Source organism: Rhamphochromis longiceps, linkage group LG9, assembly GCF_057381845.1.
Source record: "Rhamphochromis longiceps isolate RC_006_pf linkage group LG9, R_longiceps_female_GT1.1, whole genome shotgun sequence".
NCBI classification, from domain to species: domain Eukaryota; kingdom Metazoa; phylum Chordata; class Actinopteri; order Cichliformes; family Cichlidae; genus Rhamphochromis; species Rhamphochromis longiceps.
The window spans coordinates 35,520,275-35,663,722 of NC_140565.1; the positions used below are offsets into that span (position 1 = coordinate 35,520,275).

General features: G+C 46.6%; 6 protein-coding genes across 7 annotated transcripts; 4 read left to right on the forward strand and 2 right to left on the reverse strand.

Annotated features, from left to right (window-relative positions):
* The first annotated feature begins 26,748 nt into the window (after window positions 1-26,748).
* lyrm4b (LYR motif containing 4) lies at window positions 26,749-68,838 on the forward strand. The gene is made up of 3 exons (XM_085417717.1): window positions 26,749-26,908; window positions 40,450-40,570; window positions 68,442-68,838. Exons 1-3 carry the CDS (start codon window positions 26,823-26,825, stop codon window positions 68,487-68,489), a joined length of 255 nt encoding a protein of 84 aa, XP_085273843.1. The 5' UTR covers window positions 26,749-26,822; the 3' UTR covers window positions 68,490-68,838.
* A 3,881-nt stretch (window positions 68,839-72,719) lies between these two features.
* On the reverse strand, window positions 72,720-74,326 carry LOC146662785 (protein phosphatase 1 regulatory subunit 3G-like). Its single transcript, XM_085417695.1, has one exon. The coding sequence runs from the start codon at window positions 74,098-74,100 to the stop codon at window positions 73,300-73,302; it is 801 nt and encodes a 266-aa protein (XP_085273821.1). The 5' UTR covers window positions 74,101-74,326; the 3' UTR covers window positions 72,720-73,299.
* A 3,356-nt stretch (window positions 74,327-77,682) lies between these two features.
* On the forward strand, window positions 77,683-82,626 carry LOC146662786 (protein phosphatase 1 regulatory subunit 3G-like). Of its 2 annotated transcripts, none has more exons than XM_085417703.1 (2): window positions 77,683-79,386; window positions 81,573-82,626. In XM_085417703.1, exon 1 carries the CDS (start codon window positions 78,675-78,677, stop codon window positions 79,341-79,343), a length of 669 nt encoding a protein of 222 aa, XP_085273829.1. In that variant the 5' UTR covers window positions 77,683-78,674; the 3' UTR covers window positions 79,344-79,386; window positions 81,573-82,626. The 2 variants fall into 2 exon arrangements, with proteins under 2 accessions (XP_085273829.1, XP_085273828.1); XM_085417702.1 differs by having other exon boundaries at window positions 77,683-79,333.
* A 793-nt stretch (window positions 82,627-83,419) lies between these two features.
* cyb5a (cytochrome b5 type A (microsomal)) lies at window positions 83,420-92,171 on the reverse strand. Its single transcript, XM_085417714.1, has 5 exons — window positions 91,892-92,171; window positions 86,357-86,485; window positions 85,810-85,839; window positions 84,242-84,276; window positions 83,420-83,912 (listed from the first exon to the last, which is right to left on the reverse strand). Exons 1-5 carry the CDS (start codon window positions 92,024-92,026, stop codon window positions 83,834-83,836), a joined length of 408 nt encoding a protein of 135 aa, XP_085273840.1. The 5' UTR covers window positions 92,027-92,171; the 3' UTR covers window positions 83,420-83,833.
* Window positions 92,117-111,123, forward strand: lg9h18orf63 (linkage group 9 C18orf63 homolog). Its single transcript, XM_085417646.1, has 15 exons — window positions 92,117-92,247; window positions 92,644-92,753; window positions 93,970-94,105; window positions 94,311-94,389; window positions 98,663-98,719; window positions 98,827-98,938; window positions 99,625-99,666; window positions 99,753-99,829; window positions 100,092-100,204; window positions 101,344-101,440; window positions 102,351-102,436; window positions 102,665-102,851; window positions 106,812-107,675; window positions 107,930-108,013; window positions 110,830-111,123. The coding sequence occupies exons 2-15, from the start codon at window positions 92,648-92,650 to the stop codon at window positions 110,950-110,952; spliced, it is 2,163 nt and encodes a 720-aa protein (XP_085273772.1). The 5' UTR covers window positions 92,117-92,247; window positions 92,644-92,647; the 3' UTR covers window positions 110,953-111,123.
* Window positions 111,124-125,732: 14,609 nt separating this feature from the next.
* On the forward strand, window positions 125,733-137,256 carry LOC146662789 (uncharacterized). Its single transcript, XM_085417918.1, has 7 exons — window positions 125,733-125,820; window positions 127,372-127,426; window positions 130,614-131,592; window positions 132,012-132,179; window positions 132,571-132,666; window positions 133,234-133,582; window positions 137,213-137,256. The coding sequence occupies exons 3-7, from the start codon at window positions 130,624-130,626 to the stop codon at window positions 137,254-137,256; spliced, it is 1,626 nt and encodes a 541-aa protein (XP_085274044.1). The 5' UTR covers window positions 125,733-125,820; window positions 127,372-127,426; window positions 130,614-130,623.
* Window positions 137,257-143,448: the final 6,192 nt, after the last annotated feature.

Sequence of the window (143,448 nt, forward strand, 5' to 3'; positions counted from 1 at the left end):
CTGAGGACAGCTTGCATGTAAACAGGTGCTTACACTCAGGGACCTTTTGACGTCTGGCACGTCCCCGAATTCATTTATCTATTTGTTTCTGTACGAGTCTGTGTGTGCGTCCGTACTGTGTGTGTCAACGTTAATGAGAGGACGAAGGTTATTTTTAAAGGTTAAACTTCACAGTGACGGCCTGATGGTGGTAGCCGTAGGCGGGAGGGCTCCGGGGCAATGATGGCGTCTTTCCCAATTATTGACCTGTTTTGTTTCCTCTGCAGGAAATGAACAGAAGTCATGTGATGTCCTCTGAAGTGATGGAAACCCGACGGCGTGTGAATGAGCAGGTGGCTTCTCTCTCGCCGCCTCTGCAGGAGCATCAGTGTCACTCGCCCCCTCCCATCAGAGGGAGTCCCTCTCTGGCACTGTGACCACTTCCTGCGGCTCACGTCTGTCTTCCTGTTCACGACACACACAACTCACTTGTCAGCACAGACAGTTACACAACCTGGGACGCCCCCCTCTCGCCGTTATTCTCCCTGAATGAAATGCAGAGTGGTGATGGTTTAACGCAGTAAAAATACACATCGATTAACATCTTTTATGAGCCGTAGAGGAGCATTAAACTCACTTCTATCCTTATAATGACAGATTTTTAAAGATGTTACCCTGTGATGCATGACTACATGATTTTTTTTTTATGTCTACAGTAAATTATGCACCCAATAATGGACTAAGTATATCATTTTTATCTTACTTTGTAGAGACTAAACCTTCTAGGCTAGTCTACTGCCATGATAAACGTGCACTTTAACATTTTCTTCATGTATTACTAACTATTTTAATGCAATAAGATCTTCCCCGAATCTCTCTGCTGCCTCCAACAGCCTGTGGAGTCTTTTCTGTACGATGCACAATAAATTTGAGTGAAGGGTTAGATACTCGTACCCACTCAGAACACCTCTATTTCCCTTTTTAGCTCCAACAGTTAGCAACACTAGCTAGTATTAGCTTAGAAATAGAGTTGACTAATCACAAATGTCACGAAATGACACACAAGAGGACAAAAGGCCGTCTTTATTGCGCCTGATGTTAGCTAACATCAGGTTAGCTAACATCAGGCACCGCAGCTAAGTTAAAGCTAGCCGGCAAACTCGGATACAATTGGCTAGCTACTTTAAGCAGCTAAACTGATCCATGACACATATTTCAACTAAACTACACAAGATTTTAGACATCAGTGGCAGAAAGCAAAGATGTGTAAGTAACACTTGCTTTCCAAAGTAACAGCCAACATGGTGGCAGTTAGCCAGCTAGCTGTAAATTAGCTATGCAGCATCTATCTGACACTGATGGAACTTTACATCCAAGTCAGCTTTGCTATTACTGCACTAACACTGAGGTATACACCACACTCACCACTTCAGCAGGTATCAGGTGTTCAGCTGCTTGCTAACACAAATATCTAATCAGCTAATCACATGGCACCAACTCAGGAGTTGCTAAAGTTTAAACATCAGAATGGAAAGAAATGGGATTTCAGTTACTTTGAACGTTGTATGGTTGTTGATCCCAGATGAGCTCGACAGAGTACTGCAGGGATTTACGGACACAACAGTCTCTAGGGTTTACAGAGGATCGTTCAACGCCTTTCTGCTAAAAACAGGGAACTGAGGTTACAATTCACACAGCTCACCAAACGCCGCCCGGCTTGATGAGTTTTTGCTGCGACATTCAGATAGTAAACCTGGTTTTAAAACATGATGATGAGCTCACGGCACTCAAATGGCCTCCAAATTCACCAGACCTCAGGAACCTTTGGGCTGTGGTGCAGCAGGATTCATATCACAAATGCAGCAAACAAATGTGCATCAGCTCTGTGAGGCTGTTGTGCCAACATGGACCCAAATCCCTGAGGAGCGTTTCCAGCTCCTCACTGAATGGCATGAATAATTAATGCAGCTCTGACATACAGTTCATACGATAGAGCGAGACTTCAGGACAGTGTGGCGCGACTCACTGCTCAGGTTCGTGCTTCCTGAACACAATGTGTGTGTGTTCTTTAGCAATAATAGGTTGTAAGCTTTATGGATCATGTATCTGTAGCAAGTTTAAAATCTTCTCAAGTTAATTATCACAGAAACGCAGTGAAACCTGGATCTGCCCGAGGGAAACGAGCCTGCCCAAACTCTGATGGATGGTTGAGAAAACGCTCGTGAATCATTTCAGATTTGTAGCATCCTGTCGAGTTTAATCCACCTTCCTTCGTTTCACTCTGACTTCCAGCTTCACACTGTTGTGTTTACATTTGATCTGTCCTCGTATCGGCTTAATAAATCCCCCGCGAGGCGCTCTGAGTCATGCTGACCTGTACGAATGTGTTATACTAATAAAGTTTGACTGATTGATAAAGTTTTTCATGTGCGCGTGGTTCTGCTGCTGCTGAGTAACGTCGGTTATTTCATGACCTGCGGTGTGAAGGAGGACAGTTATCTGCCTGACACGCTGTATATATGCAGCCATAAAGCAGCGCGACTGCGGCATCTATGCATCAGAGTGAGTGTGTGTGTGTGTGTGTGTGTGTGTGTGTGTGTGTGTGTGTGTGTGTGTCATGATAAGTGTGCCTGTGGGGCGGCCGGGCTGCAGCAGGATTTACAGGCGCTGTAGTCGATACAGCAACGTTTATTTAAAACAGCACGTCCCGGAACGACCCCGCATCCATCTTCACTCCTCCTCCTCCTCCCCAAGCTTCTCTTTAACCCCCCTACACTGTCACCTCGTCCTCCTCCTCCTCCATCTTTGTTGCATCTGTTGAAGCAGCACCCCACACACAGTGCTCACAAAGGCTAAAGGTTCGCTTGATTTATAGACGCTAGAGCAGAAGTGAGCTGTCAGGAGAGGCTAACAAGAAAAACAAAATAAAACTGATGGTCTGGGAAGTAAAATGTGCCTCCAAACTGCTTTGTTTTAAACTGAAATAAACAACAAACCGCTGCTCACGCCGCAGAGTGTGGAAACAAGGACGTAGCCACCGTGCAAATATTAGCAAACGCTCTCCTTAAAAGCTTTCAGCTTGATTTCAACACCATCGTAGCTTTTTGAAGGTCCCACGTATGAGGCTGCGGTAGAGTTCTTATCATAGATTTAGCATCACGGTTGTATTTAAAACACAGCCTATAGCCACTGTGACGTCAGCAAGGAGCAGACGGCCGAGTTGATTAAACTCCACCGAGACAGCGGTGACGCTAATCAGAAAGATAGACCGTCACATTTCACCGCTGTTTACTTCCGGCCGACCCGACCTTCTGAGGACCCGCCCACGTAGACCGCGAAGGCCGGGTCCTCAGGAGGATGCAGCCCATGAATTTGGACACGATTAAAACTCTGGAACAAACGGGAAGCATTCCAGTCTTTCCTTTATTAATCTATAAAAATAAATAAACATACAATAAATACACGATGACGTCTGGTTTGCTGTTAGTCAAATTTAGGTTACTTGTGTTGGTTTGGTACTGATAGTTTTTAAAAGCATTAGCTAACTCATTGGCTAATGCTAACTGAATATCCAGACAATGTGATTGGTCAGTTGCAGCACTGACCCTGGACAACACTACAATGATGGTGTAGGAAAAACGCCAACACATCGGATCACGCCCATAACGCTGCCATCACCATGTTACAGATGATGTGATACGCTTCATATCAGGAGCCGTTTGTCACTCTGCAGTTCTTCTTCTCAGCGTAACCAGAGGTTTGCACTGTGAGACTGTCACTACTGCACAGTACTGCAGCTCAGCGTCCATCATCCTGTTTGTTCTTCCTCTCCTGCAGTCTGCTGTCGTCTCTGCTCACACAGACACTCTCTTCTCACACAGACACTCTCTTCTCTGCAGCGACAGAAACTTTACTTTTATTCTGAGTCCAGTTAAACGAGGGGAGATGCTCGGGAGAAGCTGCCTTCACCACACTGAGTATGATGGAAGAAAAAGGAGAAAAAGTCTCCTCCAGCTTCCTGTTTCCCACCTGAACCAGTCACATGACTGAAACCAGCTTTGAAGAACAGACGTCCAGTTAAACCTGCGTCAGCTTTAATCATGGCTTTAAAAACCCCTTCCAGGAGCCTCCGGGTCACTGCGGCACTGCAGGAAACACCTGAAACACCTGAGCAGTGCCGGCTTCACGTGAGGGAGTTTGTGAATGAAACAGCAGCGGAGCTCGTAGATGAGCATTATTTATCCTCCCTGATTTATTTGTTTTCATTGTAATACTCCTTTTTTCCTTCTCATCGTTCATTAATATTACATGGAGGCTCTGTGCCGTCGGCAAACTCTTTGTCTTCATGGAAATCCAGTCCGGTAGCGGCAGCTCGGAGCTTCTTTATGAATGTAAGAGGCCGGTCGGTCGGTCAGTGCATCGATCGGTCGGAGCCGTCGCCGTCCTGAGGGACAGCGAGGGCCGATCCGAATCAATCATCCTCTGCTGTGGCAGCTCAAAGCTCGGTTTTTCTCCCCCGATCTGTCAGATTCAGCAAACAGCAGCTGGAATATGTGGAGCCGGCAAAACACAAAGTTAACTGAAGTTCCCGTACAGCAGGCCGACGACCTTCACTGCCAGGGCCGGAAATATCTGCACGGAGTCAGAAGACCTGAAGCTTATGACAGCGACAGAGTCTATCCAGCTCACAGGCCACCACAGTCCAGAGGACGCCACAAACACCACCGTGAGCACGGATGAAGCCCATCGGGTGACCGGCGTCGCGCCGTCAGCCGGATGTGTTTATCAGCGTGTAGCTGCAGAGCCCTGCAGGACACCGAGTCTGACCTGTGCTGCTGCAGGTACGCCCAGCTGCACGAACTTTAGCAAGAAACTAAACTTTTAGCAAAATAAAGACAAAAATAATGCAGGTTGAGTTTAATTTGACTGAAGTCTGAGAGCAGATGGAGCTCATCAAACAAATCTCTCACATGAGGATTCATCCACGCTAGCCCCCGAGGTTCAGCTAGGTTTCTTTTCTTAATTTAGTGCTTGGGTGGCACATTTTTAAAGAACATATGTAAAGAACCGCGGCTGTTGCAGCTGTTGCAGCTGTTGCAGCATGCGCAGTGGTTAAATGTAAACAAACTCTTTTTATTATCCTACTTCTTAAAGTTCATGAATGCAACAAACACAAAGATGAGGCATTACTGTCAGGAGTATGCAAAGTAAAAAATTATCACCCACGATGCACTGCAGCGTCGCCACACGTGGAGGAACATGATTTACTGTCCTGGCGTGCTTTAGGCCTCAGACCTGGAGACTGGTCAACAGCCAGTATTGTTCCCTTACTGGTTTTGACTGGTTACTGGAGGTTGCTGGCAATCAGTGTCAAACTGATAGCTAAAGGCCCATTCAAGATCTACCTGGTAACCACTGGTTACTAGGGAAACACAGCTGTTCCGCAACCGCTACCTGCAACCATCAAAACCCTCTATTGGTTGCTAGGGGGTGCTCTTTGCCTTCAAAGTAAAAGCGGTGCCTTTTCAAATGTGTAGGTTATCGTAGAAATGCAACTTAAAGAGGCGCCATGTTCGGTGCTGTGGGCGTGGCTCGTTTAGCCATCAGACACACAACAGTGGCGGTACGGGCTACAGCGTCTCCATCTGCGCTCCCTGCCGCCATCATGGACCGACTGGGCGGTTCCAATGTTCTGAGCTAACAGACCAACATGAGGGGGCGCCCCTGCTGAACCCTCAGACTGGGAACTCTGGACCGCTGAATTCTCACTTCACGTCAAACATGATGTTAAATTATAGAGATTTCAATCAAGACAAAATCAGAATGATGATTATTTTGTGACCCAATCACGTGGCGTGGCTTTGGATCCCTGGGCGAGCCGAGTCCAAGACAAAACATCTCATCTCTCTGTGCCGCCCGCGCGAGCGGAGAAACCTGTACGGCTTAAATGTAATTGAGATGAAAGGTGTTTGTAATATTGACGCTTTCTGCCTCAGAACGTTCAATAATTCAGCGCCGACAGCAGCTCGCTTTAAAGTCGCTCTGATCGCTCAGGTTCTCACATTCACTGGTAAAAATAACTTTGGATGGAGCTTCACCTCTGACTGCAGGACGACCTGAAACACCGACCACCTGTGAGTGAGTGAGTGTGTGTGTGTGTGTGTGTGTGTGTGTGTGTGTGTGTGTGTGTGTGTGTGTGTGTGTGTGTGTGTGTGTGTGTGTGTGTGTGTGTGTGAGAGAGAGAGAGAGACAGGAAGTGTGTAGGCGTGAGAATCCTGGCTGCGATACAGTAAACATATGCTGAGGAGACACTGGAAAGATTGCAAATTGCAAAACACACACACACACACACACACACACACACAGACACACACACACACACACACACACACAGACACACACACACACACACAGACACACACACACACACACAGGGAGGGGTTTTTAGCCAATTTCGGCGCTTTGCAATTCATATCTGCCGTGTTTGGGGATTTGATGGAGGCAGACGTTTAGCTGTCACCCACACACGGCGGCGTCCTCTGGGTGTGACGGCAGGCAGGAATCTGCTCGCTGATAATTACACAGTATTGGCACGACGCTGACACATTTCAGCAGCTTTATGAAAACACGCTGCGGCTGTAAATAGACAAAGTGTTTGTATGAAAATAAAATGCAAAACGAGCCGTGAAATTCTGAACGAGACAAATGGAAGACGGTTCATTTGGAGGCTGCAGATCCCCGACAGAGACGGTAATGTTTCATTTATTCTTATAAAACAGAAACACGTCGCAGATGAAGGTCTGATTTGCTCACATTTAATGTTGGCAGATAAACTCAGTCACTCAAAGCTTGTTGGAAGTCAGAATGAACGAAACGGCAACAATAAATAACATACAGAAATGAAAGAGTGACTTCCTAAAAAGGCTGTAGTTAACAGAATATATGATTAGAATAATTATGATTCCTGTTGTCACCCAGACCCTTTAAATAAAAAAAGTTTGGCCTTCTTTGCTGTTATTTAAAACCGGATGACAGGAGAGTGTGGAGAAGGATTATTACAGGATTTATTACATTTCTATTTTTTTAAGTTTAATTTCAATTTCTAAATTTTATTTTCCTCTTTTTTTATTTACATTTTTCCAATTTTATACTCAATTTCTAAACTTTTTACTTAAATGTTTACCTTTTTTTAAATTTAATTTTCACCTTTTTTGCATCCTATTTCTTTTTTTTTTTTTTTTTTTACATGGAAATGTTGCATTTTATTTCCTTTTGTTTTCCTTCTGGATTTATTCCTGTAGGCACCAACTTCACGTGCCTACTTTGATTTGTAGTTTACTGTTGATATTGCTGATTAGCGATCTTTGGTCCTCTGTCTTTCATGCACCAAAGCTGCATTATTAGCATTAGCTGACTCATAAAGCTGCTCTCCGTGTTGGAGCTGACTATGATCCACCCAGGAAAGTGTTTCATGATTTAGCAGTGGGATCATTTCCTTCTGGTCCTCCTTTCACAACCAGAGGAGTCGCCCCCTGCTGGCCACTAAAAAAGTGCAGACTTAAGGCACCCACACTGGCTTAACTATGTCCATTATTTCCATGGAGTCAGTGGTGGAAGCCGCTCGCTGAGCCTGGTTCTGTTGCAGGTTTCTTCCAGTTAAAGCAGACGTCTTCCTCCTCAGCGTTTGCAGAGGCTGCCCTGACTGCATTGTTGGGTTTTACCTTAGAATAAAGCAGCTGCAGGTGACTGCTGTGAGCCACACTCTGAATGTGTTCAGGGACCGAGTCACTGCTGGAGCCTCTAGTGGACATTAGAGGAAGTGCAGTTTTTGACCCTTATTCCTTGCCTTGAATGTCGTCTTCAGACCCACAGTCAGACTTTAAGACTCACGGTTCCTCCTGAACAGCAGAACGTTCCTGAGAACGGCTCAGATCACAGAGGATAACGCAGAGCGCCCAATGAAATCGAAAGCTTGTTTTTTATCCACCTGTCTGCAGATAAACTCTGACTCTCTGGTTCTGGAGAGCCAGCTTATGGCGTGATCCTTTAAAACCGAGTCGGGATCTTCTTTATGCACAGCGGCTGTTCTTCACTGGAAACTGCCACGTCTGTAGAAACCAGAGCGGCGGAGGAAGCGGCGGAGGAAGCGTGCGAAGTCGGCGGCTGGCAGGTGCGAGCCGTGTTGAGAGGTAATTGGCGGCAGAGCGAGGATGAAAGGCTGATCAGGTGACGTGCAGGTCGACCTGACTGACAGCACAATCCTCCACGTGCAGGCGTGCTCTGCCTCGACAAATGTGACCGAATCTCAGGAGGAAGTAGAGCGTGTGATCCGTTCTGTGATCTATCAGGTCAAACGTAAGACTGTAGTTCAACAAAGACAGATCAGGAAGGCAGTAACGAGGGAGGGGGGCTGCTCTCCGGGGGGGCTGATCACTGTAGGACACATGAGCACAAACCACACGTCTGGTTTTCACTCTCACTGATAACTCATTAACCCTTTAAAGACCATCACAGACCCAAGTCCACCAGAGTTTATCTTCATATTTTTACCTGCTGCAGTGACGTTTTTGAGCATTTCAACTTGCTGTACATCAACACAACCGTTAAATTCACATTTTCATAATATGTATGCATTAAGTCCAGAGTAACCACAGGAACATCCCTACTGAGGTGCGTCCCTCAAAACTGTCAATGCAAAGAAGTTCGAAAGTCCAACCACAGGAGGTTTATTTCGAGTGTCGTCATAGTTTCATTTTTGAGAAATTTATAAACTGCAGGAAAAACAAAAATATTATTCTGCACAATTTGCAAAATAAAACAGTGTCAAAATAAAGTATTTCCAACAAAGTCAAACACACCAGAAAACATTTGAAAGGCTCTGCAGGGAAAAAGAACAACACTTCCCATGAAGAATGACATCACTTCCGGTTTTCACAGGTAATAGTGGAAATGCGATTGTTCGTACTGACGTTTTTCCACCGTAGAAAGTGCTGTGAACAGCTGATCAGATCTGAATGCATGTAAGCTCTGGTTTCATGTGTAAAAACTATATTGCACTAGCTCATGTGGGGATTTAAAATTAGTTACACAATCGGGAGCGTGCCTTTAAAAAATGGGCTTTGAAAGGTTTTAAATAAATGAAGCTCTAATGTTTCAGTTCAGTGTAGAAGAAACTTTAACAATAACAGTTTCAACCTGACGCACCTGAACACCGAGTCACGCTGCCTCCATAAAAAAGAAAAACAAAGATTTATGACTAATTAAAAAAGACAAATTAAGAGTCAGAAGTTTCACTGTTATCTTGCACTTTTGAATTTTTATTACATTTTAACTTTGTCTAATTTTTTACAATTTTTTATCTTGTTACTTGCTCTTCAGTGAAAAATGACTTTGATGTTCTGACTTTGTATCAAAAGGGAGACAATTAGAATTTCAAGAGTATGATTTTTTTCATCTTTTCTTATGTAATGTCAGCTTTTTATTTCAAAATTAAGAGTTTTCTTTAGTCACCAGAACGTGGTTTATGTCGCAGTTAAGATATTTCAAAATAAGATTTGATGCTGGCTTTCTCTCCAATGAGTTTTATGTTGGAGTGTTGACTTATTTACTTAAACTGATGATGATGATGATGATGATGATGATGATGATGATGATGATGATGATCTCACAATGTCAGATTTTTTCTTACGTGACTTTTCGTTTAGTAATTTTGTTTCAACAGTTTAACTTTTTAATCTCAGAAGTAGACTTTCGATGTCACGCCAGGTCAGATGTTTTATTCTGTAATTTAGACTTATTGTGTCAAAAGCATGGCATTTCCTGTTGCAGTGTTATATTTTATTTTGGAAATCCTCTAAATTTGATTTCGCATTAAATTTAAATTTTTCACGTTCACTGTTTGGTTCATAATTTCACCTGTGACACTGTGATTGTGGATAGACTGAAATCAGCTTCCACACTGATGGATCAAACAACAGCATCTATAACTCTGAGTGTGCTGTGTGGTGATCATGTTTATGTGTCTTGTGTTGCTCCTCACAGACACGCTGCTAATATGAAACATTATGAGGCTCTGGTAAAACAGCCGTCGTCAGCCTGCAGCCACGAAGAGACTGAGCACAGCAGCAGCAGCGTCACAGAGCCACTCGGGCTCTTTTATATTCTCCTGTAATCTCGTGTCAGGCCCTCAGAGAGCCTGACACACTTCGCTGCCTCCTTATTAGCGCCTGAATGTTTTATTTTCACAGTTTTACCAAGTGCTCGGATCAGGACGGAGCCGGCGCTCACTTTCAGAGACCCACGAGGCCTCGCAGGTCATAAAACATGGATTCAGATGAAGGGAAGCGAGCGAGTCCCGACGAGCGGTGCGAGGACAACAGCAGGAAAACGCAGACTTGTGTTTAGAATCTGCACAAAGCCGAGGACGAGCATCGTCCCGGTGTGTCAGAGGCCACGATGGGAGTCCAGGAAGCACTTCACATATTATATAACAAAGCGAGTGTGTGTGTGTGTGACTGTAAGGTCTGCTGGGCTCAGCAGGTTCAGGAAGGACTTTATTGAACAGATGGAGGACACACACACACACACACACACACACACACACACACACACACGCACACACACACACACACACACACACACACAGACACACACACAGAGAGAGAGAGAGCAGGGAAGCTGTACACACAGACATGCCAGAGAAATCAATTTGACATCCTGGGTGATATTTGGAGAGAAAAGGATTATCTCTCTCTCTCTCACACACACACACACACACACACACAGACACACACACACACACACACACACACACACACACACACACACACACCTCTGTATCTCCCCTCACCTCACAACAATTAGCGCAGCAGCTAATTTGTCCTCTCTGACAGCAGAACAAATGCTAACGCTCCCCATCGCTAATACAGTTAGCATACCAGGCCGGGTCATTACTCGAGTCGGAGCGACTGTGCCTGCTGCCTCGAGCTCACCACACGCTACTAACAGTGATGGCGGCAGAGGAGCTGGATGGCACCCGCACCAACACCTAAACTCCTGCTCAGAGGTATGTTGGCACAATATCTGCCAGCTGATACAGGAGGAGGCAAGGCAGCAAGGACAGGAAAGCAGAAAGGAAGGAAAGGAAGGAAGCAAAGAAAAGGAAAGTGGAAAGGAAGCAAAAAAAAGGAAGCAAGAAAAAGGAAGCAAAAAAAAAGGAAGCAAAGAAAAGGAAAGTGGAAAGGAAGCAAAGAAAAGGAAGCAAAGAAAAGGAAAGTGGAAAGGAAGCAAAGAAAAGGAAAGCGGAAAGGAAGCAAAGAAAAGGAAGCAAAGGAAAGGAAAGCGGAAAGGAAGCAAAGAAAAGGAAGCAAAGAAAGGAAGCAAAGAAAAGGAAAGCAGAAAGGAAGCAAAGAAAAGGAAAGCGGAAAGGAAGCAAAGAAAGGAAGAAAAGAAAACTAATGGACGATTCAGGCTCCGGTTACCTTGGCAACCAGAGTCTGACTAGTCCATTAGCGACCAACTACGAGCTACAAAGCGATGCCTGACTCTTCCATTTCTTTAGGGCAGAGGTGGATGAGGAGGGCTGGATTTGTTCATTTGGCTCCACCTTCAGCTTCCTGTTGCTGTGTTTCCTTTCAGGAGCATCTGGGAGGAAAAGCTTCGCTCACTTTTACTTCGAGTACTGATGCTCGACTGTTGGGTTTTTCTCTGTACCTATGAAGCGCCTTTTGTTGTGATTTGGCGCTATATAAAGAAAATTGAATTGAATGCTGCACTGATGCTGCGCTGCAGCTGCCAACCAATTCCCAAATCCCTCCAATCTGATTCTCTCTGAGTCAAGTCATTTTCCTCCACATCCATAGTCTCCGCCCACTGGCGACCTGCAGCACGCTAACATCATTACATCAATGCACTCTGATGTTAGCGAGCAGCTCCACTAAAGCAGTTACAGACGTACACCTGGGGTATGACCCCATTTACAATCCCATCAACACCGGCATGGAAGAAGATTGGCCTTCTGGGTAATGTAGTTCAGATTCAGAGACTTGAATGATGGCGAGGTCTTCTGAGCTCGACGGAGCGATGGATGTGAGGGAGGATGGACACAGAGGAGTTTTAAAGAGGAAAACCAGCACAGAAACACACCTGCTGGTGAAGTGTGTGTGTTTGCAGTGTGAAAGGCAGCAGAAGGTGTCGTGAAATAACAGGATCAATCGTCATTTTCAGTCAACAGCTTTCCCATTAACTTCTGTTCTAACCGTTTTTAAGCATTCCCACTCTTTGAATGGAGGAAACACACTGATGTAGCAGAAATATGACGTTTGTGAGCATCAGTGGAAACTTTTCATCATCCTGCTGAAAATTCAGCCAAAATCCAACCAAAGCAGAGCAGGCTGGTATAGGGCTTTGGAGCGTGATGTCACGGGGGTGGGCGTGGAAAGGATTTTGGCCTGATCCGCCATTTTCGGGGTCAAAACAAAGCGCAAGCGAAAAAGGAGCGAAGGCACACACAACAGCCATGGTTCGTATTTGCTGTGTGTTCGGCTGCAATGTTCGATCACTCGACCGGCAAGAGAATAAGCTTGAAAAGGCTTTCTCTTTTCATTCTTTCCCAACCTGGAAGCAACATGAGCAGCTCGTGTATCGATGTTACCAAACGAAGGCGTCCAGCCTGGATAGCAGCTGTGAGACGAGCTGACGTGCAGTTCTCTTCCATCTCCAAATATCTGTTGGTGCTCCTGACATTTTCATTCCGGTAAGTTCTAAACATGTTCATATCACTCTTTATAGCCTATTAGTTTTATTTTCGATGCGCTCTGAGCTCATAGCAAATTAGAACAAACATCCTACTGAGTGATTTTGCAGAACTACCTTCTATTTATAGAGTTGCTAATTATTTGGCATTATTGCAGCAAACCAGCCAATGAAATGGATGAAACATCGTGACTGGGTTCCAGTGCTACACAAGGGACCTGCTTCAAACAAACCACCATGCCAATCAGATTACTTCTTCCATGTGAGGGTGAAGAGGTGACCCTCCTGGATAAGATGGTGAAGGTTTGCTGCGTTTGGTGAACAGTGTGATAATAAAACCAGGGAAGAATGAAACCTGCTCCTGTTAAATATTCTTAAGTCTTGTGCTGTTAAAATTGCTGTATTTTTTCAAAAGATACAATAAATAAAGTAATGTTAGTAGTGGGTGATATCATGTAAACACTCATGATTTTGTGTGAACATTTTGTCATTTGTAAACTATAAATGACATCATCATTGTAACTGATGTGATGTTCTATAAAGTGGTTTTAATAAATAAATTTTAAAAAAGGGCAAAAATTAGTTTGTTTCTTTATTCAACTTTTGAACAGTGGGACTCAGTCAGTACATATTCAGTAAATGCAAATTATTTACACGGCAGTGCACTACAGGCATAAATCTAGACCCCTAGATAAAACATTATGGGTCATTCCCACAACCCACAGCTTTACTGTGTTCCAGCAAAGTATCCAATAGCAGTGACAACTCCTCCACAGTAGCAGGTGGGATTTTTCTGTTTTGAGGACGGCTCCTTTTCCCCGTCACTACAGATGGTCTGTTTATGTTTTGATCGAGAGCCTTTTTTTGGGCAGCTGAAGAGGAGAAGTCTATCTTATGGCCAACCTCTGGCTGTATCTTGGTCATATTACCCAGCAAAACCCAGTATGCAGGTTCATCTGTAACAGTCCTTGTGCCACGGATCAACACTGTTGCTTCTACATTAAACAGAAGAGCAGCGACATGGCTGCAGGTCTCTGCGACTCCGGCCATACAGGTGCAGTGGGCGGCTTCAACCTTCCCTGTGATGCTCACAGTGACCCATGGCTGCAATGCTGGTTCATTCAGTCTTTGAGAGTGCAGGACCTGAAACACACACAGACAAAGTTCAAAAACAAGAACTATGATCCAAGGCCGACATAAATGTGTTTTATCTACTTTATCATAAATGTAACAAAGTGTTTAGAAAGTTAGCACATACATGTGATTTTTCATTTCTTTATGTGTCCATCTATAGAACGCTGCAGGTTATATTCTAAATCTGCCTGTTCTCTGTCAGAAACCTGCCTGCAGAAAATGAACCTAAAGTATGTAATGCAAGGATGTCATCACTTTAGAGATGGAGAAAGCATAAAGTGACAATTATGAATCACTTAATATGATAATGAGATTCTGCAGGTCATTAATCAAAGTATAAAATTAAAATAAAATGTATTTTTAGTGACACAGGATACAAACATGGAAGCAAGATGTATAATTAGGATTATTTATAATAAATATGAATAAATCATTGCAATTTCTTTAACCATAAAGAATAACAATCCTTCAGGACAATGTCACATCAATGCACTGAACTCACTATGTTATCCCTCTAACAGCCTCCACATGTTCTCACTGTGATTTCCCCTCATAAATGAATTTATGCTGCACTAATCTGAATGTTCGGATGGAAATCAAACGCATTTCACACGCAGTACTCGAGCTGACTTACCTTTGCTTGAATGACGACTTGTACGCGCTGACTCCACAGATAAGATACAAAAATATGTCAGGCTACGTCAATAGCGGTTGGTCTTCAAGGTTTCTACTCCACGGCCGTATTTCATACGGGTCCACATTTCCAATGCACGCTATTTTCTGCAAGTACCGCTGCTTCGCCTCTGGACGCAATCGGTCTCTATACAGTCCATTCTCTTTTGAGCTGCTTTTAAGCATCTTTCTTCTAGTCGTCGTTCCAACACAGTGTGTTTGTTTTGATTCGTAGACCCCGAAAATGGCGCCGCGCTCCCACAATGCATTGCGGCGTGACGTCAACTCCAAAGCCCTATAAATGACTGAAAGAGGAAACGCCCACATCTGGAGCAACTTCTCCATCAGACATCAAACTGTTTCATTTCTATGATATTTCCTGCCTTTAACTTCCCTCAGTTTGATTCTTTAGCTGGAAATGATGACAACACCACCATATGACCATGCAGTGCACCTCAGTTACATCCTCCACCACGGACGGTTATAAAACACTTCAGAGCCCACAACCTGCTCAAGATATTACAGTGACCACTTCAAATCATCCTGCTGTCAGCTGACAGGAAAACTCAGCCTCTACATAATCCAGAGCATCCTGGACGAGCCCCCAATTTATGCAAAGACTCAACTCATGAGTTCAAGGACTGAATGTTTTTAGAAAGACGAGTTTGGTTTCATAATGTCAAGAAGTAGGGAAAGAGAAGGAAAAAAGCACGAATTAAAGAAAGCAGAGAATAGAAGTAGAACTTTAACGTTAGAAATTAAATAGAAACCAAAAAGAAAAGGAAAAGCAACAGAGACAGGAAAGGCAAACAAAGAAAAGGAAAAGTGATGCTAATGAGAAGAAATAGGAAAAAAGAAACAGCTGGGACAGCATTATGAGCAGCGCGATTCCCTCTAAAGCCAAAACGAACATGCCAGTGTTTCCCATCAGGTGTGTCAAATTTGCAATAATTCCCCCCAAAGAGGTGGCAGTGTCAGGTATCGTGGTAGCTACGCCCACCTTTAATATCTGTACCTGTTATGTTTGACCTCACACACTGTGACCCTGGTGGTGCTCACAGCCGGCATAGATACAAGCTTTGACCACCTCCTGAGAGCAGATCCAGAGCCGCTGCTTCACACGTCCATGAACGAGCTGCACACGCGCTAATTCTAATGCGAAGCCACGGAAACAGCCGTTAGCAGTTAATCACCTTGGCTGCAGCTCTCTGATGTCCAAGTTTTTACCCGCTCAGGTTTTACTGTTTTATTATTCAAATTAAGCACTAATGAATTCAGAGGCGGGCAGTAAAACATAATGCACTGCTGGGCCGCTTTTTGTTTTATCCCTTTATTTCTGATTACAGCTGAAGCTTATCTGAGATCACAGCAGAGTCACCTGTCGGGAAGCTTCAGCGGCCCGTCCACCCTGCTCTCTGAAACACCTGCACCAGTTTAGCCGCATCAAAGGCTAAAGGTATCTGTGGTGCTGAGGGGTCTGAAGAGATCTAACAGCAATAAGGCAGGAGCTGGACGGCCTAACGAGCTTCATAATGAATTTCAGTTTATTGTATGGTGTCGGCACTCTCACGGTGCTGCTTGGGCTGCAGAGGGAAAACAACTCCAGAGTGCATCCTGCTCAGCTGGAGACACAGAAGAGCTGCAGGACACAGCCTGGTGGAGACCAAAACCAGAATTTACACTGCAGGGATGCATCAGTAACGCCACAAAACACATGCTGATTGGTTGTTTGTGTAAAGCGCTGATCCACTGCTCCACACGGCTCTTAAAGAGAGCTCACAGGATGAAGCATCTGCAGTGTTCAAAACAAGCAGCAGACTGTGCTGTATGTGCCGCAGATACACAAACAGTGTTCAGTGTGCAACACAACAGACCAGGCCACAAACCACCACAGTCTCTCCCAGTAACCTATGACTGCAGCCCGTGGTGCTGGCTGATTACCACATGTGGCTGAATGCAGTCCAACAGAAAAGCTGCAAAGTTAGAAGAAACCGTCCTCATGCCTTCATGAGTTTTATTTCCTCCAGTTCTCCACATCAGCAGCATTTAGGCCGGATTTAAAAGTCTGTCCAACCCACACGCAGTCCTCAGATATTAGTTTTTAAGGTTGTTAAATCCTGCAGGACCTCCGTGAGCATGAACCAAACAGAAATCATGGACAGGAAAAGACTGAAGATGAGCTCTAGCACCAAATCCCACAGTGCCAGTTCACAGTTTCATCTCTGTATGAAGCCTGCCTTCAGTTAGTGACATTATCATTTGGTAAAAGCACCAAATCTCCACCATAATAACTCCAGCTAACTGGTTTAAATGCCCGACTTTTTTTCTCCTCACCAAGGGACGCAAGCTCAGCCTCCTGCGCTCCTGTGAGAGTGTAATACCACGTTTTACCATCTAAGTTCAGAGGGGCGCTGTTTCACTTGTTCTACAGTCAAATACTGTGCAGAGCAGGCGTGTCCAAAGTCTGGCCTGGGGGCCAATCATGGCCCTAAGTCAGATTTTATATGGCCCTTTGTGTCTACCTTAAAAAGCTTCACTTATGGCCTCCACCACAAACAGAATCAACAAAGTGTCACTTCACTGTCACCTCCTGCTGCCAGCACCGTGAGATGCAACCAGTGAGTAGAGTTTTACACACTCACACAACAGTAAGTCTGGTTTAAATGAACCTGAGATTCTGATATTCAGCAGCTTCACTGAAGCTTGAGCTCTGTGTTATTTTACTCTCAATATTTTTTTAACAAAATTACAAAATGACAACTAAAGTCTGAAAACAATTGGGATTTTCAGGAGAAAACGTCACCACGGACACAACAGGAGTCCCGCCCTCGCCCTCCACATGGCGCTGCAGAGGCGTGTCACCCAGGACGGCCCCACAACATCAGCACCACAGGCTGAATTTCGTCCAGTGAAGATGGATGTCTCAGTGATGGAAGACCCTGCATCCACAGACTGACGACGGCGAGTCATCGGCATAAAGGAGACTCCCAAAGATCTCCTTTCACCACCCGACTGTGTTCCTGTTAGAAGCTTCCTAAATCCAAACAAACTGCAGCTGAAAGAATTCAAATCTAATCAATCAAGTCAACTAAAAATAACCAATGATGAGTGGCTTTCTGCATCTCTCAGGACTCAAACCCCACCCTCCCAGGTGAAAGTCTGATCCGTTCGTCCAACACTACCTGCTGCCTCACCTGACAGACCGAAGTGTTTCTGCCAGAATCCCTGAGATCAAACTTCTCCCTCTTTTTACACAAGTTGCAAAGTTATTACATCACAGCGACGTGATTGGCCAGCGGCAGTGATGGTGCTGTAGTTTGTAGGAAATAGAGCAGGGCGATATGGCCAAAAATATTTATCACGATATATATTTGAAAATTTGCGATAACGATATAACCGACGATATAATTGATGCGAGACAAAATACAACTCCACAACATTACTAGCGCAAAAAGACAACCTTCCATTTATTTTCACGTAAACAAGAAGCTGGTTTTTATGTACATTAAAGCTTTATAAAAATGTAACAGTGCAAATGCAAATTCCTTGCTGAAAGTTTAACCAAAAGGCATTTCCACTAGAAATGGGCTGACATGTCCTGAGCATAACCATATATAATATCCACTGAAGTTAAAAAGAGGTGCTTTGCAACATTAAACTGCAGTGTGCAGTACGCATTTTTCGGACCATAAGGTGCACGGGATTATAAGGCACATTAAGCGAAACAAAGCAGTCAGATAAATCAAACTTTATTAAACTCATTCTTCTTGCTTCCTCCATTTCTGTACCATTGATTCATTAATGTTGAATTCTCTTGCAGCGGCTCTATTCCCATGTTGTTGCAGTATATTAATGACTAACCTCGTATAGTGGATGGATTATCTCAGTTGTTCTCCTGACGTTTGGTCCGTTTACAGTATCCTGCCATGCGATTGCATTTGTCTCTAACCATGAAGAACCTTCACGTTAACTTTTATAAGTGGAAAAGTGTTAGTGTTCGTCCTCCAGCTTCACTGTTTATGTTATGTTAACATAGCTGTGTCGCTAGCGATCACGTAGCACATCATTATATACCAGCTAGCCCAACTTCAGTAACCCTACAAACGTCACTGCTGTTTAGTTTCCTGCCTTCATTTATGTTGGAAGTGATAGCAGAGCTGTACGTTTGATTTTTTTCAGAAATCTCTCAGTCAGAACATGCTATATCATGCTTAGGTAACTAGCGAAACTAGCGAGCTAACTTCCGCTAGCTTCCTGCTAACTTCTAACTCCGTTAAATGTAATAACTTTTGTTTTCATGGATGCCTGGAAGTTAAACTTTATAGTTACACCTGGTAAAGCAGCAATGCTGATCGTTTTATTAAAGATCAAAGAATTTAGACAGTTTTCAACTCTAAGTGATGCTGCAGTGTTGTTTGACCTGAAACATACGGAGTTTAGGACCCAGATTACTCCCAGATTTAAGAGCATCTTAGTCCGACAAATACGACAATAACAACGGCCGCTTGCATGTTCTGCAAAAAAATGTGCTTTGTTGTGTATCTGACGGACAAACACCAAACCAGTTCCACATCACGGAAGTTGCACCATTTTTACAAACCAACAATCGGCCATGTGCGTATGAAAACAAAGGCACTGCGCATGCGCGTTTTACTCCCATTCTATCGCGATATTTCATTTTCCTATCGTTGCCTAACATTATACCGGTATTACCGTGAACGGTATAATATGGCCCAGCCCTAGTAGGAAAGACAAAAACACCTGGATATCACCTCAGATTCCTCAGACCTCGGATCAGGAACAAAACCTGCCGCTACATCGCATCCTGCATTAATGGACTATGGTTTGCTCCGTTTAGGAAACCTGCTTTCATTTCCCAAACGTATTCTCTGGGAGCAAACAGCGGCCCAACAAACAGAGTCAGCCGCTCTGAGACCCAGAGGCGATGTCTCCCCGGCTGAAATCTACGATGGATGGTAATTACCGGCGAAGGCAGCGAGCTGGATGTGGATGGCCCCCGTGTTATTAATGAAAGCTAATGAAGGCTGCGGCTCTGATCTCCTCTCCTCCCTCCATCGCTGAAGGATGGAGGGAAGCAGCCAGCTGGGTTCATTTAGACTCACACAGACGGACCTCATGCCTTCATATTTCTCTGAATGTGTGAGTGAAAAAACACTCAGTGCTGGGTTTCACCCAACTCAAGAGCGCCGTCACAGCGGCAGAGACGTGCCCGGGTTTGAATTCAGCTGGTACTGAACATTTACTCCACAAACCTGCCAAATATGCTCCGTCCCATACTTAAACACCACAACTTTGATAAACACTGACATTAAAATGAAACCAAAGAAACCTCACGAGCCTTTTCAATTAGAGTTGCAGTATCATGTGTGGGTCCACGGTGTAGTCGTCCACATGTTTGCCTTACGGATCAAAGGTTTCCAATATTCTCTCCATTAAACTCTTTATTACTCTTTCTGCTGTGTACATACAAAGAGACGCCTGCATCTTCTGTGCCTTAAGAGTGAAGCTAACACTGAAGTGTCAAAGCTGCAGTCTTTCTAATGACCAGCAGAGGGCGGCTCCTCTGGTTCAAGATCATCTGTTAGTACAGCAGCCATGCTATTGGTCAGATAACCGACCAATAACAGCGCAAACACACTCCAGCGGTCCACTTCAGTTAGCTGAGGTGAAGCCTAGCAGACAGCTAGCAGCTACAGCCACCTGTCAGTCAAAGAGGCCACGCCCCTAATAATGCAAACTTTTTGCAGTCTGCCTCAAGTGGACATTAGAGGAACTGGTTGTTTTTCACTAATAAACTGGCTGAAATGTTTTCAGGAGTAAAAAAAGGAAACTTATTGTTAGTTTGTACATTTTAAGCTTCGATGCTAACATCTGTGCTCTCATCATTAACCACAGCAGGCTAACAGAGCGTCAGCTCGAACTAAACCCACGCCTAATCCCGCTGCCGTGGATTGGTCTCCTGTGTGTCCCGACCGTGTGAGGAACTTATCATCATGAATAAAGTGTGAATCATCGCCGCAGATGTTCCCTTCAGTCCACTTCCTGCAACCCTTTGATTTGGACTTTCTCCAGCTTCTCACCGACACTTCAAAGCATCACCTCGTTCTGACGCTTACTTCCAGTTTTTCTGCCAATTAAAGCAGAGATCGGGTTTGTTTACATCGGCCACACTCGCTTCAATCCCCGCAGCCCGAGTGTGACATTAAACACAGCAAATACAGCCAAATCCCAGGAAAGCCGGCGCCGTAAATGTGTCTGCGTGCAGCACGACGGAGGTCAGAGCCATAAAATATTCATTCAGAAATAAATGCAAAGGCCCGATGTTGTTGCACTTAATGCCTGGAATGACATTCAGGAAATTTGGAAAGTAGTTTCTCTATCACATTCAGTCGTTTTAAATTGTGAGCCGCTCATGTTTTATTCAGCACTTTGGCTAAATGTCAGCTCACATCATTAGTTAAGCCGCTGATGTGTTTGGGTGCAGTCTGGGTTTTTCTCTTATTTTCTTTTTATTGTCGATAAAAATGAAGAGAAAACACTCGCAGTGGATGCAGGACGCACACACACACCTGTCCAGCTGCTTCAGGCTGCAGGTGCAGAGGAGGAGGCCTGAGGAGTGGAGGTGATGGATGGATGGAGGGGTGGGTGGGTGGATTGGAAGTGATCAGTTTCGGGTCACGGGCTGATGTGTCCGAGACGGATTCTTCCGCCGCTCTGAACGGGGGAGGAAGCGATCGATGGGAGGAACGTCGGGGGCCTTGATCCGCCAGGCAGAAAGCAGCCGGAGAGTGAAAACTCAATCTGCAGCTCACAGCGTGATTCAAGGTGAGAGCGAAGCGGCCGACAGTTCAAACAAACTCATACGGACTCAGCGAGGAGTTCCTCCGCTCTCAGTGGCTCGCAGCACCACGCAGACAGCTTTGTTAGGCCTGAGGCGAGGCGAGGATTGCACGCCTGCCTGATCACCAAACAAACTTCTCCCAAAGTCTGCAGAAAGTTTGCACACCTTTAAAATTCATGCTTTTTGCATTTATATTTGCACCCATCAGTGCTCCGGAGTTTCTTTTTGCTCAGGATTATTGCTTCATGCTTATTGAAGATGGGAATGAACGCATGTAATGTGTGGGCGCCACGCTGCTGCTCGGTGCGTGGTGTGGAGACCCAGGCCGAGTTTCTGGTTTCAGACATCAAAGCCTCGGTCCTGGAAACACTCAGCACGAGGACGACATTCAGCAGAAACAACCAGGCCTGCGGTCACAACACAGTTTCACTCCACCTGTCCTGACCGCTGACCTCCGACCTCAGTAGAGAAGACCGACGTCCAAGCATTCATTATTGAGCTCCTGCTGAGCCGTCCATCAGTCGGCGCCACGGCGAGGACCTTCACTCTCCTCCTCCATCGCCTCAGAGATTCAACAGTCTGTGTTTCAGACCAGCTGAAAGCAGCTAATTTATCAGGCAAATCATGGAAAGTCAGGATTTTCAAGGCAAATCCAAAACTTTCTTTCACTGCCTGTTTGGAGGAGACGCTGCTTCTGGGTCTGAACGTCTGAGCTCGAATCAGAACAAAGATTCATGAACGTTTCAGAAGCAGCAGGAGGGCGAAGAGCTGCTCCAGGTCGACGCGTCACGTTCTGCCCAAAACACCACAACGTGCAGTCAGGGGCCAATCAGCTTGCTCCAAAAGACCACCGTACAGGACACGCACACACAGACACCCACGTAAACTCACACAGCGGACTAAAAATACAGAGATGACAACCAACGATATCGTCAGCTGTTTCTTTTTGTAACAAACACACAAACTAACACATCAGCATGAACACACACACACACACACACACACACACACACACACACACACACACACACACACACACACACACACACACACAGCAGTGTCATTGACCTTTCCACTCAAAGACAGCAGGGCATCAACAAACAGGATGAGTCTGTGACCTTTCACACATCCACTGCTAAAGATCATACTGTACACACACACACACACACACACACACACACACGCACGCACACACACACGCACACACACACACGCACACGCACACAGACGCACACACACACACACGCACACACACACGCGCACACGCACACAGACGCACACACACACGCACGTCCATCTTTGTGAGCGCGCTCAGTGATGCGAGTCAGGCAGTGAGGGTGGGAGTCGTGTCGTTGACGGTTACATCAGATCTGATGGACAGCTGAAGTTTTCCTTCTTGACCATAAACGACGACTACGTCACGTTTGCACCACCCTCAGCTCCGCTCACACAGCCTGACTCTGCAGCAGCTAGTCTGCATTAAGGGCTGAGGTGGTCTGCGAGCAGCGCGCCATGACGACCTGCCGTGTCTGTCGTTTGTAAATGACGTCACCTCTGACGATACCGTCCCCGTGAACGTCTCTGCGTCCGCTGTCCTGCAGGAGACGTTTGAAGGCTGCGTCGGCAGCTGCGAGTGAACATTTGGAGGTTTAAATCACTGAAGCAGTGCTTTGACTACACGACGAGCTCACAGCATCTGCAGAATATTTAAAAACAGTCACATTTATCCTCTCTGTTCACTTCCTGCCGTCTCTAATCAGGCAGAGACACTGTAAGGGCTAAACCAGTCGGAACTCAGCAAACCGAGCAGCAGAGAAGACAGCGAACGCCTCGTCACCGTCCACAGACTTCACCTGTGAGGAACTCCGTCTGACGGCTTTGTTAGGGAAGCCTGAGAGAGGCTCAGCTGATATCAGTGAGCTGTAACACCGACTGCTGGTGTTAATGATCACGGCTCCTTTAGGAGCACACTCAAATTCATCGGAGTCACACAGGACAGGAGGCCGAGCTGAAGACGCTCACATGTTCACTGGGAGATGGAATGAGTCCATCAGAGGGACGGATGTTTGGACATGTGCAGAGGAGGGAGGGTCATGGATGTAGTGAAGGAGAACAGCTGGAAGAAGGAGGCTAAACATCCTCCTGCTAAAAGGTGATGTCGGCGTTCCTGACGGAGAAGCAGATGAAGCCAAAGAAACAAACAGAGATCAGAGCCGGTCTGAGGCGGTGCTGGGACGCCATATTTAAATATTCAAACCGTTCCCAGTGAAACATCCACACCTCGTGGATATTTTTAATCCTTCGTGACCATTTCTTGTTTTAAAAACTATCATTTTTTCAGTTTCCAGTAAACTCGGACTTCACAGTTTAAGCAATAAAGTAAAAATTCAGAACATCGTCTCCAACATTGTCCAGAAACTGTCCCGACACGCACGGGACGAATTACAAACCACTTTCAATAAAACTGTGTGTAAACTTTAATGTTCAGCCTCGTCTCAGCGCGTCAGACGATCGGGAGAAGAAGAACCAACAGAAAATCCATCAGACAAAGAAGAAAAGATCCAAAATACAAACGGAGGTCGTTCTGCAGGAAGTGACATCACGCCTCTCATGAACGTTAGCTCCTGTTTATGCAAAGATAATGATCAAGTTTCTGAAAACTACAAGTACAGCTGAGGTTTCCCTGTGATCTAGTAGTTTATCACATGCAGCTCTCTGCTGTGACGTTTGAGTGTCAACGTGACGCGCTGGAACGACCTCAAGCCTACAACAGATAAAGAAACACACGTGACCACATCACACGTAACACGAGTGACAACAGGTTGGCTATTTCACACTTCCTGTCACAGTCAGGCTGCAGGGGGCCGTCCTTAAACCAAGACCAATCAAACTGCAAAGCTCATCAAAGGTAACATCCTATCACAGAAAATACATTTACACCATTACAGGAGGGACTAACTCCACCCTTCAGCCAGCAGTGGACACATCCACCCAGACTGACAGCAAATGACACATGCAGACATGTTGACTGTTAAATATCGATGAAGTTACAACCCCGAGTAAAAATGTGGCTGTGATTGGTAACCATGCTGCGGTCAGCAAGCATTTAAAGAGAAGTTCGACGTGTGTGAAGAATGATAGAAACTGGAACTCTGAGATTGTCTACAATGACCCTAAAACCACAGCAAAGCCTGACCGAGGGCAGCTCCTGCACACAGATGAGGCTCTCTGTAGACCAGCAGAGGTTTAAGGGCTGTCATAATGTCAGGAGACTTCCAAACATGTTAAATGAAAAACACAGCAGTGCGAGCTCTAAATACATATCCAGCACTCAGAATCGAAACTGCTTCTGAGGTTCGGATCAGCTCAAACATTCCTCAGATGGATCCAACTACTACACACAAATCCCAACTAACGACAACATCTCAGAAGCTCTTGATTCACAGCGATGAGTCAGAGCTGTGCTCCATCACTGCAGCAGAGCCTGTGGCCACAGCAGTGAGGGAGACACCTCCTTATTACTTTGTTTGCAGATATTATTCTTCAGGACAGACATAACTAAATGATTCCCACTCCGGTGAGGTCACCTGTAGATATTGGAGAGTTTTTAAAATTAATAACTCCAACTGGACCCATCATGAACGTAGGCATCAAAATTCTCCAGAAATTAATTAATTTTTTAAGATCTCCTGTTAAACATCATGGAAACATTAAACCGACGGTCAAATTGACCTTCATCTCTGATTGGACGAATAAACATTATAAAATCGATGATCTTATCTAAATTTCACCACCAGAACCAGCTTTGTTCTGTGATGAGAAACGAGCTGTTATTTGTATTTGTATATTTGTATATGGATGGGGCGTTTCCTATATTTGATCAATTATGTGAAAAACGTTTATTGAAATATTGACATGCATCCACATCCAGACGGATGACGAATATTCCAGAGGTGTCAAAAACAGAAACGTCTACTGGACACGTGGAAGGAGACGTCTACTTTCTTTATAATTTATTAATGTCTGCTGTAAATATTCAGCAGTGAACAAATTAAAAGCCAAAGACAAGAAGACACAGATGGACCAGGCTGGATGAATCTACCCAGTGGACTTTACGCAAACACAGAAACAGACTAAGCAGAAAGTGTATTTACTTGGTACATAATGAGACTTTTCAGACCACTCAAACCAGTTTTGTTTTGCCTCTTTCTGCTCCGAGCAGCCACACAGGCTCTTTCCTCAGATGTCCCGAGGACATAAAGGTTTCCACCCTCCGTGTTCTGCTGAGCCCTAAATTCCCCGGGACAAACATCAGTGAGGATCTCAGCTTTTCTTCGACATCCAGCAGCTTCTGAAGGAATCCCATCAAAGGCTGCACTTTTAAACATTTTACTTTCCAAGACAGCTGACGACATCTGGCACGACGACCGAAACCCTCAGCAAACATCTACAGGCGTACAGCCGAGAGCGTCGTCGGCACCTCGGCTACAGCGTGTGGAAGCAGGAAGTCTGCATCCCAGGAGCAACCTTCCCATCACTACAGGTTTACACCACCAGGCCTGGCAGTAGGACAACACACCGACAGCACCACCTGCGCACACGCCTGCCCTCAGGTACAGTCTGACTAACAGGCCTGTAGGCTGGACATGGAAAACATTTGTTTTTGTTTTAATGAAACATAATCTTGCCTTTCTGTCCACGGAGCAGGTTTAGCTGAAACTCTGAGTCAGTTACCATGGTAACAGACCAGGTGACTGACAGGAGTCACTCTTGGTTAATGACGTCAGAGTAGTCAAAGGTCAGAGGAAGAAGTTAGCACCACAGATCAGCGTGTCAGCTACAGGTGTGTGACGTCAGACCTGATGGAGGGTTTAGATAACCCCACAGGAAGGTCACACCTAACGCCACGTGCACGCCCCTGTTTGTGCCGCCCCCCCCCACACACACACAGAGTCCCCAGCTGTCAGACGAGCAGCTGCCATGCTGACCCGTAAAAAGCCCTCTGAGCGTGGAAGTTCCGCGCTGCGTGGGCCGGTATGCTGCTGTCCCACAGTGGGGCTCGTGGACCAGCTTGTGGTCCATTCATGAACGTGGATTTAAAGGCTCACGTGCGTTATGAGAGGTTAGAGGAGCACCGCGAACTCACCTCCTGTCACTCCAGCGCCGGATGCTGTGAAGGCGTCGGGAGCGCGCCTGCGTGATCACTGCGAGTTCAGGTCAGAGTAAATTAAACTTCCTGTGAGCGCGAGGCTCTTTGTGACACTCACAGCTTAGAGTGTCACGTGGGGTCACACCGATAAAGCGGAAGCGGAAAACAATCCGCCGGCGTCTCGTATTTCTGCGCAGGCGCTCCTCGGTCAGCCTCGTGCCCGGGTCCTTCAGCTCAGAGCGTCGCGGAAGGATCTGCCCAGTCGCAGACAGCATGGCGGCGGCTGCACGATCGCAGGTGATGTCTCTGTACAGGACGATGCTCCGAGAGAGCGCGAAGTTCCCGTCATACAACTACAGGTGAGACGATTCTGCGTGCGCGCCCCCGCTGGTAGCCGCGGGAGACGCTCGCGCCTGTGTTTACGTTGGGTGTGCTGACGGGTTAGGGGTCACGTGACTGCGGGGCTCAGGCTGCAGGTTCGGGGCGTGAGTACGCAGGCGCTCAGGTGTTTCATCCTCAGGGGGTGAGCGTGTGAACCTAACGGTCGTTTAATACCTGTACGTGTTGCACTGTGAGTGTCTGCTGGAGGTGATGGAGGCGGAGGTGATGGAGGTACAAGCAGGTGTGTCTTGTTGCAAAGTTGAACTTAATGGGTTCAGGTGACCAGGAGACCTGATGTAGACACGTCAGAGATGCTGACACTGAGCCACATCCCTCCTCATCCTCCTCCTTCACCAGGAGAACTTTGAAAGCTTTGGTAAAGAAGTTTGTCTCGGAGCGTCTGGACCGGCTCTGGTCTCGTTGGTGACAGGATTAGTTCTGATATCTGGAACCAACTGCGTCCTGAAGATGATGCGACAGGAGGTCACATGACAGAGAGGCAGGGCGGTGATGTCACTGAGGCTGGGATTTCACAGGAAGTGACTAAATTGCCTCAAAGTAAACTTTATTGTCATCTCTCTATATAGAGTACAGACGACAAGGCTACATCTGAAGTTTGTCACACTTCCTCCTGCTGCACTGTAGCTCCGCCTCCATTCAGTTTCACTGCAGGCAGAAGTAACGGGGACCTTGAACTCACCGTGAACTTTAGTTTTAAAAGTCAGGTTTTCTAACAGCTGCAGACAGGAGGTGATCCAAGGATCTTTTCCATCCTTGGCTCCTTTCATCAAGGACGCTCCCTCGTTTCCTCTGCTGTAGGAAGTCATGAAGGAAGCACCTTTGTTTGGAGCCGTGGGTCAGCGCCATTATTTTAGCCTTCATATGGAGTGGCAGCCCAAAAGTCCTGCGTGTTTTTGTGTGTTTGAGGATGATTTTTATTTGTCAGCCTGACATCCATCGATCTGTCTGTCTGTCTGTGTCTCTGTGTCTCTGTCTGTCTGTCTGTGTCTCTGTCTGTCTGTCTGTGTCTCTGGCTGTCTGTCTATAGTTTAACCTGCTGAAGCGCGCTGGCTGTTTTCTGGACACGATGACATGACTTCAGGTATCTAACAGCGTTGGGTATGAGAGCAGGCAGCTGGTCGGGCTCCATGCAGCTGCTTAGTGCTACGTTTGTTGCTGTGACTTTGTTTGGATGGGTGGCATCATCATCATCATCATCATCATCATCAGGGCTCAAACTCTGTTCTTTATTTGGAAAAACAGAAGATGACAAACGGGTCACAGAGGCTCTGAGCTGCTCATTAAGTAACAATCACTGTGAAGTAAAACTGAAAACTAATGAGAAACAAGTGTAATCAGAGTAATCAGACTCCACCGGAGGCTCCGCTAAGCTTATTCGTATAAAATTTGAAAATTTTGAAAAGCTGTGAAATTTTCTCTTATATTAAAAACTTTGCAGCATATATATTTTAAAAGCAGTCTTTTGACCCACTTTCAGCCTGAACATGAAAACAAACCTTGACAGTTTTTCATGTTCATCTTAAACTTGGCCTCAGAATTAAAAACGTGCTGGATGTGGTCGATGGACCCTTTTAAGAACGTGTAAGTCAGAAGTGATGGAGCAGAAGCTCCACGCTGGGCTCAGATGGAGCGATGAGTCTGCCGACCTCCACCTGATGGAGGATCAAAGCAGCAGAGAGCTTCCTTCCTCCTGCTGCGTTCACACCAAACAGGAAGTTCCTCCTCTGACAGTCGAGCAGGCGCAGTGAGCGGGTGGAGGAGAACTATCAGGCTGGTCAGGCCTCGGTCGAGGTGACCTGTGAGGCTGAACAGGTGAAGGTGGAGTCCACACCCGGCTCCGCCTTCAGCAGAGACCCGTTCGTTCCTCCTCCCCGTGCTACATGATTAAATCGGGAGGAGTTGGAGTCTGACTCTGCCTTTCTGAGGTGAGTCTGGGACGCCGTCTGCAGCTGTGACAGCACTCGGCGCTCCGCACGGACATCAGAGAGTCGCCGCTCCCCGCTCGCCTCCGCGCGGAGCGCCGCTGTGTTGAATTATTGAACGGCCAGATGCTGCCTCTCCAAATAAAATATATTCATCCCGCCTGCCCAGAGGCAGACAGCTGGCTCGGCCCGCCGCCTCAGACGTGTGTGTGTGTGTGTGTGTTTGGAGGAGAGCTTGTGAAATCAAACTTCGGTTAGTTCATTACCACATCAATAACGCTGGTGTCTTTCTGCGGGTGGAGTTCAGCTCCTTCAGCTGCAGTCCTGCTGAGAGGACGTGGTCCTCTGTGACTACATGTACCAGCATGCTCTGCTCCTGAAACCACGTTACTGTGACACCAGCTGCTACAGAAATGAAACTAAATCAGGAAGCTCGAGTTTGAAGAAATGCATGAAACAGAGTCTGTCCTCCTGGGTTAGACGGGCCCTCAGGTGGGCACCCACCAGTGTGAGCACCCACCTGTGTGAGCACCCACCTGTGTGGGCACCCACCTGTGTGGGCGTGCAGCTGAAAGCCTGGTTTACCTGTGAGTGCATGAAACCGGGTTTTTTTTTATCTGGGAGGTTAAAGCCTTTGTGGGGCACCAAACCTTTTCATATGGAGGAAATAAACTCTTTAAAGGTCTCAGGCTGAAGCCAGACTCCACCCAGCTCCACCCAGACCCCGCCGTGTTTATTCTGCTGGTTTTAGTCAGTGTGTCTTTGGACAGTCCAAACCACGATGATGCATTACTGCCTACTCGTACTTTGCAAACACCCTGTTCAGCACAGCTGTCTTACCTTGGCGTACCTGTTGCTCCAGGCCCACCAATGATCTTCCTCACAGAGACACGCCCTCGGTGCTGGATGGTCAGGTCTCCTTACTGGGCAGGAAATGGGAAACCTGAATGTTCATTACATCATCAGCGATACCTGAGCTAACTTCCTGAGCCGGGACTGATAATCTGATCCATGGACCAGATCAGGGCATCTTTAGTTACTTTCTGAGTAATTTATTACATGTAACCATTGGCTACTGAGAAGAGTAATCAGAGTACTTTCCCCCAGAATAAACTCCCTGTAGCTGTTAGCTTTGCTTTTTAAGGTTTTCTTCTCTCAGTTTAGTTTTTATTAGTTTCAGTGTTCATTTTAGTCTGATTCTATCGTCATTATTGAGGGCATGTGTCAGGAGTGTCGGAGTAACCACGTCCATCAAAGCCTCGTCAGGACGTTTCAAAAGTGTCTTTTTACCAAACTCTCAGATAATGAAACCAACAGTGTTAGTTCACTCTAAGAGCCTGTGTTCTGCTCTGAGGTTTCCTCCTGTGAAAAGGGAGTTTTTCCTCCCCACTGTCTCCACCCTGTGCTCACAGGCCTGAGTGAGTCTCTCTGGACTGTTGCAGAGTCTACCGTATGAATATGAGGCGACTGTAGTTGTGATTTGGCGCTGTATCAACAATATTACAGGGTGTATTCATGCTGTGAATAGTGTCGGAGCGCAGAGGGGCGGGTCCAGATGCGATGCCTTCTCATCACTTTCTCCATCATTTCTGAGCGGTCATGGCTTCATTCGTTCAGACCCACGTCAGTTCAATTCAATGTTATTTATATAGCGCCAAATCACAACAAAAGTCGCCTCAAGGCGCTTCATAGATACAGAGAAAAACCCAACAATCATATGACCCCCTATGAACAAGCACTTTGGCGACAGTGGGAAGGAAAAACTCCCTTTTAACAGGAAGAAACCTCCAGCAGAACCAGGCTCAGGGAGGGGCGGGGCCGTCTGCTGTGATTGGTTGGGGTGAGAGCATCCTGCATGTTTAAACGTGTGCTTTTGGTTAAGCTTTGCAGGCTGTGTGAGGGCGGCTGCAGCTGAGCTCTGGTTTACTTGTGTTTTGATCGCAGGCTCGTTTTCTGCTGTTTCTGTGTCAGAATCATTTTCACATAGTTGTTTTCTAACGTTAAGAGCAGCCTCGGGGTGAGAGCGGCGCAGCAGGGGCCTCGGGTTTACCAGCCAGTCTGCTGCCAGTCACAAAGTGGAGCCATTATGATCTTCCAGGAAAAAGTGCATGAAAACAAATGAAAAGAAGCGAGAGCGGGAGAGCGGCGTTTAATCCTCCTAAGCCTCAGCTTGTGCTGGAGCCGTGTACCTGCGCGCTCGCCGGGTTGTTGTGGAATGACCTGAATATGCCAGACGTTGCTGCAGGCTGTGTTTTGTTGTTTCGCTGTCTTCCTTCCTGGGAGGAGAGGTGGGAGACTTTGGCTGAATGTGGAGGGCTTTGCCAGAGAGGGGGAGGAGCGGGATAAACAGGCGTCGGATGAAACATTCATGATTCTCTGCAGGAAAATTAGATCATTGCTGCAGCTGAAAGGTCGGAGCGAGGCCGACGCATAAAGTCAAAGGCCAATACATTAGGAACAGGTTGGAGAAGAAGGTTAAAACAGCGTTCCTGTGATGACGGGACGGGGTGACACCCGGCTGACGGCTGTGGAGCTCATGAACATTTTACTGCAGTGCACCCGGAGACCAGCAGGGGGCCCCGCTTTGCTTTGTTGTCTAATTATGTAAAAATGTAAATTTCTCCCTGTTTTTATTTCTCGGGGAATTCAGGACCTCTGCAGGTCCTTGAGCAGCCTTAAAACAAATCTTTGAATATTGTTAGAATTTCATTATGATTCCCAGAGCTGGGAATAACGAACAGTCTTTAACCACAGAGCGACACAGCCAGCATCTCTGACCGCTCTCCCGTTTAAGCTCTGTCCTGTCTCCTGGTTCCTCGCCGCATCTCCTCGCTTGGATTTCCGTTTCCGGGAAGCGGATGAAGGAGCAGGGAGGCCAGTGTGGCGAGGGTCCAGGCCCCGAGCGGCGTGCTCGCGTGATTTCTCTCAATGTACAACATGCACGTTAACACTCTCATCCTTAGACTCAGTGACAAGCTCACACACTGTGTAGTCGATGGACACGCCCACTCTGGTGACCTCGAGCTGCCGCCATCTTGGCGGACAGCTCGTGCGTCGTTGCTCCAGGATGAAGGTTGACAAGAGATCACAGGGAAATATGAAGGACTGAGTCAAAGGCGGAGACTCTATTGTGTTCTATTATGAATAGAGACGATAAATAAGTGAGTGACGAGCGTGATGGTGGCAGCTTTAGCGGTGCTGTAGGCAGACGCTGCACGGACGCCTTCCTGGCCGCACGTTGCAGTAAGGTGGACGTTACACAGGGATCACAGAGGCAGCGGGCTGAGGAGGCGGTGCCGTGATGGGAGCTGGTGACGTCATCGCGGGGAGGAGGAGTTTATACGGGTCGTAGTTGATACAGGAGGAGGTGTGGCGGATGCATCACTGTCTCCTCCTGTTTGACCCAATAATAAAAGTCCGGTTTTATTCTGTGACCTCAGTAAGTCCTGATGTTTATGGAGTCTGAGGTCACAGAGCGAGCGCGGCTGCAGTCGCCCCCTGCAGGCCGTTAGAAATGGTGCAGGTTGAAGGAGCTCTGCAGTGTTAAAACCCTGCAGGCGGGATCCTGGCTGCCAGTAAAGCTCAGCTTTCAGCGCGGGGCAGCCGGCAGCCCGCTCTGTTTTATTTGTTTGTTAATTATGTAAAAACATTTCTACATGTTTTTATTTAGAAAGTGGATTCAGGGCCCCCGAGGGTCCTTGAATAACAAGTGCTTGTTACTGTGCGTCAGGATGGAACGACTCTCCTGCTGTGGCGCTGCAGCCTTGTGCTGCTTCTCCGACATGTGACGATCCGCTGAAGTCTCTCTCAGCCAATCTCACAAACTTGGCTGACATCCTGCGGTGTGCGCTCACCTGTTCCAGCTCACACACTGAAAATCCCTGCAGGGCCCACAGCCACAGGTGAGGCCCACAGACAAGGAGGGAGGGAGGGAGGGAGGGAGGTGAGGAGGAGGCAGAAGTAGGTCATCCTCTCTGCACCGGAGCAACAAAACACCAAAAACAAACTGATCCAGAGTTTGTGTCTCAGAGTCTTTCACTTTGTCCTCATCAGTATTTCCCCCTCCCCCCCTCTCCTCCCCCTCACTCCTCTCTCTCTCCCTCCCTCCCCCTCTCTCCCCTCTCTCCTCTCTGTCTTCTTCTTCTCTCCCTCTCTCCCTCTCTCCTCTCTCCCCCTCCCCCTCTCTCCCCTCTCTCCCCTCTGTCTTCTTCTCCACTCCCTCCCTCTCTCCACTCTCTCCCCCTCCCCCTCTCTCCTCTCTCTTTCCTCTCCCTCCACTCTCTCCCTCTCTCCCCCCCTCTCTCCTCTCTCCCTCCACTCTCTCCCCCTCCCCCTCTCTCCCCTCTCTCCTCTCTCTCTCCTCTCCCTCCACTCTCTCCCTCTCTCCTCCCTCTCCCTCTCACTTTCCTCCCTCTCTCCTCTCTCCTCCCTCCCTCTCTCTCTCTCCTCTCCCTCCCTCTCTCCCCTCTCTCCCCTCTCTCCCCTCTCCCTCCACTCTCTCCCTCTCTCCCCCTCCCCCTCTCTCCCCTCTCTCCCCTCTGTCTTCTTCTCCTCTCCCTCTCTCTTTCCTCCCTCTCTCCTCTCTCCTCCCTCCCTCTCTCTCTCCTCTCCCTCCCTCTCTTCCCTCTCTCCTCTCTCTCTCCTCTCCCTCCACTCTCTCCCTCTCTCCCCCTCCCCCTCTCTCCCCTCTCTCCCCTCTGTCTTCTTCTCCTCTCCCTCTCTCTTTCCTCCCTCTCTCCTCTCTCCTCCCTCCCTCTCTCTCTCTCCTCTCCCTCCCTCTCTCCCCTCTCTCCTCTCTCTCTCCTCTCCCTCCCTCTCCCTCCCTCTCCCTCCACTCTCTCCTCTCCCTCCACTCTCTCCCTCTCTCCCCCTCCCCCTCTCTCCCCTCTCTCCCCTCTGTCTTCTTCTCCTCTCCCTCTCTCTTTCCTCCCTCTCTCCTCTCTCCTCCCTCCCTCTCTCTTTCCTCTCCCTCCACTCTCTCCTCCCTCTCCCTCCACTCTCTCCCTCTCTCCCCCTCCCCCCCTCTCTCCTCTCTCCCTCCCCCTCCCTCTCCCTCCCCTCTCTCCTCTCTCTCTCCTCTCCCTCCACTCTCTCCCTCTCTCCTCCCTCTCCCTCCACTCTCTCCCTCTCTCCTCCCTCCCCCTCCCCCTCTCTCCCCTCTCTCCTCTCTCTCCCTCCACTCTCTCCTCTCTCTCTCCTCTCCCTCCACTCTCTCCCTCTCTCCCCCTCCCCCTCTCTCCCCTCTGTCTTCTTCTCCTCTCCCTCTTTTAAAAATAGCTCTCCCCCTGACTTCGTCAGCCGTGTGCTGACAGCAGATAACAAACCTTCTGATGATGAAGTAATCGTGGACATCTCCTGCTTTTCACTCCTCCAGCCTTTCCCGCCCTCCTCTGTCCTTCCTCATCTCCTTCCCTCGCCTCCTCAGCTCCTCTCAGTTATTCTGCTTCCTTCCTTCTCGTCTCCTGGAGATCACACGACTGAATTCCCTCTGAAGTGATGACTCGCCCGAGTGCAGAGTTAGCTCGTTCACACAGGAAGCTTTCAAACACGAGTCTCCCTCGGTGCAGAGTCGCAGATCAATTATTCATGGAGTACGGTATCAGTGATTGTCAGTATTGATTCATAATCGACTGATAAACTCAGATAACCTGATGCGTTAACAAAGTTAGACTTTAATTCTGCTGATCGGTGTGTTAGTGAGTGTGTGAAGCAACTAAATGGTTGTTTTTGATATAAAAAGTGCTCCACCCAAGCCTCGTCTCTGCAGAGCTTCCTGGGTCTGCGACGGGTCTGCTCCCAGCTAAAGAACGCTTCGTCTGGGAGGCGTCACGGGGTCAGAAACCTCCGAGCCCCTCCCTCTGTGAGCCCGCCACACTCACGGGGTCCTGCAGGACTGGACGGGGTCGACACTGGCTGCTGCAGGAGGAGAATCTAAGTGTTTAATTACAGTGTTTTAAAGTTCCTCTATGACTCGACAACAACATGTATTAAAAGACTGAATGCTGTGCGTCAGTAAACATCAGCCGGCCGGTGTGAGGACCTCAGCGGTGTTTCCTACGTGCTGATGGATGCACGGCTACAGCGTTGGCTGCAGCGAGTGTTTCCATGCTGATGATTGGGTGCTCATTGCTTTCAGTTTAGTTTTCTAATCTCTTTGTTGCTCTTTTATTTATTTATTTTCCTCTCGTCTGTCTTTTTGTTTTGCTCATTAGCGCAGCGCTCATTACACCGGGTCCATTACAGCTGAGGGTTTGTATGAATCAGGGTGATGGAGAGCCTCGAGACCTCGTCTCCGGCCCTGCTGAGCCTGAAAGGGGAGGCCGGACGTTTGAATGACAAACTCTGAGAAACTTGGGAAGATGTTTGTCCTTCCCAAACCCATCATCCTTCATTTTCTCGTTTATACTCAGTTATACTTCCCTTTCATTGGTTTCTCTCTCGATTCATCGTTCTTTCTTTGTCGTAGTCTGTTCACTCTTCCTTCTCTGTATTCTTTAGCTTGGTTGTGTTTTTCTGTTCTGCTTGTCCTTCTGCTTGTAGGGCTACTTTAAAAAACTGCATTTGCTTTGGCCGATATTTGCAATCTCAGTTATTTACCAGGTTAACTCTTTACCCCTCGAAGGCCTGTGAGGGAAACCCTTGAAGCTCTTTTCTGAACGGAGTGGTTTGTTGCATGTTTCGGGCCTGCTCATCGGGCAGAATGAGTCTGCATCGGACGCTGGTGACGGTCTCTGCCTACAGCTGACCTCGGAAACCTGAGAACTGGTCGTCAGAACTCGTCAGTCGTGCAGGGAGCTCGTCAGATCAACACGTTAAACCGTCCTCATGCAATTATTCAACTGCTCATTTGTTTTTGTAAATGACTTTTGTTTAAGAGTTTTAAACCTTCCAGGATGAACTGGAACTATCAGCAGAACCACGAAACGGTTGCTTTGGATTTATTTCCCAAACGTCTCTGATATCGAGACTGCGAGGTTCTACGTTTGTGCAATACCGCTTTAAACCACACGATGGTGCAGAGAGTTTAACCGAGAGCACTTTCCTGCTGCGGTGCGGATAAAGACACGGGGTTAGCTCGTAACGTCATCACACTTCCATTTATGCTCGCCGTTACGCCGCAGGTAGCCGAGTGATAGGTGTCGCCACTCAGGCCTGAAGATTAGACGGCGGTCGACTCGCACAGTCACCAGAGAACCGGAGCTGGCAGCTTCAGCTGCTCGTCTACACCTGCTGAGAAACGGGCAGCTGCGACCTCTGACCTCAGAGCGCTGTCACAGGTGAGCCGCTGACAGACCTTTGATTGGTTCAGGTGGATCTCGAAGGCTTTGGTGTTTGGAGCTGTTGTGCACGCTGCAGGGCGAGGTGTTTGTGATTTACAGCACGGACAAACTTCACGTTGAAAAAAATGAGAAAATCATCCTGATTGTTTAATGTCCAGAATCCTTGAAGCTCGGACGATGATGATGAAGATGATTGAGACCAGGCTGGGTGATTGTCTTCATCTCCTCCCGCCCTTTTCCTTTCCTCTTTGCTTTCATCCTACACTAAAACATTTCTCCTGATTTTTCTTCCCGACTTCCTTAATTGCTCATTTCCTTCTTCAGCGTTACCCTTCATCCCTTTCCCGTCTCCGTCATCCTTTTCCTGTGTTTATGCTTCATTTCCTGTGTTTATTCCTTTTTCCTTCATCCTTCCTTTCTGTCTTAGTTTTTGTCTTCTTCCACTACAGCTTCGTTTCCTCCATCCTTTCTGTTTCACTGTCAAACCAATCTCGAGTCGTTTTCCTCGCCGCTCCCTGTCACGTCCTTGTAATGAGCGCCGTATTTAACCGCGGCATGTAAATCTGATCCATCACACTTTTATTGGTTCTGTCTTAAATCCTAAATGAGCTCGAGACACAAAGACAGACAGAGAAGACGAATGGCTTTGCTGTAACTTCCCAAGGTCGGCGTTGTACTTTCTCCACATCGGAGGAGCTGCCAGCTGTAACGAGGCTCCGAGACCATCGACACAGAGCGCTGGAAATTAAACCAATAATCATTTTCACTGCCGCGGCTCCTGCCAGAAAATTCCCCGGTGTTTGTAATTTGTCTGTTTGCATTTGCTTCTCGGTGTGTACTTATTATCTGCAGCCACCACACTCCGTGGTCCTGGTGGCTGCAGATGCAGCAGAAAGCCGAGGGAAGCATTGGGGTGCGGCGCTGCTCGGGTTTGAGGTTAGCGAGGTCCCGAGCTGGCAGATTTCTAACACCTACGCTGCCAGCTGCTGCCATGGCTGCTCAGAGTGTGGAGGAGACAGAAGCTGTTTCACTCTGTAAAAATAAAATCTGAGAGAGGATATGTCGAGCTCGCTCCCTGGTGTGTCGGGCAGGTGATGCAGAACGGCAAACAGGCTCACACACTTTGGCCTTTCACATATAAAACGTCGCAGCGTTTCCCACACGCTGACTTTACCTGGTGGGGCTGGTTTCAGAGTTATTCTTACTCCTTCGTGTGTCCAGGAGAATCGTGCACCAAAGTTAAGTTACTGCTAACCAGTAGCTGATCGCAGCGAGTCGGATCTGGTGTCTCCAGCCGTCTGTGTCCACGGCGGACGATGATCGAGGAAAAAGTCTACCGACAAACCCGGCTCGACTGTCTTAGACTGGAGATGGAGGACCACGCCACCCAGAACCTGCCAGACGTGGAGAAGTGGTCATCAGGGACAACCATCATGTAGGCCAGGATGGGGGAGGTGGAGTTTGTCCACAGGACTCAGTTTAATTAAGAAAACATGGTTTCACCTGACGTAAACACTTCTGTGGGAAAGGATGTCGTCACTTTCACATGGCTGCGTTTGTGTGAAATATTGTTGACGTGGGGTCTGAAACACGACCCAACCTTTGGTCAGCAAATTCCAACGAAAGGTTGCACAAACAGAAATCTGATGCCTCTAATCCAGTCCTCCTTCAAAGTGTTCAGCTTGTGTTGCTTTAGAGAAATATTTATTCAGTTCAACTCCAAAGAAACCTACACAGTGGAGGCCAAAACGCGTAGTTAAAGGAGTTCGTGCCAGTGATGAAGACGGAGGAGGGGACCACGTCCAAAATCCAAATCTTTGCTTAAAAACAAGCGGAAGCAGGCAAAAAGGCAAACTCTGTAAAACTGTCAGTGACAAGGTAAGATGAACCGGATCAGGTAAAGCCCGAGGAGCCTGACAGGTGAGCTCGGAGTGTGTGTGGTAATTGGCAGACAGGGAGCAGGTGTGGAATAAAACAGTGAGACTAATGAGGGCAGCACAGACGGTCTGAGGGGGAAACAACAAAGGAAGGAAGTGAAAGCAACACAAGAACCAATGATTAGAAAACAGGAAATAACTCTGTGCAGTGACCGAAAGAATGAAATCACTGATGCAAGCGGCTGATGGGCCTCTGTGATGGACTCGGAGCCACAGCTCCTCCACGTCCAGAGGGGACGGGGGAGGTGGTGAGGGCATCCGGTTAGGATCCTATCAGGAGGCCGCGAGGCAGAGCCAGAACTCAGGTGGACGGCGATGCTCGAACCAAAACGTCACAGCAGTCCAAACTCTGAGAGACGTCCGTACCTCTGGCTCAGCTTTTTCTACATTCAGTGAAATGACGGCGGTTTTTCAAAGTCGGGTTCGAACACGTCGTTTGTGTGTGATTATCGTCGATGCAGTGATACAAACTGGAGACTTTGAGTTTGTTGGTAGAAGCCCGTCTGCCTCTCAGCACATCTGAATAAACGGTGATGAAGTTTAAAGTCTTTGAACAAAAGTATCTAAAAAACATCAATAAATACACAAAGACGATGAAGACGATGAAGGCTGGTGCACACACGTAATCAGAGCTGTCAGAGCGACACACACACACAGTCGTCTGCGGTCTCTCACGCTGACGTCTCCTCTCAGCGAGCATCGGTTTATCGATCGCGGCGCTCTCTGGACGTTCTGCAGCTCTCGTGTTTTCTTGTGAGAATCTGCAGGAAATCAAATCAGCGCAGGTCAGGGAAGCGTGGCGTGGAGTCCCGCCGCCCTCCGGCTGCAAACACAGCCTGCAGCCTTTACAGCCGACAGTCCGCCGAGTGCATCGGGCTGTCTGGCCCGAGAAACGAGGGGCTGTCAGGTCGATGTCACTGTAAACAGAGATTTAAGTACCTCAGTTTCACTTCTGATAAACTCCGTGTTTGTTCAAATGCTTCTTGTAGAAAAGGTGTCATCGTGGAAATCAAACTTCCACCCCCGCTCTCGTTAACGCCGCGCCGTTTTGACGTTTTGAGACCCCTGAGATGTGAGAGCGCTCCCAGAGTAACCGGCCCTAAAGCTGGATTTTATGGCCGAATGCTAGAAAATAACGATGTTGTTCGACCACAGAGGGAAGCAAATCTGTTTATGGCTGCTGCAAACAGCCACACTCGAAGGTGGAGTGGGAAGCTCGCCATAAAAGCAAAGGGAGGCAGAGGGAGCCATGACAGGGAATAAAGCAGAGGAAGGATTTATGTAGGAAATGAAAAAGATCGGGAAGTTTCAGCAGAAATTCCTCCTGAAGAGCTTCTGTCCCCACTGAGAAGCTTTTCTGATGATGTTCATCCTCACAGCCAAACATGGACGCCACACCAGCGTGCAGCCGCGCGCTCTGAAATAAACGTGTTCAAAACGTGAGCTGACGTCTGATTTATTTTCCATTTCCAGAGTTTCAAAAGAGGAGCTTTGATTTGGACACCTTTTATTTTGAAAAATTCCTTGTATTTACTCGTACCACTTCCTGCTGTGCAGCACGACTCGTGTCGATGCGATCGGCTCCGGCTGTGTCCGAGCTGGAACGCCGTATTCCCGGGATGATGCTTCACTAAGACAGGACGCGGTGGTCCGGTGGATGTGAAGGGACTCCACATCACTTTGTGACGGGAGGTTGCGTGTCATCAGTATCCTACGCTCTCATTGGTCACTTCAGCCACTCCTGAAGTTTAGAAAACTCGGACGTCTCTGTTAGTCACTTTCTTCGTGGTGCTTCCTGAAGAGACCAAAGCTGGATGGACTGCACGTCCTCCAGATGTTTGGTAGGACACCATCCAATCCAACATCTGGACGCTGGGTGGTTTTGGGGTCATTTTGAGAGCAGAGCTGATGGAGGCTTTATTACTTCATGATACACTGTAGCACTGACCCTGGAGACGAGGTGTCCCGCCTGGTTGCTGAGAGGGTCGTGGGCTCAGGCCTGTGGAGGGACGATCTGTGTCTCCACAGCTGTCCTGTTGGGTGGTCAGGACTCTGGACCTGCTGGTCTCTGATGTTGAGGTTCTTCTGTTTTGCTGGTTTTCCGCTCTGTTGTTGCTGTTTGCTCTCAGCGCGCTGCCTGCAGCTTTGTCATGTGCACTAATTTGTCTTTTTTATTTGTTTGTTTGTCGTCGCTCGTCTGCAGGTCCCTCCTGTGCTGTTGTTCAGGTTTCAGAAAGTCCTCCGAGGCTTTCACCGTCTCAGCTGCACAAACGTTTCTGTTTACTGCTCAGTGCCACTGTCGTTTCCTGCAGACGCGATGAATGAAACTAAGCTCTGTGTGTGTGTGTGTGTGTTACAGAAACTATGCACTACGGCGTGTCCGTGATGCCTTCAAGGCCAACAGAAATGTAGAGGATCCAAAGGCTGTGGAGAGACTGATGGAGGAGGGATGGCAGACTCTGGCACTGATACAGAGACAGGTGTGACTGACACACACACACACACACACACACACACACACACACACACACACACACAGGTTTGTACTGCTGTTGTTGTGAGGACCTGCCTGTGATCGTGCCCTCCACACTGACACTAAAGCACCGGGTGAAAGGAAAAGTTAAGAGGAAGTGAGATCATCGAGCAGTTTCCCTCTCAGTGTTTGTTCAGCTCTGAGGATGAACCGAGCTGGGGGATCATTTTTGTTCCAGCAGTTAAAGTTATAACAGCAGTGGAAGAGTTTGTAACTCAATATAATAAAAACTGCCTGGAAAAAATTTAACTGAAATCAAAATAAATACAGTGAGAAAAATAATTAGAATAGAATAGAATTCAACTTTATTGTCATTGCACATGCACAGGTACAGGGCAACGAAATGCAGTTTGCATCCATCCAGAAGTGCTTTAGTGATATAGATATATTACAATATATATTAGCAATAATATAGATATGTGAGTATATTACAGAAATGGGTCTAATTGCTTCTCCCCAAGACAAGAACTAACAGACTTAAAAACTCCTTTGTCCCACACGCCATCAGACTGTTTAACTCCTCTCTGGAGGGGAGAGGGAGGGGAAACAGGAGGACAAAGGAGGGAACAACTAAGCTGTAGTGCCTCTGCACCTCACTGTACAATACCTTGTGCAATACTTTTTGTAAATAGTCAACAGTGCAATAGACTCAATACTTGAAATGTGCAATTCACTTGTATTTTTATTTTTTATTCCTATTTATTCTATTTATCCCCTTTGTATATTTTATTTATATTGTCTCTGTATTTATATATATGTGTGTGTGTGTGTGTGTGTGTGTGTGTGTGTGTGTGTGTGTATGTATATATATATATTCTGTAACTTCGGTCGTTGCTGTGCTTTTTTTGGAAGTCGAATTTCCCAGAGGAACCCACCCGAGGGATTAATAAAGTTCTATCTTATCTTATCTTATCTTATCTTAGATCCACAGGTCAAAATATGAAGTAACAGTGAAATGAAGAGCAGAGGCAGGATCAGAGGATGCTGATCTGCAGCAGCTGTTTGTTACATGATGATGTTTTTCTTCTTCCTCTCTGAAGCTTTAGAGCTGTGAGCAGGTGCTGACATGAACCCAGTGTGAGGCAGGTTATCCTCAATGTCATCATGAAGTTGATGCATTCATGGAATAACGAGCCGAACGCGTTAATATTGATCAGTGATCAGCTCCACCCTGAGCCCTGCACCATCACTCTCACACTCTCAGGTTAACCAGGTTAACTAGAATGCAGATGAACATCTGCTTACCGACTCACCACCTGTCCCCCCCCCACACACACACACACACACACACACACACACACACACACACACACACACACACACACACACACACACACACACACATTACCTTGGCAGGTCAGGACTAATCACCTCACTGTTGGTCACTTTGTTCCTTTAATGCATCAGCAGCCTCTCAGCCAATCCCCATGGATGACCGAGCGTCTCCCAGTCTGCCTCACACACACACACACACACACACACACACACACACAGCTTGTTCAGGTATCTTAGTGAGGACCTTCATTGACACAATGCTTTCCCTGACCCCTGAATAACCTAATTGTAACCCTGACACTAAAACCACATTTTGAGCCTCAAACATTCCTTCAAACTTGTGGGGACCGTGAGTGTGTCCTCACAAGGGACTGTTGGTTCTCACTAGTAGAATGCAGATTTTGGTCCTCACAAAGATAGCTAGACAGGAACACACACACACACACGTGTTCACACATTCTGAAGACGGGGACGTGTTGTTGCTGCTCTCGCTCATCGTCAGCAATTGGTTAAACAAGTTGTTTGTACCTGTGATTTTTAGCTGCTACCTGAGGCTAACTGGCGCTGACAGGTGGAGCACCTCCCTCTAAGTATTACCGCTAACAGGCGTGCTAACAGGCGTGCTAACAGCCGTGCTAACAGGCGTGCTAACAGCCGTGCTAACAGCGAGTATCTGGATGTAGAATTTACAGTAAAAAACACAACACCAGGGCTGAAGTGTGTTTGAAGGCCAGCAGGGGGCGATAGACTTCCAGCCCTGCAGAAGTTTATGGGTGAAGTTTGGCTCTGACGTCTGTAAAAGGTCCTGATGGGTTTGTGGGTGAGTCGATAGACCGGTTTCACCGTCACATCTTCCCCGCCCCATCACATCCAGTTTGTGTTGCCAAGATGGCGCTGAGGAATCGCACGTCGCTGTCACGGTAGAAGTCAGATGGTCAGAAGTACTGAGCCACCGCCATGCTGCGCCTGCAGGAGCTGCTCAGCTGCTGGTTTGTGTGCTGATGTTGGTGCCAGAGGGGGTTTGATTCACTGTGTGGCCCCGCCCCTTACCTTACGCGGTGGTTGAGTCGCTGTGGTTTTCTTATTATTATGGTTAGTTTGTGAGTTAGGCTAACATTTAGTCGCAGAGGAACGTGCTTCATGGTTAAAACACCTTAAATAGGAACATTTGTAGGGTCACATGACCTTCAGTCTTCTTGTTTAGTGTGAATCAGAAACTTTCCAGCAAACGTCACTAAACTGAGTGAGCAGAAACGCAGAGAAAGTTCTTTGCTGGCTTTTCTTGCCGTTCTGCTTCTTTCTCAGGTCATTTTCACGGCTTGATGTCCACTCCAGAGCATCTCTTTATTTCCTCGCTGACTCGTCTGCTTGGTTGTTATCGAGTTAGACCGCTCTGCAGCCAGGCTCTGTGCTGACTGCACGCTTTGTTTGCTGCTCGGATCCTTCACGCCTGCTGCAAATCAGAAATGATGAATTACAAAGGCTGCACGCTGACGTGTCGCAGCGCCGTGAGGCCGCAGCCTCGTTCGCGTGCTCCGTGTGGCGCCCGTCACGTATGTTACCCTGTCGTGTATTTACCGCTCACATGTCAGCCGGCCACGGTGTTCACTCCTCACCTCAGAGTTCAGAGAACATTTGATTGAGGACCCGCTCACCACCACCTCTCCCAGGCGAGGCATTCCAGGGCAGAAGCTGAAGACATTACTTCCTGTTTCGCTTTGGATCGACTCAGTGACGTCTGCTTAGACTGCTGCCTCTTTGACCCAAACTTCCAGATGGATGGATGCAGGGATGGAGGGATGGATGGATGAACAGGTGATGTAAGGTTGGATGGTTGTAGTGCAACCAGCTCCTGGAGTAAAGCTGTGAGGTGGAGTCATGGAGGTAAAATGAGCCGACGACACGTTCGAGGTTGCAGGAAAGAAGCTGAGCTGTGACAGAAGCTTGTAGAGCTCCATCTACCCGCCTCCACGTGGAGCTCGCTCTGCACACGGAGTAAGACCTCCACCTTTGTTCACCCACAGTTATTAACCGTGTTGATGTGTTTCACGCTTCAGAGTGAACTTTATTTACTTGAGTGGTGAAGGCTTGGAGGTCTGAGCACCTGAACAGGTAGAACTGAGGCCCGTTAGACACGTCACAACTTCCAAAAATGTACATTTATGGTTTTCTGGAGGTTCACACCAACGCCCGTCTCTCTCTGTGTAGTGTTTCATCCTCTGTGAGATTAAAGGCTGCAGCCAGTTTTCACACATCCACAAACGCCGGCGTCAGCACAGCGTTCTGCAGGAAACGGCGACAGCTTTGACATACAGCGTACGCATCAGCGCGCTCCGATTGGCTGGGCGGACCCGGAGCGCAGAGTGTTTTATGTTCCCATTTCACTACAGCGTGCGTGTGTGTGTGCGTGTGCGTGTGTCCTCTGCATCCGCCCACACTGACTCACAGATTAAGTGCATCAGAGCAGGAATGCTCCTGTTGCAGTACTTCAGGCTTCTGGAAGAATCCATCCCGGCTCCTGGTGGAGGAGCCTGTGTGCTTCATCCAGGCTGGCCCCTCCCCTGTGCACACATCCGTACAGTGTGTTATATAAGAGGCGGAGCGGGTGGGGGCACAAACATCTTGCCTCGGCTGACAATGAATAATAAGCTGAGTCCCTTTAAAGCATCGCGCCTCGTGTTCATTATTCATTCTCTGATAGTCAGACCGAAGGAGAAAACAACAGGTAAATGCAAACAGTCAAATACCTTTCATAACAACCCCGGGCTACATGTGCTCCCACCCCTCATTACCATACCCAGCGTGCAACAGGAAGCAGTAACCCCGTCACATGCCCGTGGCAGGTTTAAAAGTCGCCCAGCTGGTAGCGTGCCGTCAGTGCTCAAACACCTGCAGCCAGGTGTGTCCCTGAGAGGCTTCCTCTGCTCGAGGGTGGAGGTAGAGCTGGAGCCCCTCATGTGAAATATTCCAACAACAACGGGCGACGTTAGCGTGGCTTTGGCCAGCGAATGAAGAACGCTGCAGACTGAAGTGTGACTGGTTTAGAGGGCCATCCACACAACCAGAGCATGAAACCTGTGGAAGAGGCTTTATTTCCTGTCAGGTTTGGGCACCGCCCCCCGGCTCTCAGGGTCAGGTTTGACACTAAAGCTGTTAGTTGTGGTGAAAATGTGCCGTACTGGCCTCACTGAGGCTGCGACCCGGAGCCCCTCCTGCAGTTTGAACAAACAACACTGCCTCGCAGCTCGGGGACGAGCTGAAGCTCCACCTTCTGCTCACGGGGATGAGTTTAGACGTGAATGTTGCAGTTTGAGCATCGCCCTGTAACGGGTCAGAGCGAGGTGTCGCTCTGGCTCCGCCTCTCCTCTCCTGCTGACCCGGTGACCTCGCTCCTCCTTCGTTACGTGCCGCTCACCGAAGCAGCTCAGTGAGGTTGAAGCGAGCGGCTCTGCAGCCGGGCTTCGAGCCGCGCTCGTCCCTCATCGCCACTCCGCTCGCTGTCTGTTTATTTTTTGTTGTTTGTGTTTATATTCATGTGTGGGCGTACAGTGTGGATTCATCTGCCGCATGTGGGCGTACTTCTGTGACTCTGCAGCGCTGATTGTGTGCATACGCTCAAAAACTGGAGTTTGTTCTTAATTGTCTTTGTGTGCGTGTGTGTGTGTGTGCATGCCTGTGTGTGTGTGTGTTTGGGCCTTTGTAAGTTAGTTAGGGAGTAAAGATGATGGATTGCAGCTGCAGAGCCGCCTCTGTCTGTGCAGAGAAACTAAAGCAGTGTTGAATGCGAGTGCAGCAGCTGAATGCAAGCATTCAGGAGGTGAGGGGTGCTTAGCATGAACAGGGCCTTCATGTGACCTCAGCATTTTCTACTGTAACCAACAGAGAGTGAACATTTCAGGCATCACACTTCCTTTGCGTTGTGATTGGCTGGACGTCGTCACAGTAACACTGCAGCTGGTTGGAGCTCATGTTGCTACAAACGGTCGATCAGAGGCTCGGCTCTGAGTCGGGCCCCACAGACACAAACATGTTTACAGCTCTGCAGGTCAATCGTCTGAATCGTATTAAGGCCTAAAGTTTGCATTATTAGGGGCGTGGCCTCTGTGACTGACAGGTGCATGGGTACACAGGTGGCTGTAGCTGCTAGCTTCACCTGAACTGTTGGAGCCTTTTGGAGCTTTTTTAATGACATCATGTGACCAATAATATGGCTGCTGTGAGGTTACTATAGAAACAGATCGTTCAGGAAGTCTTGGTGACTGTAAATGGAAGATGGCGCCGTCCCAAATATTTGAAGGTTTGTCTTCATGCTCGCTCAGAAATACTTTTCTAGTTATTTTACTTTGAGTTTACTTTCTTCGTTTTGGCTCCATCGAAGAAATCAGTTTGTCTCCTGGAGCAGGAAGGCGACAGGTGAAGGTTCTTGAGTATTTATACATCCTGATGGACGTCCACCATGGTTTCAGGCGACACCAGTGATTCTGTTGTATGTTAATGTTAAACTGAAATCAGCCGATGTGAGGCTCGTGTGACGGGTTTGCTGCTCTGCAGTCACCAGAACAGCGTCTGAAACGCCACCACACACCAGGCGGATTCAGGAGAGGAAGCAGTGAGGCCAAACACACACGTCACAGCTAGTAACACGATTCAGTCACACTGACGGGTGTGTCATAGATGGATGCAGCGCCATCTTTGATGTGTGTGATTTACACACAGTTATAGAAATATGGAAGTAGTAATTCTCTGCTTGTAGGACTTGTTAATGTTGTGGCCTCACTCTGTCATCGTGTGTGTGTGTGAGAGTGTGTGTGTGTGTGTGAGAGAGTGTGTGTGTGAGAGAGTGTGTGTGAGCGGCGGCCTCAGAAGAGCCATTTCGCAACGATTGCTGCTGCTTAATGTCACCGCAGTGTCATGCCGCCTTCGGCCATTTTGGCTCAATTGAGATTAAATGCCACAGCGAGCGGTGAGTTATACCTGCCAGGTCTTGGTGGGGGTGTTGTGGTGGTGGGGGGGGGGGGCTTCCGGGGACCATTACGGCTCTTGGGGGTCGGACAGAATCTCAATGAGCCCGTTCTCGCCGTTTAACAAACACGCGGAGGACTTATCTCAGCGTTCGATGGACGTGGGGGTTCAGTCGCCTCTCCGGTCTGCTCGTATTCAGCTGCAGGCAGATTGAAATCCCTCTCTGGGACGGCCGTGCTAATATTTAAACAGCTCTACGACCATGGAGGCATAAAAGCCCTGCCGACCCTCCAGCTGCTGTGACACATCTGCATCCAGAGCATCGCAGCTGAGGCCACAGACTGTATATCAACGATGGACTGAGCCTGCAGTCTTTGCAGTGACCAGCAGGGGGCGAGCTCTTTAGTGTGACTGATTGAAAGCTTACAGAGACGTCACATGACTTATGGCTGACACAGACATGTGTTTTAACTGAAACATGAATAAATGTGAGCTGAACTGAGCACGCCCCCACCTGGCAGGGATGCAGTTTAGGTTTAAAGGGTTATAATTGGACCCTTTTATAATACTAATACTAATAATACTAAGTGCAATAATCCTTTCTGTCATCGTTGTATTTTTACTCAGTTGTATATAGTATTTGTATTTGTATTCTATTTTTATCTTATTGTATATTTATTTTATTTTATTCTACTGTATATAGTATATTATTTTATTCTATTCTGTACAGTTGTGTACTGTATTTATTCTTATTGTATTCTAATTTTTGCCTCATAACTTTTGCACTGTCCACTTCCTGCTGTGACAAAACAAATTTCCCACGTGTGGGACTAATAAAGGTTATCTTATCTTATCTTATCTTTTACCTCGATTATGTTTGTTTAATAATAACCTGAACACAAAATTGTGCAGATCTGAGATCTTCCATGCAAACATGCAGGTGAGATTAGAGTGGGTAGGTGGAGGCTGTCCTGCCCTGTGGCAGCTGGAATAGGCTCCAACCCCCCGATGACCCTGAATTATGGATGTGTGGAAGCGGGTGGAGGTCGTAGGAGCCGGGCTGGAACTGTTTGATAGAACGATACGGGGGAGACGGGTCGCGTTTAACCCTGACAGCCTGAATTTTGTCAGGTTTAAAGACTTCCAGGAACATGTAGGAAGCTTTACTTTCAGAAAGAGGAAGCTCATTTTAAAGACACTTGTGTTTATAGAAGAAGAAACCTGCCACTGACTTTAATAAAGAGACATTTTGACCTGTTGGTGCAGCTTCTCTGCAGGAATCCCAATAAAAGCGCAGTAAGTCCTGAACTCGTAGTTTCTGCAGTTTAAATCGTTCTGTGGAGAGATCGATGGAGTAACTGTACGTTTTATGGCGAGCAGCTGCTGTTTGCTGTGCGATATTCGCCACGAGACATCTGGTCTCCTCTGAAGATTAACCACGTCGGCCGAATTATCTCCGGCCTGAACACACGTGAACATTTCTGCTTCGGCTCGAATCTTCAGTCACATCTAGATCTGTTCTAGAGATTTATCTCCCACCTGAGTTCATATCCCGTTTCCTCCAATCTGAGGCTTTCATACTGCCTGAAACGGTATTAAACTGGATTATTTCCTCTCGGCTGCCTTATTGTAGGCATGTTTGCATGTGTGTGATTTATGTGGTCAGTGGTTATGGATTTTCTTCAGGGGGAAGCAAGCAAACAAATTATTTTCTTGTTAGTTTAATTGATTTTGGTTTTACGGCCCCTTTATTATTGTCCCTGTTAAACTTGTGCTAAATGTGGCTGTTAGCAGGTCCAGTTTACACAAAGACACCATCACAGTCCGGCTTTTTCCCCACCGATGTGGTCCTGGTCATTTTTTAAGAGGAGTTTTATTCACTCAAACATCCTGAAAACGTTTGTTATCAAATAGGCTAACAGGCTGGTGTTATTTTTGGCTAACTCTGTCCTATCAGAATATGACAAACAAAGTCGTCACTCTGGCTGACGAACTTCAGAAAGTCCAACCCACAAAGTGCTACGTGGGTTTCTAGAGATCACAGCGTGAGGGTTTGGTTACCAGTGAAGATGTTGGACCTTAGATGGTGAGTGAGGTAACAAAGACTCGTCGCCTGAACTCTTTGTGGATCGTGTTAAAACGCCGTTGTGGCGGGCACGGTCTGTGATGCCGTGCAGGGACGGTGGACGCACCTACACAGCATCTGCAGTCATGCGCAGCAATCTTAAATACTGTAATGGGCCCTGTGTTTGCTAAAGTGAAGTGCGTGCTGAAAAGCTTGAAAATGTCATCGGGTCTGCCGTGGTCATTTACATTTGTCACGTTCGAGCCAAGGCTGAGCACAGCCGCTTTGGCTTTGGTCCACCTCGTGACCATTTAGCTCCTGCCAAAACTTTACCTGCTGCTCTGTTTCCAGCACAGCAGTCCAGTACAGATCACTGTAGATGCAGAGCAGCCACCCGCGTGCTCTACCTTCCTGTCATCGTGAGGTATTTACTTGGAGCAAGCACCCTTCCTCACAGAGGCTCCAGAGTTTCCTGCCAGAGAACTCTGAGGTCGCTGAAAAAGACACGCTCCTCAGCATTGGTCTACTTTGTGCCAAGCACCGCCCACAGCTCACACTTATACACGGGCTTGATTGCATATAACGTTATCCTGCTGTAACCACCATGTTAGCCTTTTCCAAAACATGAAGATGAACCACACGGAGGCGGATGCTCAGACTCACGACCCTCCAGAAGACCTGTGAAGGTAGAGAGCTGATCTCAGCCGGGTCGAACGGCGTCTTCTGAATTCAAGGTTCAATCAGCACTCTGGAGTAAACAGGGAGGCTGAGCAGAGTCTCCGGCTTCTTGGAAGTCAGCATGTTAATCCAGTAAGATCACATGTGAGCCCCACACCCAGGTGTGCTGTGAGAGTTTCATGACAGCTGGATGAGCTCCAGCCGCACGAGAGCCAGAAATGGATGAAATGTGACCGAAACCAACTCGGCTAAAAGTCCTCAAACTGGTTCTAAGACTCAAAGAAAGCTTTTATTTCTAGTTGTGAGCAGATTTATGGGCATTTATTCACAATAGAAATCAGACAAAGTCACGCTGCATCTAAAGATGAGGATATCGCATGTATGTCTTCACTGAGCAGCCACTCGAGGAGGACAGGATGCAAAGTGTTTGGAACCAAGTGTGTCGACAGAAGCAGGAACGTGTTGGATTCGTGTATCTGAGGATTTTCAGGAAGTTTCATATGCATGAAAATCTCTGCTCGGTTTCAGGTTTGTGGGGATACCAGTGATCAGAGTTTATGAACAACATCCAGCATCTGTGCTGCTGTTCCCTCCAGAGTCAGCCATGTTAGAGATGAGGTTTTAAATAACTTCAAGCAGGACCAGTGAAGTGTTTCCCGATGCAGGAGATCAGTCCTGCGCTCCCCTCAGAGCTCTTTCTGACGCACTGACGGGGGACCAGAGATTTTGGGAAAGCCTGAGCCAGACAGTAGCTGAACTGAAAAGTAGGGCAACACCCTGCGTGAAAGCCTGCGTCACCTCCTCCTCCTCTTCACCTCGCTATCCCCCCGTTTCCTCTCTTGCTCTTCCTCCACATTTTGATCGGTGAAAATCCGCGGCCTTCCTCCCTCCATCCCAGAGAAATCCCACACCTTTATTGCTTCTTTACACCCGGCTGCCCCCACAGGTCCTGATAGCTTTACCTAGCTTTAGACACACACACACACACACACACACACACACACACACACACACACACACACACACACACACACACACACACACACACTGCAGAGCAAACTCTATTAAAAAGGGGAGGGAGTAGCTCAGGTGGATGAAAGCAGACAGGTTTTCCTCGCTCTCCTCTTCCTCCTCCTCCTCTTTCTCAGCCTCAGCGAACATCACACAGACGCTGTAGAGGAGGCAGGTCTGCAAATCTACAAAGGAGACCTCTTAATTAGAGCTGGAGCTGCAGTTTATGTGCTGAATTATGCATTTATCACAGCTGAGAGGGGACTCGAGCCTTTCACACGCTGCATCGTGTGTCTGTTAGTGAGAGCTGGGCATCATTTCCTCATGCACAGCACCGTCACTACCATTGCATGTCACAGTGAAATAACCAGAAAGTGTCACTTTAAACGATGGAGTTTAATATATTGGACCGTAAATGTGAGATATAGACTGATGGGCGTATCCATAGTGACCTGGTGATGTCACCTACAAGACTGGGGCGCCACATTTTGAGGCTGTTAAAGGTGATGCTTGAGTGCTGCATCACTGAAAACGGGTTTTTGTTTCTTTACGGCGGCCACATCAGCCTGCTCAGAGCGGCTGGGGAGGACAGGAAGTCGAACACTAGACCAGCACAGAGAATCCTGTCACTTCAAAATAAAAGACCCAGTGAAGAGACGCTGGAGCGATTTAAAGACGAGGATGAAGAAAAGTCGACGACACGTCAAAGCCTCGGAGTATTTCAGGTTGTTTCTGGGAGATCAACTACGCTTACGTCACGCACACAAAGCGGCGTAGAGCTTGGTCCGAATGTACTCGAGATGCACAACAAAGTCCTGATGAGCTTCTCCTGCAAACAGGAGCTGAAAAGTCTTTATTTCAGTCGCTCTGAAGAAGTGACGAATGCAAAGATAAAAGTGAAATCCAGCCTCAGAGAGAGCTGAACGGTGTCTCATCTCTTTGGTCCTCACATCATCGGCAGCCCCACAACTCCCCCAAAAACAGAGAGAGAGCTGAAGTATTGATTTCTGAGCAGCGAGGCCCTCAAAGACTCAAACCCTCGCTCCCCTCTGAAGCCGCCAACACGCAGCTGGGCAGCTTTAACAAAATAAAAAGGCGAATCACACATGAAGCCTCCGGGATCCTTAAAAACACGCTGGGCAGGATCGGCCTGAACACTCGACCGGGCTCGGGCTGTTTCAATCATGTGTGGTTTTAATCTTCTGCTACAGTAAAATAATCAATAATCATGTAAATCTGTTGGTGTTCAGCAACATTCGCCATGAATCTTAGCTGCTGGCAGCCATCACACCAGCCTGAATGCTGACCGGTATTAAAGATTAGGATCTCCCAGTTTGGGCGATGGGAAGGTGGAGCGTGAGGTGGGCTGGTGGGATGGTACTGCAGACGAAGCTTTGTTTTTACCCCGCCACACCGTCCTTTACAGGTCCGACTGTAGCGGCTTCATCAGGGCGCTGCTGTGTGAGCCAGAGTTACAGGAAGTACAGAGTGAAGTACTTCCTGTAACAACCAGCAGGAGCCCAGAGATGGAAGGGATTCTGGAGCGTCTCAGGTTTTGTCTGTAGACGGTTCCTCCACACTCGTCCCATCCATCCATCCATCCATCCATCATCTGCTTATCCGAGGCCGGGTCGCAGGGGCAGCAGCCCAAGCAGAGAAGCCCACCCCTCCCTCTCCCCAGCCACCTCCTCCAGCTTATCCGGGGGAATACCAAGGCGTTCCCAGGCCAGCCGAGAGATATAATCTCTCCAGCGTGTCCTGGGTCTTCCCCGGGGCCTCCTCCCGGTGGGACATGCCTGGAACACCTCACCCAGGAGGCGCCCAGGGGGCATCCTTGTGCCCAAACCACCTCAGCTGGCTCCTTTCGATGTGGAGCAGTAGCGGCTCTACTCTGAGCCCCTCCCGGATGGCCGAACTTCTCACCCTATCTCTAAGGGAGAGGCCAGCCACCCTTCGGAGGAAGCTCATTTCTGCCGCTTGTATCTGCGATCTCGTTCTTTCGGTCACTACCCACAGCTCGTGGCCATAGGTGAGGGTAGGGACGCAGATCGACCAGTTGAGAGCTTCGCTTTTACGCTCAGCTCCCTCTTCACCACAACAGCAGCGTCCGCATACTTCCAACAAGTCATCATCATTTTCATCAAACCGCCGAACCCAGATGGTCAGAACTCGATTGGTTAAAAAATGTTAATTATGTAATTCTGAATTTTAAATATGACTTCCACTGTTACACCGCCTCCCACCCTGTAACGGTGTGTGTAAACAGGAACTTTTTAAAGTGGGCGTGTTTCTGTGACGATGTGGTTGATGCTGCTGGTCCGGCCTCTAAGCATGAATCATTTCTGTAGCTGCTTTGCCGTGTTAGATGTTCGTAGATATGTTTCTCATCACGTTTCGTCCCTGAACGCTGCAGAGAGACTGCACATCGCTTTAGCACCTCCCCCTCATCCTCCTCTTGTTGGGATATTTTCTGGTACTTTCTTTTGTTTGTTTGCTTTCTTCTATTCTTGGAAATCTGGAGCTGATGCAATGATGATATTCCATCGTCCTCCTCAACACACACACACACACACACACACACACACACACACACACACACACACACACACACACACACGCACGCGCACACACACACGCTGCATGATGAAATTCATTGACTGGAGAAGGCAATGTGATGTGAGGACAACAGTGAGCAACGAGAGGAGGAAGAGGAGGAATGCAGGGAGACGATGGGAAGAATGAGGGAGGAGGAAGAGTTGTGTTTGTGCTGATGTTGGAGGTGATGGCTGCACGTGTTCGTCAGTTTGTCCTTAATGACACATTAATAGCACGCCCGCCGAGCTTCATCCTCTGGTCGAACTCTTGAACCCGAAGGCTGCGGCGCCATGTTGGGTTGGAGAAGCAGCTCATGAGCAGCTCGGAGCAGTGACGGAGGAATGACCATGAGTCATGCAGAACCAGGCAGGTTCTGCAGGGCTTTCTTCCTGTTCAAAGGGAGCTTTTCCTTCCCGCTGTCACCGAGTGCTTGCTCATTGGTGCAGGGTGATTAGCTCACAGTATCAAACCCCTGTTGTTGTGATTTGGTGGTCTGTAAATCAAACTGAGGTCAGAGTCAAACTCTACTTCAGTGTTTGTTTCATTTGTGCTTCCTGGGTTTCCTTCAGTGCTGAAGACGAAAGGCTGGGATTGGTCGGGCACCGGCTTGTAGCTCGTCACGCAGAAGTCTTGCCAGCTGTAGTTGCTTGGAGGTTAAATGTAGTGTCTGCAAAGAAAATATTAGTGAAGGTGTTCGCCACCTGGGGGCGGAGTCTTAGCAGAAGGTGTCACCTGTACAAACTGCAGTACAGGCCTCAGACACTAATGAGCCTGCAGCGCTTAACAAACCATTGAGTTTGATGTCAGATGAACACTTTGACAGTCACAGTAATGGTGTATAATGATGATGATGATGATGATGATGATGATAATAGTAATAGTAATAATAATAATAATAATAATAGTAGTAGTAGTAGTAGTAGTAGTAGCAGCAGCAGCAATAATAATAATAGTAGCAGTAGTAGTAGTAGTAGCAATAATAATAATAGTAGCAGTAGTAGTAGCAATAATAATAATAGTAGCAGTAGTAGTAGCAATAATAATAATAGTAGTAGTCGTAGTAGTAGTAGTAGTAATAATAATAGTAGTAGTAGTAATAATAATAATAATAATAATAATAATAGTAGTAGCAATAATAGTAGTAGTAGTAGTAGTAGCAATAGTAGTAGTAGTAGTAGTAGTAGTAGTAGTAGTAGTAGCAGCAGCAGCAGCAATAATAATAATAGCAATAATGGTGAAGCAGCTGTAAGAACGAGGTTATGTGTTCGCTCATGTCTGAACGAAGCTTTTTTTCCTCACTTTCTGTTGATAGATTTCATTTTTTGACTCTTTTTAAACACTTTAATTTACAATTAATATCTTTAATGTTGTGACTGTGAATAAGAGGAAAGGGTGAGCTGTGGCAGACCTGCCCAGGGTCAGCGGGTCGTCTTTAAACGAGGTGTTTAGGTGCAGGTTTAACTCAAACACGAGCTCATTCTTTCACACACTCGGGCTCCAGTTTGGTGGTTTGTGATGTCAGCCGGTGTAAACTGATGCAAGCCTACATTTCTTCCTGCTGGTGCTGCTTCACATTAAAAGCTCTGCTCAGCAGGAGGCTTTTATTGTGATAAAGCTTTGTTTGTTTTCTCCAGGTGTAAGAAATCCTGCTCTCTCCAGGATCCCGCTGACGTTTGGGACAATTAAACCCTAAAAACATGGCGCTGTGGCTGCCGGTGGAGGTTTGCTCGCGTGCTCGGCCTCTCCGGCGTTGGTGTGAAGTGCTCTGTCGTTTCATAACCTCTCGCTGGAGGACTCGCCTCGTCTGCTTATTGAGACTCGTCAGTTTTGTTTCTCGAGTGTTTCCTTCATTTGTCTCCTCTTCAGCAGCTTTCCACCCAGCACATCGATCTGTGTGGGCGTGTGTGTGTGTGCGCATGCGTGTGTGTGTGTGTGTATGTGTGTGCGTGCGTGTGCGCATGCGTGTGCGCATGCGTGTGCGCATGCGTGTGTGTGTGTTCGTGTGTTTGTGTGCGTGTGCGTGTCCTCTGCAGCAGTTAATGACAGAAGCCGAGCCCGCTGACACTAATGATCGGCTGTTGTTCCCCGTGTGTGAACATCACAGCCGCGGTGCTGATGATGGACACAGACGCAGGTTTCTGGGAGGTTGACTGCACGCTTAAACATGATTGGTCCACATGTGCAATTACAACAAACACTCTGTTTTCTTATTGAACAGCATTTTTTCATGCAGTTTCTGCAAGTTTGATAAACAAGAATATCTTTAACACTTAATTAAACTAAAAAAGTTTTTACAGCTATTGCTATTGGTTCCTCGCACTAAAGCCTACATTTTAGCTCCGCCTCCTTGGGCAGTCTGTTACTACAGTGACCTCACAGCAGCCATGTTATTGGTCACATGATGTCATTAAAAAGGCTCCTACAGCACAAACACGTCCAGAGGTCCAGTTCAGGTGAAGCTAGCAGACAGCTAGCAGCTACAACCACCTGTGTCACCATCCACCTGTCAGTCACAGAGGCCACGCCCCTAATAATGCTAACTTTAATCCTTTGAGCACCAAAACGTGATCACGGTTTTGTTTCCGTGTAAATCTTTCAGGATATAATTCTGCTTGTTTGAAGTGGGGTTTTACCTGTGGGTGTTAACTACAGGCCACGCCCCCAGGCTGACCTGCCAGACACACCTGACATAATCATAACAGGATAACTGGACTGTTTTCTGGCAGGGACGTGAATCTGTTATTCTCCACCAGACTCCATTCAAAAAAACATGAATTTAATCTCAGCCTCTTTGATGTGCTGCTGCCGGTTTCTTTGTTAGCGGGTTAGTCTGATGTAAACAAAGCAGCAGCTCCCGCTTTGTCTCCATAAATCAAACTTTTCAAACTTGGACTGAGAGTCAGTTTTGATTGGAGGACAGAGAAGGTGCGATTAATGAGGCTTCATGATATCAGCGTGTATACATGTAATTGTGTGTTTACAGTAATCGGTGTAGGGTAATGGCCCGGCCCGAGCCTGCCTTGTTAGCGAGCTGCTGCGCTGGAAGCTGTGAGGCTTCCTGCTGGGAAATCAGACTTTGGCCAAATAAGTGAAAGTTTTTAGGTTTCAGTCCAGATTCTGTCAGACGTGTCGAGATGTCGCTCAAACGGACGAATGAACAGGCGTTTGTATCCTCCCCGGATCTGATGAACAGAGGAGGAGGAGCAGGAACAATGGAGGCGTAACGACACTCGCAATTTAATACCAGCTCCTCTTCCTCCTCCTCCCGCTTTCATCTCCTCTGCTTCTCTGTGTCGTTTGGGTGTGACGGACTGAAACAGGAGATCGCAGCACAGACCGAGGGAACTCCACACACACACACACACACACACACACACACACACACACACACACACACACACACACACACAGACACACTCGCGCACTAATTAGAGAGCGAGACAAAGATGAAGGCAAACTGAAACATCCTGCTGTGTGTGTGTGTGTGTGTGTGTGTGTGTGTGTGTGTGTGTGAGGCCTTTACGCCACTGCTTAATCCTGTGTCGTGTAATTCGTCCTTTATCTTTTCCGTCATTTCTTGATGGCGGATCTTGAACGGTGACGACTAATTGGTTGCAAATGTGCTGAGTGGGCGGGGCTTCTTGTATTATTACAGCCACTTAACAAGATGATATGCCAGCGTTTGTTAAAGCTGGTGGGCGGAGCCTAGAGTAAAGGGGATTTCCAAGGTCACCCACACAGTGACAGTAAATGAGAAGTGTAAACGAAGACGTCCCATTGGTCTGTTTTCAAGATGTCTGGCGCTCAAAACTCGCAGGATGAGCTGTGTGTGTGTGTGTGTGTGTGTGTGTGTGTGTGTGTGTGTGTGTGTGTGTGTGTCTTCAGAGGTGCAGTATCAGTGTCTGGGGGTGTACCGTCATGGCAGCCTGTTTTCACACAGCATCGCTGAGCCACTCGGCGTCTTTGATTTCTTATAAAATATCAAATTGAATAGAATCAAAGTGCATCATTTTGGCCAATTTCACCTGTAATTTTACTTTTGTTGGGCTGTAAAGTTAGCGATGGTTTTAGAAATCGTTTTTATTATTTTTCTGTGTTTTGGGGAGAATGACGAGCAGCATTTCTGCACCTGAAAGATGACCGCAGTTCCTCTATGGTCCACTAGAGGCTCCAGCAGTGAGTCAGTCCCCATAGACTTCCATGTTAAAGCGAGGCGCTGCAGTCCAGCCCGTGATCGAGCAGCTCAGAGAGCTTCCTTCAGCAGTGATGTTCTCAGTCTCTGTCATCACTGTGGACAGACTACGTTGCTTCAGCTCGTTGAGCTTTGCAGCATTGGTTCATGCACAGCTCTCTGAGCTCTGCACAGCAGCTCCATTCTCTCCTCCTTCAGCCGTTCTGTTGCAGATCTGCTCCTGTGCTCGGATCCCAGTCCTGCTGACTGGTCTGAGCTTCAGCTGTGGGACACACGTGATGGTATACAGAGGAGCTCATGGTCCACTCATCATCGTGCTCACTGCTGTGTGAGCTGTTTGGTCTCGTCTGTTCCAGCAGTCTTGTGCTTTTTTCAGATGCAGCTCTGCAAACTTGAGCCACGCTGCCATGACCTTTAACCTTTAACATGCTGACCGAGGCCTGATCTGACCTCACTGTGAATTTGCTGCAACATCCACACAGACGGAGTGGACGTAGCTGTGTGTGCATTAAGAAGCAGCGTCTGATGTGAGTGATGTGGGCGGGTTCAGTAAGCCTGCAGGCGTAAACGTGCACATACGGCCTGTGATGATCACGCGACACGTCACATCATTCACAGGTGATATCGAGGATATCCATCCGCCCCGAGCAGACGGCACAAAAGAGTTAAAAATTGATGTTTTGTGTCGATGCAGGCGGACCCCACCTCCACAGTGTTTGGGTGAGAAAGTGATTCATTCCTCTGACAAATTAATTTTCTTCTTTTATTCCCAACTTTATAAAAAAGGACTTAAAACAAGGGGGGGTTCAGGGAAAACGGCCTGCGGCGCTCCTAAACACTCATGAATGCTTAACGAGGACGTGGAGACTGTGGCACTGTGGGAAACGAACACGGGACGTTTCACCAGCACGCCGTCGCTCGCATCTCGCACACAGAGCAGCGAGTTACGGCGGCAGGATGGAGAAGAAAAGACTGAAACAGACGGGGAACAAAACAAGAGGATCTGACAGTGCAGACACACACTCACTCACACTCACACACACACACACACACACGGTCAGCAGAAGGGAAATTAAGGGAGGCAGGGAGGGACAAATGAGGGCGACAGGGGTTAAAGGGAAGAATCACAGTGGAGGAATGTGATTGGCTGGATCGGCACAAAACAAAGCTGCAGGTTGTTTCAGATTCAGAGCCGCCGACCTTCGAAACACTGCCCCACCGTGCTGGTGTGTCCTTGAGCAAGGCGCTGAAGCCCCGCCCGCAGTGATCAGAGACGGCGTGCAGGAGATTTAAAGCTTTGGTTGAGCGAGCCTCCGAGCTCCTGCCGGCTCAAAACATGGACACAGCGTCCAGGCCTGAGAGAGACGCTGAAGGAGCGCCTCATTTAAAAAGTCCAGCAGGGGGCGACACCTCTGGCTGTAATACAAGTGGAAACTGCTCTTTTCTTCCCCTCGCTCATCACCCAGCCTTTAAAACGCCAACATTAAACCTCATCTCGAGTGTCCACCGCAGGACTTCGCTGTGAGACGCTCGTCTCAAAGTTTTCAGGGTTTTTTTGGATAGATTCTAAAAATAAAACGAGCTTTAATCCACATCAGGTCCACGCTGGTCTACACGGACACATAACAAACTGGTACCAACCCCAACCGAGACCAGCTCACACCTCCATCTTCATCTCTAAACCATCAACAGTCAGCTGGTCGAAGCTAAACTCCCAACAGCCAAAAACCCACAGATACAAAGGTTCATACGAAGGTTTTTGGAGGCTGAGGACAGGACCAGGATGTGGCTGCTGTCAGGACAAGAAACCGACTTTTTAAACAGCGTGACGTTACGAAGGAGCCATTCAGAGGCAGATATCTGATGATAAAAGCCAATCAGACGAAGAGGGGACACAGGTCTGTGACAGTGAGCTCGAATCTCAGAGGAAATGTCACAGCAACAGTTCAACATCATGATCTCACGACTCATGTTTCTCTTTATTTTATCAGGTGCTTCTTTATATATTTATCACATCTTTGTGTCAAAGTAAAAGTGCTCTTCGTTGTTGATGTGAACTCAACAGAAGAAAGGATAAATGATAAAACCAACCTCCTGCAGGATGGACGTGACTGAGGGCCGGGCGTGTCTCTCTGCTGGCCCCTCCATGTTTAGTGTGCAGTGCCGGTTTTGCCTCTGAGCCAGGGGATGGCGTGCGTTTAGTCCGGGAAGTTTTCCTTTACTGGACGCTTATCCTTGGCCTTGGGTGTGTCCGTGAGCTGGATGGGTACACGGATGCGCGGCCTCAGTTTTATGGACGACTGAGTTGATGTTGCACGGCTCCCGGAACGAGCTCCTCGCCTTCTGCTATTCCACACATCTGAGTTTTGTTGTCTTTGTGTCGTTCTTGTTCAGGAGACCTCGCACTGCACCCTGCAGGGAACAGCTGTGATTGGCTCGTGCAGGCGTGTGGTCAGGCCCTGATTTAGTTAGCGCTTCATTTGCTTTTGCATTCTGTTGGTGGAGTGGGAAATGCGCGAATCCAAAATCCCGATCGAGATTAAATTGGTGTTAATGGTGCGGCCCCAGTCTGCATGCAGCCTGCTTACAGCTGCCACACGGATAATCTGCATGTTTGTAACGTGCACTGAGGAACCGGCCAGCTCAGCCTGGCTTCCTCTGGAGAAATAACAGGTTTTAAAAGGAAAGTGCTGAACAGAGTAAACTGTATGTGTTTTGGTTCTGAGCTTCAGGCGATGAAGTTTATGTAAACTGATAAACCTCCTGAAAGAGCCCAGCGAGAGAGAGCGCCACAGAGAGGGAGGAGTGAAAGCAGATGAAAGTTTGAACTTGATGGAAGACGCTCCCGTTAATTGTCTCGAGCTCCTTCTTCTCTCTTTCAGTCTTCGTTCGTCTGATCTAAACGCCTTCGTCTTCGGCGTGTCGTGTGGAAGCGGTGACGGACTGGCTTCACCTCTCCGTACATGATGCACCTGAAGTTTACATCATCTGATGCAAAAGATTTCACACAGTAATGAACCCTAACGTCTTTGTTTCTGTGGCAACCGTGCGGCCAGAAAAAAACTCGCCTGCCACGCAGATATTTGTGCGTGCGTGTTTTGAATATCGGCGCGTGTAAATAGCGGTGAAGTGCTTATATTTCTTTACATCATCTGACATTTGAAAGTAGGAGAAGATGAACTCGCTCAACCGAACTTTGTATGCAATCCGTCAGGATGGAAATGTGGTGATCTCCGTCAGGCTGTGGTTACATAAAGGACTGCGAGGTTCAGTAATCACATGACCCTGGATGAACAGCTTAAAACAAAAGACAATAATTAAAGGGAAAAAATCTCTGTGTGTATTCAAACCAAGCTGGAACCTCCAGTGAGCACAGACGTGGATCAGTCCCCACAGACTTTGGGTTAACTGAAGGAGATTATCTGACAACCACAGTCAGATCAGGGGAGAAAGCCTCGCCCCTCAGGGTTCCTGGGGTCTCCTTTACAGACAGGGTGAGGACCTCGGCCATTCAGACTAAAGGTGGTTCGAGTAAAGATGAGATGCCTCCATGACACCTCCTGGGTTTGGTGCTTCAGTCACGCTGTACCAAGAAGAGTCCCGGGCACAGTGGAGACATCATCTTTAAAGAGGAGTTTATTCAGCTTACCAATCAAACTGTTAGCTGATAACTTGCTCTGCACCTTTTCCTCACCTGCTGGTGAGGTTTGAAAGGGCAGGTGGTTCGCTGTGGCTTCATCCATGTTTGATATAAAGTCTGTGGTCTTTGAGGTCAAAGGGCACCAGGACTACATATCCAGACATTGGCTAGTGTCATCAGCAGTGTCCCTGCTGTGGTTCATTGGTTACTTTCTTAGGCTAAAACTGTACATGTGATAAAATGAACATGTTGAACACTAAAAATAAGCTCTAGGAAACTTGAATGAGCTTCAGCAGAGACTGCAGCAGCCTGATCGGGGAGATTGGTGGTTTGGCCGTGGCTCTGTTTTCTTTCCTCCCGCGGCGTGACTTTCAGGACTAAATGTTTATCCGAGGCGCTGATGTTCAGAGAGTTAAATGTGTTTTTGCTGCCTGCTGCTCTGCTCTCGTCTCCTGACAAATGGAAAGTCTGAAACAGCATGGAGCGCTCCTTATGCTCAGTTTATTATCTACCTGAACACCTCTCATCCTCCGGCTTCCCTCGCTCTCCATCTCTTCCTCTCCGGCACTCGGAAGCCTCCGTGAATTTCAGTTTGACAGCGTCGTGACGTCCGAGGCCCTCTGTCTTTTCATCTCTCTTCCCCTGTTTTCTCTCCCTCACAGGAGAAAACCTCATTTTCTGTGTCTGAGCTGCTCTGCTGGCCACCTCCAGGTTTCCCTCCGTCGCTTCATCTCTTTCCTCCCACTTTCAGCGGCTCTTTAACTTCGATTTTTGCTGTCTCCTGCTGTTCAGGGCAGCATTTCTTTTTTAACCGCACACCACTGTGGAGGATTTTAACCGAGATTAGCAGCTATTTCCACAGTTTCACCATCCGCCCACCATCCAGGGATACAGCATAGTACAAGATCCCAAATTATTTTTGGGTGTTGTTAATGCAAACATGCCCAGCCCACTTACCATGGTAGGACGGCAGCTGGTGTCTGTAAAGGCAGAAGGAAACCACACATACTTGCTGTCGAGATCCCGTGTCCGAGATCACGATTGATTGAGAAGTCTATTTTTGGTAACCGAACTATAAAGTTAAACAGCAAACATGAGGAAGACTCGGTTCTGTTTTCAGAGTGTTGATCCCAGTAAAGGAGTTTTTGGATGTGCCTCACACACCATCTGTCTGCTGTTTAATATCACCCCAAACAACAGCCTCCTAAATGAAAATCATTTTCTGTAGAAAAAGGTATAATGTTTATGAATGGTGGATTAACTGCAGGCTTCTCGTGGCTGTTTATTGTATATTTTAGGATAAAACCACAGGTTGTTTGACGTTTATTGGCTTTAACCTTCATAAATCAGACAGACATTTTTTTATCTCAGTGTTAGTTTTGCAACCAGCACATGGCTCTGTAGTGTGGTGGATTACACATTCGCTGAGCAAGCTCGTTCAATTCAAGGCAAGGACACAAATCCCCTCTATAGTTTGTGTCACGAAGGGCATTCGGTATAAAACTCCTGTAAACGCCAATATGCACATCTACCTGCTACAGCGACCACCACATAGACACCAACAGATTAGCCCGAAGTACCTTTGTTAGTTTTGCAACCAGCAGATTGAAAGTAATGCCAGGGTTATACTAGATGCCAACTTTAAAACAGCAACCTGCAAGACTTCTCTGCTAGGTTCAGACTCTGAAGAGTTCTCGGTTAATTTTAGACCCTGAAGAGCTTTCGGTTAATTTTAGACTGTGAAGAGTTTTCGGTTAATTTTAGACTGTGAAGAGTTCTCGGTTAATTTTAGACTCTGAAGAGTTCTCGGTTAATTTGAGACTCTGAAGAGTTCTCGGTTAATTTGAGACTCTGAAGAGTTTTCGGTTAATTTGAGACTCTGAAGAGTTCTCGGTTAATTTTAGACTCTGAAGAGTTCTCGGTTAATTTTAGACTCTGAAGAGTTCTCGGTTAATTTGAGACTCTGAAGAGTTTTCGGTTAATTTGAGACTCTGAAGAGTTCTTGGTTAATTTTAGACCCTGAAGAGCTTTCGGTTAATTTTAGACTGTGAAGAGTTTTCGGTTAATTTTAGACTCTGAAGAGTTTTCGGTTAATTTGAGACTCTGAAGAGTTCTTGGTTAATTTGAGACTCTGAAGAGCTTTCGGTTAATTTTAGACCCTGAAGAGCTTTCGGTTAATTTTAGACTGTGAAGAGTTTTCAGTTAATTTTAGACTCTGAAGAGTTCTCAGTTAATTTGAGACTCTGAAGAGTTCTCGGTTAATTTGAGACTCTGAAGAGTTTTCGGTTAATTTGAGACTCTGAAGAGTTCTTGGTTAATTTGAGACTCTGAAGAGTTCTTGGTTAATTTGAGACTCTGAAGAGTTCTCGGTTAATTTGAGACTCTGAAGAGTTCTCGGTTAATTTTAGACTCTGAAGAGTTCTCGGTTAATTTTAGACTCTGAAGAGTTCTCGGTTAATTTGAGACTCTGAAGAGTTCTCGGTTAATTTGAGACTCTGAAGAGTTTTTGGTTAATTTTAGACCCTGAAGAGCTTTCGGTTAATTTTAGACTGTGAAGAGTTTTCGGTTAATTTGAGACTCTGAAGAGTTCTTGGTTAATTTGAGACCCTGAAGAGCTTTCGGTTAATTTGAGACTCTGAAGAGTTCTCGGTTAATTTGAGACTCTGAAGAGTTCTCGGTTAATTTGAGACTCTGAAGAGTTCTCGGTTAATTTTAGACTCTGAAGAGTTTTCGGTTAATTTTAGACTCTGAAGAGTTTTCGGTTAATTTTAGACTCTGAAGAGTTCTCGGTTAATTTGAGACTGTGAAGAGTTTTCGGTTAATTTGAGACTCTGAAGAGTTCTCGGTTTGGTTTAGGTTTCAAAGACTTTTCTTAGGTTTTTGGTTTTGTTAGTTAATTGGTTTGTTTTTGATTTGTTTTGTTAGGATAAGATGGGTTTTGGGTTCATCTTGTCTCATTTTGACAGTCTAACAGTTTTGTAGCAGGGCCTTCGCTGATTGTCGCCTTGCTGATTGTTACATGATGACAGGAGCCCCTGGGCTCTAAAACACATCTATTTAAATGATAGCTGGTACCATCTCAGTCAGCTCTTTAACAGAACAACATATATTTTATTTAGTTTTACTGAATGATGTTTGTCGGTGCGTTTGAGATTTCTCACTCTGAGCCTTTTTCGTTGAATACGAATGAGAGAGATTTGTTGCACATTTGTCCCTGTGCAGCTTTGATGGTTAACTGCACCTTTCATAGACCGTTATGAATATGGATGTGGTTCCATTTGACTTGACGAGGCTCGATTAAGTTTAGAGCACATGTCTGGATTGCAGAGACGCTGTCAGAGCAGCAGCTGTGATATTTCAGACTTGGCATAAGGAGGCTCTTCATTCAGTCCTCCTCAGTCTGCCGTGCGAGCTGGATCGAGTGCAGCAGTGTGATGTTAATCTTACACCTCCTGCCTGGTGGGAGTGGGACTGAAGGTCAGCCAGTCACGACTCAGCAGGGAGAGAGGAGTGCGTGCTCATGGTTTCCATACAGCTCCCACTTGTTCTGTGTGAGCGGGTTTGAAGCTGAGCCGATGGATTTGAAGGTATATGAGGAAGGCTAAGTTTAGCTTCCCATTATAACTCTCATCACTGTGATTGTCTTTATGTAGGAGAGAGCTCTCAGGAGGCTTCGGCGTGCCAAGCCTCGCTGCATATGTTTTACAGAATCCTCATATCTTTCTAAATGAATGATAATGAAAACTCGAGTTCAGTTTTATTTAAATGTGGTGCTTCACAGTGAGACAAAGGCCCTGAAGCATCAGAGACAGAACCCCGATGATCAGACGAGCCTCGTTAACAGGAGTAGACCTCCAACAGAACCGAGCTCAGGGAGGGGCGGCCTTCCACTGAGGCCGCTGTGGCAGGTCAGGGGGGAAGACGAGGAGCTTATCATAGTGGACAGATATCATAGATATCGGAGCTGGAGCTGTGGTTCGAACAGCACCAAGTCCGGGAACAGGAAGAGGAAACATACAAAAGTGCAGCCGTGCACACCTCTGGGAACCAAGCTGAGCTCCTTGGTAGTTAAAGGTGCAGGTGTGAGCGGTCCTGATTACAGCGGGACCCTTACATCAGTGTCTGACAACGGAAACACTTTCATGTCCTTAGGAAATATATTAAATACATCTCAGTGACTCATTCACTCTCAGGCTTCGCTGTCAGGCCGAGGATACTGTAATCTGGAGCAGCAACAGATCGAACCATCAACCTCCCAGAGAACGTTGGGATTGGAGGAGATGATGGGTCTGAACAGGCCAATCACAGGCGCTGTGGTCTGCATCGCTGTGATGTGTAGTTACATTTCTCTGAACAGTTTAGTTTCACGCAGAAGCTGAAATGTTCTGCTCGTGAAACACTTCCTGTTACAGACAGAGCGCCGCGGCACATCGTGTCATAACATCTCAGGATGACGGTTAAGGGCAGATTAACGCTGGTTAAGAGCAGATTAACGCTGGTTAAGAGCAGATTAACGCTGGTTAACGGCAGATTAACGCTGGTTAACGGCAGATTAACGTTGGTTAAGAGCAGATTAACGCTGGTTAACGGCAGATTAACGCTGGTTAACGGCAGATTAACAGTGGTGTGTAACTCTGATCTCTGAAATGTTGAAAAGTCGAGACCCAGAGTTACTGTAGTGTTCCTAATAAAGTGGCAATCAGCCATAAATGTCATTTCTGATGTGAGGTTAAGATCAGTGGAGGTGTGGCCTGATGGCCTTTCCCTCACCAGCAGCCTCTGAACTCAATCGTGAACCTGTTTGACTCGGAGCCTGAATTTCCCAGCATGCTCTGCTTTCATGAACCCTGCAGTTTGAACTGGGAGACAACGGTGAAGCATTACTGGGTTTACTGGTGTTTATTTGGAGCTGCTCTCCTTCTACTATTCATGAAGTGACGGCAGCTGGAGTAGAGAGACGGATGTGAGCAGATGTGAAACGCAGGAGAGCGAGCGGCTCAGACACGACGAGAGCGAGCAAGGCCGTCCCTTTGTTCGAGCTCAGCCGCAACAATTTACATGAGAGCCAAGCCTCCTCGCAGCCGATTGGCTCACAGAGCCTCCCGCCTCATCTCGCCTCACCACCACCACCACACTACCCTCCCTCCCTCCTACACCACGCTTCAGCCAATCAGGACCTCACACACTCTGACCGGGCGAGCGAGGGGCTCCTCTGATGGAGAGAAAGTAAAAGAGGTTTTTTTTTATTTGTGGTGTATGCGAGGGGGGGGGGGGGGCTAATAGATGAGCTGGAAGGAGGTGCAGGGGACAGTTGTCTGTGGAGTGATTGTGCCCCCTGGTGGTGCTGCAGAGAAATAACCACACACATAAACGATCCCATCACGGGAACGTCGTTGATCCTGTAAGCTTTAAACACGAGACGACGATCCATGAGCTCTTTAATCAATCAATCAATTAATCAATCAGCAGCACCTTCACAGATGGCAGACACAACATGTCCTGATAATCAATTTAAAGTCAGTCAGAAGGTGAAACATCAAAGTTTCACATCAGTTTTAATTAAAATCTTAAGTGATCAGTATTATAGATTATATAATTAATCTATAAATAGATCATTTATAAAATATAAACTAAATAAAATGAAACCATGTAAATGAAGAAATGACTTAAAGAATAAAAACCTGAAAGAAAGAATAATGTGGAATAAACTGAGTGATTCTAACATTCAAACAAAGTGAATCAGAGAAATATTTTTGTCGTTTCATAAATCTGCAGCCCGTCTTTCCTGCGCTGCACTCGCTCTTCAGTGCACGGGGAGTGTGTGTGAGCTCGGTGACTGCGACAGGTCACGGCGCTGATCAAATGCAAACCGTTACAGCGTTCAGCGCGTTCTGCACTCAGCCTCACTGCGGTCCAGCTGTTGCTCAGGATCTGCTGTCCTCGAGCGTCCAGTGAACTCAGCGTTCAGGCGGAGGCAGCGAGAACGTCCGAGTGTTCTGGGCCACGCTGTGCCGCTCCGCCGTGCTTCAGATAAACACAAAATCAATCATGAGCTGTGCCTCCAACACACACACACACACACACACACACACACACACGCTGCATTTGTACAGACAGTCCAGCTGTCCACACTCTATAATTGGCTCTTCTATTTGATAACAGAGTTCAGCTCAGCACTGTTGACATAACACAGCAATGAGGCTCTCTGGGCATGAGACACACACACACACACACACAGACACACACACACACACAGACACACACACAGACACACACACACACAGACAGACACACACACAGACACACACACACAGACACATACACACAGACACACACACAGACACACACACACACACAGACACACACAGACACAGACACACACACACACAGACACACACAGACACACACAGACACAGACACACACACACAGACACAGACACACAGACACACACACACACACACACAGACACACACACACACAGACAGACACACACAGACACACACAGACACAGACACACACACACACACACACAGACACACACACACAGACACACACACACAGACACACATACAGACACATACACACAGACACACACACAGACACACACACACAGACACACACAGACACAGACACACACAGACAGACACACACAGACACACACAGACACAGACACACACACACAGACACAGACACACAGACACACACACACAGACACACACAGACACACACACACAGACACATACACACAGACACACACACAGACACACACACACACACACACACAGACACACACACACACAGACAGACACACACAGACACACACAGACACAGACACACACACACAGACACAGACACACAGACACACAGACACACACACACAGACACACACAGACACACACAGACACACACACACAGACACAGACACACAGACACACACACACACACACACAGACACACACACACACAGACAGACACACACAGACACACACAGACACAGACACACACACACACACACAGACACAGACACACAGACGCACAGACGCACACACACACACACAGACACACACACACACAGACACAGACACACGCACAGACACACACACACACAGACACAGACACACGCACAGACACACACACACACAGACACACACGCACAGACACACACACGCGCACACACACAGGCGCACACACACAGACACACACACACACAGACAGACACACACACACACACACACACACACAGACACACACAGACACACACACACACAGACACACAGGCTCGCAGAGCTCGGTCTGTGGGTCTGACCCTGAGGGGATATTTCCACGTCTGCGTCGATGATTCAGACGAGGTTAATAACCATTAACAAGTTAAAATCCTTTGATGTTTGTGTGTGCGCAGGTCTCCATAGGGAAGATGTACGAGGCCCAGAAGACTGTGGTCGATTAACAGGAGGCGGAGTCAGACAGAATTGACATCAGCGAGCAGATCACTGCCCCGACCTCCAAAAGCAAGAACGCCCAGCAGCTCCTCGTCTGGATTTAAACTCTTTAATGTCACTGTGAACGGGTGGGAGAGGGGAGATGCATTATGGGAGATGTAGGAGGGTAGAGGTGGAGTTTAGTGCTTGAGTTTTGTTTTCTGGGACACACCAATCAGAACGTTTGATGAGTCACGGGTCAGCGATGATGCGTTCACTGAGAAACTGAAACATTGGTAAATAAATTCACTTTAATCAGAGTTGGAGCAGATTTTCAGTTTAAAAGCCTCCAGATGAAATAAAGATGAATGAAGCGTTCGAGTGTTTGAGTCTGAATCACTGTGTGCACTGACGCTCAGCAGGTTGCTGGTTCTATGCCAGCTGTCGCAGGTGAGAGGCGGTACACCTGGACAGGTCGTCCTGCATGTCTGCAGGCTGCAGCAGGGAGGACATGCTCCACACAGAGAGGCCTCCACCTGCTGGGAGGTGATGGTGCTAACCTCTGCACCATCGCACCTCTTCAGCTGCTGCGAGGTTAATGATGCTAACACACCGCTGGAGTCTGAGCTCTGGGACGTGATTGGTCAGAGCGTCCGGCTCGCACTTCTGACAGGTGACATCATGGCAGCTGAACTCGACCCCTGTGAATCCAGATGAAACCGGCCAATGAGCATGTTTGAACACACCTGAGTCCAGCTGTGAGCTGAAGCGTGGTCAGTGGGAGGAGGAGGTGGAGCACTGCTAATAATAGAGCCTTGTTGGTTTAAGAGTGACCCAGTTCCACAGAAACGTGGTGTGAGAGATCACGTTGCTCAATCTGAGGCCGCCGTTTCATCAGACGAGCACAGGACGCTCCGCGGCGGTTCTGCAGAGACGCCACGTGCACGAGCTGCTTCCACACACAGGACCTCAGACCCACGGCACGTTCAGCCAAAATATACACATCAGAGCCCAGCACCACCTCTGTCATCCTCCACCTCAAGCTCAGGATTCACATACTCACTCTGCTAAAGACAAAAAAGCAGCCATGATTAGCCAACCAATCACCTCTCAGCCTGAGAGAGCAAGCAGCATCAACGGCACTTCCTCTAATGACCACTAGAGGCTCCAGCAGTGGGTCAGCCCCACAGACTCCCAGGTTAAAATATACACGTTTACATCCTGATAAACTGTTTTGGTCTCTAGTGATCATTAAGGCTCAACGTTAGCATTATTAGGGGCGTCAAGGTCACATGTATTTCTGTAGCACATTTCCAGACGGACGATGCTGCACAAAGTGCTTAACAACATAAAAATGTGATTAAAAGGAAACAATATAAAACAGTGATAGGACACGAAAAGAATTAAAACAATAACTAAGACTATTAAAATAAGACCAAAATGTCTGGGTCAGTGTGTTAAAAGCCAGAGCATAAAAATGTCTCTTTAGTAGTGATTTAATAAAGTGATCAAGTGTTTGTGCAGATCTGATATTTAAAGAGAGACTGTTCCAAAGTCTGGGCCCTGCCACACAGAAGGCTCTATCACCACGAGATCTGAGATCAGTCCGAGCTGGACCTCGTGGTTTTTCCTGGAGCACGAACAGAGAGGAGCTCAGACAGGTACGAAGAGCTCGAGCGTTAAGAGACTTAAAAACAAAAAGTAAAAGTTTAAATTGTTTCCTGTAGGAGACAGAAGCGAACACTGGGGTTATAGGCTCTCTGTTTGGTACCAGTTAGCAGGCGAGCAGCTGCATTTTAGACCATCTGAAGACGATGGATGGAGGCCTGGTCGAGACCAAAGTACAATGAATTGCAGCAGTGCAATCTGCAGGTAAGGAAAAGGTGAATGACACGTTCGCAGACGTTAGCTGGGAGGTCCGGCTTTGCCTTGGCCAGCTGTCCTAACTGAAGGAAGCAGGACTTGAAATATTTTGGATGCCAAAAAAGTCGTAAAGGTAACGTTTGAGTTTAAAGTTGAAGCCTCGTGTCCACAGGCTGCAGCAGAGGCTCATGGGTACTGTAGTGTTTGGGGCCTTGCCAGCCTGACAGACTGAGACTAAATTCTTAAATTCGCTGATTTTCCAGTGGACTCTGGCAGCAGCAGATCCAGCTTCGACTGAAACCTTCCTCCATCGCTGGGCGCCTCCGTCCGTGTTGACAGACCAAACAGATGTGCTCAGGTTGGTCAACAGCAGCAGTTCGGGAGGACCTCTGGACTTTGACCCTCGAGGCCACGGCGAGCATCAGACACTGCATGTTTGTGCAGCGTTGCTGTGTTCTCATCAGAGCGGTGAAAAAGAGCCAGCTCTGAATTTGTTCTTGGACCTTCCTCTGATATCTGAAGTGCTCTCTATCAATGGCGTATTTTAATATCTGATTTTAAATCTCCAGCCTGTAACAGTGATAATGAAAATGATGCATGCTGAGTAAATTTTCCAGCGTGCTGATGTTTAGTGAAACGTGCACAAAGCTCCAGTCTGGCTGGACATCGGGCCTCTTCAGGCAGCGGAGAGAGGAGAAAAACTCTTATTTGAACTTATCGAATGGAGTTTCTCTCCTCTGGCTGACTTCAACCTTCAGCGAGCGCCATGATAAGTTTACGGGGTCGAGGTCAGGACTGTGGAAACGCTGCTGAGTCATTCTGTCAGCGTGGGTCTGCTGCTCGACCGCCGTGTTTATATACCGAGAAGTTTATAACTATGTCTCAGTCCATCAACCTGTTTTCAGGATTTTTGTCTCACACATCAAAATCAGTGATCATTGTTTAACTATGTGAACTCAGGCCTGTGTAAGTATCCGAGTACTGACCAGTTCAAATATAAAGACAGTAAAAACGTCCTGTTACGGCAGAAGATTATCAGAATGTTATTTGTTTGAATTTCACTGCAACATAAAGCATGCAGAAAACCTTTAACACTAAAATATAGAAAATGTTGTTTTCATGTCATTTTCATGCTGGACTGAGTGAATCTCACAGGCTGCAGCACAAACACAAAATATCAGAAGTTTGAACTCGAGTCTGCAGATGGTGCTCGGATTTATGTTTATTTCAAGACCCGCTGCTCTGGCAGAGGCTGATGCTTCAGGTTAAAATGCACTAATCACAGTTATCCTCTAGATATATGTTGGGAAAGTATTTGATAAATGAAATTAAAAGCTGACTGCATTCATTATAAACATTCAAGCTTTTTGCCATAAAAACGAGCCGCTCCAAAATCCTGCAGCTGGACTGTAACCGGGAGCAAACTGGAATCATTTCATGGAAAAAGGAAACTTTCAGAGCTGCACACATCAACCCTGCAGTCTGACCACGCCACTGATCTGTGACACGAGGAACTGAAGCCCAGACCTGCAGCTCCGTCACGGAGAACATCTGGTTGTAGGAGGAACTGAAGCCAAACACCAGCTTCAAGTGGGATCTGAACCTCTGAGAGGAGGCCCAGAGTTACCCAGCTGAGCCGGCTCACGCCGACCGAGCCTGTCGCGCACTAATGAAGAGCTGATCTGACTGAAGTGTGAAACATGGCTGCGTGTTTGAGCTCAAACACAGAAAAATGACTCAGTGAAACTCTGAATCCAGACCAACAGATAAGGGGGAGTTTACTTAAGCTGAACTTGAACCTGAGACCCTCATAGCTGTGACCCTTCTCCAAACCTGCTGAGCCGCTCGCCTGTGTCCACAGCGGTGTGGAGGTCCCACTGTGGCAGTGGTGGGAACCATTACAAACTCACTTTCTAGAAACAAGAAGCTGAAAGCTGGATTTGAACCTTCAACCTCTGCTCAGAGCCTCAAACTGATCTGCTCTGATGATGACCCTGACTGAAGCAGGCGGCTCTTGATTGGTCCAATCTGTGTAGAAGACGACTGAAATGATGCAGGCAACGCCCACTTTAATGTGAGCGCGACAGACGGTGCGTTTGAGAGTCTGAACCGCCTCCTGCAGCTAATTTCCCTCGGGATGAATAAAGTATTCTGATTCTGATTCTGATTCTGATGGAGAAGCTTCTCTGTGGACGATCTGCACACAAACACACACAACACAAAACTAACACACATGGAAACAGAAATAACGGCCTCAACAAAGGTTGTTGGGTCCAAATAAAGCACGATGAAACATTTATGTATGAAAAAAACTCTAAATGCAACCAAAGCACAAAAGTCCTGCTGAAATAAATCAGGATGAATCTCACACTGAAGAAAAACAGAAAGACTTCGGCTTCCAGCGTCACTTTTATTTGTTTCAAAGGACACATCGAGTAAAACGACAAAACTTGACATCCTGAACATGAGCAGCTTCATTTTTAATCAGGTCACAAAAATCAAACAGTTTCATTACACTGTGACGTCACACCAAGCCCAAGCGTGACAGAAAATGCACTCAGCAGTTAATCCATCTATTCTTCAAATCAAGAGCTGGAGTCCAAGAGCGGATAGTTGGGTTACCTGTAAAAACTGTCAGCAGTTTAAAGCGTCCTCTGAGAGAAACATCTGGAACTGTCTCTAAACACATCAAAGGCTCAGTGTCAGAGGTCGGTTTAAAAAAAGGCACTAAAGGTTTAAAACCAAGGAAACAGAGGTGAGGCGTGCTGGGCCTGCAGCCTGAGACTAACTCAGCTTCACTGATCTGAGCACGGGACAGAGAGAGACAGGTGCCCAGCAGCTGGTTTACGCAGGGGTGGAGAGGTTTTACGCAGAGATGGAGAGGTTTACGCAGAGATGGAGAGGTTTACGCAGAGATGGAGAGGTTTACGCAGAGATGGAGAGGTTTACGCAGAGATGGAGAGGTTTATGCACGGCTCAGGTGTCGTGGAAGGCGGCGCTGACAAAGGGCGCGTGGCCGGGCACGCAGCGGTACCTGACGGTGTAGTTCTGCCCCTCGTTGTTGTCCCAGAACTCCCCCTCCTCGCACTTCAGGTAAACGGCGAGGTGCACGGCGGAGCCGGGGTCTGCGAGGGGCGGGATGTACACGGTGAAGGCGAAGCGCTCCCCCACCAAACCCGGCTCGTTCGCAGCCACGGGCACCGCTTGCGCGTCCATGTGGGACAGCCAGCCGTTGAAGGTGTACCTCACTCCGACCTCCTTGCCGGCGCAGCCGCTCAAGACCCGCACGTGCCCCCGCACGTCCAGCTGCGTGGCGGCGAGCCTCTCTAGGCAGACCCGGTGCCGCTGGACTCTCCGCTCCGTGTCCCGGAGCTCCGGGAGGTCCGCGCGCAGGCCGGCGGCGAAGCTGTGGCACAGGCTGCTCAGGAGGTCCTGCTGCTCCAGGGGGAAGCTCCTGTGCCGGGACAGGACCTTGCTGGGGATCTGCGGCTCTTCCAGGGAGTTGAAGTGCTTCACTCGGGCCAGGCTCAGCCCCATGGAGTCCGCGAACTTCACGCGCTTCCTGACCTCCTCCGCTCCGTGGGGTCCGTTCAGCAGCGCCGGGTACGCCGGCAGGGACTTTGCTCTCCTCCGGTCCCGAATGAACCTCTCCAGCTGAGACGCGTCCAGCTCGTCGTCCAGGTCTTCCTCATCCGCCCCCTCCTCCTCCTCCTCCTGCTTCATTCCGTTCTCCGTGTGCTCTCCGCCGGCGTGGATCTGAGGGGGTGAGCGGGACATGGGTGCCCGGCAGCCAGGCGGCCTGTGAGCTGCGGGCGGGTCCGGAGTCCGGCAGCTTGTATAGAGCCCCCCGCCCCCTGTGACAGCAGAGCGCGTGCAGTCCTCGGGGCGTAGCAGCTGTCACAGAGACGGGCGCGACGTCACGTAACAGACCGTCAACCTTCACCTGTTTGTGCACAAAGAACAAAACAACAACACAGACCCTCTGACGCGCGAGGCTCCGCCCACAAACACCTTATCCAGCAGTCTCTGGACACACACACACACACACACACATACCTGTCTGACGTCATGTGGCTCAGTCAGCAGCACTGTTACATAACAGTTGTGAGCGTGCGCAGAGGATATCAAATCAAATCAAATCACTTTTATTGTCACATCACATGTGCAGGCACACTGGCACAGCACATGCGAGTGAAATTCTTGTGTGCGAGCCCCACAAGCAACAGAGATGTGCAAACACAACAACACAAACGAGCAAAATACAAGAATGGCCAACCTGAAACTAATAAATATATGTACAATATATAATAGTGTATGCATTTCTGGATGTGTATACTAAATATTTTCCTACGTGTGTGTGTGTGTGTGTGTGTGTGTGTGTGTGTGTGTATACACATTTTTACAAATTAAATAGTAAAAAATAATAATAATAATAAAATATATAAAATATACAGAGTTGAATATGTGCAAAACAGTGGCATTTATATACAGTATGGAGTGCATAATGTTAAAGTTCCAGTAGTGAAGCTGAGGTGTCTATGACGTGTTCAGCAGTCTGATGGCCTGATGGAAGAAGCTGTCTCTCAGTCTGCTGGTTCGGGACCGGATGCTGCAGAACCTCCTTCCTGATGGAAGCAGTCTGAACAGTTTATGGCTGGGGTGACTGGAGTCCTTGATGATCCTCCCCGCTTTCCTCAGGCAGCGCTTCCTGTAGATGTCTTGGAGGGAGGGAAGCTCACCTCCAATTATCCGTTCAGAGCACCGCACTACTCGCTGGAGAGCTTTGCAGTTGTAGGCGGTGCTGTTGCCATACCAGGTGGTGATGCATCCAGTGAGGATGCTCTCAATGGCACAGTGATAGAAGGTCCTGAGGATGCGGGGGCTCATGCCGAATCTTTTCAGTCTCCTGAGAAAGAAGAGGCGCTGCTGCGCCTTCTTCACTGTTTTGTTTGTGTGTACTGACCACGTAAGATCCTCAGCCAGATGTACACCAAGGAACCGGAAGCTGCTCACTCTCTCCACAGCAGCGCTGTTGATGGTGATGGGGGTGTGTACTTCTCTGCACCTCCGGAAGTCCACTATCAACTCCTTTGTCTTTGCGACGTTGAGGGTGAGATGGTTGTCTTGACACCAGTGGGTCAGGGCACTGACCTCCTCCCTGTAAGTCGTCTCATCACCGTTGGTGATAAGACCCACCACTGTAGTGTCGTCCGCAAACTTCACAATGATGTTGGAGCTGTTAGTGGCTGTGCAGTCGTAGGTGTAGAGTGAGTATAGGAGAGGGCTCAGTACACACCCCTGTGGAGCACCAGTGTTCAGTGTGATGGGGGATGAGGTGATGCTGCCCAGTCTGACCACCTGGCGTCTGTCAGACAGGAAGCTAAGGATCCAGCTGCAGAGGGAGCTGCTCAGTCCTAGATCCTGCAGTTTCCTGTCCAGCTTCGAGGGAACGATGGTATTGAATGCTGAGCTGTAATCTACAAACAGCATTCTCACATACGTGTCTCTCTTGTCCAGGTGTGACAGGGCAGTGTGTAGTGTCAGGGCTATGGCATCATCAGGATATTATTGGACCACAGGCAGACCTCACAGGTTCGTGGAAGTGGTGGAGGTCACGATGAGTGGGGCAGCTCTCTGGGGCAGAGCGGGTCATCATCACTTGGCAGGTCGATGATTCGATCCCCGGCTCCTCCGCTCTGAACCCTGGATGTGTGTGAGCGTTACAGGCACAGGGGAAAAGCCGGTGGGAGGTGAGGAACACCTGACCGGTCATTTCTTCATTAGCTGTGTGTCCTGATCGAACCCTCTGAGCTCTGAGGCAGATCCTGGTGTGATGGTGCTGCTCCAGCAGAACTCTGGCTGGTGCCGGAGGTTCGGTCTCCAAACGAACCAATCACAGTTGCCGGAAGGCTGAGGTCACCTGACCAGGGACAGAAAAAACAGTGGAGTTGCCTGAATCCTCTGTGGCGGCCAGTTGTGGCCCCAGAGCCACATGTTTGACACCATAAAGTTTAAAAGAGGTGAAAGCTGCTCGATGAGGTCACGGAGAGCTGAAGTCCAGCCAGTCCCGCTCTGTTATGTAACGACGCTCCACGTGACTCCACAGCTGCGTCATCCAGACGGCCAAAACAAACACGTGACATCATCACCACCATCATCCTAACATCATCCCATCGTTACCTTATTAGGAAGAGCAAACATGGAGGATTTAACCTTGTGTTTAGCTTCGCCACAAATCTCTCTGATCATTTCCACAGGCTGCAGGAGGAGGAGCCTGTGGAAGTGATCATGTCTGTTTCTATAGCGTTACACGCTTCGATTGACATTAGACGGTCAGATCATTAACTGGATCTTTCTGTGTTCAGATGAGCTCCTGAGGGTTTTTAATGCTCTGAGCCTCTTTACCTCACAGGAGGTCACCAGGTCATCCTGCAGCTCTGCAGAAACGCTGACAAAGCCAGGGCTCGGTTCCCGCTTGGGATGAGGTTAATGGGGTCAGGTGGGGGCTCGAGGCTGAGTGTCCAGTTTGGTGTGCTGTGGACTGGGTGGCAGAGACAGCAGAGGTCCTGTTGTTCATCACAGAGTCATCAGTTCCTTCATATTTCAGAGTTAGAGTGACAGTAAGCTTAAGATCAACCATAGTTTAAGAACAGACAGTATTTATGAATGGATGAGAGATTTTAAAGAGAGGTATGAAGATGACACAAGAACTGATCAGAGGAACAGGTCTGATGGAGAGATGGACCCACATCATGCTCAGTGTGTAGAAGGAGGTCCAATAGTGAGAGTCTGCAGCCATCTGTGAAGCACGACGGAGGCTCTGTCATGGCTTCACTCGAGTCTACACGCTGCCGGGGCAGTAAACGCTCACCTGGATAGAAACTCTGTCCGAGCCCGGACCTCAGCATGACTGTGGGATCATCCTCACAGAGAACAGAACAACAGAAACATCCAAAGAAGAGCTCCGAGTGTCCTTCCAGAGGCCCGGAGATCCTCACAGCTCAGAGGTCAGACGGAGCTGCAGACTCTTCTCCTGTCAGGATGTTTAGAAACTTTAAATAATGCTTCAGTTTTCGGATCAACTCAGGTAAACAGATTCAGAACGACTTCCTCACAGCTGCACAGGTTAGTGATGGGTCGGTCGCGAACGAAACGGCTCTTAGAGCCGGATCTTTGACGTGAACGACGCGAGCCGGCTCCTTATCGCGAGCCGTGATTTTTTTTTTCTTTCTCTCTCTCTCTCTCTCTCTCGCACTTTTTTTCCCGCTTCACTCCGCACGCGAGCCTTGTGCTTTACACTGGGCAGAGGGGGGAGGGGCGGTAGTTACACTCAGTAGCACAGGAACAGAGCGGGAGGGAGAGAAAGAGAGCCAGGGACAACAACGTCACATTAGAAAGGTATAGTAATCATCCACAACTATTTTCAGTAGCAGATGATGAAAGATTCAGAAAGTTTATTCATGCAGGTCCATATGACAGAGAATGTGCATCTTCTTTATGTTTTCATAGTTTAATTTATATTTAATTGTGTTGTGGTTTGCAGTGTTTTGTGTTGTTTCACTTTAAATTTGTTGAAAAGGAAAAAGCTGAAAATGTAAATAGTTAAAAGTTGAACTGTGAATAGTTGATTTTTGTATTATATGATTTATTTATTACATTTTATGTGGAGTGAATAAATAAAAGTATATTTACGGTGGCCCCTACAGACAAAGCACATACAAACTCAAAACACGTACAAAAGACAACAGAAGTGCTCCAGGATGCTAAGGGGCAGTGGTGAGCTTTTGTTACCTCATGGCTACACAAGCCAGCAAGTACCAATGACCGGATATGGTGTGTGGTAGTAACAGGTAAATGAACTTTTGCTTAATTGCTTAATTAAAGCAACAAAACAACCTGAAGAGCCGGTTGGGAGCCGAAATAGTCGGCTCTATTTAGTGAGTCGAGCCGAAAGAGTCGGTTCTCTAAAAAGAGCCGGAAATCCCATCACTAGTACGGGTGTATTTAGCGCTGTGGCATACTCCCCCACGTTTTCCCGACTGCAGGACTGCGTCACCGGTTTGTTTACTATCCCCAGGAGTGACGCAGCTGTTACATAATGGAGTCTGACTGAGCTCGCGCAGTCACACCGGCGCGTGGCTCTGTTGTTGTTGTTGTTGTTGTGCGCACGCAGGTGTTTACGCGACAGCAGCTGATGTGAGAACAGCGCACGCGCTCTGCTGTCATCGTGGGGCGGGAGTCTGAAGACAGGTGGAGACAAGACCAGCGCGAGGACTCCTACCGGATACGAGCCTCGGCACCCGGGCAACAGCTCTCCTCCACAGACCCGTGAAAGTGCCACGGAGAGAGGGATGGAGGAGGAGGAAGACCTGGAGGACGAGCTGGACGCGTCTCAGCTAGAGAGGTTCTTGAAGGACGGGAGGAGAGCAAAGTCCCTGCCGGCCTGCCCGGGAGGAGCCCACGGAGTGGAGGAGGGCAGGAAGCGCGTGAAGTTCGCGGACTCCATGGGGCTGAGCCTGGCCCGAGTGAAGCACTTCAGCTCCCTGGAAGAGCCGCAGATCCCCAGCAAGGTCCTGTCCCGGCACAAGAGCTTCCCCCTGGAGCAGCGGGACCTCCTGAGCAGCCTGTGCCACAACTTCGCCGCCGGCTTGCACACGGACCTCCCGGAGCTCCGGGACACGGAGCGGAGAGTCCGGCGGCTCCGGGTCTGTCTGGAACGGCTCGTCGCGACGCAGCTGGACGTGCGGGGGCACGTGCGGGTCCTGAGCGGCTGCGCCACCGGGAGGGAGGTCGGAGTGAGGTACACCTTCAACGGCTGGCTGTCCCACATGGACGCGCAGGCGGTGCCCGTGGCTGCCGTCGAGCCGGGTTTGGTGGGGGAGCGCTTCGCCTTCACCGTGTACATCCCGCCCCTCGCAGACCCCGGCTCCGCCGTGCACCTCGCCGTTTACCTGAAGTGCGAGGAGGGGGAGTTCTGGGACAACAACGAGGGGCAGAACTACACCGTCAGGTACCGCTGAGTGCCCGGCCTTTGTCAGCGCCGCCTTCCACGTCCCCTGAGCCGTGCGTAAAACCTCTCCATCCTGCGTAAAACCTCTGTATTTAAAGCTGTCCGTTCGTCGCAAAGCTCCTTCCTCGCTTCTGTCTCTGACCTTCAGCTCTGGTGTCCTGCTCTCTCTGGCTCACTGTGCTCAGTTCCTGAGGTCAGGACGCGTCAAAGTTTCAGATGTCACAGCAGGAAAAATGAAATCCTGGCAGAGAAGTTTCAACTTTTCTTTTTAACTGTGACGTGGACACTGCTCACTGATGGACAGTAAAGATTCCTGAATGCTGTCACATGATTCATGTTTAGTAAAAGTAACTGAATCACTTTGGCTGTTTGCCTGCTTCTCGTGACGTCATCACGCGCCGCACTGTAAAACGATGCTGAGCTGAACAGGAAGCAGATTCTGACATGTTGAAGGAGTGTGAGAGGAGTGAGCCTGTCCTCTGCCTTCGAAGCCAGATGTTTCCTCTGTGGTGTTTTTAAAGCTCCAGATGTTTTCAGTGGTGATGCCGTGTCCTCTTCAGCCTGGATTGGTCTGATTGGAGGGTGGTGGCGTGGATGCAGAGAGGAGGTTCCCTCCTGAGCCCATCAACCACAGAACCAGGTCCGACTGTAGAGCAGCGCTGCCACCAGCAGCGGTCAGTACTGGGTTCTTCTAATAAGAGGAACAACAAGTTCTTTATCATTTTATGGGAACCGTTCTCACGTTGCTGGGCAGAGGTGAAGAACCTGTCTCCGCCTCCACTCTGGGAGGATTTTTCTACAGCAGCATGTCAGTGAGGAGCTCATCACTGCTTCTCTTTTCTCTTACTGAACTTTTTAAAAGTTTAAAATCAGTAAAATATCAACATTTATGCAATAATTATGCAAAAGATATTTATAAGCTTAAGCTGGGTCTTTGTTACCTGACGCAGGAACAAATACTCCTGTTGTAGTCAATGGTTGTTTGACCTCTGTGACCTCAGGACCTGTGAGCATGAATGAAAGAGGAGCTGAGGAGCACTACAATGACCTCCTTGAGTTTCTCAGAGTAAAGCTGGCGCTCTCAGACGCTCTGTTGCTACAGCAACCTCACAGCAGCCATGTTATTGGTCACATGATGTCATTAAAAAGGCTCCAATAGCACAAACACGGCCCAGAGGTCCTGTGCTGAGCCTCTGCTGGATGTTAGAGGAACTGCAGGTACTTTCAGCTGGAGGGTGGGGGTGTATGGACGAGCCCGGGGTTCAGGCTCATCACAGAGGTCACAGCTGAGCCTGCAGCTACATGCTAAATGATGTCACACAGTCTGGTGATGGTAGAGCGAGGCGTGCACGTCGCTGTGTAGCTCCTGCAGCAGAGTCTGCAAACTGAAATCAGCAGGTGCAGCCGCACTGACTGAAGCAAGTATTAATCTTTGCTTTCAGCTGTTTTGTCACAGATTTGTGAAATGATTTTTGAAAGAGCTCACGGATCCGGGTGCGACGCCGTAACAGGAAGCCCTCATTGCAACAGGTTGTGAAATTTCTTCACTGCCAGATTTTCCACAACCAACCGTCAGCAGTATCACTGCAAAGTGGAGACATGAAGGTGCAGCACAGTGAGTGGAAGTCCCCAACCCTCCATCACCGCAGCGTCCACACAAGCCGCTCAGCAGCAGCTGCGCCTCAGCTGCCGTACGACACGTACTTTTAAAGCAAGCATGTTTTATAGCGTTATTTTATATCCTGGTCACATACAAGGTTCTGGTAGCTGATTGGCCAGACTGTCCTGTAGCCATTTTCTCACTTTGGCTCCACTGTACAAGCCGACACGTGTTTCTGTCATTGGATGGTTTCTCTACACCTCAGTGAGTCTGGAGCACATGAAGTCTGCGTCTGCACAGAAAGCTGTAACAACCCTTCACATCCTCCAGTGGACCAGACTGGAGCCATTACCAGGCCATTCCCTGCTCCCAGACCTTATGTTTGACACCTCTGTTTTACAGCACGACAGCACGTGTGTGTGTGTGTGTGCGTTTCATGAGCATCTCGTTTACCTTTAAACCTGCAGCCTCTGAGCGGCGCAGCCTGTAGTTGGTCTATTTCGCCTCTAGGTGGCAGCATTTGTCCTTTTCACCTCCCTCTGTGGGCGCATTCACTTCCATAAACTGTTTTTATTTTCATGGCACACATTTAGTTTCTGTCCAAATGATCTCCTCGTGTCCTTCTTGTGTTGTTTTTAGGTTCCCGAGCGCGTGACGGCGTGTGGCTGCGCGTCCTCCATGTGGCGCTGCAGAGCTGTCAGTTTATCAGTGCAGCTGCTTCCTCTCAGCCTCCATCTCTGAACGCTGATGAGCTCCAACCTCTCTGCTTCAGCCCAGAGGAATCCCAGCATTTCAACAGGAAGCGACACTTCAAAATAAAAGCCGCAGCCTTTTATAACTGAGAATGATTTAAAGTTGTGTTTTCTGACCTGTATTTCTACACGTTCATCCTCCAAACCATTTAAATATGTTTCTGTTTCGATTATCCTGCATCCACCATTTCCCACATTCCACAAAACCCTCAAACAACTCTTTCCTGTGACCTCGTGTGACCTTCTGATGTGTTCCCACCACGATTTAATGAACAAGTACAGCAGGTGTAAGACGATCAACGAGCATCTGGTTGTTTGTTCCCATGATGGAGAACAGGTCTGACACTCCCAGGTTAGGATTGGAGCCACACCCATCCTTCCAGGTCGCTGCGCTCGGTCAATCGGCTTCAGCTGAGACCACAGCGGGCGCTGTTTCTGAGAGTGATCCACGAGCTGAAGCACCGACGCTGACCGGAGACGTACCTGTACAAGAGGAAGCCGAGGAAGAAGCAGACGGATGGGATCGTAGAGAAGAAGAGTGCGGCGATGACTCTGCTCTCTGAACTTCAGTGAAAACCACGAAAGCAGCAGACCTGAAACACCCCGAGCTGGAACGGCTTTCTGTGACCCGTCGCCCACGAGGTGACGGAGAGTTGAATGTTTGTGTGACAATAACTGCGTGCTTCTCCTCTGCTGATTTACAGTTGGATGTTTTTTGCTCCAGACGACGAGCTTGAGGATGATGATGAAACTTTTCTCTACTGAACACAACGTCCAGATAAACACAGAACTTTTGGGGAATCCTGGTGTTTTTTCTGCCATTTAGTGCCGGTCACATGACCCGATCATGTCTCTGTAAATCAGGACTCAAACGGCCGTGACTACGACTGGACGAGCAGAAGCTGCGCGATCCCACGGACGCTGCTGCTCGTCTGGAGATCCTTGACTCCGTCACATCCATCACAGCTGCTGCTTTTCTTTAAACAAGGCCTCGTGTTCGTCATCTGGCCTCGCAAAGGCACTTTGAATAAATCTCAGCTGGACAAACTCGACGTCTGAATGTTTTTATTCGATAATTTCCTGCAAACACAGCAGCACGAAATAAAAAATGGCAGTAAATCTGACCTCGACTGCGTGTAGACTGTACGTAGAAGATGGACGTGTGCGTCGGTCTGAATGAGTCGGCTGCGTGTAGCAGCCAGTCTCTCTTTTTAACCTCAGTAAAATCTGCCTGATGGTCTCAGTCGCAGGTTTTAGTCGTTTAGATTTTGTCCCAATTCAGGGTCAAATGATTTAGGGTGTGGCTACTCTGTGATTGACAGCGACCAGCTCCTTCTTACGCCAACATCCTGCTCCTCGTCCGCCGGGTCATACTTCCTGTCCTGGAAAAGCTTTAATAATGACGCCTGTGAGTGAGCTCCAAAGGCTCAGTTTACCACACTTTTTCTACTTTTGGGTCTCTCTGATGTCACAGAGAGGAACTTATACGGTCACCTAAGGAACAGAAGCTCCACCCACCTGTTGTTCAAACCAGCCAATCAGAATAAAGCTAGTTGAAGGTATTTTTCACCACCAGGGGGCAGTGTTAAGATAGAGGATGTGTTCACGTTTTTTTTAATTTGACTACGAAAAAAATGGTGGAAATGAGCAGAATAGGTCCACTTTAACAGGTGAGTGTCATGGCGGCTGTGACGTCACATGACGCAGTCACATGACGCGTCGTTAGCTGCTTACTGCATGTTTAAATTTTTATTTACATTCGGTTACAAACATATAAAAAGTTTAACAAATTATACACCCGCTGCATTTCTACACAATTTCAGAGCATGAGGATTCGCTGCGGCGCCCGTTGTCACGGTGAATTCAACAATGTAAATTACTTCATTAACATAATGCCACATCATTGGTTGATAGGTTAATCAGGATGAAATGAATTACAGGGTCATTACTGGCGTAGAGTCGGTGATCCTAGAACAGACGCTCCTGCGGGGGTGTGTCTATTTGGTCAGGTGGTCCGCAGCCGCCGCTCGTCTGCTCTAAAAACGCCACCCAACGCTGGGAGGAGGAGCCATGGCAACCTCTCACTGCTATTGGCTGTCAATCAGACGTCGGTGCTTGCTGGTGACATCACATCAGTGTGTGATGACATCACTCAGAGGAGTACATGTTGTATATCACCGTGACGATGACTGCAACCAGAGCGGGGACCAGCATGTTCGACCACCAGCTGCAGGACAGACGCACAGTTAGTGGTGCACACAAACCCACTCTGTGTGTGTGTCTGTGTGTGTGTCTGTGCGTGTCTGTGTGTGTGTCTGTGCGTGTCTGTGCGTGTCTGTGTGTGTGTCTGTGCGTGTCTGTGTGTGTCTGTGTGTGTGTCTGTGCGTGTCTGTGTGCATGTGTGTGTCTGTGCGTGTCTGTGTGTGTGTCTGTGCGTGTCTGTGTGCGTGTGTGTGTCTGTGCGTGTCTGTGTGTGTGTCTGTGTGTGTCTGTGCGTGTCTGTGTGTGTGTCTGTGCGTGTCTGTGCGTGTGTGTGTCTGTGTGTGCGTGGCTCACCTGGGCTCTTCCTTCACAGTGGTCACCAGTGTTTCCTGTAAAACACAAAAAGAGTCAGTCCCGTGGCTACATCGCTGTTTACAATAAACCCATCAAAGGGTCAAAGGTCACTGTGATAAATACACCAGGGGGCGCTCTCGAGCTCGCCCAGAATGAGCTGCACAACGTGAACTTTGGCAAGTGTTCATCTTGTTTTTGAAAGAAGAGCTCGACATCGTGACGCGCTGCTTCGTCTGCACCTGTGGAGCTTCCTGTTGGGCTTTAGCCACGCCCCCTAACATCTGCCAGAGTTATCGGTCCAAATTCATGGGCTGCATCCTCCTGAGGACGCATTTGTAGACCGATTACGTCACAGCGACGCGCCGAAGGCTGTCCGAATTCGTAGACTCCTCCGAATGCAGCCGACAAATGCATCCTGCTTTTCCCTGAATTTGAAGGATGGGTCGGGTGTGTCCTTCGTGGCCTACCATATCCCAGAATTCATAGTGCGGCCCAGCAAAAGTTTTAAAATTACGCATACTAATCTTTCTGGGTCACAAAATAAACTTTTAACATATTTTCAGGCGAGAAAGTAGCTGTGTAAACATCAAATATCTGCTCGGTTTATCAAGATATCGCATATTTGCAAAAGTGCTTCCACGTTTTCGGAGGCGTCTGCTACCCACCAGCTCGACAGCTAGCCGGGAGCTCGAGGGTCACTGGAGCCGCCGAGAACGGCACAACTCCGGCACATCATGTTCAGATCACCGCGGACTTTCACTGCTCGGGTTAAACAACTTAGACAACCTAAAAATGTTGTTGTTTGGCTTTATTAATCCCCCGGGTGGTTTTCACACAGCTGAATAAACGTCAAACAGAAAACTGATTAAACAGAAGTGTGAGACGGTCGAGAGTTTACTCCAGTGTCCTGTTATATTTTAGACAGCAAGGAGCAGACGGCGAGTTTATTAACTCCACCGAGACAGCGGTGACGCAGATCAGAAGGCTGGACCGTCACATTTCACAGCCGTTTACTTCCGACCTTCTGAGGACCCGGCCTTCACGGTCTACGTGGGCTGGGTCCTCAGGAGGATGCAGCCTATGAATTTGGACACGACAATCCTTTGGAAATCGGTGCCATGGAACCCTTAACTAACCAATCAGCACGCATTAGCGTTATCCTGGTGCTTTCTGGGGAAAATCAGCTTGTTCTTGTCGTATGTGAGCAGCTCTCCTCAGACCGTCACCTCTTTACATCGTCTCAGTTTAAACGACATGTTTCTGTGATCTGCTGTGATTAAAGTTGTGGCGTGGGTGTGGTGTGGGTGTGGTCTCTGGCCGTCTGCAGAGGAGGGGTGACGCAGTGAGCTCCCGGGGCGGCGCAGGGGCGAGTGAACAGGTGTGCTGGGCTGTGATTGTGACTCTTTATATGTTCACAGTGACAGTCGGAGGGGGAGGAGAGTGGGAGCGTCTGTGTCCCAGTGCAAAACGAAAACCACAAAAAGCTCTGCTGTCATCACTCGAGTGCAGCGTCTGCAAACGCCCCAAACATGCGATCAGCTCAGTCCGACTGAAACGGCTTCACTCACCTCAGGCTGGGAGAGCTTGTGTCTGTCCTCCTGCACACAGAAACACAGAGATGACACAGGCAGCACCTCCCACAGTGCAGTCAAGTCTCACACACACACAAACACACACAGACTCACACAGACACACACACACACACACACACACACACACACACACACACACACACTCACAGACTCAGACTCACACACACACAAACACACACACACACACACACACACACACTCACAGACTCACACACACACACACACACAGACTCACACACACACACACACACACACACACAGACTCACACAGACACACACACACACACTCACAGACTCAGACTCACACACACACACACACACACACACACACACACACAGACTCAGACTCACACACACACTCACAGACACACACACACACACAGACTCACACACACACACACACACAGACTCAGACTCACACACACACTCACACACACACACACACAGACTCAGACTCACACACACACTCACAGACACACACACACACTCACAGACACACACACACACACACACACACACTCACCGGGTGCACCTCTCCGATCACCATGCTGCTGGCCATCTCTCGGGCGTCGGTGGAGTGTCCGACGTCCTCGAAGCTCTCCGTGGCGTTTCCTCCGGCCTGCTCCCTCAGCACCTCCTCTCCTCCGGGGTGCTGACACCACAAACACACACAGAGCCGTCAGTTCACCTCCTCACGCACACATTCACACTTTTAAACACACAATTTCTAACCAGTCACTCGTTAAAGTCGAGGCTAAACACAAATCCTCACATTGCTTTAGGTTCCGGTTGCGGTCGGCACGGTAACACGCTGTGACAGGCCCACGTGCACGCTCGCAGTAACACCGATGCTGGTCGCCCTCATCAAACAGAGGCGTGCGTGTCCCTCTCTGCCACGAGAAGCCGTCACAGTCGCAGAGGCTGTGAGTCAGTCACGCCGCTGCAGCTGCAGAGCCAGTTTCAGCGCTGCATGGTGCAATCAGGCTGCCCACATGCAGGCTGGGGAAACATGGCATACATGACGTGCAGCTCGCCTCTGTCGGGGCGCCTTACAGGACCACAGCTGATGACACGCTGTAAACCTCTCTACACATGAGTTACGTTTGGGACCAGACGTCGACATGGACTGAGACTCGCCCGCGGCCTGTGATTGGACCGTCCTCCCCATCGCCTCTTTGTCTTTACCTGCGTCTCATTAATGAATGATTCACAGGTTCGCTCTGACCTGCAGTGAACCACGGCACTCGGCTCACCTCTGGACAGCTGCTATAAAACAGCTGGATCCAGAAATCGCTGCTGAGCATGTCTTTGAACTCTGAGTGAACCGGAGCAGCGAGACGAGTCGAGAGGCCTCGATCTGTTCGCTGACTGTTGGCCAACACACCCTGAACTCTGTACAAGGAGACGCCATTCATTCAGATAAGCTGTGACCAGGGAGGAGCCGAGCAGCCCGAGGGCCAGGCTGTTAGTCATAACCAAGCAAGGCAACTTTATTTGTATAGCACACTTTCAGCACCAGGCAATTCAAAGTGCTTTAGGGGCGACCGTGACTCAGGGGGTTGGGAAGCGTATCTGTAACCGGAAGGTCGCCGGTTCGATCCCCGAGCTCTCTGTCCTGGTTGTTGTGTCCTTGGGCAAGACATTTTACCCTACCGCCTACTGGTGTTGGCCAGAGGGGCCAATGGCGCGATATGGCAGCCTGGCTTCTGTCAGTCTGCCCCAGAGCAGCTGTGGCTACAACCGTAGCCTCCACCAGTGTGTGAATGTGAGAGTGACTGAATAGTGGTATTGTAAAGCGCTTTGGGTGCCTTGAAAAGCGCTATATAAATCCACTATTATTACGTGATTAAAGTGATAAAAGAAAGCATTTGTAATAAACCAATAACCAAGAAAATCATTTGTATGAAAATTAAAACAAACAGGTAGAGAGCCATAACAGGATCAGTTACTCATAAGCAAGTCTGAATAAGTAAGTTTTAATTTTACACTTAAAAGAGCTTTGCATGCTCCTGATAGTTCCAGATGTGAGGAGCATCTCCTGCTTCGCCAGGTTTAGTTCTGGTTCTGGGGACGGTCAGTAAACGAGAGCTGGAGGACCCGACTGATCCATGACAGCAGATCTCTAATGCACTCTGGTGCTAACCCATTCAAAGATTTATAAACTAATAAAGTCTATTCTGTGAGCTACAGGGAGCCAGTGCAATGACTTTAGAACTGGAGTAATGTGCTCTGTTTTCTTGGTTCTAGTGAGAACACGAGCAGCAGCGTTCTGGATCAGCTGCAGTTGTCTGTTACAGTAATCAAGGCGATAAATGCCTGGATGAGTTTCTCTAGGTGATGTGTCATCAGTCCTTTAATCCTAGAAACGTTCCTCAGGTGACAGAAGGCTGACGTTGTTATTACTTTGATGTGGCCCTGGAGGTTCAGCTCTCATTATTACACCTAAGGTTCTGGCCTGGTCCGTAGTTTCTAGTTGGACCAGTTTGAGCTGATTACTGATATTTAGTCTTTTTGGGTCCAAAGAGAAGTACTTCAGTTTTGTAGCAGGCATTAGAGTGCACATTAGAGTGCACATCTGGGTCTTGTATTAAATGTTTCCCTGTATTTGTCTGACAGGTTTAGTTGATTTACAGTTTAAGATTTTCTTCACACAAAACCAAAAACAAAATTCATATTAATTGTAACAGTTTATAACCAGTTGAAGCCATTACTCATCCCTCTAATTACCCAGGGATGAGTAATGGATAATTAAAAGGAAAAACCTGTGTGTTGGGAAGCATTCATGTAACAAAGTGTTCTGCAGGTTCCCTCTGTGGTGGCCATCTTGTTTCCCCAGTAAAGAGGAGGCCTGCCTCAATTGCAGCTCTTTTATAGGCCAGTCTGTATTGAGAAGGCGTGGTCTTTAGAGTATTTGTGCATGATGTCGGCAAGAGACAATAAAACAATTACTTCAGTTAAGATAGAGTGAAGTCTGATGTTTCCCTCACCGCGGCCTCTGCGTAACACTGTGACTCACTAATCTGACCTTTGTGAAGACATTTGCTAATCAATAGACTTCTAACCACAACCCATGAAATGATGGACACAATATTCACAGATCAGTCCTTAATGATTAGCAGCAGTTAGCTTTGTTACGGTAAAACTTTCAATTGTATAAATTATTGTACTTTTGCAGTATTTAAAACCAGATCCTGAGGATATGAAGCCTCCTTTGTTCTAGTCACCAACATGGACTAGCGCTAGCTAACGTTAGCTTAGTCTGCTAATCGCTAACATCAATGAACGGAGGAAACTCCCCATAAAAATAAAAAATAAATGACTTCAGGGGAGATTGTTTTTAATAAGAGAGGAAACACACTCAGGTTAGCTAGCTGGCTGTTAGGGTTTGGAAGTTAGCCACTTTTGGGCTTTTTATTGATCCTCAGAACAAAGCGTGAGCTGGCTTTCTCTGGCTGATGATTGTTTTGGTTGTGAGCCGATTGTCACATTTGCCCGTAGCTTGCATGGAAGACACTGACTTCTCTGCTAACACTGGCTAACTGCTCGCTGAGCGCTGCTGAAACCTGAAACTGTGACACAAACTGGAAGTTGAGAACGTTTACTGTCAAAGTAAAAGCTCCACCGCAGTGCTGCGGCCGCCATGTTTCAAAGGGTTTGTTTGTCATGTTTCCAGATGCAGCGTCTGTTACATTACAGGTGACACAGCAGTCTGCAAGCCTAGCGACCAAAGAAATCACAAGTAAGTGGTTGGTGAATACATTTTTTCCCTAGCAACCAGTAGTTTCCAGGCAGTCAATGTCTGGCCTTCAGGTCTGCCAGCACCCTCTGGCCAACCAGTTGGAGAATAATCATTTTCTCCCAGTGACCTGAGGTTGGCAGATGGTTGCAGACTGGTCCCTAGACCTTTAGTCTCTACACTGTTACATGTCCAAATCATTAACATCATGTGACTAGCTGTCATGTGACCACAAAACCTCATAAGTCTGCAGGAAGTAAAAAGAGGGACCACCCGGGGCATGCTCATTGTCTCATCATTCAAAGCAAACATGGACAGCTGTGCAGCATGTAACTGATGCTCACCTCATCAACTCCAATCAGCTCTGCTATCCAGTGCTTATATCTGCATGTAAAGGGTGTGAACACTTCCACCAGTGGATCCAGTTTCCTGGATATTTCTGATTTGGATCAAAAACTTCCTGCTGTTCATCTTTAATTGAACAATTCCTCACATATGCTGACGTCTCCAGGATTAAATTAACAATGAAAACACATCTGGTTTAGATCTGAAGTGAGTCAGAGCCAGTTATCTCTCTTTGTGTAGTCACATGTTATAAACGCAGCCCCCCCATAGCTGCATCACTGCAGCCTGCCAATGATTCACCAGAGTCTGCAGCACAAAGCCAGAGAGCAAACTGTGGCAGAGTTCATCCAGAAAACTGAAGCCTGACGATATCTGAAAGCAGAGGGACGGTGTAAAGCTGAGCGGAGGTGGAGGTGAAGGGTCGTGGGGCTGACGCTTTGTGTGCAGCAGTCACATTTGCTGCATGCAAACTGAAACGATCCATGTTTACGGCCTTAGATCGCTCTGTGCTTCAGAGCAGCACGTTAAACCTGCAATAAACCTGCACACAGACGGCCAGGTACCACTTCATTATATCAACCATCACACCTTTTCTAGACCAATCAGAGGCAGTCGGACGCATTTATTCATTCATATGTTCAAAGAGGCCAAACCTGCCTGAGCCTGGTTGGAAGTTTCTTCCTGTTAAAAGGAAGTTCTTCCTTCCCACTGTTGCCATGTGCTGCATACAGGGTCATCTCTCTAACACTACTAAACTGGTCTAAAACTTTTATTTAAATGTTGCAGGTACCCAGAGTAACTTCACCTTAACTTAATCAAAATCAGTCAGCTCAACAATCGGAACAGAAAATTCTAATAATAATAATAATGGATTGGATTTATAAAGCGCTTTACAATGCCACTATTCATTCACTCTCACATTCACACACTGGTGGAGGCAGCTACAGTTGTAGCCACAGCTGCCCTGGGGCAGACTGACAGAAGCCAGGCTGCCATATCGCACCATCGGCCCCTCTGGCCAACACCAGTAGGTGGTAGGGTAAAGTGTCTTGCCCAAGGACACAACGACCAGGACAGAGAGCCCAGGTATCGAACCGGCAACCTTCCGGTTACAGATATGCTTCCCAAACCCCTGAGCCATATATTGATCAACTGGAAAAAAAAGTCCTTTCAGGTTTATAGTTTAATGTTTAAAAATGTAAATCTGCCAAAATGTTTTAATTAAAATTTTACATACATTATTTTATTATACTTTTTATTATTATGAAATATGTTTTTGTTGTTTTATTCCCATTTTTGTTCCAGTGAAACAAAGAAATCATCACTAAATGTCCCAACATCAGCAAACATTAGGTACAGACAGGCATTGGTCAGTGAAGCTGGTGTCTGGCCAGTTTAAAGGCTTTTAATCAATGCAAAGATCAATACCATCATTTATTGTCACTAAATCGTTTTTGATCAGAAATTGAAACTGTTGAAGATCAATTACATTTATGACAATTTCCCAATAAAACACGATCAGTTTAAAAATGAAAAATCCAGGATTGACTCGTTCAGCCTGACAGTCCCACTGAACACAGACATCCAGTTTCTAATCAATAATCCTATCCATCTATGTCCAGAGTCTTTTGGTATTTCTGGGCTTCCATAGACCACAAAACCCAAACAAATCCGGTCTCCGTTGTAGCGGAGACACCTGCCCTGATTCGGATACTTCCCATCTGACCTTTGACTTATTGTTTAAGTTGGCCGGGTTCCTCTGGGGCCCTTCCTGGGACCCCTGCGATTCTGAGAAGGCTCCAGTCTGTACTGTGAAACTACAAGCTGCTAAGGATGCATCCAAAAGCGGTTTGGTTGGATTTTTCTCCCTCTCAGTTCAGGGTGTCTAGTTTCCTCATTTCCTGTTTTGGCTGATTTCCACACACACATAATACCGCTGCACTCCCACCACCCTCACCACCCAGACAACGAGCTCACCTCCTCCAGAAACTTGGTCACATCGTAGACTTTGTTGTGGATGATGATCCACGTCGATTTGAAGGAGTTCTGCTTCTCTATCTCTGCCAGTCTGTAGTATTTCACTGCCTCGGAGCTTTTCTTCTCTTCACCCATCTGTGCGACGCTGTGCGAGCGAGTTCTGAGGGCTGAGCAGCCTGTCCGAGGTTATATAATCGCAGCGAGGGTGTCAAGACAGTGAGTCCACAAAAACACACCGACATTTACCCCAGAGAGAGTCCACGCTAACTTCCAGCGTTGAGCAAACCCCAGCTGCTGAATTCACCTGAGCTCAGTGTCGCCTCCTGCTGCTGCCTCCAAAATAAAAGCCTTCTCCGGTTAGTGAAACGGACTTCTTCAGAAAGAATGGCAGTTATCAGCAAAAAGTTGAAGTATTTTATTTTCATAACCTTTACAAAATAACATTAAAGTTAAGTAACATAATGCTTCAAATGATTCCTCAAATAAGTGCCCTGATATCTATAGCTTATATATTTCATTGCAAATATGCTGGTGTACTAAACCTATGCGTTTTACTTATTTATGTCGTTATTATTATCATTATTATGCTGCATTGTGCTTTTATTATGAAATACTGCTTTGTAATTTCCGTTGTGCTCGTAGTTATTACTGGTTGCTTTATGATGGTGTCTCAAAGTTCCTGACACACTGGCGGAGACCGCCCTCCCCACCGCTCTCCTAATATGCTATTGGCTTTTCCTTCCCTCCTCCAGGATAATGGTCGTCTGTGATTGGCTCTTCCCGTGCCAGGACGGGGACGAGGACGAGGGCAAAGTTCGCCGGAGTTCATCGGCTGTCAAGGAAACTCACTTCTCACGCAACGGTTCGGGTCTTCTCACGTAGCCCACGTACTGAGATTTTTTTTTCCTAATCTGAGCGTTTCAGCGGGCAGCCGGACATCCGGTTGTAGTCGCAAATCCCATTTGACCTGCATAACTTGGTTAATGTTATGTCATAAGTTGGCATTCAGAGTAGAAAATTTAGACTGATACTGGAGCGGCTCTACGGCGGGAAAACACGCGAACCCGAACTCAAAGTTCTTCTATTAATACAACTCATCACTATGCAGCAAAAAAAAAAAGTTAAATCAGACTAAACATTAATCAGGCATCATGCTCCACTTGTTCTGTTAAGGAGTCGTTAACATGCATTTTATTAAATAGTTATTAATATGCAGCTTGTAAACATACACATATAAACGGCACCCCGTCTTCAATAGAAAAGATTTATTTCACTAAACGAAGGAGAGTGAGAGTTCCTCTTCTTCCCTCACCCATCTTTGACTACTGTTAAAGAGAGTTTTGCTAACCTTATATCTTGTATTTACGCTTTTTGAAATGCTTCTTTCTAACAAAACTATTTCCAACAGAAGATAAGTTTCATTTTGGTGTAGTGTAAGCATTAGAACAAGGTTAGTGACTGAGATATTAACTTTAAATTTAAAATTAAAACAATTCTTTAAAAAAAAGCGCAGCTCTAACTTAGCGTTAGCTGCTACTAGCCTATCGATAGCATTAGCTTTTATAGTTTTCAGGTCAGAGGCACAAAAATGTGACAGAGACTGATTTAAAACTTCAGCTTAATGTTTAAAAATGATTATTGTGTTTGCAGTGAGTTTTTAAGTGGTTATAAGGGTGATTTTAAGTAATTCAAGCTCAAACTATAAATATGGATCAACATTAAGCTATTATTTATTATTATTTATTTAAATTATAATTATATCCTCTTCTATTACCTTCAATTTTTTTATCCAACAGTTTTTTGGAGATTATAAAATTTTCTATCTGAGCATTTTTCTTCTGTGTAGGAACTTTTGACAAGTAAATATAACTTAAAGGACTTAATAGATCATTACGTTGACAGAACTGTCATTTCAAAACCTAAAACGTGTCTGTTTGGTCATATTTGGAGTGAGAATCAGTTACTGTCGGCTTATCTAAAGTATATTTTGTCTGGTTGTGTCTTATGAACCTCACAGAAGCTCTTTGAACTCATGTTATGACCCTTTGATGCTAACCCTGGTCATTTCCCTGTGTCAGCAGTGTGCAGGATGAGCAGCAGCCACCAGTCCCTGTGTTTCCTCAGTCTTCCTGACCCAAAGCAGCTGGTCTGCGTCACCCTGACTCTGCAGGATGAGGGCGAGGAGCTGAGGAGCAAACAGATCAGGACCTGCAGGTGAACGGTGCAGAGGACAGGCCACCGTTAGTGTCACACCACAGCAAACAACCAGAGCTGAAAGTTAATTTAAACATGTGAAAGGTTCATTTATGCACATCTGATGAGGGAGGACAAGTGTGACGCAGGTGTTCAGGCACTGATGAGCCAGTAGAACCTTAAATGATGCACACGTGTAAATAACATTGAATGTGTGTTCTCACAGGGAGCTGGTTCTGCTGTTCTCTGATCTTCTCGCTGCTCCTGCTCTGGACTCCTTTGCTGATATCACAGTGGTCATAGCTGTAAGGAACACACACACGCACACACACACATGCACACATGCACACGCACTCCTACACTTTTAAGCATCCACCTTTAAACCCTGATGTCAGTTTGCCATATCAAACTAACACTGAGACACTTATTGCTGTCGTTTCCCTTATGAAAGTGCACAAATGCCATTATTAAGAAAATGTTGCATAGTGTAATTAGCTGAAAAGTTATAAAATAAATTTCACTTATTTGAAGTTAAAAACACTACAATGATCCACAGTAGCTTGTGCTTTCTCTGAGCCTGAGCTCATTTAAGGTGGACTGCGGCTGATTGGTAAATCCTGGCTACTGCATTCCCCGTGTTAAAGAGGAAGCCGGCACTCCTGATGGTGTTGAGTGAGAGAGTTAAACAGGTTTTAATTTCAGTTAAAATTTGAGCCCCAAAGCACTGAAAAGACGATAGACTGGGTTTATAGAGTAAACACACTGCTTTCCTTCATGTGTGCTTTTGCTTCTCTGTAAAACTCACTGTTAGTTCAGCTCGAGCCAGGATGACAGAACGACAGCGTTGGGTTGGCTGGCTGACAAGTGGTAAGAAGGTCAGGTGTCCCCTGGTGGACGCTGTCCAGTCCGTCTACAACCGCAGACTTTGCTTCACAAGGCAGACTGGTTATTGGTGTTTGGACCCCTCCAGGGTTGAACTGATCTTATTTCTGGATGAATTTCTTGGTGGAGGGTTCGATGGGCTCAGGATCAATGTCTCTGCTTTTTCCTTATGATGTGGTTCTGTGGCTTCATCGAGGCTCGACCACCAGCTCGCACTGGTGTAACTGTAACTCCACCCTTTTCTCAGCTGGAAAGGGTGGAGGGGGAGAGGGATTGATGCAGTGATGCAGAGCTGAGTGTGAAAGCATATCTGTGGGTATACCTGCTGTTCCACGGGCACCTGTGACCACGAGCTGTGGGTTTTGGACCAAAACAGATCGCAGATATGAGCCTCTGGGCTCAGCATTAAAATGACTGTGAGGAGTTTGGCCTGTTGGGAGGGGCTCAGGGTCAAGAAAGGGACTTCCTGCTTTTATGTCAGAGCTCCTGATGTCGTTTCTATGTGTGAAGCTTCAGCCGCTCCTCTGGTCAGCTGCGGTGCTACGATGTCTTTGCTGGTTAGATTGAAGTTTGACTTCAATCTAACCAGCTGCCCCTCTGTTGGTCTTCCTTGGTCTCTTGTGTTCTGGGGGCCTCTGGATGTCTGGAGTTTTGATCTCCTCCACACCTGCTTCACCCCCTGGAGGACGGGGCTGTGGCCCCCCCACACCCTCTAGCAGATCATTACATGAAGGAACCTTTTAAAAACAAGCGCGTCCATGCTCACAGGTGTACACACGGGTGATCACACCCACAAACTACACCCTTTTTGGCTTCTACCTCAAAGCACACTGTGTTCTGTTGATCTTATGTGCTGCACAATAATGTTTAACATTTAGTATTTACTGTCATATTCCCATATATCATTGTGATGTTGTTTATTCTATTACTCTTGTTCTCTTCTGCTTGCTTTCTTTTTTCTTTCTCAGCAGGTGATCCAGGTGATTGATATCTGCATTTTTTTTCTCTGCTCATTCTGTTGGTTTTTGTCTTTTGCCCTTCTCCCCCGTCCCTCTTCTCAGCTGTTTCTCTTTCCCTCTTTCTTTCTCCCCTTCTTTCCCCCAGTCAAGTCTGTCCCGTATTCAGTAAGTGAAAATAAAATAAACAATAAAAGGTGAATCAAATGGACCATTACGGCAAGGCTGGGATGGTCAGTTTGGTAAAGTAAATCCGTTGGGCATCTTTCTTTGCCTTTAGACAACAATTCTGATGCAAAAGAGCCAAACGGGACAGGCAAAAAAAAAAAAAGAAAAAAAGAAAAAAAAGAAGTTTGACTTGATGTAGCAGAAGCTGTTTCTCAGCTCTTTTAAAAGCAGCAGTGGTTGTTTTGTTTCCTTTGGCGTGTGCGTGATGTTTTTGTGCGGGTGTAGCTTTGGGAGCTTCAGGTTTCTGACTGTTTTATAGATTTTGACTCCGTAAACTCGACAGACTGCACGAGTCGACTCTGTTAGCTGCTTCAACGCCGCACGCACATATCAGGCTCTGCACGCCACCTTAGCCCGCACACACGCTACAGGCCTTTACACACACACACACACACACACACACACACACACACACACACACACACACACACACACACAACAAAGGCACTCACTCTCAGAGCAGATAGTAATCAGTCCTGACAGATGTGATTTGTCCCTCCTGCTCGCAGTGATGAGTGTTTCTCAGAGCAGCAGCCAATCAGGAGATGTGACTGACAGATAACAGCTGCTCAGCTTCAGCCAATCAGCCCTGTTTTCTTTAACAAAATGACACAATCGAGGAAAAGTGACACCAGAGCCGAGCTGTCAGAGATGCTCTGCAGCCTCAGCTTCCCCACGTGCACGTGAGTGCACATGACGTCAGCCGGTCTTCAGCCTGCCAAAGACTGCGCGATGTGCCCTTATCTCGTCCACTCACCGTTAACGATTGGACGTCGTATTCTTACCTTGTGCGTGATTATTAGCAGAGTTTCCTGTAGCACACAGGTCTGCTCGACGCTGTGACACACAGTTTACTTGTTGCTGTTTCCTGTGCAACATTTCACACCCGCAGCTTTTAACAGAAGACCTCTGATGTGAAACATGTTGCAAAGGCAGCGACGGGTCGCTGTTGACCTGGTGGATGGTAAAAGCAGAAAACAGGAGAAACTCAGTGTTGTGGTTGGAACGTGCACATCTATTAGATTGAAACGCTGATGCCTGACAGACAGCACTGTTACAGCTGCTCGTCTCCTTCTTTGCTTTTTCACTCTGTGCGTGGCTCACATACACGATTGCGTGCCGACACCTCCCAGGCAGTGACACGCAACCTAAATAGTTGTTCTGAATTCCAGACATTCCTGGTATGGCTGCACACACACACACACACACACACACACACACACACACACACACACACACACACACACACACACACACACAGAGCGGTAAAGTGCTGTCTTTGTGAGGACGCTCGTGCAGACCCTGGTTGTAACCGGAGGCCTGAGACCCTCACTCAGGCCCCTAAAGCTCTGTCCCACTGTGACAGTGGGAGCTGTCCACAGTCAGCAGCTCAGTGCGGTCCTCACTGAGACACACAGACCCGTAGATTGTTCCAGGCTAAGATAAACACTTGCCTCACGCTCTGCTCTCCTTGCTTCACTGACTGTAGATCATAAATAATAAACAGTAATGACACTTTAACTCGGTTTCTGTTAAAGTCGAGCTGCTCTACTCCATGTTTTAATTCTGGACTTGACTAGAGTAGCTTTGCATGAATCAAAGGTCAGAAATAATCCTTCTTTATCTAAAAGAGGGGCTTTGGTGCAGCTCCTCTAAGGCTACCCACCCTTTTCAGACAACTCATGTTCTGATTGGCTGACGGTGGGGGCCGGTACGCAGGGAAATAAATCCCAAGGACATGAAATCAGTCAAATGTGAAAAAACGTCCAACCAGAATCAGCTGATTTATTTAATTCAGTAACTTGAATATATTCAATGAAGTCATGAAAAATGTTTTGTATGAATATTTTCATTAAGACGTGCAGGAGATTCATATTTCAGGGCGGAGCTTGTATTTGTGTTATTCTGTCCATAACCTGCATGAAAATACCCCAATAAAACAACACAGGCTAGTTTGTGAACTCAGGTCTGAACGTCTCAAGCTGAGGACTTGAACTGTCGCTGAGCAACGTAACCCTGCTCTGTCACTGATTTTACTGATCAAATTAAGCTCCCTGTGCCGTACTGAGTAAAATCTGACTGTAGACAGAGACCATAAACTCATCAGAAAACAGTTTGAGCAGAGGAGTCGCCCCCTGCTGGACACTACAAAGGTCTTTAATATGAGCTGCAGCTCCTTTGGGACCAGTAACAGCTGAAGAAGCAGCAGTTCAGCTCTGGAGTGGAGCTGCTCTGCATCCCTGCGTCACACCTGCAGTCATGACCTCATGGCCGTAGGTGAGGGCTGGAACGTCTCAGTACACACACGCCCACCTCTCCATCTCACACACCACCTTCCCATCGCTCCTACTCCCAGGGCAGAAATCCCACCCAAAGGGAGGAACTGGCTGGTTTACAGAAGTCTGCCATAAGCCCGCCTCCTCGGGGGACTTCTGTTACTTCCAGGCTTCTTTTTTACTGACAAACTGTTTTTTTCTAGCACCACCTCACCCTCACTGTCCTGTTCCTGCAGACCTCGTTCTTACAGAACGGCATCCTCCAGGTGTTTGGACACAGACACCGTCTGCAGGTGGGACTGGAGACCTGGGTGAAGTCCCATAACTGACACTGTTCATGTTTATTCCTGCTGTTCTTTCTCTGTTGTACTTGATGAAAATGTAATCTGTGTGTGTGTAGCTGGGCTCTCCTCAGTCTGTGCTTCCAGGGGACCTCCAGCGTTGCCTGTCCTACTCTCTAATCAGCAGACTGTCCCCCAGCTGGAACAAAGTCGGTCTCTTCCTCGTCTCAGGTGCGACACGTGTGGAACAACTTGATTTGTTCTTGTTTAATTTGGGCGAGTGCAGTCTCGTTTGATAAGGTTGCATCTCTAATGGGGCTTTGAGAGAATGAACTGTCCCACATCAGGTTCATTTTCCAGGTTGCACCAACATGGTGTAGTTCTGGTTCTGGCCCCTTCTGATTTGATCCATTTCAGTCACAGTGTTCACTTATCACTCGTCATGACAGCGAGATAATCTTGACGTGATTATCGGTGTTGACACCTCCCAATGCAAACAGGCTCAGGTCTCCTGCAGAGCCGGGAAAACGAGCCGTTATTTGTACAACCTGGCCTCAATGTATTCGCTGCTGTCACTCAGCACGTTTGCAGCCCAAGGCTGAAGTGACACAAACGTTCACCTTCCACGAGTCTGAATAAAACAAAGAGTTTGAAGTCAGAGAGAAATGATGGAGCGCACAGATCTGACTGAAGCAAAAGCAGCATGTTGTAACAGCTGCTGAATAACACGTGTTAGTCTTTGCTCATCACCACCTGAGACTGAACCGTACTGCTGTGGTTCAACTCATCAAATATCTGCCATGTGTTATTGTGATAGAGGCGAGCAAAGTGTGATCCTTTTGTTTCCTGTCAAACTGCAGCTCGCACACATGAGAGTCCGTGCAGTGACGAGCTCTGTCCTCTCTGTTTGTTTCCAGGAAAAGACTTCCTGACTGAGAGCGGGAGGCTCAACGCTGTCAGTAAGTTTCACCCTTTACCTCCTCCCAGTGACCTGCACACAGTGACACATTAAACATTACTGTGTGTGTGTGTGTGTGTGTGTTAGGCGTGGAGCTGAGTGTCACTGAGGCCCACATGTGTTTCAGCATTGAGGCCAGCGCTGTCCGACTGCCCCTGACCACCGTAAGACAACAAGAACACCTTTATGTAAATGTCGTGAGTAACATGGCGAGCTGAACAGACCGAGGTTTGCTGCCTCTGTGGCTTTTATAAAAACCACTGAACGTTTTAACTTGACCCTCACTGCTGCGATTTAAACTCACACTTCAACTTAGTTTGAGTTAAAGTTTATTAAAGAAGAATAAAATGCTCAGGTCAAGTCTTCCTTCACAGAAGTGCTGTTAAGGAGGAAAAATGAGACTGAAGCAGGATGTTTGTGTTTCAGCTGGGGGACTTCGACCTGCCCCCGCTGGTGCTCCAGAGGTTATGCAGTGACCCTGACTTCGTCGTCGACCTGGCCTCCACCGCAGGAGCCGTGTGGTGTCACGTCCTGCCCAGGTACGATGACGCCACCTGCTGGACAAACTCAGGCAGCACCGAACAGCCGCTGCTCATCACTGTAAAGATTTGGATGAAATGTGACCTCATTAAACTCCTGCTCTTCAAAGATAGTATCACAGAACCGTGCACAGACTTTTATATCATCGTTTTTGGGTCAAACCAGAGGGTAAGGGAACATTTGTGAAGACATCCTTCATGTCGTCAGAGAGGTCGTCACGCTGGTGAGCGTCTCCACGTCCTCAGCTCGTACCTCCTCGCCTCCATCAGCTAATGAGATGCTTTCACACCGTCCAACCGACAGTCTCGCCGCCTGTTTGCAGATCGCTGGTTCTGGAGGCCTTTAGAGCTGTCTTGGTGACGTTAGTGTCAGCTTCTCCTGGCAGCAGAAGCTCTCAGACTGAGGGACGTTCACAGCTGGTCTGACTGACGCCGTACGATCGTTTATCTTTGCAGCAGCTTCTTCTGCCTGCACAGCAGGTTACAGCAGTTTCTGTTTACCGTAGGCGCCACGTGAGATGGCCTCTGATTGGTCTCTCAGAGATTGCCACAACTTTAGAACCAGCTGATGAATGCCGCGCCCTCATTCTGCCCGAACAGCTGAGCTGTCGGAGGATGGACCACCTCTGGGCTCTGGCAGGAGAAGCTGAGGGTGTGAACAGAAAAAACAGATCTTTATCAGCTTGTTTAACAAACAGCAAACCTGTGAGCTGCCGGCTCGCAGCCACGTTAGGTTGTGATTGTCCCGAGGTACAGATGAGCTCACAGTGAGACGCAGCTTCACTTACATGGAGCGAAATGTGAGTCACATAAACAGGAGAGTGTGTATGTGCAGCAGGTGTAGGGTGGGTGTGTGGTCACACAGCAACGCTGAGGTGTCGTGCTCACGGCTTTTACTTTCTAATCACACTCAGATGTAACGTGGGCGTCATTTTAAAGGCCGTGATTACCTGACTGTAGTCAGCAGATCAGTGTGTGCTGTTAGTGTCACGGTCGTTCTCTTCACCTGTGGGTGCTGTAACGTTAGTGGGTGTTATCCTGGCTGTGAGCAGCAGGTGGAGCTGCAGCTCTGTGTGATCACAGCTGGGCTCTGACGGCTGCAGTGTTCATTGACAGGCTGGTTTGTGTCTCTTTGCTAGCATGAAGAAAGGTCAGATCATCTTCATCAGCCGCCAGCTGCCCAAGCATGGACCGTTCAGGAGCTACAGAGACCTGCAGAAGCACTGGAACCGCATGGTACACACACACACACACACACACACACACACACACACACACACACACACACACACACACACACACACACACGGTCTCAGCCTCTTCTTAAACCCAGGAGCTGAGTGGACAGCTCTCCTGTGGAGCACATGAGGCTGGCATGGCAACGTGACTGAGACTGAATGTGAGGTTACTCTGAGGCAGGAAGCAGAAAAGCTTTAGAAACACGGAGGGGAATGACAGTAGTGCTGAAAGGTGCACAGACCGCTCTGCTGGAGTCAGAGTTCTGCTCACATAAAGACCTGCTTGGACCAGAACACGCTCCAAAGAAATTTGGGACTTCTGAATAAATTATTGTGTTGCAGACGAGCACATTATAAATGGTCTGGCTTACTAAACCAAAGTAGATAAAGCATTAAATGACAGATATTTATGTCCACCTTACCCCGCACATCCTCCTCATCACACCAACCCTCTGCATGTGCTCCTTTGCTCCACCCTGAAAAACAGCACAGTTCCAGTTTTTGCGGGTTTTCTGCAGTGAGTCTGAGACTGTTAATTACAGTCCACAGTCTGAGTATGAGCTCTCCAACCTTTAACTTCATACTGGGAATATTTACAGGGTTCATAAAGGTGGCTCCAAGTTCTTTTTGATGATGTTTCTCAGCAGTGTTTGAGCCATCACAGTTCCATCAGGAGATGCAAATTACCTACTGCTTTTTAAATAAAGTTAAAAACCCAACTAAATCAGCTTTACTACGACACTGCAAGCGTCCCAGTCTAAATGCAAACGCAGGTTTTTGTTCCTTGACCAGCTCTGAGCAACAGTATCAGTACGATGGGATATATCACAGTTTGAATAAACTGCAGGAGCTTCATGTCTGATGCTGAGGAGCAGACACGAAGTTTGATCTGTTTCTGTGTTTTCCAGTATGGCTACAGACTGCCTGAGCTGGCAGAGGATGAGGTGCTGTACTGCAGCGTCTACTTCAGGCTGCTGGGAGAGATACTCTTCAGGTATCCTCAGAGCCGCATTAAACCACATTTAAATCAGTGTTGTTACAGTGTTTGTCAGATGGCAGGTAGAGATGAACAGTACGATATACTCAGAGTTACATGCAGGAGTAAAGATGAGCCTCGTGTTTTACTACCAACAAGGACAGAGCAGCAGCATGAACCATCGCTGCTCTGCAGTGAGAAGGAAAATCTCAAATCTGATAAAGTTTTCACCTCTGTCCTGAGCAGCTACCCTCTGAGCTGCATCCGCCTGCAGCCGGTGCAGCGTTGTCCTCGGGTCGACCTGCAGGGGGCGCTGGGCGGCTTCCTGTCTGACGTCAGGCACACACTGAAGACTGTGTGTGGCTTCCCTGCACATCTGAGCAGACAGCCCTGTTACCGTGCAGTCCGGCTGAGCAGCGCTGGATCTTTACAGGTACACACACACACACACACACTGTGTATAGATGTGTGTTACGAGGATAATGTCACTGTGCTGCAAACGCTTCGTGGCTCTGTCGTGTGGCGGTCAGCCGTGAGCTGTTCAGCTTGTAGGTGCAGCACTTTCTGGCCCTGCTGCATCCAAACTGACGTCAGTAATAACATTTGTAAGCTACATCTGGTCACCTGCTTTTCAGTGGAAATATCACAACTCAGTGCATGTAGGCACTGGCTGTAGCACAAACCAACCATGAGCATGGCGTGGTTGCTGGGATTTTCCTGTGAACCATGTCTGGGGTTTACCGAGGATGGTATGAAAATGAGGAACTATCCAGTGAGCTCTGGTTCTCTGGGAGAAATCAGAGGTCACATTAGAATGGCAGCAGTAACTCAAGTAACTAGTCATTACAACCAAAGTATACAGGAGAGTATCTGGAGAAATCCAGATGTAGAGATGGCACGATGCCACTTTTTTATGTCCGATACCGATATCATACATTTGGATATCTGCCGATACCGATATGAATCCGATATAGTGTTTTTAACCAATAAAACTGTTTTTTAAATATCCTGCTGCTATTCTGTTAAACCTGTATGTAAAATACACTGCTCCCAAAATATTTATAATAATACTGATCAATCTAATAAACTTAAACCTGCACCATCCTCCCTATTCTGCTAGTTTAAAGAGCACTTAGCAGAAATATTACGCAACCAAACTAATGGGGTTGCAAACTCCCAGCAAAATAAAAAAGGGAACCACCCCCAGCCTCCGCCTCGTGATGCTTAATCGACATGATCAACTTTAATTTAATGCACATGTAAAAAAAAAGCACAGAAATCAATTATTTTTCCACAATAATTAAATAGATTCAACCTCTTTCTTCTACAGAACTGCAGACTGCACAGATGGAAAAAGTACTATAGCTTACTGGGGTATATTAGACTTAACAGTTACTATATACAGTAATGGACTTCTATTCGTTTTACATCAGATTCAGATAATTATTTATTAAAAGCTCGACATTTTAAATGAGAATAAGAAAGAAAAGTATGTCTTTGTGCCCCCTTTTCCCTGTTAATGCCCTATCGGCCCCCCTGGCTAAACTCTGCTAGATCCGCCCCTGCACAGTTACCAGCGTCAGCTAGAAAAAGATCCTCGAGTAGAAAGTAATATTAAATAAATTCTACCAACAGCTGATCAAGCTTAAACGTGCTGCTGTTGTTCAGCCGCTGGTTTCCTCTTTCTGGTGCAAAGTGGGCCAAAAACAAACCAGAGAGACGGACTCGCGACAGAAAAGCAGATCAGCTGATCAGTTTCATGATTGAAGTAGCAGCAGGAGAGGGAGAGAGATTAGTTGTTAAGCCTTAGGCTGGAATGCTTTACAAACATTCAGAGGTGAACTTACACACTTGCTTCACTTCTCTCTGGGAAAACTTCCTCGGAGATGAAATGCAGGGTTGGTAGCGAGGCTCCAAATGCTCCACCAGACCGCCGACAGGTCTCGCACGCCACAGCCGCTCTATCATGTGACGCATACTTCTCAGACGTGCTACGGTTCTGAGCTGAGTTACGCCATGTCACAAGTTTTGTGAGGTGCTTTCGTAATATTTAATGGATCGGATTACATTTTTTATTTCTCTCCGATATCCGATCCAGTAATTTAGGTCAGTATCGGACCGATACGTAATATCGGATCGGTCCATCTCTAGTGTAAACCCCATGAAAGCATGGACTCATCCTGCCTTTATCAGCAGTTCATCCTCCTGATGGTGTGCGGGATACGTTTTGAGCACACTTTGGGACCCTTGGTACCATCTGAGCATCATTTAAACCCCACAGCTAACCTGAGTGTTGCTGCTCATCATGTGAACCATCTTGTGATGCTTCTTCCATCAGGATAATGCTCCATGTGTCAGAGCTCAGAGCATCTCAAACGTGAACCTGAGTTCACTGCCCTCACACGGTCTCCACAGATCTCAGTCCTGTCACAGCTCCGGGATGTGATGGAATTCACATTCTCATGGATGCGGGCGGTAAATCTGCACCAACATGATGCTGTCGAGTCAGCGTGGACCAAAAGCTCTGAGGAACGTTTCCAGCTCCTTGTTAAATCTGAGCCACGAGGACTTGAAGCAGCTCGGACAGCCTGGTGTTCCAAACAGAGTATACCTCACAGATCTTTCTTTCATGGCCTGGCGAGCAGGTGTGAGTGTTGGTGTGGGCAAAGCAGTGATTTCTGAGCGTTCCCACCTTGTAAACTCTCCACAGGCAGTTTTATGAGCGCTGAGGAGAAAGAGGAGGAGAACAGCGTCTCTCCGGATCCTGCGAATAAATTTTCATGATACAGATGTCAGAGAGAAGGAGAAAGAAAAGTCCAGAGGTCTCATATAATATAAGAAATGTGCTTTCACTCAGCAGCCATTGAAAGGTTCGGCTTTGTGTCCCTGAACAAAGAAATGATGTATTTTCTTTGCAGAGGAAGAAGATAACTCGACCTGTTAACCACCGTTCCAAGGCCTTGTTGTAACGAAGCAGTTAGAAAGTGTTTCATCATCTTTTTAAAAGACTTTCTTTAAATAAAAATCAACATTTTTTAATCCTCCCCGAAAAACCTTTCATGCACAGGAGTACAACAGGTAGCATATCTGCCTTTAAGCTTGAATAAATGTGTTTTCTGCACAGCTCTTTCCTTTCACACAAGTCAATAGATGAAGGGATAAAGTGCAATAAAGCAGGTGGGATTAAAGTTATTTCTCATTTTGTCCTGCAGATGATTCTTATTCACAGGCTGCAGCTGTGCGAGCGATCGATTCAGCGCTCACAGGGTGAACTGAAATATTTATGCTGCTTCTTATTTCCATGTATAAGACCACTGATCCCATCTGTAGGCTGAGCCGAGGCTGGAACTGACGCTCAAAAGGATCGTTTATTCACCTTTAGAAAGGTTTCTCCTGACCAGCACCCACCCATCCCTCCACCCATTTAACCATCCATCCCTCCATCCATCCCTCCATCCATTTAACCATACATCCATCCCTCCATCCACCCATTTAACCATCCATCCATCCCTCCACCCATTTAACCATCCATCCATCCCTCCACCCATTTAACATTCCTTCCATCCATCCATCCATCCATCCCTCCATCCACCCATTTAACCATCCATCCCTCCATCCACCCATTTAACCATCCATCCATCCCTCCATCCATTTAACCATCCATCCCTCCATCCACCCATTTAACCATCCATCCATCCCTCCACCCATTTAACCATCCATCCATCCCTCCACCCATTTAACCATCCATCCATCCCTCCATCCATTTAACCATACATCCATCCCTCCATCCATTTAACCATCCATCCATCCATCCATCCCTCCATCCACCCATTTAACCATCCATCCATCCATCCCTCCATCCACCCATTTAACCATCCATCCATCCCTCCATCCATTTAACCATCCATCCATCCCTCCATCCACCCATTTAACCATCCATCCATCCATCCCTCCATCCACCCATTTAACCATCCATCCATCTCTCCACCCATTTAACCATCCATCCATCCCTCCACCCATTTAACCATCCATCCATCCCTCCACCCATTTAACCATACATGCGTCCATCTCATCCCCAGGTGGTTCCGGGTTGGTTCATCGGGGTGTGACTGTTAGATTGAAAGCTGGTATGAGTGACTGAGAATGAGATCTTCATCTCTGCTGCTTGAGAACTTTGAAATTTCATATTTGAGAACAGGATGGAGGTTTGGGTGTGACTTCATCAGGGGTGTTAAGATGTTAAATCTGCAGCAACACTTACTATGAAGAACCATTTTTGTAATTGGATCATTTCTGTCATTATCAACCTAATTCGATATTTCAAACATTAACACATTTCCCAGTCCAACATTTTGATTATTCCACTTCACTGAGGTCTCCTCTTCTTCCTCAGATGTTGAATGGTTTGGAAATCAACCTGACCACCTCCTGCTCCATCAGGCCGGTCCTCACCCAGCTTCCTCCACCCCCTCCTCCACCCCAGCCTCTGCAGCCTTCAGCCTGGACCCCTCTGTCCCAGCAGGAAGGAGCTCAGGAGCTTCTGGACAAAGGACGTGGCTTCAGCGGGAGACTGACACAAAGTCAGGGGTGTGGAGGCAGAGACTGGCCTCCGTCTTCCTCCATCTCCTCCTCACATGCTGCTTTTTCCTCTTCTGACTCCTCAGATCAAGAATCACAACCTTCCTGCTCCTCCTCCTCCTCCACCTCCTGCTCTTCTCTCCCAGTCTTCCAGCCTGCTTCCTCCTTCATCTCTTCCCACTCCTCCTCCTCAACTCCCTTGTCTGAAGCGGCATTGAACCCTTCTCCCAAACTTGTTCCAGTCTTCAAGCGTCCATCGCACCGCGTCACCATTTCCCTGCTGCGTCCCCAAAATCAGAAGCAGCTGGGTGGAGCTGTGGAAGGGTCAGCGAGGGTGACGGTGCCTTCCTATAGGAAGGAGATTCCCGCCACTGCTCCTCGCCTTTCTTCTTTATCAGCTGCTCCCCCCCCAGTTCTTCCTTTGCCCATCATCCCTCACTTCAGCCGCAGCACTGCGGCTGCTCACCCGCCTCCGGCTAACATCAAGCGCGTCTCCAGCCTCAGTCCTGTAACAAAGTTTAAACCGAGGATTATCATCCCTCCAAAGCCGGAGATCAAGACCGGCTCCAAAACCACCCTGAAGGTCAGCTCTGAAAGTGACGCTGTCACTGGCTGCAGAGATGAAACACAGACGTCCTCTGAAACCTCAAACAATGAAACCTCCAAACGCAGCACGAAGGTGAGTCTTCCTGAATAAATACCATGGTGGTGTCACTTTTTTAAAGAGCCTACAGAAGATGAATTTCAAGTAGAGTTTGAGTAATTCTGCTGATTGGCTCACAGACAAACAGCACTGAACCTCTCGCCTTTCAGAGGATCCCAACAAAAAAGCCACAAACATCTGTGTGATGTGTGACCTTTAGGCCCCACCCCTCCACTGAACTCTCAGGTGTTTCCTCACGCACCTGTTGCTGTGCTTCTTTGATGTTTCAGAGAGTTTATTTTGACCTAAAGACGAAGAAATCCAGAGCCGCAGTTGGAGACGTGGACGTGGAGAATATGGTCAAAACCAATCAGGTCAGAAGATGAACTTCCTGTTTCCTCATTTCCATTTCTCTGTTTTTACTTTCTCCTTCTTTTCTGACCTTCTCACCAGTGCACACATGAGCTGAAACATGAGAACAAACCCTCACATGTGACCAGTTAACAACAAGCTGGATACAAACGTTTCTTGTTATTGGGGAAGTGTGAAGCACAAACAATTAGCGTCTTCTTCTTAGTGGTGTTTGATTTGTTGGGGCTGTGTGGAGGAGACTTCACAGTCTTAAAGCTGTCATCAGACCAGCACAGAAACTAAAGCCGGAGCAGATTTTACACACGACAACAATCGGTTTGGGTTGGAGTGGACTCTATATTTACAACAGCTTTAGCATTTCACCTACTTGCTGTTCTCTACCAGACTCCATTCAGAAAAACACAAATTTTACCTCACATAAACATGGGTGGTGTCTACCTACCTCTACTTGTTTAACACAAACCAGTTAACTAGTTTAGCTACTTTCCCCATCATAACAGCTTATGGTTCAAAGTTTGCATTGTCAGGGGGCGTGTCTTCGCTGATTGACAGCTGGATGGTGAGATAGGTGGACCTGTGAACTGTGCTAATGCTAGTTTTACCTGCTGTGAGGTTAATGTGCCCACAGACGTGTGAGCTCCAGTTTTGGACCGCCCTCCATGTGTTTTAAAGCTGGAGCTGCTTCTCCGGTCTGTCTGCCGTACATCGGCATGTTGGGCTGGTAAAGTTTGCCGTCTAACTGACCTCGCAGCCTCTGTCTGTGCTGTTTATGAAGCTGCAGGGCGAGGAAGAGGAGGCTGATGAATTTCCACTTGTACTGTATGTACAGCTTCAGCTTCCTCATAAACATCCTTGAGGAGGACCGTGCACATTACTGTGATGTATTAAAGTACGTTGGCGTGATGAATAGCAAACACGGCATCCTGCACTGTCTGCCTCAGTTTCCTCAGCAACGCTGCTTCACGGGAGGGCGAGGACTGTTAAAGTGATGAATGGGCAGAAGGAGGTGGGAGCCCGGAGGGCGCCGAGCACATTAATAACAACATTCATCAGTTTTACAGCCCCAACCTGCAAGTTTTCAGGAACAATACGCCGCTTACATTTTCACTCTTATTTACACACTGCCAGCACATTGTTCACAAAAACAGCTCCGTTACACCAGCACGGGGGCATTTTCACACATTTGAACCTGTTTTCAGTCTGGACTCAGTTTAAAATCCAGTCCAGAGGCTTCAGTGATCAATGTTTCATAGTATCTGAAGATATTTCAGCCTTTGCACACGGTCACACTGTTAGATTAGATCATCAATCTGATCTGTGCTCTTTCCATGGGGAGTGAGAGGGTTTTATTGGTGTTCAGACCTGCTGGGACACACACAGTTTCAGATGTGTTGATCTTAAGGACAGAGCTGCACATCAGTGCCCTCTTCCCTCCATCTAACTTTTGTGAGTTTGAACTTTTCTGGGGATGAACGTGTGATGATGAGGTGATGAAGAAGCAGTGAGTTGTTGAACGAAACGCACAATTTTTGAGGTTTTGTGGGTTTTTCTTCCATGTTTGTAGTCCTTGGTGTTTTCTGCTTCACTTCTTTACAAAGCAAAATCCAAACATTGGCATAAAAAAGGATCACGCCAGCTCAGTAGAAGCACAATAGAATGCTCATGGTTTTATTCATGTGGAAACATAAACGTTTGCTCAAACAGTAACTGCTCCGAGATCTCTGTAAGACTGAAACAGTCTGACGTGAGCTCGTGTGCATGAGAAAATCACTGATCATATATTCTGATGTTTAACTGAAGATTTAACAAAATCATGAACGACTGACGGCAACCTGCTAGTGACCAAAGCAATCACCACGAAGGTTCAGCACTCGACCCTCTCCCAGCTGTTCCTCGCACCCTGTGGTTGCCAAATGGTTTTAAACCATTAAAATGGGAATAGATCTACTCTGTGTGCAGGCTGACTAGCCCAGTAAATGACATCATTAGTGTTCTGACAATCGTTACTGTGTCACTGGTCGGTGTCAGACTTACTAATCAAATTTTAGTTGATGCCCAATGCTGGTAAATTACTGTCCTAAATGTTATGCAGCCATCTGCCACCAGGTGGCGCATCATAGCTGAGAAACACCCTAGAGTCTCAGCCTGATCTTAACAGTGTTAGGAGGAGGTTGTGGATACAAGTGGCTGAAATGGGCTTTTTCTGGAAGGTGGATGGTCTCTGCCGTAGGGATAGGGTGAGGTCCAGAGTGCAGCTACTCCACATCGATACGACGCGGCTGAGGCCGTCGCCTCCTGGGTCGGGGGTTCCGGCCTGTGCTACCAGGGGGAGGGCCTGTTGTAGACCCGGCACACAGAGATTACCGGCTTCACTGCTGAGAAGCAGAAATAAATAACTGGATGATTTCTTGTTTTGTAATTTTAGAATTAAATTTTCAAACAGCGTGCGTCGTTCATAGCACACGGCACAATACGCCACTTTGCAGTCGCAGTTTGTTGGTTAGTTTGTCAGAGATGACCTTATTAGTGACACGTGTGTGACCTCAGACAGATCCAGGAGTGTCTGAGAGGTGCAGCGAGCACCTGGACAGCTTTAACACCTCTGGCACTGGAGGAGACGGGAAATAAGGAAAACTGGTGAATTGGCTGGGAATGACTGCTGACGGGAACGTGACGGCACATCCGTCTTCATTACGCTCGTTTTCCTTCCTTCCCCTCCTCTCATCGCTCTTCATCTTCACCCGTCACTCCTCGTTCTGTCGCTCGCCCCTCGTCGTGTCTCTCGCCTCGTTCACCTCTTCCTTCTTTCTGTCTGCAGTTGTCCAAGCTGAACTCTGCGACTCTGCTGCTGTGGCTGAAAGCTCGAGGCGTGAACGTCAACGCCAAACACAGGAAGGAGGAGCTGATGATGAAGGTCATGAGCTGCCTGGCTGAGGCCTGAAGCACACACTGACTCACCCCTCGCTGCATTTACTTAATAGAGTTACTTTGGAGTATTAACGCTGCGCTAAGCTTTCCTTTTAAGAATTTGATGTAAAATCTTATCAGCCGGGACAGATGAGAGCTTCTCATCCTCGCTAATTGAGATGCTGAACATTTGCCAATGTTAGATTTTGGTGTCAGATGAAGTCACAGCGGGTCCAGAGGAGGACCTTTGATTAAATGAAAGCACTGTTGGAAGCTTTCTCTTCCATGTGACGCCTTCACTCGTGTTCACTTTGCTTTATTGTTCAGGTTATTAACTGTAAAACTGTTCATTCACTGTGTGGAAGGTCCTCAGTGTTCCTACAGCAGCTGGTTCTGAGTCTTTTACCTGTGAGCCTCTAAAGAGCCACAGGGAGGTTTTACAAGCTGTTCACAAAGGTCATGTCTTCACAGAAAGCACCAGCGTTCTGCAGCAGGTGTGTTTGTTCTGGAGCTGCTCACCACTGTTCACGACTGCACTGTAATAATTCTTATTGAAGGTTTGAGAATAAAAACGAATTATTAACGAGAGTGCATGTTTGTTTTTTACCTTTGTCTTTTAAAGGTTTGTAGCTGTTTGCAGCACACACACACACAGATGTGCTCGTCCTTGTGTGAGTTAAGATGTTTGGGGCTTTTCTCTCATCATGTATGAAAGCCGTCAGATTCGTTGTGGTGAGCTGGGTCTCGTTCTGACTGCAGAGTAAAGAATATGCAGCGTTTGTTTGTGTGTCAGCATTTTACACAACATCACAACTTTCTGCACAACAAAACAGGCGTCGTTCACGTGCACATCTGTCCAGCAGAGAAACATCTGTGCTGTTCTGCACCGTTTGAAACCACATCAACATGATGGGGGCTGAAAAACAACCTGCTGGGAAAAATAATGCAGTTCCTCTGACGCCCACCAGAGGCTCCAGCAGGGAGTCAGTCCACATAGACGGCCTTGTTAATAACAGACCGTTTAAGTCTGCGCTGCGGCTTTGGACATTTTATTTTTGCACCAACCTGTGTGTGTGTGTGTGTGTGTGTGTGTGCGTGCGTGTGTGTGCGCGCGTGCGTGCGTGTGTGCGCGCGCGTGTGTGTGCGCGCGTGCGCGTGTGTGTGTGTGTGTGTGTGTGTGTGTGTGCGTGTGTGTGCTGGATCCTTTCGCAGGTCAGGTCTGACTCGGGGGATCGAGCAGAGGCTGAACAGAGTGAAAAATGATGGAACGCCTGACAGCAGTGATTTCACCTCCGGGGAATCTGACTGGACACACACTCACAGCGTGTCTAAAATAATGGAATTCCACCTCGTCCCAAATGTGCCATTGCTCAGGATAGAGTTTCCTGGTGGGGAGAGTATCAGAATGCATTGTGGGAAACAGCAGGCACAGAAATGTGGGGAAGCTCTGGGTTGAGCTGGACGTGGGCTTTTTCACACGATACAAACAGGTGTCTGCTGACGCAACGACAGACAAACACTTTTACAGGAAACATCTATCAACCATGTGACTAACTCACCCTGCAGCCACAGCAGGAAACAAGGTCAGAGGTCACGGCACAGCTAAAACTTCTTGACCTCTGAGCAATGAGTTTTCTACTAAGACACAGACCAGATCTGTGACTGCAGTGCATCGAGATAACAATAAAGCATGGAGACGGTCTGCTATCAGTGCAACTGAATGAGCTCAGGTTGGCAATTACAAGCGATCTGTCAGGCTGTGATTAACGGTGATAAACCAGCTAAAGCTGAAATCAGTTTACAGGACGACAACTGAACCACCAAATGACATACAGGCTCAACAACCTTGCTTCTGTATAGGAAAATAAGCAGAATAGAGTCCTCCACTGCAGACGAGTCACACGAGTCAGTAATCACGATGGGTTGCAGTGTGTTGGCATTTATACATTAGACGGCAATATTTGTATACCGTGAGCCCCGGGACGCATGGATCGGGTCTGTGTAGGTAGGAGCGCCCCGCCTGCAGGCGTGCTTTAGGACGTTCCCACAAACAGTCCAACCCACCGCTCTGGCAGCTCTGGCAGCTCTGGCAGACGGAGGTTTATTTTGACAACCTTACTTTCACTGCACATTTGGAAGCTGATATCCAAAACACAAACACACACCGATCTCCTCCAATAACGAATGCTGCTGTGTTTTATTATTACAGTTTGGAGCAGATTCCATGTCTGCCTCATTACTTGGAGCTTTAAGATGTTTACACTGCGCAAATATTTCCCCTCAATCATCATCAGCCGTCCTCCGAGCTCTGTGTGTTTGTAACTGGAGGACAGAGATTAGTTTAAGTCGTTCCCAGGGATTTATAAAGTATACATGTAAGCACGAACACATCATGTCCGCCTGCAGGAGTCTGCCTTCATCATAGTTCTTGATTCATTCTGCACTGAAACCATTTTTCACTGTTTTACACGCTGCACAGACCTGAGGAACGAGTGAACGCTCTGCTGTGAAGCCTCAGGCTCAGTGATGGTCATTAACACACACAAACACTCAGATCTCTGCACTTTGCTCACTCATGATGTTGTCAGTATGGACTGTATATAAGAGATGGATGCAGCAAAAACAACTTCAGCTTCAGGCCATTACAACCTTTTTATGATCACATCTGGATGAGGTCATGCCTGCTAGTTTGGACTGTATGAGAGCATCACACACACACACACACACACACGCACACACGCACACACACGCACACACACACGCACACACGCACACACACGCACACACACACGCACACACACACACACACACACACACACACACACACACTCTCACACACACACACACACACTCTCACACACACACACGCTCTGTGTGTTTACATATCAGCTGACAGTTTGAAGCAGAGTGTGACAGAAACCTCTCCAGCTTTAAGAGCCTCTTGAGTCTGAGAGACTAAACTACAGCGAGAGTGACCTCGCTGATGGACCTGGAGCTGAAACCACATCATCGTCAGCTGTTACACTCGCCCTAAGTGATGTGGTCTAATGCAAACGTCACAGCAAGCCTTCACACTCAGATTCAATGATGTGCGTTACATATACAAAACAGATGAATGTCCCCACAGCATGAGTAATACGAGCGCACACACACACACACACACACACACACACACACACACACACACACACACACACACACACACACACACACACACACACACTGTAATGACTCTTTTGTCTGAGCTGTTTGAGTTCAGGTAATGATGGTGATAAATGATGATAATTACTCTGTACTACATACTTGGTGCTGCAGTGTTTGACTCCAGGTCTGACTGATTTTTCTTTTTAAGGCTTTCATCCAGCATCGTCTCCTTTTTCTGAGAACTGCAGCTCCTTTCTACCAGGAAATCTTTTCAAGGCTGCAAGCCTGTAAAGAATAAGAAGGCCGATGCGCTCGAGCTCCGACTGAAGCAGCCTTCACTCAGAGTTATGTGTAGTTCGGGACATAAAAGCAGCTCTTCGGGTTGACTTGGAACAAAAGACAGTAAGCACTCTCTGTCGTAAAGCCGTAAAGTTTAGTGTCTCTATCCATAAAATAAAGAAACTCATTTAAATCTGGGCACCTGCCCTCCTGACGCTAATGTGTACTCCCCTTTGTCTGAATCTAGAGATACGTGAAGTCCATTTGCACTTAGTAACCTTCAGTCTTATTGGACATCAGCAGGTCAGCTGCACAAAGGTCAGATTCAGCGTGTGCATGTAAGCAGAGGAAGCAGGCACGCTGAACAGGTTCAGGTTTTTGTACCAAAGGTCAGGTGGATCAACATTACCCCAGAACCTGAGCTCTGGTAGCTCTGTGCTGCCTCAGAAACACACACAGCTCCACAGTTTGTGCTATGCTTCAGCAGTGGTAGGTTTGATTGGTAAACGCTGGGACTGCCTCCTTTTTTGCCTTAAATCTTTGCTGCAGAGAGGAGAGAGACCGAGTCCAGATCCAGAACAAAGACTGCTCTGTTTCTGCAGCACAGAAACCAGAACAGGGTCAGAGTGATGGATAACTCTGTGCTTCCCAGTGTCCATGTGAAAGGCAGAGGGAGGGGATTTATTGCTTTTTATTCAGAGGTAGCGGTCAGTGAGAGTGTCTCCATCCAAAAGGTTGAGCATATTAAAGCATAAATGTCTGTGAAGGTTAATGAGCAAAAGTAGACGAGGTGAACTCGGGCTCGTTAAAAGTTACTCTGATATGAGAGGAACCTGCACAGGGACAGATGTTAACACCTCACTGTTGAATCCTGCTATCAGCTCTTAGCACATAAACCATCCTGACGTTTGTCTGTAATTACTCTTCCCAGTTACAGTTACACGTTAGTCGGGCCATGAAGTAAAGGTCGCCATCCTGGCAGGCTCCCTTCTACACGGCCAGCTAGTAAAAATCCAAACTATTAATTATTTTATCTTGTTTACTGTAGATACAGGTACTGTTTTTATTTAAAAGTACTGTTAGTTACTTGATCTCAGCTAGACTAGAGCCAAAGTAGAACCATGTAGTTGTTGTAGCACCGTTGTATCCGCGGTTTAACCTGACGATAGCCGTCAGAACGTCACATCTCCATGTGTGAGGAGCTCTATCGCATCAAAAAGTGTAATAAAAGGTTGATGTTTGTGTTGTACTCAGTGGGCATTTAAGGGAATAAACTGACTGATGTTGCTGTTTAAGCTCCTCCATGCTGCCCACAGTTGTTGGTCACCTGCAAGCTGCTTTGCAACCCACATCTATCCTGTGACTCTTAAATGAAGTCAGAGCACAGGTGTTGAACTCCAGGCCTCGAGGGCCGGTGTCCTGCAGGTCTTAGATGTGTCCGTGATCCAACACAGCTGATTTAAAGGCTAAATGACCTCCTCAACATGTCCTGAAGTTCTCCAGAGGCCTGTTAATGAACTAATCATGTGATTCAGGTGTGTTGACCCAGGGTGAGATCTGAAACCTGCAGGCCCTCGAGGCCTGGAGTTCGACACCCCTGAGTTAGAGGAAGCAGTTCTTGATACTCGAGACTTTTTCTGCCTGTGAAACAAATGCATTGGGTGCTACTGTTATATGATAAACTCTGGAGTAAGTGAACGAGAAAGCAGCCCGTCCTCCGTGATGGAAATGTCTCCGGGAACTAGCTGCAAGGCTCTTTCACATCTGCCCGGCTGAACGGTGCGCTGTGAAATAACGGTAAATGTCAGGTTGTGTGTCTCAGCCCTGATGCCGCACGACTGACAGCACACAGTCGCTGGCAGAGGACCATAGAGACTACAAATCCAGGTTAATGCACATGTGGGGCCCGGAGGACCTTTACAGGGTCTGCACACAGTTAGCAACTTGAACCCGTCTCTGAGGAAATCCGAGCTTTCCTCAGAGACGGGTTCAAACTGAGGCTGTGTGCAGAGGCATGAAGCTGGATTTATGTAAAGTCTCACATGGAGCAGACTTACTGTAGAGTTTATATCTGTCCAGCGCCAGAAAACCCTCTAATTAAAAACCTCCTCCGCCCTTCTTTCTTTCTGGCTCCCTGTGAAGCTGATTAGCCCGAGCTCCTTCACAGCCCAGCGGTTATCATCTTTCCTCTCTGCTCTGACTCTTTTTCCTGCTGCTCATTACTTTCTGCCTTCTTTCTGATGTGAAGGCCTCCGCTGCCACCGCAGCAGCAAACAGTCGTTAAAATCAGGTCCACTTCACTTTGATCTCCTCGTTTACCGTCCACTCGTCTCAGTGATGTTCCCTGATGTTCAGGGAAAGCATCACTTTGATTTTGCAGCATATTCTTGTGTGTACGTCTTGATTTCTTAGACTAAACACTTTGCTCTCCCTGGTAGATGCTTTAAAGCCGCTGCAGGTTGTTTGTTTTCAGGACACGGTGTTCAGATATTTACTGTAAACTGAGGTTAGATCTGAGAGTCCCTCATAAATAATAATGCCGTCCCGACCCAGAAACAGAGCCGAGGTGGTCGGAGACGGGACGTCCCGACTGGTTTCCAGGTTTTCCTCGCTGTGCCAATCTGCTGCTTTTGTCCGCTGACATTTCAGTCTGAGTCGTTTCAGTCCTTCCTCCAGGCGATGACTTTGCTCCTTCTTTTATTCAAAGAGCACTTTTTCTTTCCTCCCAGACAGCCGACCTGCCCCCTCCCCCTCGGGCCTGAAATGGATTCTTCGTCCTCTTTTATTCCCTTTTGCTCCTTTTTTCTTTCTGTTTAGACGTAGAAAAGGAAAGCAAGCGAACAAAAGAGTCCCTGACAGTTGAGGACAAAGAGAGAAAAGTCTGTGTGGTGCTTCTAAAACGTCTCCTTTCACCAACGCTGTGTGTGTCCTTGGGCTCCACCTACATGTCTCATTCATATCTTGGCCTTCCTGGAAGTTTGGATGTCATCTCTTTGATAGACGCACCTTTAATATCAGGAGTGTGTTTGTATACGTGGGCAGGTCTTTAAAGGCTTCTGCTACAGTTGTTTTAGGTATTCAGTGCACAGATCCACACGTTTGGATCTAAAAGGTGCGCTCGCTTTCTACATCCTAGGAGTTTGTGTGTATTACATAAAGTAAAACATTAGCAATAAATATTGTACTAACATATAAAATGACTGAAGCACCTTTGCTCTGTTATTTATATGTTGCTGGGAGTTGTTAAAAACCAACTTTGCCCATTAAAAATAAAAGCCTGAAATCTGGCCGATGTTTCCGTCAGAGAGCTGAGCTCTGTCTAAAACACTGAAAACTGAATTTTTCAGTGGCAGAATCCAGCTTCTAAACCCAGTAACGAGCTTTTCTCTGATTCCTGCCCAGTCAGCCGGTCACCTCGGGATCAGACTGTCGTCTGCTGAGGTTTCTGATGATGAACAATCGTTTCAAACCATCTAAAACTAAACTCACTCTTTTATCTAAAGCAGCTGGAGTTTGTTCGGTTTCACCATCAAACTCTTCACTCACATCCAGCCGATCATTTTACAGCGATCGAGGAGATCCACTGTTATCACCATGGAGCCTTACTGCCAGTCCACCAGGTCAGACACGAGGATGCTGCAGCAGAAATCACACCAACAAAATTAACAAATACAAACTTGTATGAAAACACCAGGAGAACACAGCTGAAAGCAATCAAGGAAGACGAGACAAGGGAAGTAAAACTAAACACAGCACATCCAGGATCAGACACGTAAGGACGTAACTAACCATGGAAGCATCCATACAAGCCAGTATCAGAGCAAAGCGTGTGATAAACACCAGCCCATCAAAGCTTGAAACGGACAGATGTTGCATTACCAGCAGGGGAGATAATATATTTAAAAATATTTAAAGCTGAGAAGTCAGTAATGAGCAAGGAAAATATGAAGTATATTTCAGGAGCAGTGAAGCTAGGATTATTTTCATGTTGACCTGAAATAATGTCTCCCTCTGCTGGTGCTGCAGCGTACTGCAGCCTCTGCATGCGTGTCCTTTTCATACTTAGAGAGGCAAAGCATGAAAGATGAGAAACCTGGTGGAAATCTTCCTTAGAGTGTTGGTGGGTGTAAAGAAGATCGTCCATCTGGTCAGCACTTTGAATCTGACTGGTTAAACTATCTTCAGCTGGAGCTCCAGTCTGCTGTTACTCTCTATTAGCATGCAGAACTGTAGAATATCTCTATACCAGGTGCAGGTGGTGCAATCAGAGCGTGCTCAGTCTGCTAAGCGCCTGGCATAAAGATGAAGCTCTTTAATTGCTGGCAGGCTGACCTGCTAATCCGAGGCCTGTTTAAAATGGATTTAATCACTTCTTCACTTCGATTGACTTTGTCTGGAAGCTGAATCCCTGCTCGCCCTGCAGAAACTCGAGCTGAAGAATTAGAGCACATTTTAATAGATGCATGAGTGCACTGCATGAGCTTTGCCTTTGGATGCATTATTGTCTGTGATTTTTACTGTGGAACAAAGCCGTGAGCCTCACTAACGAGCATCCGGCTCTTCATTATTCATGTGACTCCTCGGATTGATTTCCTCTCAGCGATCGTGTCTCTTTATTTTGGGGAAGAGAGAAGCGGAGAGGAGAAAATCAAAGACATTCAAGCGTTTTCATCTTTGCAGTTATTTTCTCTTAATCAACCATTCCCAGCTGTGAAGCTGTGCACATCATCACTGGCCTGAAGAATTTCCCAGTAGACCTTTATTTGTATGCAAAGTTCAGTTGCCTGAAAAGTCACGATTGGACTTTTTTGTGTGTTTCTTAAATGTGTGGTCAGGTTTGGGGAGTGTTACGCTGCACTAGTCAGCAGGTGCTCTCACACTGTGGATGGAGCTCTCTCGCTCTCACTGAAATGGTCACTTCTTCCTTCACAAAGCAACACGATATGATTGTGTGTTCAAAATGTCTAAAACCCAACAAGTATGTCTTTACTTTTGAGTCTCCCTTCATCAATATGTTTACAGATATTTGAGACTGTTTTACTTTATTGTGTGGATGCTTTAAGCATCCACACTATTGAGTTCCTGTTTCTCTTTATTCTTTATCTTTATTATTCCGGGTGTTTCCGTACACTTTTCGCCGTGGATCTACTTCCACAATTTTTGTGCTATTTTCACCGTTCAAACTTTAAACTATTCTCCTATTTTTGCTCTTTCCGGCTATGACTTTTGGTATTTTATACTATTATACTTTTTAAAATATTCCACTTTTTTCCTTTAATTTGTCCCATTGAAATGAATGGGAAACTTCTGCAATTCTGCTAAAATTTGCTCGTTTTTGAAACTTAACTACTTCCTCATACTTTTGCCTAGAACAACCATTCAAACTTTAAAATGTTCACAAATTATTGGGCTATTCATGTGTGATTCAGCTTTTTCAAATCTTTTACTGTTTTACTTTTATGCCTCTTAAAGTTTTGAGTTGCAAAATTGTGATTTTTCACAAAATACATGCGTTGTTATGGTTGCTATGCTCTTGGCTTCCAGTGTGCCACTGAAGGTTTTGCAGTCTTCTCTTCATGTCCGAACAACTGTTTGCTACTTGCTCAATTTTCACTCAACTTCCACAAATTATACATCAAAACGTAGGTATTTTTGCTGGCTTTCAGAAAATGTCACTATCATTGTTGTGGGATTTATAGAATTTTGGCAAATCTCCTCAGACCAACACAAGGTCAGAAAACTCTCCATATAAAGTGAATGGAGAGTTTGTTCAAAATCACCGCTGCATTTCTGTAATGAGAGGCATATTCGAATCGTCATATCTCCTTAACGAAGCAAAGTTAAGACATGAGGCTTGTCCCGGTATATCTTCAGACACTCCTGACGCTCACAATTCAAGAATTTCTTTCTCAACTATTACCGTTCTGAAATGAGTTGGACTTGTTTGAGGGTAGGAAATTCGTCCGTCGCTCAGATTTCTTCAGATTTCAAACTCTGGAAATGAACCACTTTTTTCTCTCGTCATAACTTTTTGTTGGATTTCCACAGAGACCTGAAAATTTCCATGATTGTTCACCAAAGCCTGCTGTCTCTTACGGTGAAAGAATGATATTGATACTCCAAATAGATTTAGAGTTAGAAAGCGTTGTTTGAGGGCAAGTCAAGGCAGTTTTTGCTTTGCTCTACTCAGTTATGGTGCATTACAAGTCAAATATCTTTAATAATTCATATTTTAATGATAAATTGTTAACACTGGAAGATTCCCCCATCTCTTCTGAACAAAACGGTGTAAGAATGACCGCTCTAGCCCCTACGGTTAGGAAATTATGGTCATTTGTTTGAGAGGAGTCGTCACTATGAGAAATAGACTGCAAAAATCCTGTGCCTCTCTGTGCTGCGTGTGTAAACAGAAGCACCTGTTTTGGCGGGAAAAAGTGCACAGCCTCTCTGATTGGTGGATTCAAATTCAGCAGCTCACAGGCTGCTTGACTGAAAACTTGCTTCTCTCTCCCTGTGTGTGTGTGTGTGTGTGTGTGTGTGTGTGTGTGTGTGTGTGTGTGTGTGTGTGTGTGTGTGAGACAGAGAGAGAGAGAGAGAGAAAGCCTTTTAATGGGATGACCTCATTCTAAGATTCAAATTCAATATATTTAGACTGGTTGACTGAATTGGATCTTGTGTGTGTGTGTCTCTCTGTGCATGTGTGTTTCCTTACGTGTACATATTTGTGATTGTGTGACTCATAGATTTTTTTGCTGATTTTTTCATTTAACAAGTATATTTGAGGGACCCTCAGCATGTTCAGCATTTTTTCACCTGTCCATTTTGCTTTTCCAATTTTTCTGTTTAATACACTGTCACAGACCAGTAATTCATATTCATCATTTATTACAATTCTGCAAACTTTTATGATTTTACCAGCTTTTCTAATATGGACCTCACATTCTTGTTAACACTCCATGGCACAAATACTCTTCCCTTTAGGCTCTGTGTATGTGTGTGTGTGTATCAATATTTCTCCCATTTTAAAGTATTACTCCTCCATAATTGTATTTCTGTTAAATCAAAGTACTTTTACTACATCTTAGTACTTCTGCTCAATCATAGTATTTCTGCTAAATCATAGTATTTCTGCTACTTTTTGGTACTTGTGCTAAATACAGTATTTCTGCTAAATCATACTATTTCTACTATATTATATTTTTCTTTCTAAATATAGCATTTCTGCTATATAATTGTATTTCTGCTATGTTATAATATTTGTGCTAAACCAGAGTATTTGTGCTGAAACATAGTATTTCTGCCAAATGATAGTATTTCTGTCAAATTATAGTATTTGTGCTAAAACATAGTATTAATTTAAAATTACAATATTCATAGTTCATCACAGTGTCTCCTGTAAATCACAGTATTTCTGCTATGTTGTATTATTTTTCTAAATCATAGTGTTTCTGTAATGTTTAAGTATTTTTGGCTAAATATATTCTTTCTGTTATCTTATACTATTTCTCCCAAGTTCTTGTATTTTTGAAAATTTATCATGTTTCTGGTAAGTTACAATATTTCTGCAAAGTTCTGCTATGCTATTGTATTTCTGCCAAGTATTATGTTTCCTCTAAGATATTGCAGTTCTGCTAAGTTATTCCATTTTAGCAAAGTTCTTTTGCTTCTGCAAAGTTTTTACACTTTCTGCAACTTTTCAGCGTTTTCTGCTAGTTTTTGCATACAGCTTCAGCTTTAAAGCATCCACACTGCATTTTCGCAGGAAATGCAAATTTTTCTAGTTTGGACCTGAGTTTAGATCAGTGTGACCAAAATCCAGCCGAGTGCTAACAAAGTTAGCTGCGTGCTAACTGCTTGTTGCAGTGAGTAATCCTTGGATGTCAGCTGGCGTGTCAGCTGTAGAGATCATTTGGGCTGGAGAAGCTTAAAAATGTGCAGCCATATTTGAAAAGCTGTTTCCTGCTACGGCTCAAACTTTGCTGGATTTTCAAACCAAACAATCAGGTTTTACTGAGTTCCTGCAGTCAGCTCTGTTAATGACCTCATTTAAACCAAAGCACATCCCAAACTTACTGAGCTGCTTTGGATTTAAAGTCACTGTGTTACTTGTGTAAAGTCACTAAGAAGACTTCAGAGTTTATATCCGAGCATCAAAGCGTCTGTGTGGACCCTTTGAAGTTTTATTTTATCAGTGATTCTCTGCTGTTTCCTGGAAAGAAAACCTCTGAGGTTTCACTGCCGTTTGTTCATTATTCCTCCTCTGTTTCTGTATTTTTAATATCTCTCCACACACGCTCTTTGTCCTCCGTCTGCTCTCACGGTCTGTCTCCTTTACTTATCCTTCGTCCCCGTCCTCCCCCGTCCTCCCCTGTGTCTCCTCCCCTCTGTCAGGGATGTTCATCCTGCCGTCCTCAGAGCTCCACGATTTAACTAAAGCTTCCTATTGGTGTGGATATGATTGAAACACTTTCACTGACATTATCTAGCACCGTAATGGCAGCCACAGTGTCACACTCGTGTGTTGGACACGCTGTAGTTAACGACCAGCTGTACTCAGATCCACAGCTCCCATCACAGAGAACTGATCAGCCTGCTCCGATCCAAATAACGTCAAAGATCGAGGCGCCAGGTGTCCTTCAGCAGCACAGCACCCAGTTACAGCGTACAGGGTCACTGCTGTGAAGGGCTTATTGTCACCAGCACACAATCATTTCCTCCTCCAATCAGAAGGATTTAATTGGAAGGTTAAACCTAAACGAGCGTTTTTTATTGTCTCATTTCCACCTCAGTAGGTTTCAGTGCCTGAGGACTTTCTGGGGTGTAATGCTAACCTGCGCTTTCACTCTAACCCCAAATCTGATCAGCTCGTTACAAATGTAACCATCACAGTTACAGTCAGGCATTACATGTAACTTTAGCTACATTTGCAACTAGTTGGTTACCTTTTATTGCCTGAAAGTGTTAGGGTGGTCGTCGACCCAGAGCTTTCTGTTTTGCATTATTATTGAACTTTGATTTTGATATTATTTATCATTTCTAGTCCTTTGGTTTCTTTGTTACTGTTCTGTTTGCTGGTTTCTGTTTGTGTTGCATAGTTGCTCCGTCTCCCCTGCCTGCTGTGTCCCCTTGTCAAGTCCGTGTCTCTGTGTTATGTTTCCTGTTTTACTTTGAAGTCCGTGTCTCTGTGTTATGTTTCCTGTTTTACTTTGAAGTCCGTGTCTCTGTGTTATTGTATGAGGTTTTGCTTCCCTTGTCTCGTTAGCCCCAGCTATGTTTTCTTGCTGTCTCTCATTCCCTGATTGCTCCCTCTCTGTATTTAAGTCCTGTGTTTTCCTTTGTCTGTCTCCATCATCTCACATGTTGTGTTCGGTCTGCCTGCAAGTTTAGTTTCTGTATTCCCAGTTTAGCCAGGTTTCAGTTTTTTTGCCATCAACCATTAAAGTTGCATTTGAGTTCACCTTTTTACTCTGTTCGTCTGCACTTTGGGCCCACCACTCCTGCCTGCACAGCCTTCACATGAAAGAAAGTGTCTTATTTGATGACACCTGAGAGTTACAGCAGCCCTCCACCTGCTAACGTGGTCACAGTAGGGCTTAATTGGGCCGATTTTGTTTTTGGGGACAGTTTTGCTGCAGCTGCTCGAGGCACTGCCACACGCAGCAGCAGACTAAACGGTACCATAGGGTACCCTGAATGTTTCAGACTCATTTGCGTCTGATATTTAGAAAGTGTGAGAAGCCTTTGTGTCATGTTCTTTCAAGTAAGCTTGTTTCGTCCGGTCACACTGTCTATGCAAGATCTATGAATCAAATGGAGGAACACATCTGCTGCTTGATTCATTTGTTCCTGCTGCAAAAATCCACCGAAAGCTGCAGAAAATGATCCCAATATTTCCCATGAAATTCTTCTGGTGGCCTCACAGCGGGAACGTTCGTCATTTATTCAGCTTTAAGTGAAAATAGTCCGGAAATAATAGCTTAATAACAGAAAGACTAAACTTCTGCAGCACAATGAGGTCTGCCTGCCTCCTGATGCTGCCTGATGCTTCATGCCATCTGAGCTTGTCATCACTGAGCACTAACGATCTGACCGACGAGGAGAAAGCTGAGGTCGGGACAAACCAAAGCGTATTTCATGCCCGCCAGTGCGAATCCCTCCAGAGATAAAGTGTTTCTGCAGCTGCTGCACATTAAATGGCAAACAGGCGCTAAGGATCTCACGTCCACAGGTGCTCCTGCATCTAACTGCACACCTCCGGGTGGAGCGGTGACGGTGCTGCTCAGCTCTGTCTTCTTTGGAAAGTCAAGCTTCGCTCTGGTTCTTTTGAAATTCTGCATCTTTGGATGCTGGAGGCGCGAGTTTAAAACCGCCCTGCGTGTCTTCCCCCTGCTCTCTCGGCCTCAGCCGTCCTGATAAACACCTGGTAACACCTGGCCAAAACACGGGTCTCTCGACCTCTGCTTTTCTACACACCAAAGATGACTGAGCGTTGTGTTACATCTCTGTCAGACGACTCTCTGACGTTTCTGTGAGAACCTCTGGTTTGGAGCCTCCAAACCAGAGGTTGGAACATTTTCATTGTGTTTAAGCTGATTTTGGAACTTCAATGTTTCCAAATGAGAGTTTCTTTAAATGTTTCTGCAGCTCTGTGTTGTTTATATGAACCAATCACGGCTTAGCAAGGAAACAATATGCTGACCCGGTCTGAGCATGTGCAGTGAGCAGGTGGTTTATCTGATGGGAAGACATAACTGCCTTCATCACTCTGGAATGTGAAACCGCTGCTGGCCAATGAGTGCATCAAGTAAAGGTTACACACACACACACGCACGCATGCACACACGCGCGCACGCGCGCACACGCACACACGCAGTGGTTTTGTGGGTTTTGGGCAGATCTGCTCTGATACGAAACCAAACCTGACTGAAGCATCTGTCGTTACAAAGAACGTCTGTGTTGCTCTCAAGCCTCGACACGTTGGACTGAAACAAATAGAAAACTAATTCCTCTCCGGGGACGAGCGCAAACACAGATCAGGAAATAAAGGAAAAATCCAGCTGATGTCATGCTCGGTCGGCTCCTTTTACGGTAAAGTATTTGTTCTACAGTTTCATGACTACACTGTAATCCCTAACAGTTGTTCTAGCTCATAACTAATAAGCTCATAACACTCAAATGTCGTTTTGTAGTTGAGCAAACTATAAAGTATTGAGCTCTGTTGGCTTTTATGCAACTTTAATTGAATAGGGCTCAATATTTTTTAGCTAATTTGTTCGGAACGCTCAAAAAGTTTAAGAAGCATATATTAGTGACGTTCTGGTGGGTGGAGTCTTGTCGCTCCCTCAGGAAAGCTGAGTCAGCCATCTTGAATTTACCTTGATGCAGGGAAGATTTGGCCAGCCCGTGTGGATTAAGAGTCCCCAACTTCAACCTACCACGACCACCACCTTATTTTTTTTCATCAACTGCCCTAAATTTGGTAAGTCTAACGTGTTTTTGTTTTGTTTAAATTTAATTTCGATAAACATTCTTTTTTATTTTTTTACTGGAAATACATTCGTACTTTGCGCACAGTGAATGTTTGTTATAAATGAATTCGAATCCAAGTAATTGTAATTTTAGAAGTTTTCGAATGTGACAAATACGTAATGTTATTTCAAATTAGAACGGTGTAACGTTTTGGCGGTTTTCCGTGGGGGACAACATTTCCCATAATGCATTGTATTCTTGCCCGGGAAGTTGACGGTGGCAGTTCTAGCTCTATGCCTTTGAACTTTCTACTAAAATTTTCTACTGTCCGTTTCTACCGGTTGTCGTATTCGCCGGTAATGCACGTGTGTATTGTGAGTATACTTATTTCAATAAGTGTCCGTGTTACACAGTCAGTAGTTTACGCTGTTGAGCTATGTGTGTGTGCTAGCATGAAGCGAACAATAATAAACAACATGAGTGTGTTATCATGATGGTAATTAGACACATGTTTGTATTTTTTCGTAGTCTCAAATGTGTGGTTGTGAGATAATCTCGAAGTTCTTTTAACAGTTTAGAGGGGTATTCCACTAAGCGAGCTCTACAAGTCAAGCCTTGCGGAAAAATGCATCGCCTGATTCAGCCTAACATTACACACTGGTCAAACTCGGTGCTACGAACGAAGTTCACCTAAATTGTTCGCGCTAATTCGACAAGGCTCAACCAGCCAGACTGAGGCGCCTCCTTGACACCTTTAAGCCAGACCCTATCGATCTTTGCTAGATAAATTGAAATGAAATGAAAATAAAGAGCCGCGTTCTGCTCCCAGGCTAAGAAAGAATCATTGATGCAGACTGTGCGGATCACAAATACTCCCTAACCTGTAAGGCAGGGGTGTCCAAACTTTTTTCACTGAGGGCCACATACATAAAAATATAGGAGGGGCTGGGCCACTTACTAGAAATTAGGTAAAAAACCTTAACTTTAGTGTATTAAAGTGTATTAAAGATCACAAAATCACTTAAAAGTGGTCGAATATGTTATATTGTTGAATATAATTAAAGACAAAACCGCCTTCATCACAGCTTTCCATAAATTGATCTTTATTGATTCATTCAGAAAAAGTTTTGGTAGCTCATTTTCAGAACAGCAGCTTCAGATTTCTTCTTAGACAGAAGATTTACAGCACAGAGAAAAAACAATAAAGGGGAAAATAGGACGGGTAAATTTCAAGTTTGTTATTTAAGTTATTAAGCTTAGCAACACACCTATTAACATTAGTTTGAAACGGTTAACATTAACAGACTGAACTGGACTTAATAACAGGAGTGCATATAATCTTAGTAAATTATTGTGGTGAGTATCAGCTGCGCTGGGTATGTAAATCGGGCCATCCAGCTGCGGTGCTGATTCGACGTGACTCGTGCCAAAAATCCGGACAAATGTCACTTGATCAAGGAGCAGATCTGCATCAGATGAGATCAGCTGACTACGTGTGTGTGCTGTGCAAAAAATGTTTTTGAACATTAACAAGTCGTCTTTGTGCACATATTGTTTACAGATATCAGACTGCAAAGAGCGCTACAGAGAGTCAGCATTTCACCAGTTGTCAGTGGGTGAGTTTTATAATTTGTGTCCTAATTTAAATAAAAAATAAATACAAAGAAACTAGAGAATTTTGCCCTGAATTATTCAAAATTTTTAGATTTTTTTTTTGCAACAGAACAGACAAAATTAAATTACTGTGTGAACTTGTTGGCATAATTATGTTCCACCTAATTTAAAAATTGACATGCATTTTAAGTACAATGCGTGTAAACAGTGCATTTTGAAAAGCCAAAAGTGCAAACAGGGCTGAAATGGTTTTGACTGCAAATGTTTTAATTGCAGGGGTGAAGTTGGCCCAATGGAGTGGAAATGCAAGTTGTGTTCTGCAACTTCAAATACTCGGGGACAATTATTTTGGCACTACACTGTATTGCATACCCAATATTCACGAGTGTCCCCCCTGCCATGTCTCTATGACAGTTGCATTTGTACTTTTCCATCATTCGAGGCAATGAAAGCTCATCTGTCAAGATCACATAATGATTCACATAGAGTTGATGCAACTGAAGGAGCACGTAGTTGTTTTATATGTCCTTTGTGTAACTTCACACAGCCCTTTTCTGAGGGAATTCTGTTTGGTCACTTGAGAAATCATTTACGAAGTCATGAGATGGTACCATGCCCATTCAAAAACTGTAATTACAGAACAAATAGTTACTCAGCATTTAATGCACACAAAAGTAGAAAGCATAGTGGTGATTCAGGCTTTGGTGAATGTGTTGTATTGGCATACAACGATAGCGCCCCAGAGCTAGTTGCAGCAGAAAGTCTTCGGGAACCTGCTGAAACTCACAGTCCAGGGTCTGCAGACACATTTGATCTCGATGAGATAAACAGTCAGTGTGACCCAGACATGTTAAAGGCCCAGCTGAACCATAACTTGGCATCGTTATTTCTAAAGATGCAATCTATTCTTCATGTGTCAGAAATGGCATCTCAGGAAATAGTGGAACATTTGACTCAGATATTTTTCTTGTCCCAACCGATACTCAAACATGACATCAGAGAGGTCTTAGAGAGTCATGATATCACTGTCAGTGAAGCAATTCTAAATGAGGTTGTCAGTACTGTTATGGACTGCAATGTTATTGTCAGTGCCACAGCTAAGGGGAAGCCGTTATCCTCAACCAAGAGAAGGAAAACCTTCATCGAAAATAATTACCCTGTGGTAAAGCCTGTACAGTATCTGCTACAGCCAGGACACACAGCAGTACATGTTCCCATTCTCAAAATGATACAAAAAATCTTCAGTCATACAGATATTCTTGATAAAATTAAAGAAACAAAGGTGGCACAAAACGGTGTCTATGTAAGCCACCAAGATGGTTTGTACTTCAAAGAGAACACATTCTTGTCTTCAGATGAGTTCAAAATAACACTAATTTTGTACATTGATGATTTGGAGATAGCCAATCCGCTTGGCACATCGCGCAAAATACACAAAATCTGTTCAGTATACTGGATGCTTGCTGATCTTCCCAGTAAATACCGGTCAGCCTTGCATGTGATTCAGCTTGCTGCTTTATGTAAAGTGGCTGACATCCAGACATTTGGGTATGAAAAAGCACTTGGTCCTTTGTTGAGAGACCTCCGTACCCTTGAACAAGATGGGATATTTATTGAGTCTATTGGTAAGGTAGTCCAAGGAACAGTCATGTGTGTGGTGTGTGACAATCTTGCAGCCCATGAGTTGGCAGGCTTTTCAAAGTCTTTTAGAGCAGAACACTTTTGCAGGTTCTGCACAGCAACACAAGTTAAACTTCAGACTCATGAAGTTGCAAGCGGCGAGTTCAGTCTTAGGACAAAAGACAGCCATAATAGTGATGTGCATGCCGTAATGCATGGGGTCAGTCGGAGTCAAAATGGTGTTCAGGCAGATTGTGTCCTGAGACAGCAACTAGAGCATTTTCATACTGTCACTGGCTTTCCACCTGATGCCCTCCATGATCTTTTGGAGGGCATTGTGCCTACAGAGCTCGCCCTGTGTATTGGAGAGATGATCCGTCGCAAATACTTCACCCTTGAATATTTGAATGACAGAATTCTGTCATTTCCCTACCAAGGAACAGACAAGCTTGAGAAACCTCATAAAATACCACAGAGCTTTGCTTTAAAGAAAAGCATTGGTGGTAATGGCCATGAAAATGCCACATTGCTTAGACTGCTCCCTTTGATTATTGGAAATGCTGTTCCTGAAGAGGATGGGATATGGACTGTGCTAATGGACTTAAAAGAGGTAGTAGAGTTATCACTGTCTTCAGAATTCACAGAGGAGTCCATCCAGTATTTACAGTCGAAGATCCAAGATCATAGACAGATGCTGAAAGAAGCCTTTCCAGATTTCAAACTCCGTCCTAAGCATCACTACATTGAACACTATCCTGACCTTATACGTCTTTTTGGGCCCCTTGTACACTTGTGGACAATGAGGTTTGAGGGAAAACACAGTTTTTTCAAGAGAGTTGTACACGATACACAAAACTTTAAAAATGTGTTAAAAACACTCGCCGACAGGCATCAGTACATGGTAGCATTTCATCTCAGTGCCTCAGGATTCTTCAGACCTCACCAGCAAGCATCAAATGTCTCCTCTGTACTGGTATCAATGCTTCCAGATGTTGCAAAGACATATGTTAAACAAATAACAGCAAGCAATGTTATTTACAGCACATCAAAGATCTGCATTGATGGAACTGATTATAATGTAGGAATGTTTTTGTCTGTTGGACAAGAGGGAGGACTGCCTAAGTTCTGTAGAATTGAACAGGTTCTCCTGGTTAATAGTAGTGTTGTCTTTCTTTGCCAAAGGCACATATCGCACTACATTGAACACCTGAGATCTTACGAACTTTTCCCAAATAATCTGGCTGTTCACACCCCATCAGAGCTAAATGACAAAACACCTCTCTGTGCTTACAACGTAGATGGAAGATTGCTCTTGACACCAAAACGTTTCATATTATTACATTGAAGATTTATTGAAGCAGGTTAACAGCTGACTTCAACATTCTCTTGGAGCTGTGCTGGGCAGTGGGTCCATGAATAAACTGCCTCACTCCAGCAGGTGTCCTTCCATACTTCCCATCGTTCAAGTGAGGCTATGGACTTGTGTACATTGTTTGTATCACGTTTACTCTCCATAAAAATTAATGTTTGTTCTTTTTTTTCCCTTTTTCTTTTTTTTTCTTCCCCTAGGAACCAAAAGATGGCTGCTGCCCAGAAGCATGTGCTGCGTGTGTATGTTGAACGAGACACCGCCCTGAAACTTACTCTACTTGAGCGACCAAAGTCAGTGGAGGAGCTGAAAGAAATAATTCAAGAGAGGTTCAAGCCAAGACTGGATGGGGACTTTAGCCTTCACTATGAGGATCCGGACTTTGATGGTGATCTTTGTCTCCTTGTGGACATCCAGGAGTTACCAGAGAAGGGCACATTAAGAGTTGTCAGACCTGAAAGCGACACCTTCTCTACTGCATCTTCTGACACAGACATACTCCCACATGTACCTGCGATACAGCGCCAGAAGAGTTGGCCTGATGAATTTGTTGTTCCTAGTTTTGGTTATGAAATGGATCATATACTAGAAGAAGGAAATCGAGTTTATGAAGAATCAGGAAAATTGCTGAAGTTAAAGAGATCACAGAAGAGTGAAATCCTTAGAAAAATGGCAGAAACAATCTACAGTTTTAAAGCATACGCACATGACAAGGAATTGGCAATGGCTGCTCAAGCTTTGATTAGAGCTCATCCATGTCTCAGAATGACAGCTGGTGAAGACGGGGCGTTGGGATGGAAACGCCACATGGGGTACAAGCTTGCATCTTACCGTAACAATCTGGCCAAAGCTGGGGTTGCAGAAGTAGCCATCAACACAGGGAGGCGGAGCCGAAACAACCCCAACAATGATCACCCCCATCAAAACATAAAGAAAGCTCGAAAAGCTGAGGTCAACTACATCACTAACCTACCGAAGGATCAAACCCCAGCCTCTCTGGAAAAAATGAGAGAAAAGATCATGCATGAAGTCGAAAAGACTGAGAGAAACTACTTGGTCATAGGCAAGCTCATGGACACAACCTATGCCCTACGTCGCCAAGAAATTGTTGGAGCTGTTGTAGCTCCACGAGTGAGAGACGTCGTGGACAGATGGCCAGCCCTACTTATAGAGTCACAGGTAAAATAAAATTAAAAGTGTGTGTGTGTGTGTGTGTGTGTGTGTGTGTGTGTGTGTGTGTGTGTGTGTGTGTGTGTGTATATGTCTGTCTGTCTCTTTACTGTTCTCCCAGTTTTTAAAAGTCTAGATTTTCAAACAATTTACCAAAAAGCAAATGGCAGATGTAAAATGACAACACATCACTGTGATGTTTTTTTTTCTTTTTTTCCCCATTCATAGTAAACAAAGTCTCTAGAAGTTTATTTATTAAAATTTCCTTTAGATAACATTACAAAGAATGACGAATAACTTTCTATTTTGGCCTTGGTTCTGATTAGAATTTCTCTGGTTTTGCTAACCTGAGAACTTTTTAAAATACATTCACAATTCTGTTCCTAATTCATCTTTGTTCATTTCTGTGTATTTCTGTTCATGTACAGGTGGTGGCAGAGTTCCACCGAATCAACAATGTTAACCTGCGCACTCAATTCTACAAGGAGCTGGACAGACACACCCCTAGACTCATCACTTTGTTCCGAGACAAGGCCATCAAGACTGGCAAGATTGCAGAGGAGCTAGCAAAGCTCATGAGAATTTATGACATTCGGGTAAATTTTTCATTTCACATGATTCAGGATTACATTAACCGATGGTTTGTACACAGCTGTAAGAAGCCATAGTGTCAATTGCTTCAACTGTGCTCCGAGATTAAGTGATTATGCCATGGATACAAGGTTGTCATTTTAGGAGAAGGACATCTTGACAAAATCTATCCTATCAAAATATCCAAAAAAATCCAAAATACAGAATTTACCATCTATGGCTAGGGTAGGGTAGGGTAGGGTTACCCTTCTAGATTGACAAGTTTAGCCCGTTACACAAAAAGTTTGTCATTGTTATAGATCAGGGGTGTCCAATCAGAACATGGCTATCCAACACTTTGTTTTTACTCTGCATTTGTGTAAATACTATTCTAATAGATATTGTATGTTCATCTAGGAACAGCATGATGTAAATACAAGACGGGCCCTCGTCCTTCGTGCACTTCCTGTGTACCTGCGTGAAGATGCCTCCATGTTATTCAGGACTTGTGATGTAAGTGTACTGGCCTCAGCATCAACCCCTTTGCCTAGCTGTTCAGTCAAACATATGACATCGCTCAGAACTCAAGGAGAACCAGGGTGTATATCAGGAAGGAGGTTCAACACAGTCCTCATCTGACTTGTTTTCTCCCATATATCAACTATTGTTGAATAAGATTGCAAGAAGATTGTTACGCATAAACCAGAAAACATGAAAATAGTTGAAAGATTATTATACAAAAAAAATCTGCAGATAAAAACTATCTCCCTTTTAAAATTCAAGTGTTCTATTTTTTTGGAGGTGCCATGTTGTGGTCAGAGAAATGTTTGGTAAATAACAAAAACAAAAATCTTGGCATATATTTATTATTGAAAACATTTATTTAAACATATGTTTTGAAGTCAAACCGAAATTAAGATTATTGTAATGCATCATGATGTATCGCCATATCAAATTAAATCGTTGACATTATAATCCTAAAAGAAACGTGTGACTTATGAAGATTCACACCTCTAATCAATAGCATGATTTGTGTCCTTGTGGGGCTGAACTCATTCTTGTATTATTTTTGTTTTGCAGTCAGCAGATGGTCCAGACCTCACTGACACTCCTGTGGCTCTGCTGACAGTTGTCACGGATGACACTACTGATTCGGCCCTCTTCAGTCCCGAAAGCATCTGCATTGTCATTGAGGATGAAATACTTGTGAATGGTCCCACAAATCTGGCTGAGTCATTTCTCCTGCTCTTTGGGTACATCTATGCACTAGACCTACAATACCCAAAGAAACTTGAGCTTACATTCACATTTATCCAGAAGGTTGTGATGTGCCTTGAGGACAACAAACCACTGAAAGGGCGTCTACTGACGCTGAAGAATGATTTGTTCAATGAGTGGATCACTCAGAATGGACTACTTGTTGAGCTGAGTATTGAGGAAGCTTTTTTTTGTTTGTTTTTTTCCCTAATCATTGGGCTTTTCTACTTCTAATTTAAAGTGAATGACTGCTCATTTTGTGGACTATTCATGTTTAACGTTGTGTTGCCTAATACCTCAATGCACTACCTGATGTTTGTTCCCAGTTATGTACAGTTGTGTAAACCAGTACATGGATGCCTCATTTCTCCTGCTTTTTGGGTAGTTCTGTGCACTAGACCTACAATACGCAGACTCTCGAGCTTTTATTCACATGTATCCAGAAGGTTGTGACCCTTGGAGTCTTTTTCTCTTGTTTTATTTATGAAGCACTTTTTTATGAGTGAGCTCTGTTGTTTGTGCCTTTTTAAAAGCACATTGTGTTTAATAAAAAGTTGTTAAATTGTTAGTGTTGTTACTTTCATGTTTTCTAACACTTTTAGCTGATTATAATTTACTGGGCAAATAGTTCAGAATTATTTGTAAGTGTATTTCCCACAGTATTTTAAAAATCTTGAAGATTAAGTGTTATTTCCCATATTATAAGTTAGAAAATATGAAAAAGTTTGAGTTCATTTCCCACATCATATGAGTTGCAATATGTAAAATATTTTGAGTGTATTTCCCACCTTAATTAAGTTGAAACATATTGAACATTTTGAGTTTATTACTCCCTAATTATAAGTTGAGGAATATCAACATTTATGAGTTAACATTGAGGTAATTTAAGGCAACTGCAACTACAATTTTTATTTTAGTTAAACTTAAAACTTTTAAAAACATCACTAGAAAATTGTTGTGTAATCTGTTACACAACAATTTTTGAGTTCTGTGAACTTATTAGGTTTTACAGTGTAGATTTTAAACAGAGGACAGAAAGCTGTGGTGAGAGCTGGAGCATCGAGTCCTAATACTGGAGATTTTAATGTGCCTGAACTGAAAGAATAAACTCCAAATGAAACCGAGCGAGTGAAAACGAGTCAAACGACCATCCCGAGCGGTACATGAACCACAGTCTCCTGAGACTTACTCCACCTCAGGAGACTGGGCCGTTATCTCTCGCCCTTTACTGATAACAGCCTCCCCGAGGCACCAGAGGATGCTGTGTATGTGTGAAGAGAACAGCACAGCGCTGGTTTCCTGTTCCACATCTGACCTAAACTCATCACAGCTGAGCTCAGGGAGCAGAATTAACCAGCGTCTGCATTCAGGTGTCAGCTCTCTGGTCTGCGGCGATCTTTTCTGACCGCTGCTTGGATCTAAAGCGTCCAACACGTGTGATTGGATATAAAGAGAAAACTGATTAATTCTAACAATCTGGAGGCCGTCGCAGGTTCAGCAGCGTGACAAACGTCCTCCTCTTCTCTCGTCTGCCGTGTGGCTGAATGTTCCCGGCTCAGCTGATTAATTAAAAAGCCGGCAGGAAGCTGAACTCTGCTGCTGGAGTTTGATTAATTAAGAGGAGCGAGCAGATGAAAGTGGAGGCCCGAGGCTTGCTCTGGATCCTCTGCAATTAGCCTTTTCTGTGGATCAGAGGAGCCGCCGCTCTCCTCCTTCAGAGGACACCATTACTGCCACGTTCACCAGGAAGTGCTTCAAATCACAAACTGTGGTTTGACCTCAGGCCTCTGCATCTGACCTACACGTTTTGTCTCCGCCATGAGCCTTTGGGTGTGTAAGAGGCTTCCTTTAGACCTGGGCAGTCCTTCAGAGGACTTCCTGGTCTGTGGCGCAGGGCCCTGCTGCTCTGGCTGGATGCTTGGTCTCGTCATCCTGCAGCAGAATAAATCTGGGAGGAACACAAGTCTTGGTACAGTTGTGTAGTTGGTGTTACAGCTTTAAACTTTATGTCAGGGGAGGCCGAGAGCCGAGCTAACTGAAGTAGTTATCTCTGAACATATATCTCTATAAAGTCTGTAAGAAGGTTTCCATCTGCAGCGTGCTCCTGAGAGAGATTGCATTTGCCAAACTGTAGTTGTGAAACCATCTTTTCATTTTAATCTGAGATATCTGACATCCTGACTCCACCAGAAGCCGGCTGAGTCTCCCGGCCTCAGTTTTCAGTCCAGCTGGCCTCAGTGTGAGGCTCAGTTTTATTTCCTCTCAGCGATGCAGTTAAATCCCTAAAAACATCCAGTTTAAGTCCAACAATGAAGCTTTAACTTCTGCATGGAAAAAAAAAAAAAAACGTACTCAGAACACTGAGTCCAGACTTCTGATCTGAAGTAAAAGTTCTGCTTAAGTTTCCACCGGACACACAGACACACACACAGGCACACACACAGGTGCACTGAACCGCTGCAGCAGGCGTAGTCTGCAGGGTTAAATGAGCCGATCAGTGGATGGTGTCTGATGTAAGGATCTGTGAGGGAGGAGCGAGCGCCACCAGGCTCAGGTGTTCTCTTTGTTCTGACTGGATCCTCTGATAGACGAGCACAAAGTCGTCACACGGAGCAAAAGCTCTTCAAAGCCTTTCAGAATCAGGTTGTTTCTGTGGCATGAAGCTGAAATCGTCTCTCCTGAGCTCATGAAACAAACTCTGATGCGTGCACATGTTTCTGCAGGCTGAAGCCACGTGGCTCACTCAGTGTTTCTGTCTCTGTTGTTCACGGCTTTAAGCAGGAATTTAGCAAAACTTTCTTCTTGAAAACTCGTAATAATAAAAATCTTGTCGTGGATCTCGTTGAGTCCATCGGGGTAAAGTGTGACTGTCTCAGGCCACCAGGGCCTCGGTGTGGGTCAGGGTGGTGAGCTACAGCCCGAGGCGGCTGCAATATTACACCAACTGTTAGTTTGACCTTCTGGCTTTAAAGGGTCAGGAGTCCCACCAGTAATCACCCCACTATGCTCACTGGTTGACAAACCACTGTGGGAACTTTGAGGGCCAAGACACTGGCATCCATGTGCTTGAAGAGCCGAATGATTAGAAATAAAAACAAAAGCTGCTGCCTACTGCTGAGCGTGCAGCTGTAAACTCCAAACATCTGGAAACCATTGCCTATTTCTTCACTGGGAAGTCTGTACTAGCATCAGGCCTCGCCGTGGCGTCACCAATCACCCTGCACTGACTTCAGAAACATCTGGAGGCATCGTGGACATCAAGGGAAGAAGGACAGATGAGAAATGATGTGCAAAGGTGGCTGAAATAAAATGGACTGTAGTGCTCTGACTGCAGACTCAGTTAAACCTTTTTAAAACCTCCAAACTGATGTTTGAACATGAAATCGCCCAAACTGCACCTCAGATATCTGACAGGAAGCACTTAAAGCGCTGAGCAGCGGTCTACATGTAACAGTGTAGGTCTCACTGTATATGGCCTGTATTTGTATAGTGCTTTTCTAGTCCCTAAGGACCCCAAAGCATGCAGTCCTTAGCTTCACACTACATTCAGTCACACACACATTCACACACACGTGATGGCAGCTACATTGTAGCCACAGCTGCCCTGGGGCGCACTGACAGAGGCTGCCGGACACTGGCGCCACCGGGCCCTCTGACCACCACCAGTAGGCAAACACGGGGTTAGTATCTTGCCCAAGGATATTTGGCAGCCAGGAGGCAGCCTGGGATCGAAGCACCGACCTTCTGATTAGTGGCTGACCTGCTCTGCCACCTGAGCTACACCCACCCCTGTTTCCTGTAGCAGGAAACAACCTCTGCATGTGCGAGGACATCAAGTCTGCCTAAGCTGTTCGGCTCCTGTCGACGCTCTGGGTAAATCTGATCGTCGCAGTATCCGAGTAAAGCAGGACACAGTGGCTCACAGTCGGTTTGCTTTGGGAGATCTGGTGTCTTTTTCATCCTGGCTTTACTTTCTGCACTGAAGGTTGAATCAGGCTGTACTGCATGGTGGATGGATCTGTGGATGAATGTGAAATCGGAGCAGCAGCTGGTTTGAGTCAGCTGCAGGAAAAATCAATTAGTGATGGAGAACGCGATGCATGCTTGTGTTTCATGGTGCATAGAATTACACATGCATGTGTAACTGCATGTTAATGTATGCCAACGTGAAGGTGTAACTGTGAGGCTCTCCTGCTCTGAGTGTTCCTGTGCAGGTAGACACATCCTACAGATTTCTGTCCTTCATACTTTAGTCTTTATTTTGCATTCTTACCAGAGGTGGGACCAAGTCATTGTTTTGCAAGTCTCAAGTAAGTCTCAAGTCTTTATCCTCAAGTCTCAAGTCAAGTCTCAAGTAATGTCAGGCAAGTCAGAGTCGAGTCTCAAGTCACTGGTGTAAAAGTCCGAGTCAAGTCACAAGTCTGAAACTTTGAATTTCAAGTCCTTTCGAGTCTTTAAAAAAAAAAAAGAAAAAATAATGTTGCAGTTATGCTAAATGTAAATATTAGACCATGTAATTTTAAAATCTGTGTTTTTCTCAACACATGACAAAATAGTGAACTTAGAAAATATACACAAATTGTGAAATTGCACCTCTATAAAATGCAGCTCAATTAAACCTAGCTCCAAGAATAATTTTCACCGACAGTTCTGAGATAAGCTGCATGTTATTCTTGGATGCGGTTGTAGGACCAGCTTTAAAATCGCATGACAAAAATATCATACATATTAAAAAAAACTGTATCACCAACGTAGCCTGGACAACATTTGCTAGTTAGATGAAGTCAGCTATCTCATCTTAGCATATTTATATGCATATTTATAATCATACGGTTCTTGGAGTGAGTGCATACACTCATGAAGTTTAGTAACTTCCGGTCACTGCAACAAGCCCAGGTACAGTTTACCGACGGATGGGTGCAGGACCTTGAAACGCACCGTGTAGAACGAAAGACCATCGTACGTATCATAAGTTTACCAGTCTCACAAATCGTCTTCATAAATACACATTCGTTAACCGTTTATTAATAGGACCTTTGAGCTCAACGGTAATTAATTAGTAGTGGAAATAATTTCTGGTAGCATCACAGAAATGTAGCAGTGACAATAATACTGTATGCTGTAATCGTACTGGGCAATTAGTGATACAAAAACCCTGTTTTATCCTGTGAATAAAAGTATATGTTTTTGTCAATGTACCATAATAACAGAAGCGAAACGCAATATTGTGTCAGGACAATTCACTATTTATGCACAATAAATAAAGGAGCATAGCGCGACAATTTCTGTTCAGCGCCAGACTTGCTTGTAACCTATATCACCAATTATGTTATGAAAGTGACGCATTAACTACAACAGCAGACTTGCCTTCGTGTAAATGCTTGGAGCAGACTAACCTGTGAGCTGGAGTGTTCTGGGACGTTATATTTGATCTTTGAATGGCTGCAATCCAGTCGCCTCTTTGTTACTTCAGAAACATGGCTTAAACAATTTCTCTTCAACGACGTAATCCGATAACAACCGATCTCTTTACCCGTCGGCTTCCCGTGGCTGTCATGCGACCGGCTATTGCAGTTAATGATACAACAGCTTCTTGACATTTTTGTGTTTCTTTTTATCGCTGTGTGACTGATTTCAATTGAAAGCCTGCGTGCGCTAGTACCGCTTGCCACGAGTTCCCAGAATCCTTTGCGGTTCTACCCGTGAATGACGTCACATTTTCAATCTCTATATAATATGCATGTTAAATTTTATATTTGGGGTAAAATATCAAGTCTTTTCAAGTAAACCGGTTCAAGTCCAATTCAAGTCCCAAGTCATTGGTGTAAAAGTCCAAGTCAAGCCACAAGTCTTAGAACATTTTTTCAAGTCAAGTCTAAAGTCATAAAATTAATGACTCGAGTCTGACTCGAGTCCAAGTCATGTGACTCGAGTCCACACCTCTGATTCTTACCATGCTTCTCTCCACTCTCACCTTAAAGTAGAAACGACAGCAGGCTCCATCAGATATGAACAGCCGGCTCAACTTTCTAATGAAGTCCAGAATCCATAAGAACACTTTAACATCTGTGAACCTACACGAGGTTTTACCCAGATCATCATTTTTCAGCCTGCAGGCTCTTCATCAGTGGCTTTGTAGCTCACACACTTTAAACGAGGAAAATATGGGGCCAGTGAGGGGTGCGAGAGAGAGGCCCTTTGGGTGTATCCATCCATCCACAGTCTGAGCCACGGAGGTGGCTTTAGCTCATCCCGTCTGCCATAAGCTGAAACAGGTTAGACCAAAGGCAGGTCATCAAACCGTCACAGGGCTAATACAGAGAGACAAACACCTCCTACATCCACGCCTACGACCAGTCTGACTTCATCAGTTCACCCACACAGCCACAGGGGGACAAGACAGCGCCACACAGAAAGACCCCAGAACAGCAGGAAGTTCAAACCCAGCACCTGCTGAGTGTGAGCAGCACATCACTGTGCCTGACGAGAATCATGTCTTAGCTACCTGCTCACAGCAGTCTGCACTTCATCTTATTGCGTACAAACATCCTCCAGACAAAGTGTCAGGATCACTCAAACTCTGATCGCTCCCAGAAACTCCACTGAGACCCCAAAACCAGCAGAGAGAAACCACGAGGTCCAAAACCAGTTCCAGTCCTTACTGGAGTCTAAAGACGAGCACAGCTTCAGGAACTCCTTAAACAGGAAGCACACGTTGGACAGATTTAATGCACTGATACCAAACAGGCTGCTCGACCAATGTGATGATCAGTGAGGCAGGTCGTTACCGTAGTAACCCACATCACAGCACAGCTGTTCTGTAGTTTTAGACAAAGAACAACTCTGTGGCGTTTTCTCTCTTTTCCTCTTTCAGCTTCTTCTCCTCAGTGAAAGCAGCTGAAACAGTTTTCCGTGACGCTCCGTGCAGATGAAGCCGGACACGGTGAGTAACTTTAATGTTTCACCGCCCGCTCGCCCTGCCCGCCTCTTCATCACAGCTCAGAGGGTTTCTGGCTCGGACCTAACGCGCCGTGAAATGAACTCGTGTAGAACAGAAGCAACATGCACTGTTATCAGCTTTTATCTCGCCAGCTTTAATTCTCAGCCAGACTTCATGATTGGTGAATTAAAGGCACACAGTGATGCAGAGCACACAAAGTGGAAACGTGTGGGACGGCCATGGTGGGCCTAACAGACTGTACATGAAGGATGGACACCACCTCTGAGCTGAGAGTTCATCTTTGCTTTTTCAAAGCTTCAAACCAAAATACGAGCAGATGGTAAACTTTGCTGAAAAGTGGGCTCCACAGATGTTTGAGCTTTCCTTACTTCAGCTCTCCGTCAGCTGCTCTTCTGTGATTGATGTCTCCGTGATCGTTTCCTCCTCTGCTGTCGGTCTGCTCACTCGAACTCTTCTCTCGTGTCACTAAACTGATTTTGTTGTTATTAAAGCCCAGGCGCGGCTCCTCTCTGGGATAATGAAGACCAGTTTGGTGGCTGCTGGAAACATTAGATATGAGGAAAGTGGATGCAGATGACTTCCCTGATTTCTGATCCAGGAAAACGTCCGGGCTCTTTCAGGCCACACTGGCTCACATTTCTTCTTTTATTTCCACTGAAAGTGAAATCCCATCTGGGGCTGCAGCTACGTACTGACCCGGTGATGGAAACAGATCACATCAAATATCATTGATTAGAAATCTAAAAAGGAGCCAAGAATCCTTTTAAAACAGGAAGTCAGAGCTCACCTCTCTCAGCAGCTGTTCAGACGTTTGGAGGCGCTGAACAAAGCCCGAGGACTGAAACAGTAAAGCTCTCACAAACAGCCGGACAAACACTCCCACTGGAGGCTTTGCTGCGCTTAGTTTGTCTACATGTGGGGAAAACATCCAAAAATCCAACATCACACATCAGACACTAAAAATCCCACAAACATAAATCTGTTACGATCTCGTGCTGTTAAAGAGAAATATTTCTTTGGCAAACAGCCGCAGCACAGACCGAGCTGCACGTCTGCACCCTGCATGGACGTCTTCGTCTTTCTGCACTCCTTCCTGGCTGAAGAACTTTTGCTGTTATCTATTACAGCTCAAAATGATGGAGCCTTTGGAGACGGACACGCCCGTGAGACAGAGACATAAAGCTGGTGACCTTAGTTCACCTGCTTGCTAACAGCAAAATAATACCTGAGGGAAGATGTCAGATCAATAGCCGTACTAACGATATGATATAAACTTATCTGAAGCAACTTGTATGTTTCATTCAGGCTACGTCCACACTAACACGTTTGCGTTTGAAAACGCATCTTTCTCTCGCGTTTTCAAAACGCTCCCCATAGCGGATACATTTGAAAACGGTGTCTTCGCATCGCAGTGTGGACAGCGACCCCGGAGCCTTTCAGAAACGATGATGCAGTCATGTGACCAATGAAACTAAGATAGCGGAGGGCATTATACAGCAGTTGTTTGACAGCCCTGTTAAAGATTAATATCAGTCTGTAGATGCTCCAGAGAGCTCTTCTTCAAATTCTTTAACTCTCACTCGCTTTTGCAACTTTGGACTTTTGTGTTACTCGCAGCAACAACTCCACCTCATTGTGAGTCCGTTTAAAAACTCGCTGCTTTTCCTCCACATTCTGCTGCAACGTTTCAAAGACCCGGAAAGTAAATAAACGGCAGACAGAAATGAGGCAGGCTGAATCTTCTTGCGTTTCACGTAAGCGTTTACGGCCGTTTCAATGTGGATGAACAACTGCTCGTAAACCACTGAAAATGAGTGTAGACGTTTTCAGATGTATCCAGATTAGTGTAGACGTAGCCTTAAAGGTGAATGATGTGCAGGATCTAATGCTGACACATCACAGCTACAAACACCTGAAGAGAGTTCGCTCACAGGTGGTTTGCTTAGTTTAGTTCAGCCACTGATTTTCACACCTTTGGGCTCAAAGGAAGATTTTTAACCTTTGAAAGGATGAAAGGCAGCTGGGTGACGCCCACATTATGACTGGCCTGAGGCAGCGCTGCTAACAGGAGGTGGCAGCAGAAAAAGGCTTTCAGGTGTGCAGCATTTCTTCAGATCAGGTCCATCATGTGTGCGTCACCATCCAGTTTGTTTTAATGAGTTCTGATTAACACAGCGGTCTTCTCGGGTGTCTGGACCTCCTGCACCGCTTCATCAATTTCAATAAATGAAAAGTTGTGTAGACAGGGTGAAATAAAACGCCTCCTCTGATCTGCTGTGAAATAAAACTGTGAACAAGACAAACCGGCGTGTTGCCAGAAGGAGAATATGAACTTAAAGCAGCAGCTTAAGCAGCTTTGCATGCCGGCAGCACAAACACAGCGTGTGGCCCAGTGTTTAGCAGCGCCACGGTCGGTGTGCTGCTCAACTTAAATACCCACAAGTCTGTGCTTCCACCACAGGGAGGCCTGTGGTGTTTGATATGACAGGAAGGAGATCAGCGTTTGAATCTGCAGCACACATCATGCTCTCCGCTCTGCTTTCCAGTAAAGTCTCTGGAACCAAGATGGCGCCGCGTATGGATGCCCTGGTGCTTCAGTGCGTTACTTTTGTCTTGTTTTTGTGCATTTCTTCTGTGTCTGGGCACTCCTCTGGATATTCTTACACCAGAGAAGAGCTCCTTAACTGCAGGACTACAACGCCTGTGGATTTATTTCCAATATTTGTCGCATCTGCGGCAGATTTACTGCTGACTCTGATCAGGAAAGTGAGACGTCGAAAGAGAGGTAAGCGAGCCGGCGTACTCGTGCGTTTGAGGAAACGCGGACTGAGAACGGCCCTTCCTGGGATCTTCCTTTCTAATGTACGCTCACTCTGGAATAAGATAGACGAACTGGCCCTGATGAGAAGCATGAACAAAGACTTTGCCTCCTCCTGTGTCTTATGTTTTACGGAGTCGTGGCTCAGTGAGGACATCCCGGACTGCGCGCTCAAGCTGGAGGGCTTTCATCTGCTGCGCGCGGACCGGCAGGCCGCTCTCTCCGGTAAAACCAAAGGTGGAGGTGTCTGCTTCTACAT

Bases quoted from the DNA above. Each gene is read 5' to 3' on its own strand.
- cyb5a (XM_085417714.1), bottom strand. From the start codon at position 92,026: ATGGGTGAAGAGAAGAAAAGCTCCGAGGCAGTGAAATACTACAGACTG. The intron at 86,486-91,891 runs GTGAGCTCGTTG...TTGTGGTGTCAG, and splicing joins TGACCAAGTTTCTGGAGGAG to CACCCCGGAGGAGAGGAGGT. The intron at 83,913-84,241 runs GTGAGCCACGCA...TCTGTCCTGCAG, and splicing joins ACTGTGAAGGAAGAGCCCAG to CTGGTGGTCGAACATGCTGG.
- LOC146662786 (XM_085417702.1), top strand. From the start codon at position 78,675: ATGGAGGAGGAGGAAGACCTGGAGGACGAGCTGGACGCGTCTCAGCTA.
- LOC146662789 (XM_085417918.1), top strand. From the start codon at position 130,624: ATGGCTGCTGCCCAGAAGCATGTGCTGCGTGTGTATGTTGAACGAGAC. The intron at 132,180-132,570 runs GTAAATTTTTCA...ATGTTCATCTAG, and splicing joins TGAGAATTTATGACATTCGG to GAACAGCATGATGTAAATAC. The intron at 132,667-133,233 runs GTAAGTGTACTG...TTTGTTTTGCAG, and splicing joins TGTTATTCAGGACTTGTGAT to TCAGCAGATGGTCCAGACCT.
- lg9h18orf63 (XM_085417646.1), top strand. From the start codon at position 92,648: ATGGTCGTCTGTGATTGGCTCTTCCCGTGCCAGGACGGGGACGAGGAC. The intron at 94,106-94,310 runs GTGAACGGTGCA...GTGTTCTCACAG, and splicing joins AAACAGATCAGGACCTGCAG to GGAGCTGGTTCTGCTGTTCT. The intron at 98,939-99,624 runs GTGCGACACGTG...GTTTGTTTCCAG, and splicing joins CGGTCTCTTCCTCGTCTCAG to GAAAAGACTTCCTGACTGAG.
- lyrm4b (XM_085417717.1), top strand. From the start codon at position 26,823: ATGGCGGCGGCTGCACGATCGCAGGTGATGTCTCTGTACAGGACGATG. The intron at 26,909-40,449 runs GTGAGACGATTC...TGTGTGTTACAG, and splicing joins TTCCCGTCATACAACTACAG to AAACTATGCACTACGGCGTG. The intron at 40,571-68,441 runs GTGTGACTGACA...GTGTGTGCGCAG, and splicing joins TGGCACTGATACAGAGACAG to GTCTCCATAGGGAAGATGTA.
- LOC146662785 (XM_085417695.1), bottom strand. From the start codon at position 74,100: ATGTCCCGCTCACCCCCTCAGATCCACGCCGGCGGAGAGCACACGGAG.